The 116520-nt window shown below is 34.9% G+C and overlaps 5 protein-coding genes across 6 annotated transcripts; 3 read left to right on the top strand and 2 right to left on the bottom strand.

The window, feature by feature from the left end:
* The first annotated feature begins 64225 nt into the window (after positions 1-64225).
* LOC132295997 (3-ketoacyl-CoA synthase 7-like) lies at positions 64226-65584 on the top strand. Its single transcript, XM_059794255.1, has one exon. It carries the CDS (start codon positions 64226-64228, stop codon positions 65582-65584), a length of 1359 nt encoding a protein of 452 aa, XP_059650238.1.
* A 13291-nt stretch (positions 65585-78875) lies between these two features.
* LOC132294582 (uncharacterized) lies at positions 78876-82246 on the top strand. Of its 2 annotated transcripts, none has more exons than XM_059792492.1 (2): positions 78876-79084; positions 81771-82246. In XM_059792492.1, exon 2 carries the CDS (start codon positions 81773-81775, stop codon positions 82115-82117), a length of 345 nt encoding a protein of 114 aa, XP_059648475.1. In that variant the 5' UTR covers positions 78876-79084; positions 81771-81772; the 3' UTR covers positions 82118-82246. The 2 variants fall into 2 exon arrangements, with proteins under 2 accessions (XP_059648475.1, XP_059648476.1); XM_059792493.1 differs by having other exon boundaries at positions 81768-82246.
* Positions 82247-83900: 1654 nt separating this feature from the next.
* LOC132294581 (dormancy-associated protein homolog 3-like) lies at positions 83901-87179 on the top strand. Its single transcript, XM_059792491.1, has 3 exons — positions 83901-84094; positions 84295-84450; positions 86823-87179. The coding sequence occupies exons 1-3, from the start codon at positions 83980-83982 to the stop codon at positions 86924-86926; spliced, it is 375 nt and encodes a 124-aa protein (XP_059648474.1). The 5' UTR covers positions 83901-83979; the 3' UTR covers positions 86927-87179.
* Positions 87180-91530: 4351 nt separating this feature from the next.
* Positions 91531-96803, bottom strand: LOC132294580 (serine/threonine-protein phosphatase PP1-like). The gene is made up of 4 exons (XM_059792489.1): positions 96325-96803; positions 93029-93588; positions 92194-92385; positions 91531-92015 (listed from the first exon to the last, which is right to left on the bottom strand). Exons 1-4 carry the CDS (start codon positions 96518-96520, stop codon positions 91992-91994), a joined length of 972 nt encoding a protein of 323 aa, XP_059648472.1. The 5' UTR covers positions 96521-96803; the 3' UTR covers positions 91531-91991.
* Positions 96804-104309: 7506 nt separating this feature from the next.
* Positions 104310-105137, bottom strand: LOC132294579 (uncharacterized). The gene has a single exon (XM_059792488.1). It carries the CDS (start codon positions 104959-104961, stop codon positions 104431-104433), a length of 531 nt encoding a protein of 176 aa, XP_059648471.1. The 5' UTR covers positions 104962-105137; the 3' UTR covers positions 104310-104430.
* Positions 105138-116520: the final 11383 nt, after the last annotated feature.

Raw genomic sequence — 116520 nt, 5'->3', positions numbered from 1 at the left:
ACAAGTCTTATCTTTGTTTTTCTCCTTCATGCAATTTATTTCTTGCATAAAAAATGGAAGTTTAAGTACTGTGTTTTCCTACGAAAAAAGTCGCAATGATAACTTTCCATTAGAGGCTAAATTTTTACAATTTTTAAGATCAAGAATTCAGAAATTCGAACCACCCAAAGAAAAAATAAATAATTATAATTATAATTATAATTATTATTATTATATTGTCTAGGGCTATGATTTCGAATATAATTAAAAAGTAAACTGGCATTGTTATGCTTTGTTAATTTAATGTTTGGTTTAGTTTTCTGTGAATAAATTTTTCGTTTTCAATCAAAAATTAAAAATGTGTACAATTTCTATTGAGGACGTTAAGAGCATTGTGCCTAAAGAAACAACAAAACGTGAGAGATTGGAAAAGGGTTATTGGCATACAACTTTTTCATGTCAAATGAATTATTCTTTCAACGTATAAGTCTCACATATCATTAAAACTTGCATGAGAAAAAACTTAAGTTGGATAAAACTTAAGGTAAAGTACAACAACACCCCTTGAGATTTGCCAAAAGAATAAATAGATACTAGTTACCTATTTTTTGGACAGTAACACCCCCTCACACTGATAAAATGGATAAAGACACTATATTATCCTTCAGTATAAAATTAAAAAATGTAACCCTTTTTATTGACTTAAATACCCCTTTTATCTCTTCTCACTTTATTCTCTTTCTCCTCTCAAACCCTTTACCTACACACATACCGTCATAACCACAACCACAACCACAGCCACAGCCACAGCCATACCCACACACACCACAACCACCGCCAAACCCACATAACCACCAAGAACTCTGTAATTGTAATGTTTCTGTTTTTCACCATTTGTTATTGGTATTCTCAGAGCCATAAAGTATCACCACGATATTTAATTTATATATATACAATTAAATAATAATTGGTGGTGGAAGGAGGTGTATATATATATATATATATTTATATTTATATATGTAAATATGTGGTTTATTTAATTTATGAGTTGTATGGATAGAAGTATATATAAATATATATATATATATATATATATATATATATATATTTAATTGTTGATATATATGTATATATGATTTTAAGTAATCAAGGATTATTAAGGAAGATGTTATATATATATATACACACACACACACACAGACACACACACACACACACACACATATATATATTAAATAATATATGTGCATATGTAGATATCATTTAAGATGATTAATATTAATTATTCTTATTTGATATCTTTGGATAGGATAGTTATTAAAGTAGTGGTATACTTATGAAATGCATGAGATGTTTATGTGTGATTTAATTCGTCGTTAAGTTTAAAGTTGGTATATGGTTGAATTATAGGCATGGATGAATTGCCATAGGCGTAAATATGTTGCCTAAGTATTTGTATGAATAAAATACATATATAGGAAGCATGAATGAGTTACTAGTTTAAAAGTATAAATATATATATTTGTGGAGGCATGGTGGAATTGCCAATGTATAAATAAATATACATACATGGAGGCATGGTTGAATTGCCAATGTATAAATGAATATACTTAAAAGAGGCATGGTTGAATTGCCAATTTATATAAATAAATATATTTATAATGGCATGGTTGATTTGCTAAAGTGTAATTATATTGTGATGAGCGCTGAAAAGTGAACATTTAAACCCCTTAAGCTTAGGTATTCTAGAACCTTTATCTATCTTATTTTTCCGTTTTAGATTGATTTTGTATTATTTCCATTTTCAGGTACTTATCCCCAAAATAAGCTAACTCAGCCAATTAAGAGCATAATTGAAGCAATTCTGGGATGAATCAAAGAAAGGAGCAAGGTAGAGTAAAAAGAAGCAAAGGGTGGAATTTCAGCAACTTCGATCGATCTCTATAAAAGTTCGATCGATCCAACTTTCATCGATCTCAACACTTCAAGATAGATCTGAGCCATGTTTGTTCCTATTTAGAGATCCCACAAGTTCGATCGATCCAACATCATTCTCTGATCGATCGAACCATCTTGTCTTTATCCAAATGATTGATCTTATCCAATTGTACCACCCTACCAACCACTTTTTGTCCTTTTCCTAAAAATATCTTCAAAATATCTCAATTTGTTTTTATACAAAAAGGCGCCGCCATTGAGGATCGATCCAACTTCAATTAGATAGATCTCAGCCATGTTCGATCGATCTCACCTCAAGTTCAATAGATCGAACTTCCCAAATCCTGAGAAAAATTCAAATTCCAGCTCATTAAAAGTTGTCTCATATCCAATCATTAGAGGATTATTGGAGTACGAGCCCAACTCATTTGGGGTGATTTTTGACCTACCTATATAAGGAATATGAGTCACTTTTTGAGGATATACTTTGATACACACACATAGAGAAGATAATACTTAGTGAGGAAGCAAAGGAGAGGAGGAGGCTAGAGACACCATTGGAGACTCTTCATCAACCAAGGAGTAGATTTCTTCCATGGAGCTTGCCCTTGAGGGTTGGAGGACATCATCCATGAGTGGCTAGACATCTTCTTGGGGCTAGAGTTAGCCCTAAGCATACTTTCTACTTCTTGATTTATGTATTTTTGAGTGGATTTGTATTGTAATTCATGTTTTGACACTTTTATATATATATATATATATCTTGTTTATTCAATAATTTATATGGTTTAATGCTTCCAATTGACCATTTCATTCTATCCATATGTTTATGTATACTAGAATAGATGTTCATGTGTTTGTCTCTATTTCTTGTGTTATTGATGCATGTCTATGTGTATTGATGCTATAGATCTAGAGATTGTCAAGACATAGTGTTAAATAGCATGTTCTTGTGGCTTTTTTGATGGTTCATACTCATTTCTTGATGGATTGTACCTCTCCCTTAATTTAATTAGTTTAATTTCATGCCATTAGCTTAGTTGTAGTGTAATTGTTAAATGGGAGGACAATCCATGCTTGTTGTTGATATTCTATACTTATGAAAGCAAGTAACATATATCTCTAACCTTGTGATGTGTTTGGATTGTGAGCTTAAAGAAATGATTAATGGCTTAATTTGATATGTTGTGCTATCCAGCATGTTGTTTAGACAATATATGCTTAATTTGTCATCCATGCTTGTTGAAACAACCACACACACACACCTTATTGCAATACATGTTTTTCCCTCATTAATCATTCATTAAGGGTGTAGAAAAGTTATGCTTAGTGGTGATCTCTAAACCCCAAGATCTCTCTCTCTCTCTTTTATTCTCTTTATTGCAATATTGTGTACCTTAGTTTAATTTGCATCTAGTGTAATCCAACCAACCAACCACTATTTTGATCACTCGACCTACTAACCCAAATTTTGATTCCTTAACCTAGTTCGACACCTCAATCCCTTGGGACGATCCCTACTTGCCCTAGCTATATTTTTAGTAAAAAATAGTAGTGGCAATTTCTAAATGTAAAACTTGGCCACATTGCATAAACTTTGGGTTTGAATTGACGACACACTAAGTCTTTGGCGTCATTGCCGGGGATTGATTGATTGGCAACGTCATATTTGTGGAATCAATTAGGAATTAGTACTCTTTTGATCATGTCTTTACTTTGTTTTCAATTTTTATTACTTATTGTGTTTGTTCTTGTTTGACTAGGAGCATTGGGCTAAGAAGGTGAGTAAAGGAGTATTCAAGCAAAGGAGCTAAGCAAGCAAGGAAAAAGGCTAAAATCATAAATAAAAAAATTGCTAAGCTAAAAACTAAAAATTTGGAGTTGAAGTGCTAAAGGACCTTTGTGAGCTTTTTCTTACTCAAACCCTTAGTTAAATCGTCAGCCCGCGTGGAGGCTTGTATTTCAATTCTTAGATAAATCGTGAGCCCATGTGAAGGCAATTTACTTTCTTGCATATTGTTAAAGCATGGGAGTATGGGAACATTATATGTGGAGGAAATTTGTTGATTGTTAATTTGTTGTGAAGGAGAAGTGCTTGCTTGTTTTGTTGTGATTCGTGTGTTGCTGGAAGTCTTAGGTAGTCCTTATCATGTCGTTTGACCTAGGCATTCACATGAAAAATCTAGAAGGTAATCTTGGCTACTTAGACCCACGTTTCATGCAAAAGCCCCCTATTAATCAACATGGCCCTGGAGTTCAAGCTCCAATTCCTCCAATGGTCCTTCGTGATCACTACAATCTTCATACATATCATGCACCTACTTGTATTGTGTTGCCTAATTTTGAAGCAAATCAATATGAAATCAAGCCCGAGACTATTCAAATGTGTCCACTCTTTTATGGCTTAGATGATGAGGAACCCTATAAACATCTTAATGAATTCTTTGAAATATGTTCCACTGTAAAATATATGGATGTCCCGGAGGAAGTTCTTATTCTACTTCTCTTCCCTTTCACACTCAAAAATAAAGCAAAGCATTGGTTCAATACTTTGGGGGCGAATTCAATAACATCTTGGGCACAAATGCAAAATGAATTTTTGAAAAAATTTTACCCCATAAATTTGACTAATGTAATGCATGCTTTAATTAGAGAATTTTCTTAAAGGGAAGGGGAGTGGTTACATGAGGCTTGGGAAAGATTGAATGACTTGCTAAGCAAATGTCCACATCATGGAATTCCGAAATGGCAAGTGGTTCAATATTTTTATGAGAGCCTATCCGACATTCATAAAGACATAGTCGATACATCATGTGGAGGATCATATTTTGAAAAACATGAGGATGACATATGGCACCTCTTTGAGAAAATGAGCGAAAACTCATTGCAAAAATATTATACTTCTCGGTTTGACCATAGTTCAAAGGAAAAGAAGAGAGATTTACAAGTAGGTCAAGTAAAAAGTCCATTAGAGATTGTAGCCGAAGTTAAGACTCTCTCTCAAAAACTTGATCAATTCTTGTTGAGTCAAAAATCGGTTATAAAATCACCTTCTTTTTATCATACTTCTCATCTTAGTGAGCCATGCATGACATGTTCAAGTGTTCTACATACCACTTTCACTTGTCCCCATGGACATGCATTCAATGAGCACTTTGAACAAGTCAATGCTACGTTCGTTCACCCTTACTCAAGTGCATATGTTCCAATGTGGAATGAAAATTCGAATTTCTATCAAGCTAAAAAGTTTCAAGGCAAATATATTCCACCTCATAAAAGGGAAGGAGGTTCCCAAGGATTTGTTTCTTCTTCATCTCATCAAAGAACCAATCACTTTTCACATCCTCAAATGTATGATTCTCAAATTTGCTCTTATTATCCTCATTTAATTTCTAGCAATTCTACATTTGAAGATAAGGTTTTAGTAGCTTTAGGTAGCTTAGAGATGAATACCAACTTGTTGCATTCCTATTCTCAATCCATATCAAAGCTAGAATCCCAAATTGGGACCATAGCTAATGCATTGAATGCAAGAGAAATCGGGAAATTACCTAGTCAACCCGAGAGGAATCCAAAAGCCCAATTTGGTGTGAAGCAAACCCTACATCGGGGTGTTCTTCCCAAGCTCAAGTGCAAGCGATCACCACCTTGAGAAATGGTAAACAAGTAGACAATAGGGTTGAACTACCAAAAGGAAGATAGTGAATTGGTGCAACCAAAAGTCGTCACCCATCCAATTCCCAATTCCATTCCTACTTCCTTGAATGAAAATGTCCTTAATCAGAATTCTCAATTATCTCTATCATCTCCTCAAATTGCAAAGTTTCATGGGCCAAAAGCTCCGTTCCCTTATGCTTTGAAAGAAACTTCGCCTTATGGGAGGCAAGAAGGGAAAATACATGACATGATGGAAGTTTTTAAGCAAGTAAACATCAATCTTCCTCTTTTGGATGCCATTAAGCAAATTCCACCTTATGCAAAATTCTTGAAAGATTTTTGCACACAAAAGAGGAAGAGCAAGGGACCAGGCCCTAAAAAAGTGTTCCTCACGGAGCAAGTGAGCTCCATTATTCAAAAAAATACTCCACCTAAGTTCAAAGATTCTGGTGCTCCGACCATTTCATGTGTGATTGAGAACCATGAAGTTCATAGAGCTCTTCTTGACTTAGGAGCGAGTGTTAATTTGATTCCTTACTCCATGTATGTCCAGTTAGGTTTGAATGAGTTGAAGCCAACTTTGGTGGTGCTTCAATTGGCAGATAGATCCGTCAAAACACCTAGGGGCATGGTGAAGGACATCCTCATCAAAGTTGATAAGTTTTACTTCCCGGTTCATTTTGTAGTTCTTGATACCGAACCAGTTGCCAATCCCACCAACCACATCCCAATCATCTTGGGAAGGCCATTCCTTGCCACTGCACATGCAACCATCAATTGTAAATCCGGGGTTATGGACCTTTCGTTTGGTAACATGATGGTCAAGCTTAATGTTTTCAACACAAGTCGACATCCCGTAGATGAAGACGAGTGTTGTCTTGTAGATGTGTTGGATGAGATTGTTGAGGGATCAATTCCTACTATGGTCATGAAACAACCAATTGAGGATAACCTTTCATCCCTCCTATCCGATGATCCTCTTGCTTCTTGTCTTCTTGAAATGTATGGAAATTGTGGGTTTGATGATGAAAAATCAATGGATGAAGTAAGCAATCTCATGGAATCTATTCCAAGCTTAGATTTTTCATCTTGGAAAACTCCAATAGAACCTCTTCCTCCACTCTCTAGGACTCCACCGGTCTCATCTTTAGTTTCTCCACCAACTCTTGAGCTTAAAACTGTACCTTCCAATCTCAAGTATGCATTCCTAGGACCAAAAGAGACTCTTCCGGTTATCATTTCTTCAAGTCTTGAAAAAAACCAAGAAGACGCTCTCTTAAATGTGCTTAAAGAAAATAAGGAAGCCATAGGATGGAGTGTGGCGGATCTTAAGGGAATTAACCCTTTTATTTATATGCATCGCATACTTATGAAAGATGATGCAAAACCCTTTAGGGATGCCCAAAGGAGACTTAACCCTAACATGAAAGAGGTAGTAAAAAAGGAAATAGTCAAGCTCTTAGATGCCGGGATCATTTACCCAATCTCTGATAGCAAATGGGTGAGTCTTACTCAAGTAGTTCCTAAGAAATTAGGGATTACCATGGTTGATAATGCAAAAGGTGAGGAAATCTCTAAGCGTACCGCCAATTCATGGCATGTATGCATTGATTACCGTAAATTAAATGCTGCCACTAGAAAAGATCACTTCCATTTGCCATTCATTGATCAAATTCTAGAAAGATTGGCTGGACAACAATACTATTACTTCCTTGATGGCTATTCAGGGTACAATCAAGTAGCCTTTGACCCATTGGACCAAGAGAAAACCACCTTTACTTGTCCATTCGGCACATTTGCTTATAGACGGATGCATTTTGGTTTGTACAATGCCTCCGCCACATTCCAAAGGTGTATGATGTCAATTTTCTTGGATATGGTGGAAGAGTATCTAGAAGTGTTCATGGATGATTTTTCTGTCTTTGGGTCTTCATTTAATGCATGACTCAAAAATGTGGATCTAGTGCTTAAGAGATGTCGTGAAACAAACCTTGTTCTTAGTTGGGAAAAGAACCATTTTATGGTTCAAGAGGGTATCGTTTTGGGTCACGTCATCTCAAGGAGGGGGATTGAGGTAGATAAAGCGAAAGTGGAGCTTATTGTTGAATTGCTACTACCTTCAACGATGAGAGAGGTTCGCTCCTTTCTAGGTCATGCCGGCTTCTATCGCCGATTCATAAAAGACTTTAGCAAAATTGCTCGACCCTTGTGCAATCTCCTTGCCAAGGAAACTCCTTTTATCTTTAATCAAGCATGCCTAGACGCTTTTCATAAATTGCGTGATTTATTGTCATCTGCTCCTATCATGCAACCTCCCAATTGGTCATTGCCATTTGAAATTATGTGTGATGCTTCTGATTATGCCATGGGAGAGGTTTTGGGCCAAAGAGTAGGAAAGCTTCCTTGTGTCATATACTATGCAAGTAAAACTTTCTCGGGAGCTCAATTGAATTACTCCACTACCGAGAAAGAATTACTTGCCGTAGTGTATGCTCTTAATAAATTTCGATCCTATCTTTTAGGTTCTAAGGTGGTTGTTTACTCCGATCATGCTGCCTTGAGACATCTTTTGACAAAGAGAGAAACAAAACCTAGATTGATTAGATGGATTCTGCTTCTTTAGGAATTTGATTTTGAAATCAAGGATAAGAAAGGCACCGAAAATGTGGTTGCCGATTATCTCTCTAGGTTATCGATAGAACCTTTCCCTAGTCCACCAATTCGTGATTCTTTTCTGGATGAACAACTTTTCCAAGTTTCTAATGGACAAATGCCTTGGTTTGCCGACATTGTGAATTATTTGGCAATTGGCAAACTTCCAACTTCTTGGTCAAAGAATGAAAAGAATCGTTTCTTTGCCAACATCCGGAATTACTATTGGGAATATCCTGTCTTGTACCGTTATTGTCCGGATCAAATTATGAGGAGATGTATTCCGGAGAGCGAGATTCCAAGTGTTCTAGTGTTTTTTCACACTCTTGCATGTGGTGGGCATTTTAGTGCAAAGAAGACCGCCTTGAAGGTTCTTCAAAGTGGGCTCTTTTGGCCCATTATCCATAGAGATACCTACAATTTTTGCAAGTCATGTGAGAGAAGTCAAAAGATGGGTTCAATGTCGAAAAGAGATATGATGCCTTTGACCAACATTCTTGTTATAGAAATCTTTGACATATGGGGCATTGATTTTATGGGTTCATTTCCTATGTCCTATGGTTTTCAATACATTTTTCTTGCCGTTGATTATGTTTCCAAGTGGGTAGAAGCATGTGCTACCAAAACAAATGACCATTCCGTGGTTATTCAATTCATTAAGTCCAATATCTTTGCTCGTTTTGGTATGCCTAGGGCTATGATAAATGACGAAGGAAAACATTTTTGTAATCAATTCCTAAGACATTTATTTCTTAAGTACTCTGTTACTCATAAAATGGCCACTCCTTACCATCCTCAAACAAGTGGGCAAGTAGAAGTGTCTAACCGGGAAATTAAGCATATTCTTGAGAAGACGGTTAACACCACCCGGAAAGATTGGTCATGAAAGTTAAATGATGCTTTGTAGGCTTACCGGACGGCATATAAGACTCCCATTGGCATGTCTCCCTAAAGACTTGTATATGGAAAGCCTTGCCATCTTCTGGTTGAGTTGGAACATAAAGCCTTGTGGGCGGTTAAGAAGCTCAACCTTGACCTTGATAAGGCCGGAGAGAACAGGTTGTTACAATTGAGTGAGTTGGAGGAGTTGAAACATAATGCTTATGATAATGCCAAACTCTACAAAGAAAGAACTAAAGCTTTTCATGATAAGCATATTGTGAAGAAGTCTTTCGAACCCGGTCAAAAAGTTTGGCTCTTCAACTCTAGACTGAAACTCTTTCCGGGGAAGTTGAGAACCAAATGGGAGGGTCCTTATGAAGTCATCTTTGTTCAACCGCATGGGGCGGTTGAAATTCAAAATTTGAAAAAGTGGAACATTTTCAAGGTTAATGGACAAAGACTAAAACCCTACATTGAGGGACAGGTCTTCCAAAGATATTTAGAAGCTACACATATAATTGATCTTGTTTATGAAGATATCTAGGGATGCAATGCAAATGGAAGAGTTTTTGTCTGTTCGATCGATCTCAAGAAAAGTTCGATCGATCGAACATCATGCTTGCATCAATCCTGCATCCAAGTCCCTCTCTATCCAATCGTTCGAACAAAACCTGCATATTTCAGCTCTCTGTCCCATCGTTCGAACTTGTTCCTAGATCGATCTAAGCTTCTTCGATCGATCCAACTTCATCTTGGATTGATCTGCAGTTCCAACACTTAGAAAAATTTTGATCCTGTATCCACCTGTATCCAAGGACCTCTCTGTCTCATCGTTCAAACTTATCTACGGGTTCATGCATGTTCGATCGATCAAAAAATGTTTGCGATTGATCTGAACTTGATCGATCTGAGCATCTTGGTTTGGACCTTTTTCTTCCCTTTTTGGATTTCAAACTTATTTATTCAAAGCAACATTATGTCTAGCTAGAGACGTTAAACTTAGCAATCATTGTCCATACTTTCTTGAATTCTTTCTTGTTTATTTAAAAAAAAATTAAAAAATCTCTCTTGTGCCCTTATGTGTAGTTATGCTATTTTTCTATCGGGCTTGATCTCATATCTCTCTTTCATCTTGTGATATATTGCCTTAGAATGCTTGATTATTCTTATCCCATTTGATACTTGATGTGAGTTTGTTAGTGTGGTTATTCAAGTAGGTTGTTGATTCCAAGTTTGGGGGAGACGTCTTTCGAAGTGAATCGCTATCGGGCTTCATGTTTTTGCCACCATGGTATACTCTTTCCATCTTTTCCATTGTTCTCATTGCACATTGAGGACAATGTGCGGTTTAAGTTTGGGGGTAAGGTGTCTTGTTGCATTCTACTTAAAGTTGAGCTTTAATTGCATGATTGAAATTTGAGATCGATGTTTGCTATGATTTTGATCTTTTAAGGACTATATTGCTTAAAATTTAAAAATTGCTTAACTTCAGAGTCCAATACTCCTTGTATGCCTTGTTGATGCCATTTATGAGTAAATTTTTCGAAAGATTGATATTTTTCTTGCACTTGTGGTCTACATCATCCTGATTTTGTGATTGTTTTGAGATTCACTCTAGAATTCTACACTAGCATTCATTTGTGGGGTACATGCTTTGTTGATTATTGAATTGGTTATATCCCAATTAGGTTAGTAGTATATTGAAAGCTTTCATTCTTGATAAAGGTGGATAAAAACCCCTTTTCACTAAGTAGCCGGGATTCTAGCCTCATCAAGCACTGAACTTCTCGCGCCGAAAGGTGAAGGGCCCAAACTCTTGGTTAATAATTGAATTCAAAAAAAAAAAAGTGAAGACTTCTCCCAAAAGGTGAGAAGTGGGAAATGATTAGATGGAGGTTATCTTGATTTGTAGCCTAGTTGATTTGAACTTGTAAGTCCTTAGGGGTGTTTAAACACCTAATACCCTAAAGCCGTCTGGTTTGGGAGTCATTGACCTAACGCTCGACCTCATGGATCGTTAGAAAGGTTAATAGATTAACACATTGCACCATGCTTCCATCTTTGATCCTAAAAAAAAAAAAAAAAAAAATCGAGTGAAAAGAATAAATGCACCTAGAACAATAAAGCTTTAATAAAAGGTCCACTTTTTGTCTTGATGATTGGTACTAGATTTGTGTGTTAGTTTGAGGGTAAGGATGTGATTAATTCTTTAGTTGGCTATGATAGCAACACATTTGATGCCGGTCCACTCAAAAAGGATTCTAGAGTTGTTTTGATTTTCATGATCATTTTCTTGATGTGTGGAGGACCATACTTGTTTGCTTGATGTTGGGATTTTGGGAGATTGCTTGGAAATGTTAGAAATATTGCATACTTGAGGTAGTTTTCTCCCAATGTTTGTTTGCAATATTGGTGCCTCTTTTGAAAAAATGAGCTTAATTTTTATGGGTATCATTTCTGGAAACCCTCACGAGACTTCACTCGTCCACTAGGGGTAACCTAGGGGTTTAAAAGGCTTGTTGCATATGCTAAGTGCAATCGTGTTCCCTACGAAAGTGGCGTTATCCATTTATTGCTTTCTAGTTCATAGTTCTATAGTTGTTCATTTCATTCATTTACTTTCTAGTTCATTGCTAGGGACTAGCAATATTTAAGTTTGGGGGTGTGATGAGCGCTGAAAAATGCACATTTAAACCCCTTAAGCTTAGGTATTCTAGAACCTTTATCTATCTTATTTTCCAGCTTTAGATTAATTTTGTATTATTTTCATTTTCAAGTACTTATCCCCAAAATAAGCTAACTCAGCCAAATAAGAGCATAATTGAAGCAATTCTGGGATGAATCAAAGAAAGGAGCAAAGTAGAGCAAAAGGAAGCAAATGGTGGAATTTCAGCAATTTCGATCGATCTCAAGAAAAGTTTGATCGATCCAACTTTCATCGATCTCAGCGCTTCAAGATGGATCTGAGCCATATTTATTCCTATTCAAAGATCCCATAAGTTCGATCGATCCAACATCATTCTCTGATCGATCGAACCATCTTGTCCTTATCCAAATGGTTGATCTTATCCAGTTGTACCACCTTACCAACCACTTTTGTCCTTTTCCCTAAAATATCTTCAAAATATCTCAGATTTGTTTTTATCCAAAAAGGCGTCACCATTGAGGATCGATCTAGCTTAAATTCGATAGATTTCAGCCATGTTCGATTGATCTCACCTCAAGTTCGATCGATCGAACTTCCCAAATCCCGAGAAAAATCCAAATTCCAGCTCATTAAAAGTTGTCTCATATCCAATCATTAGAGGATTATTGGAGTACGAGCCCAACTCATTTGGGGTGATTTTTGACCTACCTATATAAGGAATATGAGCCATTTTTTGAGGATATACTTTGATACACACATATAGAGAAGATAATACTTAGTGAGGAAGCAAAGGAGAGAAGGAGGCTAGAGACACCATTGGAGACTCTTCATCAACCAAGGAGCAGATTTCTTCCATGGAGCTTGCCCTTGAGGGTTGGAGGACATCATCCATGAGTGGCTAGACATCCTTTTGGGGCTAGAGTTAGCCCTAACTATGCTTTCTACTTCTTGATTTATGTATTTTTTATGGGATTTGTATTGTGATTCATGTTTTGACACTTTTATATATATAGATTTTGTTTATTCAATGATTTATATAGTTTAATGCTTCCAATTGATCATTTTATTCTATCCATATGTCTATGTATGCTAGAATAGATGTTCATGTGTTTGTCTCTATTTCTTGTGTTATTGATGCATGCCTATGTGTATTGATGCTATAGATCTAAAGATTATCAAGACATAGTACTTAATGGCATGTTTTTATGGTTTATGTAACGACCCAGATCTACTGGATCCGGATCATTAAACGGGTCCTTACCCAACCCAGAATCATCCAAGGGTATTATGGTCCTTTCATGTTAAATTTATATATAACAGTCCAACAAGGACAAGATAGTCATTCATCACAATTCTATTTTGAGACTTCAGGGGTATAATAGTCATTTACTTATATCACATAATAATTACGATAAAGTCTGGGCAATATAGTCATTTCTATGGTTAAAATATAATTATTAAATTTTATTAGGTCATAAAATAAATACTCATAACTTTAAATAAATGAATAATTAGGGAAATCAAATAAAAAATTTATGGAACAAGAATCGTCGACCTGTACACATTATACGTTGACTGGTTTAGACCACGCATAGTGATTGGCTCACTGCCAAGATACCGGTCGACGTGTGGGGGTATTCACGTCGACTGGTTTGGGACATGTGCAGTGAAAAACTCACTGTCAAGATATCGATCGACGTGTCGGAAGCTACATGTCGACTGGTTCAAGCTATACGTCGACTGGTTTACGCTATACGTCGACTGGTTCACGCTATACGTCGACTGGTTCACGCTATACGTCGACTGGTTTTGGGTTATCCACACTCGCAATTCCCACTGTCCCATATACACCAACTTTGATAACCAATCACCCAATTACCACCATATACAATTCAAAACCCAATACGATAAAAATATTGGTAATAAATATTTTGAATGATACATAACACGTTCCAAGAAAATGCACCAAGAAGGATTTTGTGAGATTATAATTAATTGCATCACCAAATACAAGTCCAATACGTCATTTAAAGACCGAAAATACATAAGCCTCATTTTATACAATTTCTAAAGGATTAAATACAAGAATAAGGCCTCCATGGCCAATATTTACAAAGCTTTAATATAAACAAAATGGAAGTGAATTCCTAACTACATCAATGTTCATGGACATCATCAATTACCGGCTCGTCCCCGCATTCCTAAAAAATGTTAATATTGATAGGGTGAGCTCAACAGCTCAGTAGAGTAAGCCTAAATTACATTCCTAAAAATCCTGTGAGCTACAACCAAAGAATGGGAATCGAAGAAAAGGGATCATGGGATTAAATCATTTCAACATTCATGAAATTCACAATTTCACAAGTTCTGCCATCAAATATGAAATGCAATGTCTCCTTCTTTCTTTCCACATTAACCTTCATCTTTCCAACTCACCCTCATGCCATGAATATGCATGTCATACAACCATTCATCATTATACAAGTCATAATTTACATTTAAGTTATCATATCAAACATCCAAACCCAGAAATTGATGACATAGACCATACTTTTACATTTTCTCATAGAAAAGTAGCAGGCTTGGCACAAATACAAGAAACCATCATTTTTCTCATCCTCCAACAATTAAATCATCAAAATTCATGCTTAACATCACAACCAAAATTTTAAGAAAAATAATAATAATAAGCATGCTTCACAACCTTAAAATTATCATGCAAGGAGGCATATAGAAACTCACTAAAACCATAGGAATTTGTAAGTTAGACTTCCCCTACCTCAAGATAGCAACCAATCAAGTCCTTAGTAAGCTCTAGCTCCAAGCTCCAAGCTCCAAACTCAAATCCCACCAAACGCTTGCAATACTGGTACCAAGACGTAGTCCTTGCAATGGTCTATGATTTGCCAACAATGGCTTAAACCAAATCCTCTCTAGCATGAACAAATTTTATATAGAATGGAGAGAGCAATATAGAGAGAGAAAGAGAAATATGGAGTGAAAATGCTTATGGTCCGAAAAATGAAGGAAAAAGGAAAGAGATGGGCCAAATGGAGACACCTCATTGTCTCTAGAATTTTCTAGGCTACTCCATGGGGCTAAAATGACGAAAATGCCCCTAAAGCTTATTTACAGCCTCAACCTTGCCATAAAATATCCCCTTCCATTCAATACCACTAATACAACATACATACATGTATAAATATACACTTACACATATGAAATGCCGATAACGCCCCTCATGGCATGCAAAACAGGGCAAGGATTAAAATACTCTAGAAAAATCAAATAAATTCCATAAATTAGAAAATAGGAAAAATAGGTAACGTTACAATCTCCCCAACTTTAAAAGATTTCGTCCCCGAAATTAACCCACTTCACGAGTGAAAGACGAAAGACACAAAATCGGAGTACGTCTCCGTGAACCCTGCGCAACACACTATACTTCGAAACCCCAACACGAAAAGTCCAACGCCCCATGTCACTCGCGACCCTACGCTTGTGACCCAACACAACCTCGACTGAACAGTGACCACTGCCACACTTAATCTCATCCCCTTAGCGCAAACTGGCATAAGGGCATACCCTATGCCGAACAAAATTATCAACCGCCACATGCATTCACCCGAGGCACAAGCCCCCAACCAAATTTGTGACTCCACTTAGTCCTAACCTTTGAGAACCAGTAGGATTGTCATCCTTCTAACTAAAACGTACCACCAGTCGATACTAAATCCTTAAACCACGACTTCAGTCAACCCACACAACAACCTGCATCACGAAAAGAATCCTTCAATTCAAGTCACCACGTCACTCAACCATCTACTTCTGCATGTGAGATCAAGGGAAACACTCAACCCTAGTCAAAACCAACCCGATTTATAAAATTACACTAACGTTATCCATACGAGACAATCCACCAGAAAACTGTTGGATCCCATACACAGTAGGTCCGACAAGTAGCGCCTCACACAATCCACGCTAAACGTCTTAAGGCCCACAAGATAGTGGTTACAAAACCGCTCAATGAACCAACATACGAGCTCAACTCGCTATCCTAGGGAGACTCTTTAAAACCATCTCTGAGAACTATTGTTTTAATAGCTACATTATAGCTGAACACCCACGACTGTAATCGAGAAAACCATCCGACCTGTCTAGTGTACCATCAGGTACCCAGGAAAACAACCCATCAGCATAGCTCAAGGATAAACTAATCCAACAACTGAAACTCCTTGGACACGTAGTCCCATATCAAGTACACCACCATCCAAGGCATGTAACCTGAACACGTACAAAGAATACCATCACTGTAAGTGAGACTCACTCTAAAATGGAATCGTACTACTACACGTACGCAACGCACAACACCGTACTCTGATTCTCACTGAGCATACTAAAATCAATGATCATTGACCTTTGACCCAACATTGTGTTAAGGAAAAACTGACTCAGAGAAATGGTTGGCCAGGCTATTCCCATTGTCGATCCGACCTTAACACCAACATCGTTCTTGTCTTCAGGTCTAATCCTCAAGCACAATTACAGACCACTCCCTATGTCTACTCTAGACACACGGTCAAACCATCCCCAACACACAAGTCACCTCATAACTACTAGATACTATCACTAATTCTAATACCCTAAGAAAACGTACACATCGGTCGACAAGTCACGTCTCACGCAGCATTGATCATAACCTCTCGGAACGAACCCCACAAAACCAAGGACTTCACCTCCAACCATGGAGATAAGTTGAGTGATTCAAAACAAACCTTGTGATACCCCTTGATTCTAGAGCCACGGGTGATCAAGTCCGAGCACAGATCCGAAGGATATCAAACAATTAATACTTAATCGAACACAGAATACAAAATGAATTTAAGAAATAATAATAAGCTGAAGGAATACTACATTAAAAATCCTCAAATATAAATATTTAAATTCTGACAATCCAAACTTCCATCAGTTTAACAACTCGGGAATCCATCTCTAGTGGACCCCTAATAAAAATCCCAAACTAAATAAAAGTAAAAACTGAAAATAAGATCCAAATCTAATATTTGGAAAGAAATCCTACGTCGTCGGTAGAATGGAAGATCGTCTCTGGTTAGCACGAACAAGCTCTAGACTGGAAATGTCCGATACCTGAAAAATGATGAGTGGGTCAGGCCCACATGCAAGTTCTATACTACTACTACCCAAGCAAAGACCCGATACGCATGTACATCCTAACCAATCCAACAATAGCTAATAGTCCGTAGATAAATATATATATATATATATAATCACACTACAGGACTCTCACTGGACTACAGGCCTGTCTCAACCTGACTAATAGGCACCATGCGAAAACGCACCCAAATGTGGGCATGACTACCTAGCTCTAGCAGGGTACACATCCAACCATCATAGCCAGCTATGCATCCCAATGCATATATGCTCCCTAACCAACGACTCTGAGACTCAGGCTCATATCGTGGCATCATAAAAATATATTTAAATTCCATTCCAAACCAAAGTGCCACTCAATTATTTATTGATCTGACACAAAATATAGGTAGGACTTAACTTTTGTAGTTAATCCGTCCCTTAATCCAGAGTAGGTAGGACTTAGTATTTTTAAGCTAATCCCCCAAGTATGACACTGTCCCATACCGGTGCATACACACCATCCATCCAGTATTGATAATATATATATATAATAGCATAACATATCAATATCAACATATCCAATCATAAGCATAACAAGAATGTTTAATTAGCATGCTTGTTCAATACATCCAGTACCTGATTCTCTGACAAATTTTTAAGTGCAGAGAAGCAATATAACCATCCTGTAACTCACAATAAGCATAATAATAATAACAATAGTATATACATGCTTACTTGTAATTTCTCCACAACATCCCACAAGTTGACATAAACAAATTCTTGGTAACATCAACTAGTTTCATATTAAGTATTAACTGAATTTATATTAGTTAATAGGCTTAATCCCATACCACTGATAGATGACTTACATACCAAACTCCTAATTCAATTGCTAATTTAAAATTAATCAACTTGAATCATCTACAACATTTCAACCATGTAAACTTCCTTAAAAGTGTCTTACTGTCACTTATAAATATATATAATCATTTTGTAATCTAATAAACTTAACTTAAATTACAGAAAGATGATTTAACAATATTATCATTCCCAGATAAATTAATTATCCCCATAAAACATGCTAGAGCAGAGTATATATATAGAAACATACTGATTTAAGTCTACTCTAACAACCTCTCATAATTGACAACACATCTAATGTATGCAACTGTCAATCTATCCACAGTAAGCAAAATTAAATATTTGTAACCTTGCCTGCTTATATAGAATTTCTGAACCATAATATCCGTATTCCATTCTCAAGAATTTCCATATAAAGACTTAGCAATTTAATCATCTTTTACATCCGAAAACTGTAATCTAGTTTAGTTAAACTTTACCCATTAATCAAGAATGAACCTCAATTTGTTTAATTTGTTTTAGTTTGTTCCCTGAAGTTTTTATAAGCTTTTAGAACATCACTAAACACTCCATTACAGCCTCCAACAGAATCTGAAATTACCAAAATCCAAGTCTCGTAGCCCAAACGGTTGCCCAAAACTCAGAAAAATGGAAAAACTAGAAACCTGTTGAAGGAGCTGGCTCCACACAAAGTGGAGCCACCTCCACTACCAAGTAGAGCCGGCTCTACTACAAAGTAGAGCCTGCTCCACTTTTTAATAGAGCAGGCTCCTTCCCCTGTGCGTCTTCTTCTCCAGTTCAGGCAGTGTCCGACATCTGTATTCCTCCAACTAAGTTTATTACTGATTAAAACTAAGTCTTAGGGTGTTCCAAAGTTAATTAAATTCATAACTTATTAACCAAATCATATGGAACAAGAATTACACAAAACAGCTTCAAAGTGGATTAAAATCCATACAAGAACACATACTATTTCAGGTATCTAGCCCTGCGACCTAGATTAATTTTAATATTTCCCACTATGTTTTAGAACTAATAAAATTCTTAATCCTTCAATTGAAACCATTAAAATCATGAATTAAGTAAAACAAAACAGTAAAACAAACACACTGTAAAACGAACAATTTAACAGTTCATAAACATATGCTTATTCAACAATGCAAGCATGCGAACCAGATTTATTTTAATCCTCATTTCATCCTGAGATTGTGTTAAGGATGCAAAGAACACAGGTCAAAGAGGTAGAGCTAGTTATAAAACTTGCCTGTGAGACTTGGTTCAGAAATCTCAACGTCTTTCTTCTAAGTTTTCCCCGGCGCCCCGTTGGTTTTCCTCCTCTCTGTTTCTTCTGTCTCCACAACGTGTATAGGTTTTACTTTTCTTAAAACCCTAAGCAGACTTATCTTATATATTTATAGGCAACCAAAAACCTAAGTCCAATTATATCCAAAGTCTGAAACTTGGCCCATAAACACAACCTAGTTTATAAACCCTGTCGGCTCATTAAATTAAACCTAAACAGAACTAAAACCCTAACCACACTTTTATACCTAGTCATTAATTAAAACATTTAGTTATTAATTCAATTAAAGAAACAATAAAATTCCAAGTTAACGTAAAACAGAAAATAAAACACAATTTAATAATTAATTAATTAATTCACAAACCACCACTAAATAAATAAAAACTAATAAAGTCACACTTAATCAACAAATTCACAGCTAAAATCAATAAAACACAAGTTAAATAATTTAAATAAATTCCAGAATTATCCTTGTTAAATTAGGGGTATTACAAACCTTCATTCGGATTCCTTAACAAGAAGAGAGCTCTAAAAAGTTCTTTCGCCCGCCGACACGCATAACTCCTATATGGAGATACAAAACTCACAAACAAGAAAGTTCTTACCAGGACCAACAAAAGAAGAAGAAAGATCAAGTTCCTCTACCACAACAGAATAGAACACATATCTATCGATACCTTACATAAGCTATGCCAAGAAAGAGGAACTAAATAGAGATGAAACAACTCGATCCACAACTTGTACACTTAACATCCATATACTCAAGAGAACAGTGCCCCTTCCCAAACACTAAGGCTAGACAACGACTCCTAAGACATCGCGTCCCATCCTGTCCAAAACAGAACCTTAACAAGTGAAATTCCAAACATTCAGTTCGTAGTTACAACTAGGCAATGTTAACCACTATATCAATAACCTTTAAAGTAACATGGCTAAAACCTTTCTGTCATTAATCCATCATTAAAACCATTACATAAGAGCTCAACTGCTCACAAAATAGATATCATTATCTAATAAAACTGTCTGGAATACTCATACAGTCTTACAATTACATCATTGCCTTAATACATAACAGGTACAACTGATACATCATTACAACTTAAAACTCATACAAAACTCCTTGATCATTATCAACACCATCCGGTTCGGAACCATATTACGGGATATGTCCACCATCCTGGCACAGATGAATCCAACACTGCACAAAGTGTACGGGCACCTGTCTAAACTCACGGGTAGTCCCCGTTACCAGAGCAACTGTGTGCAGGTACCACCTATCACACCCAAACTCGTAGGTATCCCCCGCTACCAGAACAACTGTGTGCAGGTACCTCCTGTCACACCCAAACTCGCAGGTATCCCCCGTTACACAATCACAGGTAACCCCCATTACAGAACTCGCAGGTATCCCCCGCTATACAGTCACAGGTAACCCCTGTTACTGTACCGGACTCACAGGTATCCCCCGTTACAACATGACACGATGCACTGACAACAACATGACAAGACGCACATATGATAATTGTGACGGCCCAAGTTTTGTAAACCCGGTGCGTCAGTCATGACCAAAAGATAACCCGATAATGGATCCGAAATACAGAAGCGAAGGTGAAACAACGGTCTCTAGAGATACAATGCATCTCTAGGACACCAATGTGACCCTCAATGAGGTCACGGAATCCAAAGGAAACAAATGCAGAAGTGTCGTTTCAAAAATAAACAAAACGAACCTAGGGGCAAAATGGTCATTTTGTAAAAAGTGGATTCAGGTGCTATCGAGCACACCGCTGGAGAGACAATGACAAATTAGTCAAGTTTAAAAAAAAAAATTTACTCAATTTGGAGTCCAGACAGGGGAGAGAGGTCAAAAACAAAAATGATGTCTTGGCGGCCCGACGAGGACAACCTACCATTGCTGCAACTGAGAGTAAAAACGGGCATCTAAACGGACTTTTTTGGAAAAAATCAAAGAAAAACCCCACTAAAATCAAGTTTCCTACCCCGATCGCGGACGGAAACAAAAATAAATGCATTATAAAATGCCCAGAATGCCCCCAAGAAAATCAGGTTAAGAGGAAAAAAACTAATCCGAGCTATTGCCCAAGTTTTGGAAATAGGGCTTCGGGAGGTTTTTTAAATTGTCTAAATTGAAAATGCAATCTTAAAATACACCCACAAGACCTCCGGAAGTTTTGGATCGGTCGTGACGATTTTCAAAAAAAAGTCAATGAATAGTACCAACTACATTTGTACTAAAAATTTGCAAAACTTGGCAGCAAGGATTTTTCGGAAAAATATTGATTTTTGAGGGCCAGGATGATGTTTTCTGGAAAAACACAAAGAAGAAACCCCCCTCAAAATTTAGTTTTCTACATGACTCACAAGGAAAAATGAAAAAAACGCATTTTGAAATACCCAAAATGCCCCTAAAACAGAATAGGGTAAAACTCCCTAAAAATGCTACTTAGAGTTTTTGTTTCATCAAGGAAGGTATTGTTTGCCAAAGTGAGAATGCAAGTGTATGTAATATGATAAAATAGATGTGCTACAATGGCCCATGGCCTCATTACAATACATTTACAACATTTGACATGTCAAACCTCCAAGTTAGAAAAATTACATTTCATAGACAAATCATGAACATGCTAACACTTGCATGTGAATAAGAATGCTTCTAAAGAAGCTCAACTCAGCAAATCACCCAAGCAATTGCAATCTCCAATCTTGTATCCTGTACCTGAAATATGCCCCAGTATCGTAGGGGTGAGTAACATAAAGCTACTCATAGGACATGAGCATGCATCAACCTACATTTTACAAGTGTACATGATTTAATCATTGTGGTTCATTCCACCTAACGTCTATGTCAAAGGTGAGACTCAGGGAGCATCCTAGCTACCTAAGATCATTTCTAGCATAAAACACATCCTTTATGCAATTTCAACAACACAAGAGCATGCTACACATAGCAACAAGATATAACATGCTTACGCAAAGCAACTAGTTAGAAACATACTTACACAAAGTAACCAGATAGAAACATGCTTACACAAAGTAACTAGATATAGATTCTCAAAGTTATCAACTTGAAATCTAAATGCTAAATCAACTAAATATAGCAATTTAGTATGGATGTACTTAACAACATCAAATCGCCAATAGCCAAAACCACAGTCACAATATAAATATGATTGCTAACTTGGAATTTAATGTGAAAACAAATAATGGAAGACTTGGATATCAAAACTCGGAATTCTGCCGAGACTCAATAGTTATTCCGGGCATTAACCCGTGGTCATACCACCCCTAGTGCGCACTATCTCAATGACTTAGAGGACTCACGTTCCCGTACTAGAGCCAAACTCTAGCCATCTCAGCTTAACAATGTCCCAAGACTCCAAAATAAATAAGTTAACAACTTATATACGTATTAAACAGTACACGAACTACCTCCATGCACAAGTAGGTTGAAACCACACAACACATGCTCTAAATCCACAACTACTATAGGATGACAATGTCGAATCTTCAGAGCACGATTCGTTACGCGCTATAATAACATCACATGACGAATCTTCAGTGTGCGACTCGTTATACGCTATAACAATATAATCCAATATTGAAAACATAAACTCATAAATTCATTATAAGTCAAAAGTCATACTTTAAACATACTATCAATGTCAAATACATGAGTTAATCAATAATATAATAGAAACAGAATTTAATCAATAAACTAATTAAATTCCCTAGGTTTCAAATTTCAATCAAATGGCCTCCAATTAATGCATGTTAAACAACATAGCATGGTATCCACACACATTCACTAAAATCTCAAGTAGGCCGTAAGAGCAATAAAGTGGAATTTAACTAAATCATGCTAATCAAATCCCTAACTTCTAAAACAACATCAAATGGTTCCAAATTAACATATGCTAGAACATAAGTCATAGTTATCACAAATATCAAGTTAAACACTTAATTAGGCCAATGGAACCCTTAATTAGATTTTAATTAATCATTTTAATTACAATCTCTAGATTTTCATACTTGTCCAAATACTCTCAAATTAAAGTATGTTAAATAACATGCCAAGACATAATTTAAAAGCACATCACAAGTCAATTTCAAGCAAGGTACGGCCATGGGATTTAATCTTTCACAAAAGATAAATATTAAATAAAAAGTGCAATTCTTATCCAATTAATCCCAATTTAATATATGTCAACAAACATAATAAAACTAGATTTTCTAACATGCCATAATTCAAATCAAAGTTATATATCATCATGAATTTTAAATCTTATACAAAGAAATAAAAATTAATAACTTTCAAAATTTGATACAAGGCATATATATAAGTTGTATAATCATACTAAACACTCAATACAACACACACAAAAGCCTAAAACATTCCCTACCTTAATTTGAGATGAAAATCTCAAAAGCCATCAAAATGTAACGGCTCCGAATCCGACGAAACTACTAGGTTTTGTCGAGGACTACACCGTGCACATAAGCCCCATAAAAATCACAACTTGACCTCAAAACGAAACTCAAAATTTGGCTAGAAATGGGTTCCAATAAGGGTGAAAGATAGAGCACGGCGAGGGGAACAACAAACGTTAAGGCAGAAGACTTTCCATCAAGGAAAAGTGAACCAAAAGAGGAGAGAGAAGATGGTAGTACCCCTTGGGCTGCCATGGGAGCTCCAGGTCATGCTTGAAGAGGGGAGAAGATAAAAAAATGAAATATCTCATCCACCCTTTTATAGAAATCTCAAAAAGTGCCCCGAACGGGTCCCGCCAGGTCTGAAAAAGTAAAATTTGAGCAGACACGCTCAAATGGAAAAACTTTGTGAACAAAAAAATATTCAAAATGAGAAAATATGAACAACGGAATAAGATGCGTCGAAATCAGAGTCCCGAACAGAATGTTATGCCCAAAACAAGTTTAGCGCAAACCGGGGCCAGAAACCCTGAAACTGGAAAACATCGACCAAGAGAAAATTCCAAGAGTACACAACTCAACGAAAAGTGAAAATGAACCCCGTACGAGGATCCAGGCTCAAAACAAGGCATTTAGCAATAACTTTCATTAATTGCACAATGGCCCCTCTAAAAAGTGAAAACTACACTAATGGCCCAGAATGAAAATATCTTCCAAAAATATTTTCTTAAAAACTCCTGAAATAAAATATCTTTAAAAGATATTTACTAAAATACCCCAAGAAAAGAAAATAATTTCAAAGAACTTTGCATCCATGCCCCTATGGACACCGGGAGCAACCAGATTACTTTCTTGCAAAAGTAAAGATACGTATTTCGTGGAAACCACTCAAGATAGAGATACATGAAGTCAAAAACCAACTTCAAACACAAGAAATGTGGTTATGCCAACAAAGTGTCAAACGGGGAAAAGACAAAATAGGAAAAAGGCGAAAAGTGAATAGTGTCAAAAAAACAAAAAATGTGGAAACGACTCGGTCCTCAAAGGAAATTATCAATCCACATAAAAGAGTGTCGAAAATCACTCCAGAGCACTCGAGATGACACTAAGCGAAGAGGAACTGAACTCAGAAAGGAAAGACAACGAAAAAAAATATATATATATATATCCGTGAAAATCCGGGTCATTACAATAATGTGACATGACTACTCAATAACTATGCAACACGACTGACAAACTATTGTGCAATATGACTCACAGACAACCATGCAACATGACTCACAGACAACCATGCAACACAACATGACTCACAGATAACTCCCGTTACAACACGACACAACTCACAGGTATCTCCCGTTACAACACATGCCGGCTCACGGATGTTCCCCGTTACAACTGATACGACTCACAGGTATCCCCCGTTACAACAGTCACAGGTAACCCCCGTTACAAAACTCATAGGTAACCCCCGTTACATCTAGCACAATTGTGCATAGGCAACTGCCTAATCTCACAGGTATCCCCCGTTACACAAGAATTAATCACATTAATATCCCATCTCCTCTGTGGACAATCCCTCTTTATGTGGCCCGACTGACCACACCAAAAGCAAACTCCGGAACTAGGTCTATCAAGAGGACACTCTGCCTTGCAGTGTCCTGGCTGCTTACAATGATAACATACTAAGCTTGTCCTAGAAGGCTCTGAAGAAACACCAACAATAGGAGTAGCACTTGCCGTTCGCTGCTCCTGAGTAAACAAGGAAACATCCATGTGCCTCTTCCTGTCCCGACTCCTGGAAGGAGTACCCATACTCATACCTCGTTCCTGAGAACCCACGGTACCACTCCTCTCTTGCCAATCCTTGGCTTCTGCTTCTACCATTAATGCTTTCGTAACCGTTTCAGAATAATTCTTTAACCCCAAAAGTGTCAACCCTGACCTAATAGAACAGTTTAAGCCGTACACAAAATGCCATGTCTTCTCCTCCTCGTTCCCTAACACATTCGTAGCGAAACGTGAGAGAGAAGTGAACTTATTCTCATACTCTGTTACTGACATGTCACCTTGCTTGAGACTATCGAACTGCGTCCTCAATTCTATACGAATCATAAATTAAATCAACCATATATATCCACATCTATAACTCTCTCTTTCTATATATATATATATATATATATATACACACACACACATCTCCTTCTATGGCAAAATATTTAATTAATTATATTTAGGCCAATTAAATGGTACTAAATATCTTAACAACACTCTGAGGTTCTCAGAACACCAAGAACACGCCCTTTAATGGTTAATTTCAACCCTAACAAGCTTAAAAAAAATTTTGAAAAAAAATCACCGGACACCCCAGAACCTTACCGGAACCCCAAACACTTCCTCACGTGCCCCCACGTGTAATACCCCTAATTTTAAAAGGATAGTCTCAGTATTTATTTATTTGTTTTAATTGTATTTTTAATTATTTAATTGATTATTTGACTAATTGCTTATGTGTATTGAATTAGGTATTACTTGATTATTTGATTACGTGTCTATGTATTATTTGTATTTGTCTATGCGTTAATTGTTTAATTAGATTATGTGCTTAGATGGTATTTTGATTAATTGTAAATTAAACATTTTCTTTTTTTTATTATTTTCTTTTATGGTTATGGTTAGTAGTAATGGACCAACCAATTGGGTCCCATGGGCTACTTGGATAGGAGGTTGGATGTGTATGGATTATTAGCCATGAATAGTTGTGTATGTATATATATAGATATATATTATATACATATATAAAAAGGAATATAAAACATATACATCAGATTAAAAATTACTACCTAAGTTACCATAAAATATACATAGATTTGATACGTGTTATGTTTTAAGTTACTTTATAATATTATGGTAACTTAAGTATTATTGGATAATCCATTAATAAATAATGGAATGTGTATAATTTATTTATTTAATAAAGATATACATAAATTATATACGTAACATATTTTACTTACCTTTTTAATATATATAAAAAGGAAATTAATTGGTTAATTACTTTTATGGTAACTTGGGTAGTAATATTTTATCTGATGTATATGTTTTATATTTAACTAATAAAAATATACATAGATTTGATATGTATTATGTTTTAAGTTACTTTATAATATTATGGTAACTTCAGTATTATTGGATAATCCATTAATAAATAATGGAATGTGTATAATTTATTTATTTAATAAAGATATACATAAATTATATACGTAACATATTTTACTTACCTTTTTAATATTTTAATAAATTTTTTTTTAAGTTGACATGGATTGGGAAAAGGGTTACGGTTATTTTATTTAGCCTATAAATATATAGCTATAGGTTGTAAAAGGGGGTTAGAAATATTCACGTAATATATTCTAGAGAAAGAGAGTTAGAGAAGGAAGGAGGAAAAGGAAGGAAGAAGGAGAAAAACCCTGTAGAGAGAAGATCAAGGAAGAAGAAGTTTAACTTTCGATCCGAAATTTTAAGATAAGTTCTTCTTCTATCTCTTTCCCTTTGATTCGTGTTTCTGTACGTGCCTAGGAAATTTCAGGATTTATTAAACACATAAAATTAAATAATTATGCATGTTTAATTGAGTTAGAATATAGGTTTTATGAAATTAGCTCATATTTGTTCTTGTGGTATGAATTGATAAAATGCATGATTTTGATTTGATTTCTTGTGTGAATTTTTACATGTTTAAATTATGTATTTTTCATATCTGTGGAAAGATGGAACGTAGAAACATGCCTAAGATTCCTGAACATTAAATAGGGACTAGGTTTGGGTTTTAATAAATTTAAATAGACTCAGTCATAATGATGCTTGCTATTTGAATGTTTTAAACAAACGAATAGATTTAATCTTTTAAAATGTTTTAGCAATTGAGATTAAATGTGTAAGATGAATTGGATATGGAGAATGCTTATTTAATGGTATAATAAAATATCATCATGTATAAGATTCAGTTTATGTAGGACATATGATATAGGAAGCTTAAATAAATAATAAGTCATTATAACTTGATATCATATCATCATAGTTATTTCTGGAATGTTTGATGTATTTCCTTAATTTTTACATCAATTGTTGGATTGTGTGGTTTAATGCACCGGTATGGGACGGTGGCATTCTAGGGACGGATTAACTTATCAGTTAAGTCCTACCTATTTTATATAAGGGAATGGATTAACTAAAATGTTAAGTCCTACTTATATTCAAGTCAGGTCAGCTGAACAAGTTGAATGACTTATGGAGGATTAATTTATTATATAAGGGAATGGATTAACTAAAATATTAAGTCCTACTTATATTCAAGTCAGGTTAGCTGAACAAGTTGAATGACTTATGGAGGATTAATTTATACTGAATAGGATAGTTACTAGATTATATATATATAAGTATGGTGCCATGATATGAGCTTGAGTCTCAGGATCAGTGGTTAGGGTGCGTATATCGCCAGGGATGTATAGCTAGATATAGTGTAGTTGTGTAGCCTGGTAGGTCTAGGTACTCATGCCCACTATATGTGTGTTTTGCATGTTGCCTACTATTCAGGTTGAGATAACCTTATAGTCTAGTGAGGTTCCTTTAGTGTATGTGTATATATATCGGACTACTAGTTACTGTTGGATTGACTAGGATGTATACGTGTATCAGATCTCTGCTTGGACTGTAGTAGAGTAGAACTTGTTTGTGGGCCTGACCCACCATTATTTTTCAGGTGTTCGTCAGGAGTAAATGTTGTTCGTGCTGAGCGGGGATCAGTCTACTTCATTCTTCCGATGCTACATAGGAGTTCAGTTATGATTCAGTTTCCTAATTTAGACAGTTATTGCTGTCATTTGTTTAGTTTGGATTTTCTAGGGGTCCACACAGTATGGATTCCCGAGTTGTATTTTAGAGGATCAGTTGTATCAGAAGAGTTTATTAATTAATGAAAATATATTCTGAGGTTTATTATTAGATTATCATTTTAGTTTCTTGTCAGCATTTTATTTATTCTTCTTTATTCTTTTGTACTCTGTGTTCGTTTATTATCAATTTGTTTTGATATACTCGGGCGTGGGCTTGGCCAACCCGCATTCGGGAATCCGGGGGTATTACAGGCCTGACCCACCATTATTTTTCAGGTGTTCATCAGGAGTAAAGGTTGTTCGTGCTGAGCGGGGATCAGTCTACTTCATTCTTCCGATACTACATAGGAGTTCAGTTATGATTCAGTTTCCCGATTTAGACAGTTTTTGCTGTCATTTGTTTAGTTTGGATTTTCTAGGGGTCCACACAGTATGGATTCCCGAGTTGTATTTTAGAGGATCAGTTGTATCAGAAGAGTTTATTAATTAATGAAAATATATTCTGAGGTTTATTATTAGATTATCATTTTAGTTTCTTGTCAGCATTTTATTTATTCTTCTTTATTCTTTTGTACTCTGTGTTCGTTTATTATCAATTTGTTTTGATATCCTCGGGTATTCGGGCGTGGGCTTGGCCAACCCGCATTCGGGAATCCGGGGGTATTACAGTATAATCAAGTAATACCTAATTCAATTAAACACATAAGCAATTAGTCAAATAATCAATTAAATAATTAAAAATACAATTAAAACAAATAAATAAATACCGAGACTATCCTTTTAAAATTAGGGGTATTACACCACGCGCCACCAAATGCTCCCACACTCTCTTCACGTGCCTCCACGCACCACCACAAGCAGCCACGTGGCTTCACGCGCTCCTACGCGCTCTCACGCGCTACACACGCTCCTGATAACCCCCACTGGCTGATATGTCTTCTTGTGACTGGCTGAACTCTCGGTTGTTGTCTAAATGCAACCACACTGGATTATTTTCCTCCATCAAGTCACAATTAATGGTTCGGATCTGAGTGAGCACCACTCTCCATGGATTGCGTTACACCAGATCAATCCACAATTGACCAAACCACTTGTATGGCCTAGATGCACATGCGCACCAACCCTCCATGCGCCGCGATGCACCAGATCAATCCACTTACCTTTAAATAATTTAATGGTCAAGATTAGTGTGTGCACCCACTTTTTATGTACACGCCCACACCGAATCCAAATCCCTTGGGATGCGCCAATCAACAGTGGCCACTAACAGTTTAGTATTTTTACCCAGAAATTTAATAAAACAACTTAAAAAAAAAAAATACAATAATTTCATTAAAAAAACCCCATAAAATTATTATAAAAAAAAAAAAAAAAAAAAAAAAAAAAAAAAAACCTGTAAAATCTCAGAAGCCGTATTTAACCCTCTTGAGTCCAGATCAAGCCTATAAATTAATTTTTAAAAATATATGCAACACACATATATACCAATTAAATTCCAAAATTTCAAAAGAATAAAATATAATAATTTATACTTTTAAATAATCCGATCTACACATGATTTAATCAAATAAATTTAATTTAATGCTTTGATTAATTCGTTCTATCCATGATTTAAATTAATAAATTTAATTTAAAGCCTTGATACTCAAGGTGAAATATTTATGAGTTCTAAGAGGAAAGATAGAGAAGAACTCGCCTAAAACTTTCGAAACGAAATCGACGCTTCAAGCTTTAATTGTCTCTTCTAATTCTAGCGTCTTCTTTCTCAGATCCGGCATCCTCCTTGTCAACTTTCTCCTCTTCTCTTTCTACTTTTCTTATTTTTCTAACGTATAAATTTTTAATCCTAAAGCCTTATGTGTATATTTATACACATTAAAATCCAAATCCTATTCTAACTAAGACTATGAATTAAAATAATAATCTTTAAAATAATATACATCTATAAACATATTATATATATACCTTCCATAATTAACTATTGGTTAATTAAATCATATATACATATATATATCACCATAAATATATATCTATATATATATCATTCCATAACACTTATTAATTAATTATATTTATATATAATTAAATATATATATATATATATATTTATAATTAAACAAAAATGATCATTTAAATAATCAAAAAAAACCACGGGCCTTTATTAATTAACCTAATAAGGCTTCATACAAGCCCAAGACCATATCTTTTGGTCCAACTTCCCTTAAGCCCAAATCCAATTAATTTAAATAAACCACATAATTAAATAAACACTTAAATTAAAAAAAAAAAGTAATCACACTAAGCACATAAACAAAACAATAAATTACAACCAAGTCACACCATACCAATAAAAGCAACACGCCAACAATTCAATTAATAATTAAGCACACACACAACAATCATCATATCAATAATTCACGAAATATAAATAAAATAAAATAATTAACCTAAGCACTCAATAAAACAAATCAATTAAAGATTAAAATAAACGCAATTTATTCAAATTAAATCAAATAAATTATTTAAAAATAAAATAAAGTAATTAATTCCAATTAATAAATCCTTTAAAATATCGGCGTATTACACTTATACACAAAACATCAACTAACACATAATCACATTTCTCATATACATCATTTAAGCATGCATTCTCCTCAAATAACAGTTAGCACACAACCACATATTACATACATGACAATTAAGTCATCTTTATAAGAATCCAAAAAATTTAGGCATGCTTTACAACAATTAATGAAAGGTAATTCACTAAAATCCAAGAAAACGTGAATTAGAAACCCCTACCTCAAAGAAGGAGAAAACCCCCAATTCTCCAAGCCTTAATTCAAAATTCCAAGGATTGACCAAAGCTGAAATTGCTTATATCAATGTGAAGATCTCTCTGAGCTCTTCGTTTTGCCGTAAACGGCACCAAAAATCTCTTAATAGTTAAAGGGAAATTGAAACTTGAAATTTGAAGTAAAAGAAAAGAAAAAGAAAAGTAAAGAGAGAGAGAGGGATATGCCAAAGGGAGAGGAAGAAAGTAAGGCCAATTGATGGCCTAATGGCCACTAATGAAAGTGAGTGGGGAGTGGGCCCCACCAGTATACCAAAATATCCACCTTTTCCTTTATATACATATATATATGAAATTAATTTTCACCACACATTTTATCCTACAATAATACAACTATGCACCAAAATAAACATGCATGAAATGTAATGGACCCATAACACAACCCCCACGCACAACAATCCCGGTATCGGATCCCACCTGGGACCATCCTGCCTGAAAAATAAAAAAATGCCAACATAGCAACCTGTGCACTTCTAAGAGTTCTGAACTCAATGGAGTGCCCCAACCAACTCTCGGACACACCCGGCACACCCCACGTTGTCCGACACGTAAAATAAGAAAAGATTAAAATGCCTTCATAAATTAGAAAATTCCAAGAAATGAAAAATGGTGAAAAAAAAATTAGAAACATCACAATCTACCCTCCTTAAAAGATTTCGTCCTCGAAATCTACCCTCCTTAAAAAAAAAGACCCACAGCCACTGACTCCCCAAGAGTTCTTCACAAAACCAGAAGACAATGCACTCTCCAACGTTATTGCCTTTAACACAGAACGTCACCAGGCAATCACACACCACTGTTACAAAACCTAATGTTCCCCACCCTATAAGGGCACTCATTTCTCATGTCATCACACCATGTATACCACTGAATACTACACCTGGCTTAAACTCAACACTAATACATTCTATACGCATCCACACATGACTATGAAGCTCCCAAGAAAGCGGTCACGAGATTACCGAACATAATGACATCCAACCTCAACTCATCCTTCAAAGGACACACAAATATCCTAATCCTATACATCACCGCCAGTATAAGCACTCGCTATATAACACAAAGTTATGCCATCACATAATCGTACCAACGACTACTAATCACACTATACGATAATCATTACACTTAACAACCTCAAAGTGACTAGATGATGAATCTCCCAATGCCAGCATAAACATTAGTCACCAAATCAGTAAGACGCACTATACTGTACCTAGAACAAAAATCCTCAAAATAAGATCTTTAATAACTAAATACATTGGACACTTGGTCTTACCTAACATACCTCGTCACTCGAGATAACTCCCTGAATCCACACCACCACATTGACATAACACCCAATACCATACTCTTACTACTCGTGACAACTCAAAACAATCATTAACCTTTGACCCGACATCGTGCTAAAAAAGGATTGATTAAAGAGAAATTGTTAGCCAGGCTATTCTTATCCTTGATCTGGTCTCCGCACAGATGTCGTTCATGTCTTTAGGTCCAAACCTCAAACACAGTCAACAAAACAACAATGAGATCTATTCACTATCCATCCATCGCTATACGTAACCTCAACCACTATGCAATCACATACCAACTCTATGAAGCGCAATTATGCCTTAATCACATAATCATAACAAGCTAAAAACAATATAACACCAAATGTCACAATTATCGACCAGCACCAAAGCTTTCAAATCTTCTCATAATGCCCATACCAGGTAAATAACTCCATAACATCATTTGATTCAATTTCGACCTCGTCAAAACACACAATACGACCATCTCATGCTTGAAGTCTCAAAGCCAAAGTTAATCATCCCCATTATTCCTCAATGGAGTTCCACATTCATTCTCTAGCTGTATGATATTTAAACAATACCAACACCTATCCTTAAAACACTGCTCGAATCAGACATCGATAAAAATACCTAAGTACACGGCTCACAACACATCACCTAACCATCCTCAAGAAACACTGCCTCAATCACCTTGCATACAAGACCCGTGACCTCAATCACAATGACCCACTGACTCATCAAAAGGAGTAGATGCTTATATGGCAGTACCACCCTCACTGGCCCTAAAGACTAAGCTGCCCACCATTACCTTGGCTGATACACAACCACATTACCTACCTGACGACACACAACAGGCAACTCACAATCTCTAATCCAAACATCACGCCAGATAACCTCTGCTACCATCATCCTCAAACGACAACCCAAACCTCTCATCCCACCAGATCATTAAGTCACTACTAAGAGATTCTTCCTCAAACATCCTTAAGATAATGCCATCATAACAAGAGAATAAACATTACTCTTGATACTCTCCCACAATGACCAATATTCACTACTAAAAGGGTCTCTATACCGTAGTGCCATGCCATCAAATCCTCAAAACAAAAATGGGCATAAAACCCAGAATGCTCAGTACCCAACTCTCACCTCGATACCATCAACGATGCAATCAATCACCAACACTTAATCAGTCACTTCGATCATTCTCCCCAAAACAACCTACATACTCAGCCAAAGAAACCTTACGTCTAAGCGTCAGCATCATTACCCCTCCCCTTCACCGTTCCTCAGAACACATTTGGCCCTGATAAAACAATTAAATAGGGCTACCTACTAGACCTACGAAATCACCCTCATCCCAATCATTCTAATCATCAATCCATCCATTTGAATCCTTAAACAACAAGCACTACCCCCTCATACCCCAGACGTAACATAAAGTTTAACTCCAGTCCACAACTTTCAACTCCCAAAATATAGTCCATTTGGTAACACAATACTTACCGCCAGTCACTTCATCCACAACAACCGAGCACTCTAATGACCTAATATAACCCACCTTATACTTCAATCCTTCACTACACAGCTAAAATCAACCACTATATACATTCTCAAGACTCTCTAGACAGCCGTGCTATAATACCTCTAATTTTAAAAGGATAGTCTCGGTATTTTATTAATTGTTTTAATTGTGTTTTTAATTCTTTAATTGGTTTTCTTGGCTATTTGTTAATTGTTTATATTAATTAATTGATTATGTATTTATTAATTGTTTTAATTGTGTTTTTGATTCTTTCATTGGTTTTCTTGGCTATTTGTTAATTGTTTATATGAATTAATTGATTATGTGTTTATTTGAAATACTTGTTTAATGATGTGTATTAGTTTACTTAAATGTTAAGTGTTTTCATGTGTAATTGTTTATTTAAATGTTGAGTATTTTCTTTAAAAATAATGTTAGGAATTAAATGTTTTAAATGGTTGTTTTATTTTATTTTATTTCATTTCATTTTCTTTAAATGGTTATGGATAGTAGACATGGGTCAATCAATTGGGTTCCATGGACTACTTGGATAAGGGGTTTAATGGGTACGGATAATTACTCATTGATAGTGTATATGTATATATATACATAATTAAATTATATATATATATATATATATATATATATATAAGGAAAGTCCTTTGGAGATAATTTAGTGTATTTATTTTCTTTAGATAAAAATAAAATACATAAATTATACGTAACTTATATGTTTAGTTACTTTTTTAGTTTTTAAATTTTATTTTTCTTTATTTATTGGATGTGGAGAGGGAAAAGGAATAGGGTTCATATGTAGCCTATAAGTATGTCTTTATAGGGTTGGAAAAAGGGGCTAGAATTATATCACGTATATTTTAGAGAGAGAGAGAAAGAAGGAGAAGGAGGAAGGAGGAAGAGGAAAAAGAAGAAGAGGCTAGGGTTTTAGCAAATCCTAAAGGCAAGTTCTTTGTTCTACACTTCTCTCTTAAATCTGTAATCTTCTGGTATAGCTTTAGGGATGTTTAAAGGATAATTAAAATTGGAATTCATGTTTTAATTAAATCCAGAACTAGGTTTTATAAATTAGTTTGTTCATGTTGTTCTTGTGTATAAATTGATAAATTTATGACATGATTGAATTACATTATGTTTTGTTACATGTTGTCTATAATGTTTTTCATATCTGTATATTGATGAAACGTAGAAACATGCCTAGGATTCCTGAAACAAATAAAGAATGAATGCATAGTGAAATTCTGGGTTGATTCGTGTAATAGTGCTCGGACCACTGTTACAGTGCTCGAGCCTTCGGGGCAAAGCTCGAGTCTTGGGATGAAAAGCTCGAGCTAGTAAGGAAAAGCTCGAGCAATTGGCTGAAAAGCTCAAGCAATTGGATGTAAAGCTCGAGCCTGAGAAGGAAAGCTCGAGCAACAGGGATAAAAAGCTCGAGCCTAAAGTAGGATGATAGAGCCTTGGATAGGATGCTCGAGCAATTGGAACAAAAGCTCGAGCCTTACCTGGTGAAGTCCCGTAAACAGTGTTATATTATTTTTATATTGGATTTAAGGAGTCCTAAACATTAAATAAGGACTAGGGATGATTTAAATAAATATATCAGTGCATGCTATTTAGATTTCTTTATGGAATGAATAAACTTAGTCTTTAAGTTGTTTTAACAATTAAGATTAAATGTATGGCATGAATTGTATGGAGAGTGCTTAAGTGATTATATAGCAATATATCAATCTGTTTAAGATTCAGTATGTGTAAGATATATGATATAGGATACTTAGATAAATTATAAGTTGTTCCTATTTTGTGTTAGCATGCTATAATATTATTATGTTTAACTGTGGATTAGTTGATGTACTTCTAAATTGTTACATCAATTGTTGGATTGTATGGATTTAGTGCACCAGTATGGGATGGTGGCACTCTAGGGATAGATTAACTTATCAGTTAAGTCCTACCTATTCTATAAGAGAACGGATTAACTAAAATGTTAAGTCCTACTTATATTTGTGTCAGGTCAACTGAACAAGTTGGATGATATATAGTGGATTCATTTAGTTTGGATATATATATATATAGGCATATGCCATGATATGAGCTTGAGTCTCAGGATCATGGCTAGGGGGCGTATATTATCAGGGATGTGTAGCCAGATATAGTGTAGTTGTTTCCCTGGTAGGTTTAGGTATTTATGCCTACTATATGTGTGTTTGCATGTTGCCTACTATTCAGGTTGAGACAACCTTATAGTCTAGTGAGGTTATTTTAGTTTGTATCTATATACGGATTACTTAGCTATTGCATGAGTTAGCTATAGATATATAGTTTCTCCGGTCTCTATTTGGGTTGCCGTAGAAAGAACTTATTCGTGGTCTAACCCACTATTATTATTATTTTCAGGTGCTCGTCAGTTCCAGACATAAAGTGTGTTCATGCTGAGCAGAGACAGTCCACATCATTCTTCCGATTCTACGTAGGACTCTCTTTATGTTTTAGTTTCTAATTATGGTTATTTTCAGTTAATTCAGTTGGATTGTCATTAGGGGTCCACTAGATAGATTCCCGAGTTATTATAATGATTTAAGGTTTTGGATAATTCATTTAGAGATTTTATTATTTAGTTTTCTTTTCTGCTATTTTATTTATTCTTATCTGTGCTCGGACTTGATCACCTATGGCTCTAGAATCGAGGGGTATCACAGTTGGTATTAAAGCAATCTGGGTTCAAGTGTCTCAAGGGATTTTAACGTTTTAAGACTTCTGCGTAGCGTATTCTTTTATTTAGAGCCTAAGTTTAGGATTAATTGTATTCCTTTATGGTTTGTTTAAAAATCATGCTGATGTCTGTCTTTTTATGTGAACAGCATGGTTAACGCTAAAAGAAGACGGGACAATCAGAGAAACATGTAGCGAAGATGAGCGACACGTAGGAAGCAGGATTTCCTACGACGTCAGCAAATGGAGGAAGAACAACAACTGCCTCAGGAGGAAGATGGTCAGATGCACAATGAGCAGGAGGAAATACAGCAAACTACTCAAGAGTTTTAGGATCGGGGCTACAGTCAGGGCAGGGATCTAGAGTTTCCTCCCTCTATAAATGACCTCATTGCTGGGGCTATCGAAGCAGGTATAGCAACGGCACTTTGAAATCAACCACAGGTTCAGCAGACACCTATACCAGCACCAGTGGTTTAGACTGATCCTTGGGAAAAGGCTAGTAGTTCTTTTACAAAGGGGAGCCTACCTGAGTTTACAGGCTCCACCGATGCGAAAGCAGTTCACTAGTGGAAGAAGGACATTGAGCGACATCTTCGCATGGTTTAGTGCACAAAGGTTCAAAAGCAGATGCTTGCTACCTTCAAGCTGGTTAGAGATGCACTACAGTGGTAGGAGTCAGTGACCACCACGGAGGAGAGGACTTCATTGACTTATGAGCAGTTCAGTACTTGCTTCAATGAGAAGTACTTTTCATATGTAGTCAGGACAACTATGAAGACAGAGTTCCTTAATCTATAATAGGGGAACATGACAGTGGCAGAGTATGAGCAGCTTATTAAGGATCGTATGCGCACTGCCCAGAGTAAGCAGAAGAGTTATGTGGATCGTCATACTCGTGCATTGGAGTTTCAGGTGGGAGATCAGGTTTTACTCAAAGTGTCTCCCATGAAAGGAGTAGTGCGTTTTGGGAGGAAAGAGAAGTTGTCACCACGTTTTGTCGGTTCTTTTATGATTACGGATCGAATTGGACTGGTGGCTTATCGCTTAGCATTTCCGAACCATTTAGATTGTGTTCACAATGTGTTCTATGTTTCCATGTTGAGGAAATTTCTTTGCAATAAAGATCATTATCAGCATATTGATGTTGGTGGGATTGAGTTACAACTGGATGCAACATATGTGGAACCACCCCTGTCGTATTGTCGACCGTAGGGTTCAGATTCTTCGTAATAAGGTCATTTCTTTGGTACGTGTCTAGCGGAGTCATCACAAAGAGGCTGAATCTACTTGGGAACGGGAGGACGTTATTCGCTCAACCTTTCCAGACATAATGGATGAAAGTAAGGGTGAATTCCGAGGACGAAATTCCTTTTGTTAGGGGGGAAGAATGTAATACCCCTAATTTTAAAAGATAGTCTAGGTATTTTATTAATTGTTTTAATTATGTTTTTGATTCTTTAATTGGTTTTCTTGGCTATTTGTTAATTTTTTATATTAATTAATTGGTTATGTGTTTATTAATTGTTTTAATTGTGTTTTTTATTCTTTAATTGGTTTTCTTGGCTATTTGTTAATTGTTTATATGAATTAATTGATTATGTGTTTATTTGAAATACCTATTTAATGATGTGTATTTATTTACTTAAATGTTAGGTGTTTTGATGTGTAATTGTTTATTTAAATGTTAGGTATTTTCTTTAAAAATAATGTTAGGAATTAAAAATTTTAAATGGTTGTTTTATTTTATTTTATTTTATTTTATTTCATTTTCTTTTAATGGTTATGGATAGTAGTCATGGGCCAACCAATTGGGTTTTATGGACTACTTGGATAAGGGATTTAATGGGTACAGATAATTATTAATGGATAGTGTATATGTATATATATACATAATTAAATAATATATATATATATATATTTAAGGAAAGACATTTGAAGATAATTTAGTGTATTTATTTTCTTTAGATAAAAATAAAATACATAGATTATACGTAACCTATATGTTTAGTTACCTTTTTAGTTTTTTAATTTTATTTTTCTTTATTTATTGGATATGGAGAGGGAAAAAGAATAGGATTCATATGTAACCTATAAATATGTCTCTATAGGGTTGGAAAAAGGGGTTAGAATTATATCATGTATATTTTAGAGAGAAAAAGAGAAAGAATGAGAAGGAGGAGGGAGGAGGAGGAGGAGGAGGAGGAGGAAGAGGAAGAAGAAGAAGAAGAAGAAGGAGGAGGAGGCTAGGGTTTTAGCAAATCCTAAGGGCAAGTTCTTTGTTCTATACTTCTCTCTTAGATCTGTAATCTATATATCTCTGGTATAGCTTTAAGGATGTTTAAAGTATAATTAAAATTGGAATCCATGTTTTAATTAAATCGAGAACTAGGTTTTATAAATTAGTTTGTTCATGTTGTTCTTGTGTATAAATTGATAAATTTATGACTTGATTGAATTACATTATGTTTTGTTACATGTTGTATATAATGTTTTTCATATCTATATATTGATGGAACGTAGAAACATGCCTAGGATTCCTGAAACAAATAAAGAATGAATGCACAGTGAAATTCTGGGTTGATTCGTGTAACAGTGCTTGAGGGGCAAAGCTCGAGCCTTGGGATAAAAAGCTCGAGCTTGTAAGGAAAAGTTTGAGCAATTGGCTGTAAAGTTCGAGCAATTGGTTGTAAAGCTCGAGCCTGAGTCTGAGAAGGAAAGCTCGAGCAACGGGGATAAAAAGGTCGAGCCTAAAGTAGGATGCTAGAGCCTTAGATAGGGTGCTCGACCAATTGGAACAAAAGCTCCAGCCTTACCTGGTGAAGTCTCGAAAACAGCGTTGTATTATTTTTATATTGGATTTGAAAAGTCCTAAACATTAAATAAGGACTAGGGATGATTTAAATAAATTTTAAACAAATATATTAGCGCATGCTATTCAAATTTCTTTGTGGAATGAATAAAATTAGTCTTTAAGTTGTTTTAACAATTAAGATTAAATTTATGGCATGAATGGTATGGAGAGTGCTTAAGTGATTGTATAGCAATATATCAATCTGTTTAAGATTCAGTATGTGTAAGATATTTGATATAAGATACTTAGATAAATTATAAATTGTTCCTATTTTGTGTTAGTATGCTATAATATTATGTTTAACTGTGGATTAGTTGATGTACTTCTGAAATTGTTACATCAATTATTGGATTGTGTGGATTTAGTGCACCAGTATAGGATGGTGGCACTCTAGGGATGGATTAACTTATCAGTTAAGTCCTACCTATTCTATCAGGGAATAAATTAACTAAAATGATAAGTCCTACTTATATTTGTGTCAGGTTAACTGAACAAGTTGGATGATACATAGTGGATTAATTTACTTTGGATATATATATATATATATAGGCATATGTCATGATATGAGCTTGAGTCTTAGGATCATGGTTAGGGGGCGTATATTGCCAGGGATGTGTAGCTAGATATAGTGTAGTTGTTTCCCTGGTAGGTCTAGGTATTCGTGCCCACTATATGTGCATTTGCATGTCAGGTTGAGACAACCTTATAGTCTAGTGAGATTCTTTTAGTGTGTATATATATATATACGGATTACTTAGCTATTGCATGAGTTAACTATAGATATATAGTTTCTTCGGTCTCTGTTTGGGTTGTCATAGAAATAACTTGTTCGTGGGCCTGACCCACTATTATTATTTTTTTCAAGTGCTCGTCATTTCCAGACATAGAGTGTGTTCGTGCTGAGTAGAGACAATCCAAATCATTCTTCCGGTTCTACATAAAACTCTTTTAATGTTTTAGTTTCTGATTATGGTTATTTTCAGTTGATTCAATTGGATTGTTATTAGGGGTCCACTAGATGGATTCTTGAGTTGTAATGATGAATTAAGGTTTTAGATAATTTATTTGGAGATTTTATTATTTAGTTTTCTTTTCTGCTATTTTATTTATTCTTAGTTATTTCTTTTGTATTCTGTGTTCATTTACATACTTAATTATTTGGTATCCCTTGGATCTGTGCTCGGACTTGATCACCCGTGGCACTAGAATCGAGGGGTATCACACGTGCCAACCCAGAACTTTGCTTATCCACCGAACCATACAACCGACTCACCGAGAGTTAATTACCCATATCACACTCCTATAACTATCCAAAATCAGAATCATTCTTTGGCAAAATAGTCTCTAAAACAGACTCTTACAAGACCACAAAATAATCCATATCCTACAACCGATCCTCTATCACCCCAAACCTACAGAATCCAACGAGTCCCCATGCTAGTCAGAACCAACACGCCTCCTCAGACCGTACCAGAAGATACACCTCTACCACCCATAGACTACAGTCGTGACTTAAACAACCTCTGTCACACCTACCATGACCTAGTTCAATAAAAACCCCCGTACCAAACCGTGACCCAAGTCACTAACACCAACCTCCTAAAGTCATACCGGAGCCCTCACTTGCACACCTGACCTGCACGGTCACCAGAACCCATACACCAATGCATAAAACTCACACACTACAAGGGCACCATGCCATGAAGTAAGAACCCGCTCTAAAGTCGTGCTCTAAGCACCACACAAAATGCAACTAAGAAGATCAAAATGATCACACACCAAATAGCTCAATCCACAAGTTAAAAGACCAAGCCATTCGTCTGATAAAAACCAAATAGCTCAATCTACGAGCTAAAATTGGCACCCAAACAACTCTGAAGCAATCGAGCTCCTCGCCTACTCAAGTCAAAACTTACACAACCCTCAATATCGTGACAAGTACCCACCGTACTAGCAACTATCCCAATGCTTAACCGCATAAACACATAAGAATATAGATATATATATACTTATACAAAATGAATGAAACCTGCAATACCATACGAAACATGTTTGCACCTACCGTGCTCACTGTTTGCCATATTATCATTAAAACGAAACTGCACACACCGTACCTACCACTTGTCGTCACCACATTCCTTATACTTATCATTTTATCACAATTAACATGTTTTTATATAACATGTACACTTTATTTACATTTACTGGCAATTTAAACATGTAAACATTTAGCAAGTAGGCATGCCTTCAAAACTGTAAACATATAAACAAGTAACAAGTAAACATGCTTCTCAAAACAATAACACTTTTAACATGCAATACTTCTAAATCAATCTAAGTCCCGCTTAGGTCAACCCTACCCGTCGTCCTTAGGTATTCGAACCTAACGCTCTGATACCATCTTTGTAATGACCCAAACACGTAGGTCCGAACCATTAACCGGGTCCTTACCCGAACCCGAGGTCAACTAAGTCATACCATCCATTTCCTATGTCCAGAACTATAAAACGAGTCAATCCATTATCCAAAATGCTCTAAGACACAACCTTACAAAAAGGGTCAAAAGTGCAAGTCAGTGAGGAAGGGGTCGGCCAACTAATAGCCCTTTGTCGGTCGGCTGACAGGGCGTGATCGTTTTGTTGATCTCCCTGGTTGGTTAGTCTGATAGGTTATGATCGTTTAGCTAGTCTACCCGGTCGGTCTGTCTGACTTAGGTATGATCGTTCGGCTGATCTACCCGGTCAGTCGATCTGACAGGTTATGATTGTTCGGCTAGTTTACCCGGTCAGTCGGTCTGTGTAATGACCTACTCCACCACATGGTACAATATTGTCCGCTTTGGGCCTGAGCCCACACGGTTTTGCTCTTGGGCTTTACCCCAAAAGGCCTCATACCAATTGGAGTGACACACCTACTTAACAGCACTTCGCCTTTCCCTTTCCTAAGAGATGTGGGATTGTACACCTGTAGCTCGCTGGTGTGGTAGCCTGTAAGTGTCTCGCACCCACCCATAAGGTCATCACAATCCACCTCCCTTGGGGGTCCGACGTCCCCATCGGCATACTTCCGGCTAGGTCAGGCTCTGATACCATTTGTAACGACCCACTCCACCGCATGGTATGATATTGTCCGCTTTGGGCCTGAGCCTGCACCGTTTTGTTCTTGGGCTTTACCCTAAAAGGCCTCATACCAATTGAAGTGACACACCTACTTATAAGCACTTCACATTTCTCTTTCCTAAGCGATGTGGGATTGTACACCAGTAGCTCACTAGTATGGTAGCCTGTCAGTGCCTTGCACCTGCCTGCGGCACACCCGCCCACAAGGTCATCACAGTCTGACCTGGGTATGATCGTTCGGCTAATCTACCCGGTCGGTCGGTCTGACCTGGGCATGATCGTTCTACTGATCTACCCGGCCGGTCGGTCTGACCTAGGCATGATCGGTCGTTTTGACCTGCATGGTCAATCGTTCTGACCTCTTATGGTTCTGTTATTCTGACATGCATGGTCGGTTGTTCTGACCTCGGATGGCTCTGTCGTTCTGACCTGCATGGTCGGTCATTCTGACCTTAGATGGTCGGTCATTCTAACCTCGGATAGCTCTGTCGGTTGGTTAATTCTCCTTATCAGCCAGCCGACAGGCCCTGGATAGCTGCTATATGTAGCCTGATAGTCCAGAGACCTGGGCTCTTAGTGAGCCAAAACTTATAAACAACTTGATGTGCAACCAAACCTAAATTTACGGCAATAAACATGAAATTTAGACATCCATAAAAGGTCAAAATATAACCCCATGTCCCATTCGTTATAACATGTATACATAGTTCCAAATATACAACTAGTGTTACTTTGAGATTCTAGTTACACTATAATGAATACATCCACGAGTTACAGCTTTACAAAGAATAGGCACAAGTGCACAAAAGGTAACAAAATAAACTTCAAGTCCTTGAACTAGACTTGTGGTGGACCGCCTTCCGCCACTTTTTTCCCAAACCCTGAAAATATTAAATAACTATGGGGTAAGCCTAAGCTCAGTAGAAAGTGCCTAAGACACACCTCTTATGATCCCGTAAATCCATATATAGAATAGAAATTAAGAGAAGGGGATCATACTATACCGGGGATATAATCTATAATCACAACATCAAATATAACCACAATGTCATCCAAGTCACAAATATACCATGTATGCCAATGAAGTGCAATGTCATGCCCATGTCGCTCCCCATTTTCGAAACATTACCGTTTCAACTTCCAAACCGTTAGTGTAATCCGACCCAAGGCACCTCTAAGGAGTCACGAAGGAAGTATTGGCTAACTATCCACAACCACAAGACACCTCCAAGACGTCGCATCCAGCCTAGTTTGCTTAACCATACTTCCCTCTAGACTACACTAACATCGCAGACCATTAGGCGCCTCCTAGGCGTCCGGTTTTCACAAACACTTTTAAAAAATGATTTTCTCAAAAACGATTTCATTTGCTTCAAAAACACCTTTCCTTTTCTCTTTCCTTCCCAATGGATGCATCAATGCTTCATGCTTCTAAACACAATTCAACTACTAAATTTCACATATGCTCTCCATAATAGATTTCAAAGTACGTAATTCATGCTTTCATTCAACATTGATTTAACATAGTAAACATACAAGACACAAATTATATTCCATATAGACATGCTTATATATAAAACATCAACTAACACATAATCACATTTCTCATATACATCATTTAAGCATGCATTCTCCTTAAATAACAGTTAGCACATAACCACATATTACATACATGACAATTAAGTCATATTTACAAGAATCCACAAAATTTAGGCATGCTTTACAACAATTAATGAAAGGCAATTCACTAAAATCCAAGAAAATGTGAATTAGAAATCCCTACATCAATGAAGGAAAAAACCCCCAATTCTCCAAGCCCTAATTCAAAATTCCAAGGATTGGCCGAAGTGAAAATTGTTTATATCAGTGTGAAGATCTCGCTGAGCTCTTTGCCGCAAACGGCACCAAAAATCTCCTAATGGTTAGAGAGAAATTGAAACTTAAAATTTGAAGTAAAAGAAAAAAAAAAAAAAAAAAAAAAAGTAAAGAGAGAGAGAGGGATCAGCCGGAGGGAGAGGAAGAAAGTGAGACCAATTGATCGCCTAATGGCCACTAATGAAAGTGAGTGGGGAGTGGGCCCCACCACTATACCAAAATATCCACCTTTTCCTTTATATACATATATATATGAAATTAATTTTCACCACATTTTATCCCACAATAATACAACTATGCACCAAAATAAACATGCATGAAATGTAATGGACCCATAACACAACCCCCATGCATAACAATCCCGGTATCGGGGCCCACCCGGGACCATCCTGCCCGAAAAATAGAAAAATGCCAAAATGGCAACCGGTGCATTTCCAAGAGTTTTGAACTCAATGGAGTGACCCTACGGTGTCCGATACGTAAAACAAGAAAAGACTAAAATGCCCTCGTAAAATCAAAAATTCCAAAAAATGAAAAATGGTAAAAAAATTTAGAAACATCACAATTTGGATGTTAAAATTGATGCTAAAGATAAAACATTGTTATTGTTAAACTTTCTGCCTGATTCATATGAACATTTGATTACCATACTACTGTATGGAAAAGAAGAAATTAAATATGTTGATATCTCTAATACCTTCATGAATAATGAGCTTCGCAAAAAAGATAAGGAGGTTAATAAAGACTCGACAGTTAAAGCTCTAACAGTACATAATTGAACAGATCAGAAAAATTCTGGTAGCCGTGGAAGATCTCAATCCAGATCAAGAGGAGCATCAACTTCGGGCATGAAAAATCTTGCCAAAGATGAATGTGCCTTTTGTCACAATAAAGGGCATTGGAAGAAGGATTGTCTTAAGTTAAAAAATAGGGATGACAAGAAGATTACCGCCAACATTGTTAGCAGTGATGATGAGGCTGTAAAGTTTGTTTTAACTGTATCAGTTGGATCCAGTTCTCATGAATGGATCTTGGATTTGGGTTGTTCCTGTCACATGTGTCCCAACTGGGAGTGGTTCTCTAGTTTCAGGAGCTGGACGGTTGAGTTGTTTTTATGGGCAATGATCATGCCTGTCAAACAAGGGGGATAGGAAAGATCCATTTGAAGTTGCACATTGGAACAATCAAAGTTCTCGAAGATGTCCGGTATATACCGAATTTGAAGAAAAATCTCATCTCACTTGGATCATTGGCAGCAAAAGGTTATGAGATCACGTTAAAAGGCGATGGTCTAAAGGTGACCTATGGAGCTCTAGTTGTGATGAAGGGTACGAGGAAGAGTAACTTGTATTTTCTCCTTAGAAATACAGTTACAGCCACATCAGCAGTTGTAGACAGTTTAGACGTAGATGCATTAGATGCTACCAGATTGTGGCACGTACGCTTGGGACATGCAAGAGAGAAGGCTTTGTAGGGACTAGTGAAGCAGGGTCTATTAAAAGGTGCCAAGACTTGCAAGCTTGGATTTTGTGAACATTGTGTTTTAGGCAAGTAGACAAGAGTCAAGTTTGGCATAGCAGTACACCGAACGAAGGGAATACTTGACTATGTTCACATAGATGTTTGGGGACCTACCAGAGTTGCATCTTTGGGAGGTAAGCATTGGTTTCTTATTTGTTGATGACTTTTCTAGGCGAGTATGGGTGTACACCATGAAACCTAAATATGAAGTCTTAAAAGTGTTCTTGAAGTGGAAGAAGATAATGAAGACCCAGACTGGCAGAAAAATCAAAAGACTCAGATCCAATAATGGCAGTGAATACACATTGGACCCATTCTTGCAAATATGCCAAGACGAGGGTATTGTTCAACACTTTACAATCAGAAACACGCTGCAACAGAATGGGGTGGCAGAATGCATGAATAGAACCTTGTTAGAAAAGGTTAGACGTATGTTGTCTAATGCTGGATTGGGCAGAGCGCTTTGGGCTGAGGCTGTGACATACGCATGCCATCTCATCAATAGGTTGCCTGCAGCTGCGAATGAGGGCAAAACGCCCATGGAGGTATGGCCTGGGAAATCTGTTACATATTATGATTTTCTGCCAATATTTGGTTGTACTGCCTACTTTCAAGTTAAAGAGAGCAACTTGGATCATAGAGCCAAGAAAGCTATATTCTTGGGCTATAGTGAAGGTGTAAAGGGGTATAGACTTTGGTGCCCCAAGTTAAAGAAAATCTTTAATAGCAAGGTTGTTACATTCGATGAGTCTTCGATGTTGAAAATTTCTCTTACAGAGAATAAGACCAATGAAATTTAGCAGCAGGTAGAGCCTGAGGCTCCAATTGTTCCAGCTAGACCTGTCAGTAACTCAAATGATGAGGAAATAGGTACAGATGAGGAGGAGACTCCTACCCAAGAGTCTCTACAGCAACCATATTCTATTACTGTTGGTAGATCAAAAAGAGAAATAAAGAAACCTGCACAGTTTATTGATATGGTGGCATATGTATTACCCATAGTTGATGATGACATTCCATCTACCTATAAAGAAGCTGTTAAAAGTTCAGAAAATATAGATTGGAATAAAGCATGGACGAGGAAATGTAGTCTCTTCATACGAATCAAACTTGGGAGTTAGTCCAGCTTCTAAAGGAGAAGAAGGCGATTGGGTGCAAGTGAGTATACACCAAGAAGGAAGGCTCTTCAGGGCAAGACAGTGTAAGATTCAAGGCTAGATTAGTGGCAAAAGGCTACGTGCAAAGGGAAGGGATTGACTATAATGAGGTATTTTCACCTGTTGTGAAATACTCTTCCATTCGTGTTTTGCTAGCTTTGGTTGCACAGTTTGACGTCAAGTTAGCTCAACTCGACGTTAAAACTACCTTCTTACACGGAGATTTGGAGGAAGAGATCTATATATCTCAGCCAGATGGATTTAAGGTTGCTGGTAAGAAAAATTGGGTTTGCAAACTGAGGAAGTCGCTGTATGGGTTGAAATAGAGTCCAAGGCAGTGGTATAAGCGATTTGTTCAGTTTTTGAAAGGGCAATAGTACATAAAAAGCCATTTTGATCATTGTGTGTATTTTCGTAAGCTTCGTGATGGATCATTTGTATATTTGCTCTTATATGTTGATGATATGTTGATTGCATCTAAGAGTAAAGTTGACATTGATAAGTTGAAGATTCAGTTGAGTACTGAGTTCAAAATGAAAGATCTTGGTGAAGCTAAGAAGATACTTGGAATGGAGATTAGTAGAGATAAAATGAAGGGCATTGTTTATTTGTCTCAGAAGCAATATTTGAAGAAGGTGCTACATCGGTTTGGTATGGACTCAAATACTAAACCTGTAAGTACCTCTTTGGCCCCTTATTTCAAGATTAGTGCTTCATTATCTCCACGCACAGATGAAGAGCGTGTGCATATGGCTCATGTTCCTTATACAAACGCAGTTGGAAGTTTAATGTATGCAATAGTGTGCACGAGACCCGACATTTCATAGGCTGTTAGTATGGTGAGCAGGTATATGCATGACCCAGGAAAAGGTCATTGGCAAGTAATGAAATGGATTCTATGGTACATCCATGGTATTGTGGATGTTGGTTTGAAATTTGAGCGGGATGATAGACTTGGTCAGTATTTAGTTGGATATGTGGATTCAGACTACTTTGATGATTTGGATAAACGTCAGTTAACTACAAGTTATGTGTTCACACTTGCTAAAGGACCGGTGAGTTAGAGGTCGACATTACAGCCTACAGTTTCTTTGTCTACTACAGAGACAGAGTACATGGCAGTGACAGAAGCCATTAAGGAAGCCATATGGCTACATGGGTTAATTGAGGACTTGGGGATTATTCAGGAGCATATTGATGTCTATTGCGATAGTCAAAGTGCTGTTTATTTGGAACCAGGTTCATCATTCACGTATGAAACACATCGATGTCCGTTTCCATTTTGTTCATGAGATTTTGGATGAAGGCGATATTCTCCTTCAGAAGATTGGGACTGCAGATAATCCCACAGATATGCTGACGAAAGTTGTAACGAAGGTCAAGTTTGAGCATTGCTTAGACTTGATTAACATCCTACGAGTATGAGCGCCTTTTGGCGCAATTAGAGGCAGTTCAAGATCATGTTTGTTTGGAAGACTTCATTTTGGAAAGATATACAGAATTTTTTCGCCAAGGTGGAGATTGTTGACAAATTGGAGTTGCAAAATTAGAATTGGAGATTGGCTCAAAATTATGTCATCGCTTATATCATCAGGCTTTGCTTACATCATCGCTTATATCATCAGGCTTTGCATATGTCATTGCTTGCATCTGTAAAGGGAGATTTGTTGGTTATAAATAGCCCTTGTATCTCTTAAGTTCAAATCATCCAAGAGCATTCAAGCGAGGATCGATTCGGATCAAGAAGAAAGAGTTTGAGTGAGCAAAGAAAGTTTGGAGAAAATAGTATATATTTTCTTTTTTATGAGCCTTTTGTAACCCTTTGGATTTTGATATTAGTACATTGATCTTGAGCTCTCGTGGATGTAGGCACATTGCCGAACCACGTAAATCCTTATCTTCCTTTTTTGTGTGTGTTTTCTCTGATTTATTATTTTGTGAGTGCATTCTTCTTGTGTGTGTGTGATCACAACCACCATTAGTTATTTGTTGGGTCCACGCTTCCGCACAACAATCTCATGGATTTAGAACCGACAACTCATCAGCTTATGATGAACACTTTTCAACATATCACAATGATCATCTAAAGAAAGCCATTGAAGAACTAAAGAAAGAATATCCTAGCTAACACAATCATTGTATATGGGGATTACTATAACACCTTGCAATGGCTTTTCCAAAACGCTCCATATCTTGGTTAATCAGCTTTTCTACACTTTACAAACATAAGAAAGACACAGTATATGTAAGTTGATAGAAGGAGTTAATCTTGATGTATATTTCTTTTCTATTCTGTCGTGTACAGGATTTAATTCGACGAATATGCAAAAGGCTTGCTGTGGAATTGGGGGTGACTATAATTTTGATCTGACAAAAATGTGTGGTGCTCCAGATGTTCCAGTTTGTGATGAACCAAACAAGTTCATCAGTTGGGAACTTAGGACGGAGTTCATTTGACACAAGAGGCTTACAAGATTATGGCGAAAAGGCTTATTCATGACATTTTACCTTAACTGCAGTGTGCCGTTTAACTTTTATCTTTGTTTCTTTTGGTATGTAGTGAAGTGGGTAAATTATTTGCATGTATTAATTCTAGGACCATTCCATCCATTCTTTTTACGTTGATCAATTGCTTGGTTGAGAGTTTATACTTAAATGTTAAGGGTGAAACTTGGGCGGGCTAACCCAACCCAATTCGAAAATTTTTGAACTTAGGCTTTTAAATTCACAAATCGGGTTGGGCTTTTTCAAAACCCAGACGTGTTTGGGTTGGGCTCCTACTCGACCCAAACCCAACCCAAAGCCCGAAATTTAAAAAAAGTTCGGATTTTTTTTTACCCACCAAATCTTTGATATATACACTATGTATTTATATATGTTATATAAGTGAAGTGTTGTATCTATATATGTTAATTCCTAAGTCCTAACTGGTCTTTGATATATGAGTTAATTTCACTGACACTCCCTTAGATTGAGCCAAATATTACCCTGAAACATCTATCGAAAATAACTATCATTCACATTACAAAGTTTTGCTCTGTTTTTTACTCACACCTCAACCGTTACCTGCACCATTCTGACACAATAAAAAATGACTTAAATACCCTTTGACATTGTCAAAACAATTCTTTAGCCTAAAAATTAGGTAAAATGACTAAAATATCCCTTGTAAATTTACAAAATATTTATTATTTTCAAAACCATCTTTACTCAAAGATATATATATATATATATATATATATATATAAGGGAATTTGTTCAGTGGTGACACCCTTTGACTTTGTCGCCAGAAGACTCTGATCACTAACCTCGCAACAGATATAGAAGCGAAAGACTGTCGCCGACGGCGACCTGCAGCACGCTGACCAGTCACATCCACAAAACTTGGTTGCTTTAGTTTCATATTTAGTGACCTTGAACAATGGTCACCGTCATCCATGGCTGTAACCTTGGTTGCTTTTACGACCCCTACTGTCGTCGCCGTCTATGGCTATAACCTTAGTTGCTTTTACGACCCCCACTGTCGCCATTTTATTCGAGCATCAAAATAAATATATGGGATAATTTCACTGACACCCCCTCAGGTTTAGCCAAATTTCACCCTAAACATCTTTTAAAAATAACTATCACTTAGGTCCATTTTACCTTTTCTATCACAGTTTCCGTTAATAGCATAGGAAAAAACAACTTTGCCCCCTATTTTTTAATCTCAATTTATTCCAAAATATCATCTTACTCAAATGACTCTTATACCCCTCATTATCTTACCCACCTATCATCACTACTCCACCCATACACACATTTTCTTTCTCTTTCCTCTAATACATTATCGGCTGCATCTCGATTTTCAGATCAACGCCCTATTTTCTCTCTTTTCTACGAATCAACGCCCTCTCTTCTCTACGGATCAAAGCAGCCATGTCTCTACAGATCAACGCCACCATGAAACCCTAGATCCATAGTTCCAGAGTCCATCTGTATACATCACCAATCAAACCCATATACCTTTCATCTAACTTCGTATCGATGAAGGCCATTTCAGGCCTTTTCAGAGACGTTTCTTCATCGATCAAGCCTCTGTCAATCTTAATAAGGAAGGTTTGATGATGTGAGCAGAGGCAAGGAATGTGTTGTCAACATAGACTAGGACGTCGTTTGATGTTATAATTAAATCTTTTTTCTAAATTCTTCGATTCCTGACTAACACTATACTATTATTTTTCTAAGTTTCTGCCAAACCCATTAACGATTTCTCCCTTTTCATAACCATTTTGTCAATTTTTAGTTTCAAAATAAAATCGGGTTTTTTTAGGATTGCTTCCATGAACCCAAGGAGGTGAATGTAACGACTCGGTCATTTACATTCCTTTCCTTTTTCTTAAAATTTTACGAATGAATTTTTTTCGTTTAATTTTCTTTTCTGAGCTCTGTTTCGTGTCGCTTAGTGTCATTTCGAGTGCTCAGAATTGGTTTCTAAGACTCTTTCATGTGAATTGACAACTTCCCTTGAGGACCGAGTCAATTTCGCATTTTTCATTTTTTGGACACTCTGCGTTATTTCGTCTTTTTCCTATTCTGTCATTTTCCCTATTTCGTCTTATCTCCTTTTGTCAGTTTTTGGCACAACCTCACTTCTCATATTCGGAGTTAGTTTTTGACTTCACGTGCCTTCATCTTGAGTGGTTTCCTTGAAATATGTATCTTCACTTTTGCAAGAAAGTACTCTGGTTGCTCCCGGTGTCCACAGGGGCATAGATGTACAATTCTTCAGAATCTTTTTCATTTCTTGGGGTATTTTTCATAAATATCTTTTGAAGATATTTTATTTTAGGGGTATCTAAGAAAATATCTTTTGGAAGATATTTTCATTCCGGGGCAGTTTCGCAGTTAACCCTTTTTGTAGGGGTCATTGTGCAATTAACAAAAGTTATTGCAAAATGTCTCGTCTAGAGCCTGCATCCTTGTACGGGATTCATTTTCACTTTTCGTTGACTCGTAAATTCATAGAATATCCTTCTGTTGTTCATATTTTCTCATTTTGAATCTTTTTTGTTCACAGAGTTTTGTTGTTTGAGCGCGTTTGCTCAAAATCCACTTTTCCGGACCCGGCGGGGCCCTTTCGGGGCAGTTTTTGAGACTTACTATAAATAGGATGCCCTAAAGTGAAAAATCAGATTTTGGTCATCTTCCCCACCTCTCTTGGCCGGATCTCCTAGCAGCCATGGCTGCCACTTTCTCTCTCCTCCTTTAGTCCACTTTTCCTTGGTAGAAATCCTTCGGCCTTAGCATTTATTGCTTCCCTCGACGTGCTCTACCTTTTGCCCTTATTAGAATCCATTTTTGATAATTTTTTGAGTTCGGGTTTGGAGTCAAGTTGAGATTTTCATGGGGCTTCTTGCGGATTCTTGTTCACGGTGTTGTCCCCAACAAAACCTCTTGGTATCGTCGAATTCGGAGCACTTTTATTTTGGTGGGCCTTTGGGATTTTCATCTCAAATTGAGGTATGAGGTGTTATAGGTTTAATTCTTGTTATATAACATGCTATTGATGCTTATACAACTTGATTGCATGCTTAAATGTGAAATCTAGAGATTTTATTATTTAATTTACTTGTATTGGATTTGATTTTTCCGGTTGCTTATGACTTGTTTTAAACATGTAGCATGGTAATATAATGCTCTATAATATGGTCATTGACATATATTAATTGAGGGAATTTGAACAAGTATTAAAGATTTTATTTAATATTTATCTTGAATAAAATATTAAATCAAATGGCCTTAACTAGCTTAAAATTTAGCATATTAAATTAGGCCTTAGCATGCTCTCCAACATAGTTGAATTTGAAAGTGATTGGAGGTGTTTTGAAAATTAGTAATTATTAATTAATTTGTCCCGAGTGCACTATTCACTCTATTTAAATTCTGACTTGATATTCTTAATTTACATGCCATATAGCTTCACATATATTTGATTTAGAATATTCGGTTAGGTTTTGAAACCTTTTATTTAATTAAATTTCATGTTTAAGATTTAATCCTCATGGTGATATACAACTTGGGATTTTATTGTGGCATGCTAGAAAATTAAGCTTAAGTATAGTTGTTCACATATATTAAATTGGGATTAATTGCATGAGAATTGCAACTTTTAATTTATATTTAACTTTAGTGAAAGGTTAAGTCACATGGTTTTAAATTGAATGAAATAAACTTGTAATGTGATATTACATTAGTCCTTGGCACATTATCTAAGATATGTTAAATTGAGAGCATTTGGTTAAGTTTAAAAATCTAGAGATTTTAATTAAAAGAATTAATTAAAATCTATTTGTGGTCCCATTAGCTTAATTAAGGTTTTAACTTGATATTTGTATTAGCCATGACTTGTTTACTTGTATATATTAAATTGGGACTATCTGAAGTTGTTTTAGAACCTTGGGATTTAAATTAGCATGATTTAATTAAAGTTCTACTTTGTTGTTCTAACAACCTAATTGAATTTTAGAATGGATATAGGTGATAACCTTACCATGCCCTTTAACATATATTAAATTGAGGTTAATTGAAATTGAATCGAAAATCTAGAGAATTTAATTGTGTTTATCTATTTAAATTCTATCAATTTGCACTGTGATCTAGTTGTGTTTTAAAAGTGGATTCTATATTCAAATCATGGACTTAGACTTGTTGTATATTCATTTGGTTATGTTTTGAACATTGGATAACATAGTTGCTATGTTTGTATTCATGAGAATATGTTTTCCTTATTGAATATATTGTTGCCTTGTGTAATGATTTGCACGCTTCGTGTTTAACATCTTTCATGCATAGCGTGTAACGAATCGCACACTGAAGATTCGACATTCATCATATCATATTAGTTGTGGATTTAGAGCATGTATTGTATAGGTTTCCAAATTTGGTTGTGCTTAGTAGATAGTTAATTATCTTGCATATTCCTATTGATATATGCGTTGTTGCACAACTTGCTAATTTTGGAAACTTAGGGATGTCGTTGTTTGACTATGGCTGGGGCGTGGTTCTAGTACGGGGGATAGTCCCTCTATATGGTCTAGTGCGCACACAAGGAGGTTGCCCATGGGCTAGTAACCCTAAAGTAACTATGTTGTCGGTTTGATCCGGCGTGACGTCCGAGTATCCACTTTGTTTGATTTCACATTTCATTTTCAAGTTGATAACTAGATGATGTTGTAACTTGTTGTTTCTTAATTGTCGTTCCATTTTAAGTTACAGGATGTTAACTTTGCGAAATTGTGTTTTATGCATTGTATTGGAAGTTCCAATGTTAGTTAAATTGCATCGATATTGAAAATCGTGTTTTAACGTTCTAATAAAGCTTAGGATTGATCCTATTGATTCATTTATAACTTAGACGTTAGGTGGCATGACTCACTTCTGTTGTTTTCGTGCTTTAGATTTCAAGCTGATAACTTTAAGAAATTGTATTTTGTTGCCTTGTATAATATGCTTTTATGTGGTTAGATTGCATTAAAGTTGTAAATTGCGTTTTGATTGTTCAGCATGGCCTAGGATGATTCCTTAGACTTATTTAGAATATAGACGTTAGGTGACATGATCACTTTAGTTGTTTCTGTATTCGAGATTGCAAGTTAATACCTTTAAGAACCTATATCTTGTTGCTTTGTATAACGTGCTTCCATATTGTTTAAATGGCATAGATGATGTGATTTATGCTAGAAACACTCTAAGGTAGCTTAGGATGCTCCCTGAGTCTCATTTCGATATAGACGTTAGGTGGCATGAACCCCTTTAACATGTTTCACCTTAAGGTGATAAATTTGTAAAATGTTAGGTCGATGCATGCTCATCTCCTACGAGTAGCTTTATGTTATTCACCCCTACGATACTGGGGCATATTTCAGGTACGAAGACTTGGTTCGTGACGCCTAGCATTCCTTGGATGTCGTGTAGCTTTCAAGTTTCCATTTCATGCAAATGTTAGCATGAAATGTCATTTTGTAGACTTATATGTCAAAATATGTATATTTGATTCCATGTATGTAATGTGTACTTAAGTACACTCCTTTCAATGTATTTGATACGTATGAGATGAGGCCGGAGGCCAATGACCATTATATTGTATTCTATGTACTTTTTAACTTCATGAAATATTGTGAAAATCTTGAAAAATCGCAAGTCATTACTTCACCATGGTTGCATCGGGTATGAGAATTCCATTCTTATTCTTTTATAGGGTCTCATAAATCATGTTTGAAGTGTGGCCAAGGGCCAAACGGTCATTTGATCCTGTTTTGTATTTTTGGATTCCGAGGTTTCATTCCAAGTTCCATTTTTGCCTTTTTGCCCGTTGGGGGGTCGGATTTTGTATCGGTGAGATTTTTAAGTCATGGACCATTGTAGCACGTCCAAATAGGTAGGTTACGTTTGTGTGTATGGTCGTTTCCGGGCAAAACCTTATCGTTTGTGTTTTGAGTCTCTTGTGAATTCATTTCATATTTTTTTTGCTTATTCTGATCTAGAGGAATTATAGACTTTTCACGGTGGTTTTATTTTCTTCTTTCAACATGGTTGAATAGAAAACATGATTTTAGGGGGGGTTTCTTTTCCGTGTTTTTCCAAAAAAATGTCGTCTTGATGTCGGAAATCGCTTACGAAGTTCAGCTCTCAATTTTTCAATTTAGCAGCTTTTTGGACCTCCATGACCAGATTTCATGGAGGGGCATTTTGGGCATTCTATAGTGCATTTTTTTTAATTCTCTCGCGTGTCATGTAGAAAACTAAATTTTGAGGGGGGTTTCTTCTTTGTGTTTTTGCAAAAAAATTCATCTAGGCCTCCAAATTCAGCCTCTGTTCTGGATTTTTCTAAAAAATAACCCCACAGCAGCTTTGTGGCTGTTGCTGCCAGCCATGGTGCACCCAGCGCGCATGCGGCATGCATGGGCGCGCGCATGGGCTTGCGCATGGGGCTGTCATGGCCCCTCGCCGGGCCGCCGAGACGTCAATTCTACTTTTGGGCTTTTCTCCTTCGTCCGGACTCCGATTCAAGTGAATTTTTTTTTGAACTTGATTAATTTTTCGTCGTCTATCCAACAGTGTGCTCGGTTATACCTAGATATTTTTGAATAATTACTAGTTTGCCCTTAAAGCTTTAAGTGTCCGTTTTTCGTCGTCATGCCATTTCTCCTTTGTCCGGACTCCAAATCATGCGATTCTTGAGTCTATCTTGATTAGTTTTTCTTTATCCTTCCAGCGGTGTGATTGGTGGCACCCGAATCTACAATTTTTAGAAATGACTATTTTGCCCCTGGGGGTTTATTTGTCATGTTTTCGATCTTTTGCTTCCGCATCAGTTCTTGTTAAGTTCCACGACCTCATGGAAGGTCACTTTGACTTCTTAGAGTCTTGTTTTCTGTTTTCGCTTCCGCATATCAGATCCGTTATCGAGTTAATCTTCGGTTCATCACAGGACACGCTGGCTTAAAACCAGGTTCGTCACAGTGAAATTCTATGAATTGTGGAACCTAAACTCACTGGAGTTCTTGCACTTCTTTAATTGGTTCTCTTTAGCCTTGTTCTTGCCATGGAACTTTCTCTCTCAAAAAAATGGGTGTTCATAAATTCGGATAATACATGTGGGGTTCCCATCTTCTAAATAAGGTCCAATCTGGGTGGTGCTTTACTTGGATTCTTGAATACCCAATTGGGTTACAAGGTTATCCGTGTGAAGTCAAATGAGGTTTTGGTTTTAAGGATTGCAAAGCAATATTTTGGGATTGAATGGTTATGGTACACATATATATTATATATGCAAATGGGTAATCTTTGGATATTTTTATTCCTTTACTCATCACTGTAAGACAATATTTGTATTGATAAAAAGAATTATACACAACAACTACGTATAGTTAAGAATGGCAGATGCAAAAACATAATCTATCAATAATAGCACAATATTTTGCATGCAAAAAAAATAATAATAAAATAAAAATAAAAATAAAAACGGTCAATTAAGCCATCGGCCTTTTTCGCGAGTTTTTGCTGGATTAGGGTTAATTTTTTTTTCTTAATTGATTAGGGTTAATTAATCCTAATTAGGTTATTTAAAGGGTTAATTGATTCGGATTTTTTTTCCTGGATTAGGGTTAATTAACCATAATTTTCAATCTGTTTACGGGATTTTTTTTTCCTGGATTGGGATGCTTTCAGATTTATATGTAATGACTTTATTGGGATTTTTTTTTTTCACATTTATGGGCTTCAGCAATCACAGGTTTAAAAATAAATTTGTAATTACATGTTAAAAATATTATTACAATTCATTTACATTTTTACACTTCAAATCAGCAATTACAAAGGAATTACCAATTACACAGCAACATTTTTACTCTTCAATTAAGCTAACGAGGTCTACTTTTTTGATTATTTTAGAGCTAATAAGGTTAGTTTCCTTAATTAATTCTAATGGAATAATAAGGGAAAAAATGTCAAATTCCAAAAAAAAAAAACAATAAGGGTAAAAATGTCAGTTTAATAATTAAACTACACTTTATTTAGTTAAATCTAAGTCAAAGGGTATATATGTCTTTTTATATTAAAAAAAAGTTGTCTAACACATCTGAAAAGTAACGGTTGGGATGTGAGTGAAAAAACGGAGCAAAAGTTTGTAATGTAAGTGATAGTTATTTTTGAAAGATATTTGAATGTGATATTTGGCCAAACCTGAGGGGGTGTCAGTGAAATTATCCCTAAATACACACACACACACACACATATATATATAATCATATATATATATAATACACAGACATTAATTTTCAGGTTCTTCTCTCTCATACGTATGTGTATATATATATATATATATATATATATATATATATATATATAATTTGATTTCACCGTATTTAGTTGTTAATTTGGTACTTTTGTTGTATCGGAATTGATATCTAAAATAGGTTTTGATTGAAATGGTGACAAAAATGTCTAAGTTTTTAAGGATAATTTTGGGTTTTAATTGGGTTTCCAAGTCGTTGATTGATTCTATGTTGTTTCATTTGTAATTAGATGCTTGTAGTTGTAGGATGAAATCCTAGAGTTAGCAAATTGGTCACCATCAAATTCAAACCGTAAAGAGGAAAAGATAGGTTGTGATGGGTTTGGTTTCGCCGGAGAACATATATATGGGTTGCCAGAAAGTTTGTCGGAAGGTGAGTTTTGGGTTGTAGTAGAGAAAGAGTAATTGGAAAAGATAGAGAGAATGTAAGGGAATTTTAGTACTTTCGTTTTTTGATATTTTTAAATAAAATTTATTTTTTTAAAATAGGGGTAAATTTGTCTTTTCTCTCATTTTTAACGGAGAATTTAACAAAAAAGTAAAAATGAACTTAAGTAATAGTTATTTTCGAAATATGTTTGAGGGTGAAAATTGGTCAAACCTGAGGGGGTGACAGTAAAATTAACCTTTGATATAGGTGTGTGTGTGTGTGTGTGTGTGTGTGTGTGTGTGTGTGTGTGTGTGTCTGTGATTGCTGATCGTCAATGACGCACACCAGGTTGCGCTCTGGCGACCTGGTTGAACGGAGAAGTGCACGATCTGGTTTATCAGAGAAGGAGAGATAAAGCAACAGGTCGCTGCTATTTGCAATGACAGGAACACTGCACCAAATAGTCGCCGGAGAAGAAGGATAATAGGTCGTCGTAGTTGATATAAGGAGGCGACCCTTTGGGTCGCGTTTCTTATAGCATCTCGCTGTTGAATGGTCGCTGCTTTTCCTCCTCTCTCCTCTTTTGATTTGGTCTCCGGTGGCGGCGACGGCAACTTGTGTTAGGGAGGTCGTTGCTTTTCCTTCCTCTCCTCTCTTGATTTGGTCTCCGATGGCAGGGGGTTGTGTTAGGGTTTACTCCCGTATTGTTTAAAGGTGTTTTTAAATAATTTTAAAATAAAAATTATTTAATAACAAATAATAAATAAATAAAATGGGTTGAACGGGTCAGCCTGTCCAACCCAAAAAAATTTGAATTTGGGTTATTGGCAGAGCCCAGCTTTGTTTGGAATTGGGCCAGTCCAACCCAACCCAACTTCGAGTTGAAGTTGGGTTAGGACTGAGCTGGATTGGGCCTGCCTAACTTGCAGCCCTTAATGAATGTTACATATGGTTTATTTCAGGGCCGGCCCTAAGATTGAAAAAATCTCGAGAGCCCTAGGCGAACTTTAATATGAGTCCCTTTATACATAAAAAGTCTCACACGCATAAAAATATATGTCTATTTTTTGAATCCTTAGGAAAATTTTCAAGTTTAGCATCTCTTGGAGGACCTCTTTCAACTAATAAATCTCCCATTTTTTTATCAATATTTTTTCAATTTCCAAGATCATTAATGTTCAAAGGAAGATTATCGTTCTTATTCATATATTCTTTATTTACCAAATCTTCAAGTTCATTCACATTTTCTTCATTTTTATTCTTATTCCTATCTTCATTCATTAAATCTCCATGTTCATTATGATTTTCTTTATTCTTATGTTCTTCATTCACCAAATCTTCAACTAAACTCTCAGTTTGTGTATTGTTCCTAAAAAGCTTATGAATAGCGTCTTTTTGAGATTGAATCAATTTTTTTTCTCTCTCCCTTTTTTTTTTTTTTTTTTTCATGCCCAGATTCAAATTTTCTTGTAAACATAAATGACAACAAAAATATATATATATAGAAATAGAAGTTATAGAATTAAAAAATATATATATTATGTTTTTGTTTTGTTGAAATAAAATGTAGATTACCTCAAAATGCAATGCAATGAATATGACAGTATAATAATTAGCCCCTTCACACTAACGCTCAAATCAAGCTCCTCCAAGTTGCTCAAAGCACAAAAATCTACAAAAAAAAATTGAAAATTTTGTTGTTTATTATTAATAAATTTGGTTACTTTATATTGTACTTTGTTTCATCTACAATTGGGTCCCATATTAATTGACAGATTTATGCTTTATGCGGTTAACATCCAAATAGGATTTAGTTTGCAAAACAAGAATTACAGACCTTGATTAATTGATTTAGAAAGAAAAAAAAACAATTAAAACAAAACCCATACATACAAGTTAGCAGTTGCAGAGAGAAAGGGGGGCAAGCTTGAGAGTTGAGAGACAGCGGCTGAAGCTTGCGAACGGCGAACCCGAACTAGAACAACGGGCGATGAAAACTGAAAGATATGGGTTTTGATTTTTTGAACAATCTGAAATGATATGCCGATATGGGTTTTGAACTTTTGATTCTTGTAGACAGATAGATAAACTGAAATATATGGGTTTTGAACTTCTGATTCTTGTGGATTTTGTAGTTTGTAGTTGCAGAGACAGAGAGAGGGAAGTTCATAGTTGAGAATGAGAATAGAGATTGAGGCGATTAGGAAGGCTAAAATGATTTGCCCTAATTTTATTTTATTTTATTTTATTCTTTTATTATTATTATTTTTTTTTTTCTAGTGGCCCATCATCCATGGACCTATAAATTTTGAGGCTTCATAAATTTTGAGGCCATAGACTACAGCCTTGGTAGCCTTGGTCGCCTTGGGTCAGGGTCTGCCCTTATTTATTTTATTTAATTGTTTTTGGGTTAAAATTTTTTTTTGTAATTATGTTCACATTGAGCTTGACTTTAATGGATATGGTAGGTGGAATTGCTCATCGAGTATTCTATTGTTTGGAGGTTGGGTGTTTGTGATTGTGTGTAACAGAGCCATTAATTTACTCTAGTGTGGACAATATATTATTTTGAACCAAGACATTCAAATATAAAATTTAAATATAATCTGTAATACTTTTTATTCACTAAATTGATAATTGATTTCAGTTTTGCTTAACTCGGAGAGATAAAGAGAGTAGAAGTGAGATGAGATTGAGAAGAAAAAATTAAAAATTAAAAATAAAAAATATTTTGACGGCCAAAAAGTCAGTTCTAAGTAAAATATATATTCTTGATCAAAAAATTATATACTTTTTCATCCATATTTTCATTCACAAAATTTTAATTAAACTAAAGTATTTAAACTTTACAAATTTATTTTTGTGTGTTGTGAAGGTAGTAAAATCTTTATTTATGTGGAATATAGGATAAGAGATGAAATGAATAGAGCCTCCAAATATTTTGCAAAATTTTTGGACTAGTACTATATATATATTAATAGTCATTTTTCTATATAAAAATTAAATTGGTGTGTCCAAAATTTTGCAAAATCGATCTATTTATGTACTAAATTATAGTTATTAATGGTAATTTTTCTAAAAAGTTGGTTCTTCAAAATTTTTGTAAAACCCTATTGATGGTATTAAATTATAATTATTAATGGTGAATTTTATATAAAAATTAAAGCTTGACTCTCCCAAATTGCAAAAAATAAATTAAAAAAAAAAAACCATTTTTATAGTTACTAATGGTGATTTTTTGTATAAAAATTAAATCTTGCCTCTTCCAAATTCTAAATTTTTTTCTATTTATGGGTTTACCTTATGATTTTGAATGTGGTTTCTGAATGAATTTTTTATTTTTTTATTTTTTATTTTTTATGATAGATATGGTTTGTGAATGAAATTACTTATAAATTATAACCCTTAATTCAAAATATAGTAAATAATAATAACCATTATTATAATAATCCTTATTACAACATAAATACTTTATTTATAACACACAGTCACACACACACACACACACACACACATATATATATATATATTATTTGAGAAGAAAAGAAAATATAATAATGTTGACACTAAAAAACATAACTCTTTTAATTTGTACTATTTTTCTTTTCATATTATCTATAGTCTGCTCTTAACGTTAAAAATAAACTAAAAAAGTTACAATCCGCCGTTGGACATTAAGATCACTGTTAATCGGTTAATAGAATAATGTTAATGATGAAATGGAGTAAAGTAACTACATCTATGTGCCACTAAAAAAGAGTTTATGTAAATGTAAAAAGAAAAGAGAATACATGTTTGTTATCGAGCAAATGAGTAGGGGTGGCCACGGATCAAATCGAATCAGATTAGGCATCAATTGATTCAATTCTAATTCGATCCGTTCGCAACGGATTGGGAAATTTTGAATCCGTCACTAATTCGTTAGCCAACGGATAGGATCGGATCTGTGAAATGACGGATCGGATCGGATCCAATTCGCAGATTAGATTTTTCAAAATAGTTTATTTTCGCCAATTTCATATCCACTTACGAAGTAGTATAAGTATATAACAGAATATAGATAAAACCAAATTAAATACATAATAGGTTAGGCGGCCGCTTTTCTCTCTACTATTCTTTAGTTCTTTGAGTTTTTTTATCTTTGGTTAGGTTTAGGTTTTGATTAAATAAAAAGGTAGTGGTCCACTAATATTGATTGAGTAATAAATATTATAAAACTAATTGTATAATATATATATATATATATATATATATATATATATATATATATATATATATATATTACGGATTGGCCACAGATCGAATTGAATTTTTGACAGCTTAATCCTGATCCGATTTGTAAACTACGGACACCGATCCGTAAGTCTGGCAATTTAATCCGTACAAATCGGATCGGATTAACGGATTCGCGGATTTTTTGCCCACCCCTAAAAATGAGTATCAACCCTATTTATACAAAACACTACATCAAAAAGTTGGGATAATTCTAGAAAACTCAAAAAGACTATCTAAAATATTTTCAATGTTAGAACACGATTTTATGCATTTTCTATACAATTCTATACAATCGCGGAATATTATTAAAAAAAAAAACATGTATTATTATTATTATTATTATTTTCTTTGTTTTTTCATGGTTCATGGATATAATCTTACTTCTATTGAAGTATTTCTTATTCAAGATAGCATAGTAAGTGTAAACAATATTCATTGGACTTACTATTATCATCCTTATATGTTACTGGGTTAGGAGGATTGCATCTTATGATTAATATTTATGTTATATGCACCCATTTTCTTCATAATTTTCCAAATTAAGGTTTACTACGCTTTCGTTATAAAGTTGGTTCTTAAAGTATGGAAAGGAAAAAAAGAACAAATTTCAATTTCATACACATGATAGAAATTATCTTTTTCCCCTTTTCAACAATTGAAAGTCTCGATTCATTTAAATTTTGGCCGATGTGGTCCAAACCATAATGGATGTTGTTAGAGTAAGTTTTACTAAAAACCATTTTATATTTTGGTCAAGCTTAATTTGAAGTACTTTAATGGCTAGTTAGTTGTGGTGGAATGAATTAGAATGGAATGAGAATGGAGGTGGGAATGGAATGGTCATTCCTTTTGTTTGAAAGTGGAATGATTTTGATAGAATGATTATTCTCTGAGAATAGTCGGAAATGATGATTCCAACTTTAAAATTAATACCAAATATGAGAATGGAATAAAAATCAATCCATTTCGCTTTCTTTTATTCCATTCCACCGCACCAAATTAGTCATAAAAGTTTTTAACATAACTACTTGCTACTATTTAATTGAATTCTATCTAATTTTTACTGTAACTAGGTTCAGTTGATAGTTTATGATTTGATTAATTAATTTTGTATTATCTATAACAATGTCCCTTCGCTTTACAATGTGGATTACTTATTAAATTTTCTTCAATTTCTATTAATATAATTCAAGTCGTTTGTAAGACCCCTAGTTAATTCTGGTGAATGTGTTGTGTGCAATTTCACACACGGGGTTGGAGTTCAATTTGTCTTGCATGAACCTTTTAACCCTCCGTCAGTTGGGCTTAAACAGAGAAACACACTTCTTCACTGCACAAAACCAGTTAATAACCATGTATATATTACTATACACTCGCAAATTGAATTTTGGGGACACAAAATATGGAGTGCTTAATGTTTGATCAATGTACTCTTTCTGAGGTCTCCATCTCATTTACCCAATTCAAGTTTCTTGCAGCCATTACTCTCATTCTATCCGTAATCTACTTTTCGTACAATTCAAAGTGTGTGTATCTCCTCGACTTCATCTGCTTCCGTGCACCTGACACTCATCGAGTCCCCATCTCCTCCTTCATAGAGCACTCAGAAATTATGAATGAAAATCGAGAGAGAATTGAATTTCAAAGAAAAGTCATGTTAAAATCCGGCATTGGAAATGAAACCTGTTTACCATTACAGATCCATCAACTCCCAGCTGATCAGTCCTCTAGTTCTATCCTGAATGAAGTCGAAACAGTACTTTTTTCAGTAGTCCAAGAGCTGCTCACCAAGCACAACATAACCCCGAAAAGCATTGATATCCTCATCACAAACTGCAGCCTAATCTGTCCCACTCCCTCTTTGGCTGCAATGATCATCAATAAGTTCGGATTCAGAAGCAATGTCATGAGCTTCAATCTATCCGGGATGGGATGCAGCGCGGGAATTTTGTCAATTAGCTTGGCTCGGGACCTCCTCAAAGTCCACAAGAATTCAGTAGCTTTGGTCCTTAGCATGGAGGCCATATGCTCAAATTTTTACCAAGGAAAGGTCAAGTCTATGCTCCTAGCCAACTGCTTGTTCAGAATGGGAGGGTCTGCAGTGTTACTCTCCAACAGAAAATGTGACAAAAAGATTGCTAAATACGAACTCCAGCACGTGGTCCGGACTCATCTAGGGTCCAAAACTGGTTCCTACAAGTGCATAATACAGGAATCGGATGAGGAGGGGTATACCGGGGTGTCCCTATCCCGGACAATCCTGCAGGTAGCAGGGGAAGGCCTGAAGACAAACATGGCATCACTAGGCTCATTGGTGCTGCCCTATTCGGAGCAAATTGGATACGGGTTGTCAGTGGCGTGGAAGAAAATTTGGGCCCCTTCAAAGAAAAGGGGTCCTCGTATACCGGATTTCAAGAAGGCCTTTGCGCATTTCTGCATACATGCTGGAGGGAAAGCAGTGATTGACACCATCAAGGAGAAACTGAAGTTGACAGATAGAGATATGGAGCCCTCAAAAATGACATTGTATAGGTTTGGGAACACATCATCTTCATCAATTTGGTACTCACTATGCTATCTTGAGGCAAAGGGGAGGGTGAGGAAGGGGGATAAAGTTTGGCAGCTGGCATTTGGGAGTGGGTTTAAGTGTAACAGTGCTGTTTGGAAATGCATTTCAAAGCTCAAACCGGACGATTCGAATGCGTGGTCGGACAGGATCCATAGATACCCAGTGCAGGTGCCAGAGGTGACTGATCATTGACGCATAATGAGTAATCTTTTTGGAGTCTGAAAGATGACAGAATCAGAATACTAATGCATGTATGTATGGAAAGAAAAAGAAAAATAGAGTTAGAAATAGAATAAATGGCCGCTAGAGTGCAAGTTTGACACATTCTTGTCCACTTTGATCATCAAAACAGAGGATTGAAATGTCAGGAAGTCTAAAATTTCTCCCTTTTTGGCTTCTTAGTACCTTAACTTCAGTGTCTTGATGGTTTTGCTTCTACCTACCTACTTGTTTCTTCTAATCCACTTTGGATATGGGACAATGGTTTACTCGCTGGATTTTGGAGCTTAGCAAATCTAAGGTCCGGGTTTCAAGTTTTGCTGGGTGTTCTTTGTGATAGCTTTCGCTGCCCCTGCAGTGACTTATCCGATCCAGATGAGGAGGCGCTTCCGGGTCCTCAGGAATTAGTTGAGTTGTTGAGGGTCGTACCTTCTCGAATACTTGAAATTAACTTAAAAAAAAAAAAAAAAAAAACATCATTATATACACTTAGCTTACAATATGCTACAACCCTTGGGATTTTTCAACGTTTATTAATTCGACTTACCCTAAACTTGTCCGCGATGGTTGAAAAGTGACTTTGAACATAAAAAGTCACTTAAGGGCAAAATTATAACTTAGGGATGGTCAAAAAGTGACTTTGAATGTAAAAAGTTACTTAAGGGCAAAATTATAATTTTATAAAATTTGATCAATAAATCTCAAGAGGTCAAAGTAATAAAAGTTCAACCGAATATCCGCATATAATTTGTCTAAATCCTAAAAGAGGTCATTGTAATTTAAATAAAAAATAAAAATAAATAGTTTTGGAGTGCTGTGCTAAAACAGATTAATTCCATTAGGAATATGATCGTGCAATCCTACACAATCTTAGATCTTTACCCGTAGTGCATGACCCATTAAAACTCATCGTGCATGACCCATTAAACCCTCTACTCAGAACCTACATAACTCTGCAAAATTAGTTCCACAGCACACTTGATTTATGGAATATTTTGTTCAACATAAGCCTCTAATTACAGGAACTAACTATAAGTAAGTGTCTCACCTCTACATTTTTTTGGACATAACTACTCTGCAGCTTAAAACCTAACAAATAGAAATGGCTTATCCTTCCATGTTCTTCCTCTTTGCTCTTCTGTTAATTGCTACCACAACCCTACTAGCTCACGGCCAAATCAGCGTTGGTGACACTGCCGTGACACAAATCAACGTACTCGGCCGCTTGTTTTGCTCCGCCATTAGAAATCTCTCCCCTCCAAGTCCCTCCCTCGATGTGACAGATGTTGACCCCACTTATTGAATTTCTAAGAAATTTGTAGTACTCTAAAGCATGGTTAGCAATAGCGGTCACGGTTGCGGCTGCAGTGTAATGGACTCAGATAAAATCAATGTAAATTGATTGATATGGGTTGATATGGATCGCATATTGGACTGGAAAAAAATTTGCTTATTGAACAATACAATGAACCATGCTAAAGACCCATACATGTAATGTTTGAAGGTTTATAAAATAAGAAGTGAATGATAGTTACTTATCTAGCTGTGTGCGGTTTGTAACTATGTTCAAAATGAACTTTGTGTAGTTGCTTTTTAATTTCAACAACTTGAGGGTTAATCCCCACATTATCCTTGATAGAGCACTTCATGATTTCTCTAACTTCTCAACCTTTTATTTTCAGGATAGCTTGTTGGATTTCCATGTTCCAGTCTCCCACCCTCAGTCTTCACGTTGGATTCCTCCTCTTCCTTCATCCATCAAATTGAATTTTGATGCCTCTTTTGACGCTTCCACTAACAGAGCAAGTGGTCGATTTATTCTTAGAAATCACGAAGGCCATCTTCTTCGATCTTTTGGCCTTGTGTTTCAGAATGTCCCTTCTACAATCGTTGTCGAAGCCCTCTCTGTAATGTTTTTGACTTTATATATATATATATATATATATAAAGTCAAAAACATTATATATGTTAAAGTTGAATAAAATTTTATTCACCTGTGGGGCCCACATGAATTATAAGCCAATATAATGACTTATCTCTTCCTCTCTGCGTATCACTCTCTCTCTCTCTCGTCCAGTAGCTTTCTTTTCTTTTCTTTTCTTTTCTTTTTTGTTCTTCAAAGCTTCAAGGCTTAATTTCTCTCTCATCTCTTATCGGATTAAGGTGTCGTTTGATGCAAAACAAAGCCCACGACGAGCTCTACGCATCCATACGAACAATTCCAGATTTGGTGCCTTCCTTAGGGTTCGAAATTCAAGACCCATTTTAAGGGTTTTGTGCAAATTTGAGGTAGGGACACCTTAATCCACTATCTTCTTGTTCTATTGTGAGTTATACTTCTTTATTGTGCCAAGCATGCTTAATTAGAAGTTAATTGTATCAATGATTATTTTAAATGTTGTCTAAAGAAATTCATGTGAATAAATGTGAGTTGTTTTATGTGTAAAGCATGCTTAAATGTATTTTGTTGTATCTTAATGTGTTAATAATTACTTGGGAGATGTTGAACATGTTGATTGTTTAATTTTATGGTGTAGAATTTTAAATGCCATGACATTGAATGTATGGAACATATATACATACACATACCATTGGGTTTGCATGAAATGGGGGAAATTGTTCTTGAAATAAATATGGGGAATTTCAAGGAAGTGTTTTTAATGAAATAGTTTTATGTAAAACCCAGTCGCTGCGCGGTTACCAACGGGCCGAAGGTTAATATAGCATAGAGGGGACTAGGGAGTCGCCCTAACGTGGTTGAGCTAGCTGAGCCCCATAATGACGCCGCGGGATTACCAAGGGTTAGGGACACTAGCCAATCCTCCTCTCGTGTCGCGGCGGGGCTACCAAAGGGCGGGCTGTATTAACAGTTTAGAAACGATGTTTTGGATTATGAAAATGGGAAGCGACACTAGCATGCATTGCATCTCATTGCATTACATTGGATATACTTGAGATTAAATCGTTATGCTGTATTATTTCCCGACATTGTATGATCCCCATTTCCCATTGGCCTATACTTTGTTTGGATTCACAAGGACACAAGATGTGTGTCTTAAGTGTCACCTACTGAGCTTTATGCTCACCCTACTATTTATATTATTTTTTTTCAGGTCTTGGAAATGAACCGGTGAACGACAATCCACCTCAAGTTTGAAAGTTGTTAGAAGGTTGTTTGCTATTTTGTATTTTGACCATTCTATGTATATTCATAGTTGTGGAAATGTAACTAAGTTAGTATTCATGGCCTTGTAACTTAAGAACGAACTTATATTTTGTTTGATGTAAACGAAACTAATGGAATTATGGTATATATTTCCATGCAATTGTATCATGTAACGTTGTAAGACAGGGACTTTAAATCTTAACCATGTATTTTGGGACTGTAATTATGATAATTTAGATTAATTGGTGTGTGGATGTTCCACCATGAGAGGAACTATGTTGAGGTATAATGAACGGATGAATGGGATGCTAGAGTATATTATGTGTTTTATGTATTGGGACAGATTCTTAAAGGACCATTTTTAGGGGAGGTTATGCCGAAATTTTTTTAAAATTTTGGCATCAGCTTGGGTCGTTACAAATTTGGTATCAAAGCACATGGTTCGAAAACCATTAGGACGACGGGTAGAGGCCTACATAGGATTGCGTGGGATGTTGATTTCATTGTGTATTGACTATTTGCTACTTGCTTATTACTTGAACAAGCATGCTTAACTGCTTATGTGCTTACGTGCTTAAATGTCTACGGTAAAATGTTTCTTGAATGGCTTTGCATGCTAGGTGTCATTACGACATCATTTCACGTTGAGTCGTCTATAGTGGACTTTAGTGTAATGTCATTAAACTGTTTTCTCGTTTTGTAGCACGATGTCACGGCGTGAGGAACAAAGGGAAGTTGGCTCCAGGCCGACTAGGGGTGATGTTGGTGAGAGCTCCAGCTCCAATCCGGAGGAGCTAAATGATAAGGACACACTTCTTAGGGACTTGATTCCCCTGAGAGTTGTCCCCACAAGGAGGGATAATGTTGAAGCACCCGTAAAAGTGGGTGAAGGTTCTGTGGCACTGGAGTTGAATCGTTTATTGCAAAATATCGTGAAGGCAATGATTGCTGCTCAGTCGCAGTCGGCACCACAACCTATATTTCAAGTTGAAGAGACGCCAGCTCAGAAGCGTCTCAAGATTATTAAGGGGTTTTCTCAGCTGATACCGGTTATGTTTGAGGGAGGTGCGGATCCAATGATAACAGATAACTACATGGAGCAAGTTGAAACTCAATTGATTTCAATGGATGTGACGGAGGATCATTTGAAGATCATCCTAGCTATTTATAAGTTTGCTAATGATGCCAAATTATGGTGGAAGTCGGTTACGAGCCGGTATAAGGTGGAGGAGATGAGTTGGGATAAGTTCAAGGAATTGTTTTATGAAAAGTACTTTCCGCTTTCCAAAAGATGGGAGTTACAAGACCAGTTTCATAACCTTATTCAAGGGAGCATGTCAGTGGCGGAATATGACAACAAGTTCACTTCACTTTCTCGTTTTGCTCCAGAAATGGTGAGAGATGAAGTTAACAAGACTCGGAAGTTTGTTTCTGGTTATTAATGATCGGATGAGGACGTTGATCACGGCACAGTTCATTAAGGTTTATTCTAAAGCAGTGGAAAGGGCTTTGATGCTGGAGGCTAATAATAAAGAGAATGATGCAAGAAGAGAGCAGTTGAAGTAAAAGAGGGGTACAGGGCCATCTTCAGAGGGATCTTCTTGGAAGAGGAACAAGAGTGGTTCATTTTAGTTTCAAGGGCAGCAATCTGCACGATCTGCTCCTACCACTCCGTTGCCAGCTGGGTCTAATAGGAGTGCAGTTATTTGCTTTCAGTGCCAGCAGCCTGGACATTACAAGTTCAATTGTCCCATGAGATTGACTTCAGTTTCTTCAGCTCTGAAGGCTTGTTATGGGTGTGGCCAGCAGGGCCATTTGATTCGGGACTGTCCGAGTCAGGGAGCAAGCACCACTAGTGGCAGAGGGTCACGGCAGAGGCCATCACAGTCGGCTACGGTTCAATCAGGTTTCAGACCACTGCCACCACCACAGCCTGCCTTGTCTTCTCAGGGTTCACGACTAGTTAAGAGGGATACTCCTACTGTGTCGGCACAACAGTCTAGTGTTCAGATTAGTAGTTTATAGGCACAGGCACCGCATGGGCATGTCTTTGCCCTTTTATCAACTGATGCATCTCCTAGATCTTCAGTTCTCCGAGGTATATTTCCAGTGTTTGGTTCTTGGGCCCGTGTTTTGTTTGATTCTGGTGCATCTCATTCTTTCATTTCATCATCATTTGCACTTGCATAGGGGTTAGAGGTTAGTTTTATGGATCGGGCATTGTGTGTTGATACGCCAGTTGGAGTTTCAGTGTCTTTGAGCCGAGTCGTAAGGGACTGTTCCATTGTGATAGCCGGGCGGATTTTTGTGTTTGACCTTATCCTCCTGGAGATGACTAACTTTGATGTCATTCTCGGGATGGATTGGTTAGCTTCCTTTCATGCCACGATCGACTGTTATAGAGGAAAGGTTACAGTTTGTACTCCCGAGGGAGACTGTTTCTTTTTCGTGGGAGATCGGAGTGATTCCCACATTTCATCGTTTTATGGAATTCGTGGACGGAGTCGTGGTGATTACTTTTTGGCTAGCCTTACAGCCGAAGAAGATGATGTTGTGGAAGAAGATTATCCTGCAGTTGTTCGTGATTTTCTAGATGTGTTTCCGGAGGATTTGACAGAGTTGCCTCCATACCAAGAAGTGGAGTTCTCTATTGAGTTAATGTCAGGTACCGCGCCGATTTCTATGGTACCGTATCATATGACACCAGTTGAATTGGAGGAATTAAAAAGACAGCTTGATGATTTGAGGATAAAGGGTTTCATCCGACCGAGTGTGTCACCATGGGGTACACCGGTCTTATTTGCTAAGAAGAAAGATGGTTCTTTGAGGTTGTGCATTGATTACCGGAAGTTAAATCGTGCCACCATCAAGAATAAGTATCCTTTGCCAATGATAGATGATTTATTTGATCAGTTGAGGGGAGCCAGTTGTTTCTCAAAGATTGACTTGAGGTCTGGCTATTCTCAATTACGGGTTAGGAATGAGGATATCCCGAAGACAGCATTCCGTACACGGTATGGACACTATGAGTTCCTTGTTATGCCTTTTGGCTTGACTAATGCGCCAGTAGCATTCATGGACTTAATGAACCGCGTCTTTCACGATTACTTGGACCAGTTTGTGGTAATTTTCGTGGATGACATTCTTGTGTATTCACGGACTCGGGAGGAGCACGAGGTCCATTTAAGTATTGTTTTACAGATTTTGCGGGAGCATCGATTGTATGCCAAATATGAGAAATGTGAGTTTTGGCTACAGGAGGTGAAGTTTTTGGGACATGTTGTTTCAGAAGGTGGAGTGTTAGTGGATCCATCAAAGGTTGAAGCAATTTTGAATTGGGAACAACCTAAGAATGTTTTTGAGATTCGGAGTTTTCTTGGTTTAGCGGGTTACTACCGAAGATTTGTGAAGGATTTTTCTCACTTGGCAGCGCCTATGACCCGTTTGACCCGGAAGGGGATTAAGTTTGCATGGAATGAAGCCTGTGAGTCATCCTTTCAGGAATTGAAAACAAGGTTGACTACGGCTCCAGTGTTGGTGATACCTGAGCGTGGCTTGGGTTATGTGATCTATTGTGATGCTTCACGTAATGGTTTAAGGTGTGTGTTGATGCAGGATGGTAGAGTAGTGGCTTATAGGTCTCGGCAGTTGAAAACTCACGAGTACAACTACCCTACTCATGATCTGGAGTTGGCAGCAGTTATGTTTGCTTTGAAGTGTTGGAGACACTACTTGTATGGTGAGAGATTTGAGGTATACTCGGATCATAAAAGTCTCAAGTACCTTTTCTCCCAAAGGGACTTGAACAACAGGCAGAGACGATGGCTTGAGTACTTGGAAGATTACAATTTTGACTTGCAGTATCATTCGGGCAAGGCAAATGTGGTAACAGATGCCTTAAGCCGGAAATCTCGTGGGACTCTGGCCTGTTTGGCTATTCGAAAGTGGAAGATGCTTAAGGATTTGGTAAAGATGGGATTGTATTGTTTTGATGATGATATTGACAGCGAGTTGGCATTCTTGTTTAGTCTTGTGGCTCAGCCTACTCTTGTTGTACGAGTGATTAAGTCACAGAGACAGGACCCGGATTTAGATGCCATTCATGCTTTGATCTCTAGTGGTGAGACAGTGAAAGATTAGGCCTTGCATGCAGATAGGGGTCTACGGTTTAAGGGTTTGTTGGTAGTTTCCATAGGTTGTCATGAAGACGTCTTACGGGAGTTTCACACTTCCTGCTTTGCAGTTTATCCAGGTGGTACCAAGATGTATCACAATTTGAGACGTCAGTATTGGTGGAACGGGATAAAGAAAGATGTTGCACAGTTTGTGGCTAAATGCCTTACCTGTCAGCAAGTGAAGGCCGAGCATCAGAGACCAGCCGGTTTATTGCATCCATTGCCTGTAGCGCAGTGGAAATGGGAACATATTACTATGGATTTTGTGATAGGTCTTCCAAGGTCACGAAGGGGCAATGAGGCCGTATGGGTCATCATTGACAGATTGACCAAGACGGCTCACTTTTTGCCTATTAAGGCAACAGATGATGTAGAGAAGCTTGGTGTTCTTTATGTGAAGGAAATTGTAAGGTTATATGAAGTTCCTGTAACCATTGTGTTAGATAGGGATACTAAGTTCACTTCGAAGTTCTGGGAAGGACTTTAAGCAGCGTTTGGCTCAGCGTTGCATCTGAGTACGGCATTCCATCCACAGACTGACGGTCAATTGGAGCGTACTATCCAGATTTTGGAGTATATGCTTCGGGCATGTGTGCTTGATTTGGGTGGTAGTTGGAAGGATCACCTTCCACTTATTGAGTTTGCCTACAACAACAATTATTAAGTGAGTATTCAAATGGCTCCATTTGAGGCGTTGTATGGTAGACCTTGTAGGTCTCCTATTTATTGGACTGAGGTAGGCGAGACAGCCGCCTTAGGACCCGACATTGTACTCGAGACTACCGAGAAAATTAAGCTGATAAGACGAAGGTTACTTACAGCTCAGAGCCAACAGAAGAGCTATGCGGATAAGCGGAGACGGGCGTTATCCTTTGAGGTAGGAGACCATGTTTTTCTGCGAGTTTCTCCACGGAAAGGATTGATGAGATTTGGGAAAAGTGGCAAGTTGTCGCCACGATTCATCCCTTTAAGATTTTGGACCGTGTAGGAGAGGTTGCCTACAGACTTGCTTTGCCACCACAATTGGACAAGGTCCACTATGTTTTCCATGTATCTATGTTACGGAAGTACGAGCCAGATCCATCTCACATTTTGAGTTGGGTTGATGTAGACATTGATGAGGATGTTTCCTACGAGGAAGGACCAGTTCAGATTCTTGACACACAACAGAAGGTGTTGAGGAACAAGACGATACCAATGGTGAAAGTCCTTTGGAGACACCACGGAGTCGAGGAGGCTACTTGTGAGCTTGAACAGGAGGTTCGCTCCAAGGATCCAGAGTTGTTTTCTCTCTCAGGTATGGCTTGATTTCGGGGGCGAAATCTTTTTTAAAGTTGGGGAGAATGTAATATTTTTGACTTTATATATATATATATATATATATATATATATATATATATATATATATATGTTAAAGTTAAATAAAATTTTATTCACTTGTGGGGCCCACATGAATTATAAGCCAATATAATGACTTATCTCTTCCTCTCTGCGTATCACTCTCTTTCTCTCGTCCAGTAGCTTTCTTTTCTTTTCTTTTCTTTTGTTCTTCAAAGCTTCAAGGCTTAATTTCTCTCTCATCTCTTATCGGATTAAGGTGCCGTTTGAGGCAAAACGAAGCCCACAACGAGCTCTACGCATCCATACGAACAATTCCAGATTTAGTGCCCTCCTTGGGGTTTGAAATTCAAGACCCATTTTAAGGGTTTTGTGCAAATTTGAGGTAGGTACACCTTAATCCACTACCTTCTTGTTCCATTGTGAGTTATACTCCTTTGTTTTGCCAAGCATGCTTAATTAGAAGTTAATTGTATCAATGATTATTTTAAATGTTGTCTAGAGAAATTCATGTGAATGAATGTGAGTTGTTTTATGTGTAAAGCATGCTTAAATGTATTTTGTTGTATCTTAATGTGTTAATAATTACTTGGGAGATGTTGAACATGTTGAATGTTTAATTTTATGGTGTAGAATTTTAAATGCCATGATATTGAATGTATGGAACATATATACATGCACATACCATTGGGTTTGCATGAAATGGGGGAAATTTTTCTTGAAATAAATATGGGGAATTTCAGGGAAGTGTTTTTGATGAAATGGTTTTGTGTGAAACTCGGTCACTGCGGGGTTACCAACAGGCCGGAGGTTAATATAGCCTAGAGGGGACTAGGGAGTCGCCCTAGTGTGGTTGAGCTAGCTGGGCCCATAATGACGCCGCGGGGTTACCAAGGGTCAGGGACACTAGCCAATCCTCCTCTCGTGTCGCGGCGGGGTTACCAAATGGCGGGCTGTATTAACAGTTTAGAAACGATGTTTTGGATTATGAAAATGGGGAGCGACACTAGCATGCATTGCATCTCATTGCATTGCATTGGATATACTTGAGATTAAATCGTTATGCTATATTATTTCCCGACATTGTATGATCCCCATTTCCCATTAGCCTATGCTTTGTTTGGATTCACAAGGATACAAGATGTGTGTCTTAAGTGTCACCTGCTGAGCTATATGCTCACCCTACTATTTATATTATTTTTTTTCAGGTTTTGGAAATGAACCAGTAGACGACAATCCACCTCAAGTTTGAAAGTTGTTAGAAGGTTGTTTGCTATTTTGTATTTTGACCATTCTATGTATATTCATAGTTGTGAAAATGTAACTAAGTTAGTATTCATGACCTTGTAACTTAAGAACGAACTTATCTTTTGTTTGATGTAAATGAAACTAATGGAATTATGGTATATATTTCCATGCAATTGTATCATGTAACGTTGTAAGGCATGGACTTTAAATCTTAACTATGTATTTTGGGACTGTAATTATGATAATTTAGATTAATTGGTGTGTGGATGTTCCACCATGAGAGGAACTATGTTGAGGTATAATGAACAGATGAATGGGATGTTGGAGTATATTATGTGTTTTGTATATTGGGACAGGTTGTTGAAGGACCATTTTTAGGAGAGATTAACCGAATTTTTTTTAAAATTTTTGCATCAGCTTGGGTCGTTACACTCTCTTTGCGAGTTGCAGTCCAATCTTGCATCGATTTGGGACTCCCTAATGTTCTCATTGAAGGAGATTGCCAACCCATTATGCATCTTCAATTTTATTGATGAAGCTATCTCAAACATCATTTTGGATGTGCAACATCTGATTCAGATAGGCGATGACCTATCCCTCCACTGGATCCCGAGATTCGGTAACCAAGCAACGCACGAATTCTGTAGATTTGCTCTTAACTCTGTTCTTTCTTCTTCTGTCACTGATATGGGGCCTCTTCTACCCTCGCGTGTGAGGGACGCCTTTTTCTGTGACTATTCTTTTGTTTATTAGGCATAAACAAAAGATTGAAGAGGCATAAAGAATAATACTCGGTACTGGTTTGGGCTTTAAGCATTAGTAGTCTAGGGCTTGTATAGACTACACATGTCTGCTCATTTTGTAAAGCCTTTGGTTTGATTGTATGGGCTTACCCATTGTTTTGGGCTTTGGTTTGCTTGAAAATTTCTTCATACAGGGTACTATTTTATACAAATTTAATTTCCAAAAAAAAATGTTAAGAAGTCTTAACTTTCTCCCTTTTCAGTACTTTTAATTTCACTGTCTGACCTTTCTCTCTCTCTCTGAAAAGTAAAAATAAAAAACAAAACAAAACAAAATGTACCATCATGATAGTTTGTTTTAGCTTGGGTGTGTGTTTAAGTATTTAGTTTCTTTATAGCATATGTGTGCATCTTTATATATTTCACTCAATGAAAATTATGAGTTAATGGAGTAAAAAATGCTCTTATGGGAGTTTGCAAGTATATATGTGTTTCGTTCAATAAAAAAAAAAAAAAAAAAATATGAGCTAATGGATAGAAAATGTTTTGATAGAAATATGGTTTCTTCATATTATGTGTATGCTTGTATTTTCAGTAAAAAAAATATGAGTCAATAGAGTAAAAAATGACTTGATATGAACATATTTTCTTCATATTATATATATAACTGTATATATAGATATTTGTTACTTTTCTAAACTACGTCGTTAAACATGATAGTAGCTGCTGCTCCTTTACCAATTTAGGGAGTAGGGTGAAGGTGGGTTTACATGTGACGGAGGCAAAATGGTTTATGATTGAATCTGATAAGCATTCTTATGTATAATTTGTTAAATCTAAGTCCATGGTCTCCACAAGTATATATCAAGGTCAAATTAACGAAATTTAGACACCAAAAATACATTATTTAGTTTTGAAACTTCCCAAACTTTTAGCTTGGCCGTACTTTCAGTCTTAATTTTTATAATTTCATATGCATTTTGATGTTGATCTCCTTTTAAAATGTGTGTGTCATTATGTATTTCGTTTAATGAAAAATATGACACAATAGAGTAAAAAATGTTCTGATAGGAGCATAGTTAATTTCTCAATATTACGTGTGAGTTTGTGTGTATTTATGTGTTTTGTTCAGTGAAAAATATGAGTTAATGAAATACAAAATACTCTTATAGGAACATAATTTCTTCATATTGTATGTATGTTTGTGTTTTTCGCAAAAAATATGAGTCGATAAAGTAGAAAATGCTCTGATTGGAACAGAGTTTGTTCATATTATGTATGAGTTAGCGTGTGTTTATTTGTTTCGTTCAGTGAAAAATATGAGTCAATGGAGTAGAAAATGTTGTGATAGGAACAATATTTTTTCATATTGTGTGTGTGTTTTCAGTGAAAAATATGAGTTAATGAAGTAAAAAACACTTTGATAAAAACACGGTTTCTCGGTATCATATTTTCTTTAAAAAATTCTCTACTAAAGCCAAGGAGAATGCTCCTGCAATTTGGGATATGAAAATGTTTTTGGAAAAAAAAAATGGTTAAGATAGCTTGATTGTACCTGCTGTTCCTTTACAGAGCTAGGCAAAATGGTTTATGATTGAATCTCAGAGGCATTCTTATAATTTGTTAAATCCAAGTCCATCGTCTCCACAAGGATGTATCGAGATCAAATTAATCAAATGAACAAAATTTAGACACCAAAAAGACAAGCCATATTAGTCATCTTTTTCTATATTTTTTTGGAAAAATTACTACCAACCTATTTTTAAATTCTAAAAAAAAAAATTCTTTAGGACTAATAATCCTACTTTAGAGATTTTTTTTCCCATTTAAATAATACTCTTACTATATTAAATAGTATAAAATTATATTCAAACTTTCATGTATATCCTTACAAAATTAGACATTTAATTGAATAAAAATTTAATTAAGTGAAATTTTAAATATATACACTTAATTAAATTTTTATAGAATAATTAATTTTTTAATACTAAAATTTTATATTTTACATGAGTTTTTGAATTGAATTTTAATCAAATTAATTATCATTTAAACTCATATTGTAATATTATTAAGTAATTAAAATTTAAATGATATATATATATATATATATATACGAAATTCATTGGCTTAGACAACTCAACTTGAAATGAGTCTTGTCCCGTGGGAGTGGAAGTTCGAAAATAAAATTAAATATTAATTCCGAAATAAATTTATAATTACAAAATTTTACAAAGATGTAATGATTTAGGACTTAAATAAATAAAAAAATTAAAAAAAAATCTAAAAGGTATTGACTTATTTGTCCAAATAAACAAAATATGACCTTTTTTTATTTTTTATTTTTTATTTTATTACAAGTCATCTCTCATGCAATATTTAATTTTGAAAAAAATATTTTCAATAATCATTCCAAGGTTAAAATTGGATTTATCTGTCGGTCTCATTTCTTATTGCTTAAATAAAGTGTTTTTTTTTTGGAAAAATGCTTAAATAAAGTTACTATGCAAATTACGTAGTGTTCTCCTCTTGTTTAGATTAAGGAGTACAAAATTACTCTTTTATACTTTAAATTATTAAAAATATCAAAATATGTCTAAAACCCTTCACCTCATTTCAGACGCTTGGCTCACTCTTTCTCTCTCTTCGCAGCCGTCCAGCGAACGACGACCCATCTCACTCCATCTCTCTCATCGCTCCCACAGAAGAAGACGATGCTCATGGTACAAGTCGCGTGACTACCGATCGAACCCATCTCACTCTCTCTGATTGCGATTACAGATTGCTATCCATTTTTTCGTTCCAGGTAGGTCTCTCTCTCACCGTCTCTCTCTAACACCCACCTTGAAACTTTCCGATTGCTACTATTTTTATTCACATAATCAGATAATAGCTCTCTCTGATTGCTTCTATGGTTATATTTTGGCCTTTATTTACTGAAAATTGCTAATTTAATAGTTTAAAGAACTGTTTTCGTCCCAGATATGCATCAAGTTTGTTTACAGGGATTGAATTGGATTATCCCATGGATCATTATGCTATGTTGTTCCTTTTTTTTTTTTTTTTTGGATGAAGTTTAATTTGCTTTATTTTGTTGTCGGGCTTTGATTTAAGTTCTAACTAGGCTTCTGCTAATTCTTGGTTATCTGTTTGCTAAACAATTTGAGTATCACTTAAAAAAATAATTGCCACTTGAAATGGGTAAAATTTTTAAGGGGATGCTGGTCACTGAAAATCTCTACATATATATATAATGCTCTACAATTACCACTTGAATTTAGCACTTAAAATTTAGGTCTTGTAATTTTTATGTTTTTCAAACAACACCTTAATTCTCTGTATGCCTTGTACTTCGGCTGGGATTAGCTTTGGTTAGCTTGGTAGTTTTTGTTGGGTTAGTTTTGCCTCCTTTCTAGCACCTGGAAATTTTACTTACATCAATATATAATTTTAGCTTACTGAAAAATTTAAAGAAATGGGGCGGTTTGGGAATTTAAACAAGGGTGGGGATAGGGAATGGGAGCGGAAGGTCCTACGGTTTTAGGGATGGGTATCACTTCTCCTCCAGGTTCTCTCTCAATGAATAATAGAAAGATAGATGAAGTTTTAGGGTTTTAGATAATACATGAACTCGAAATGGAACTTGTAAATTTCAAAACACGATCATAGAGCGGCTATTATTTAGCATTTATTGGGTGGTTATTGCTCTAGAACTTTAAATTGATACTACTTAGTAGTGCATCTTTTCAACTTGAATTTGTAGCTGGGACATATTCATTAAAAGAATTTTTACGTAGTTCTTTTATAGTTGATATAAGTTTTTTTGTTATTGCTATTTTATGATGTTGGTTCAAATAAGAATATGGTCATGTATGTATAAATCAATTATATTCCGTATCCTATTCACATGCTTACAAACAACATTCTGATGACCAGTTCGTGTTTACTGTTTTGTCTGAGTTGAGCACGCATATACCTGGATAGCATCTAGCTATTGTTTGCCCAATAGTTGAAACGTTACCCTGGTTTGTTTGGTTTTTCCGATTTGCGACTGAATAATGCCTGCTTGCTTTTACCCACCTGAACAAGATTAAAAAAATTTATTAGATGATGTACTTGACTGTTGGTCCATTTTCATTGAAAAAAAATGGTGTAAAAAACACACATACTACTGTGACTTGCACAAGTGAGAGTAGACGCCTTGGCTTTGCTCAATCAGAAAGTCAACCTAATCGGAGTAGTCGTTGAGACCACTATTCCAAAGAAGTCCAAAGGAACTGGTAACCCCTATAGTACTAATAACAACATGATTTTATTCTGCTCACTCTCTTCTATCGTATTTCTATTTGAGACACTGTATAAGTGGTCCTTTAGAGAGAAACTGATTCTTTCTCCTGTTTTTGCTTGGAATGCTTTTTACTCTCTTTTTCCTGTTTTTCCCTCCCCTTTTTTTTTTTTTTTTTTCAGTAACAAATCTCTTGGAAGATGTAATGACCAACTTTTACAGAAAATGGTATTCTGGGTAATGTAGTAAAGACTAGAGGAAAAAATGGAGAACCATGTTAGAGGGTAATTATTTTTAATGAAGCTTTATTGTCTCTGTGGCATTTTTATTTTTGTAATGTGAATTTATTAGTTAAATATATTGGTAATATAATCTCAATTAAATACTAATTATGTGTACCATTTACATGTCATCATACTACTTCAGGCAATGCCTTACTTGAAACAATAATAGAAAGGGTATGGGAATAATTCATGTTAGGATGCTTCTAATTCAGATATTACTGTTTGCTGAATGGTTGAATTGTTACCCTGGTTTGTTTAGTTTGGTCTTCCCGATTTGCAACTAATTAATGCCTGGTTGCTTTTACCCACCTAAATAAGATTTTTTTTTAAAATTAAAAAAAAAAGATTAGATGGTGTACTTGACTGTTGGTCCATTTTCATTGAAAAAATGGAGTAAAAAACATACTTACTGTGACTTGCACAAGTGAGGCATTAAGTCAGTGAAACTAACACAATATTGATGTATTGCATCTTAATTTTGGATAAAATAGACGGCAAGATGGCCTCTGGTTTGTGGTAATATCAGATTTTTGTATGACTGAGATTTTAAAATTTAGTGTCTTTGTTTTCACCATAGTCTAAAGACATTATATGATTCTATGATTCGTCCTCAAATTAACAGTATCAAGCTCATTCATCATGGTGCTCAGATGAGCTCTGATCAATAGCTACCCATCCAAATTTAGAATTTCACCTTCGTATTTATGGATTATGGAATCCTGGTCCTTAAGTGAGCGAGTTAAGTCATCTACTGGAGATTAAACTTTGGTCACCCTATTCTTCCAACATATATTATTCCTCTGTGTGTTTTGTTTTGATTTTACATCGTTAATTCCATTTGCAACATGTTCTTAGTATAATATTTTTTAAGGGTGTGATTTGAGCTCATAGTAATGTCATTTGACATTTGATTTGCGAAGCAGAAATGGTCATTCCTCCGCCAGTCAGGCCAGAAAGAATTACAAAGTTCCTTAAACCATATATCTTGAGGATGCACTTTTCAAACAAGTTTGTGAGTGCCCAAGTGATCCACTCACCAACTGCTACAGTGGCCATTTCTGCAAGCTCACAGGAGAAGGCCCTGAGGCCCAGCATGAAAACTACTCGCGACGTTGCTGCAGCAGCGAAGATAGGGAAGATATTGGGGGAGCGCCTGCTGGTTAAAGACATCCCTGCTGTCGCAGTTTTCTTGAAGAAAGATCAGAAGTATCATGGTAAGGTGAAAGCTGTGATTGATTCTTTGAGGGAAGCAGGCGTCAAACTCATTTGAGACCAATAATGAACTCATGTTGGATTTGCTTATCAAACTGTTTTCACTAGCACTGTTATCATCTCCTGAGGTATTTTTCTTCCATTGGAAGAATGAGTGGTAGATTTCACGTTTTTGTTTTTTTATGCTCTTTGATTGTGTTCTCATGTTGTTCAACAAAAATATAAGGGCCGTCTAGTGCATGAGAGGCTCCTGCCATTGCGGGATTTGGGGATGATAAGATGTACGCAATCTTACCTCCGCAAGTGGAGGGACTGTTTCCTTACCTCACATCCCTTATGCACAGGCGACCACCTAAGAGATTTGAACTCCTAAAGTAGTTTAGATGCCCCCTTTTTGTTTTTTTTCATGTGATAATTAGGAAATTCTGTATCTAGATTTTAAGTACTTTCTTGTCCGGCTTGTCGTATATGCCCTCACTTGTCTCTGTAAACAACATTATCATGACCCAAAAAGGAGTACTATATAATAAGTCTTATAAAACCGAAAATAAGAAAGCGTATCTATATCTAAAGTTGAATTCACATCAGCACACAACAGTAGCTCGAGTCACTTTTCAAAGCCCGTAGAGCCCAATAAGACGTACTTGCTGGGCCAATTGAAAGCCCAATGAGTGGAAAATAAGCCCAAAGGTCAGACGGCTGTTTTCTGAAAATTGGTTTTAAAAATGTTTATTTTTTAAAAAATTGTCTTTTATAATTTTTTTCAAAATTATTTTATGAGTTTTTGAAAATTATTCTTATTTATTGACAAACCAAATGGATCATTACTTTTCTAAAATTAGGATCTAGACCAATTATTTAAATCTTGCAAGGGTTAAGTTATAATTTTTCTATAAAAAATAATTTTTAAAATAAAATCACCTGTAGTTACAACTATTTTCGTCTTTACCTATTTGAAAGGATAAATTTTAATATGTTATATTTATAATACTGAAAAAGAGTAATCGCTGATATAACATAGCTTATACCATGAAGTTCACAACTTCACATGATATTATTATTATTATTGTTATTATATATTTTCTTATTTTATTCAATGATTCAATCACTTAAAAATAGGACCAAATAATAATACATCACAAAAAAAAAAAAAAAAAATTCCAAGAAATGCAGCGTAATGTTATTGTTATTGTTGTTCTTCTTATTCTTATTATTATTATTATTATTATTATTATTATTATCATTTTTTCTTTCTCACGGTAAAAGATGAGTTAAATTTCTTCAAGATCATTATGTAAGTTATTTTTATCAAAAAATAATAATAATTAATTATAATATTACGATTTGTCACAATTGATGATATGCACTTTTAACTAGATATTTGGAGATTGTAAAAAAAAAAAATATATATATATATATATTTAGAGAGAGAGAGAGAGAGAGAGAAAATAATAATAATAATAATAATAAAATAAACTCCAATAAATACATATGTTTGTCCAAAAAGTCGTCGATTCAATCCACCAAAAACGAACGCCAGTCTCTCTCAATCTGGATAAAATAATGATTAAAAAAAATCTGAAAAAATGAAAAAGATCTGAACCGTCGAATTTAATATTGCCCTATCACGTGACAGTCCCTCTCATAACCTTGCACGTGGCACTCTAACAAAAGATCGAGTCCTTGTCACGTCGATCTTATCTTTGCGTGTTTCTCGATCTAGTGACCACGTCATCTCCAGTCTACAGATCCAATCCAACGGCTCCAAATCCCTTCATTCTCCAAGACTTGTTCGACGTTTAACGCTGAAACCGCCATTAAATATCTCTCCGCCTCCACCGAATCACACTCCCTCCATTGTGGGTGTTGCTCTGGTATCGCACTATATAGTAGCGTAAGCCGTTTTCGCTAACATACGCCATGAGCTTACTCGACCAGATGTGGGACGACACCGTTGCCGGACCTCGGCCGGAAAACGGCCTCGGCAAGCTCCGTAAACACTCCACCTTTAGCTTCCGATCCAGCTCCGGCAAGGGTACTTCGCTAAGCCCCTCGCTATCGTACGCCTGTTGGCGCTAACATAAGCAAATGAAATGAAATGAATGAACTAAAAATAAATGAAATTAATTGAATTCTGATAATCAGACTAATCGGATCAGATCCATTTGTGTTTTGTTATATATTGAGTGAAGTATCGTTAACTTTTTGACCGTTTGATTGATTTTGTTCAAGCAGAATCATACAGTGGAAATAGATCGTACGGCGATGATGCGTCGGAGAATGGGATGAGAGTGACACGGAGTATCATGATAGTAAAGCCTCAGGGGAATCAGAATGGTTCGCCGCCGGTTTCTCCTGCCGGCTCGACCCCTCCGGTATCTCCTTTTGCTGGTAAGCTTGATTATCTTTTTTTTTTCCAATGTCGAAAATGCCCTTGTAGTGGATTGATGAAATGGCCAACCTCTACCTCCATCCGAGAAAAGTTGAGGGTTTAGGGGCTCTAGAAGCATCCATGAGTGTACCAAGTGTAGTGAGGGTAATTTTGTCATGCAAATTAGATGTCAATTTCTCGATGGATAAATGCAACCTAATTAAAGTGTTAGGTGGATGTAGAAAATGACATGCATTATGTAGTGTGTGTGTGTGTATATATATAGAGTATTATACAGAAATTATCTCTGGCTGTCAGCAAAAAGAAAAATTTAAACAAGGACTAATTCCATAAAACTTCTGTTATTTTTAAATTTTGATCATAAAATTCCTTACACCTTAAAAAGTGATCAAATTGTTACAATATTCATTGATCCGTTAACCAGGCCGGAAAATGACAAATTTAATCTTACTATTTAATATTAAATTTAAAATTAATAATTATTATTTTTAAATTATAAAAATAATTTAGAAAAAGGAGTGTGTTTGAGAGTGGGGGAGGGGTGAAAAAGATAATTAAGGGGTATTTTTGTAATTAAAAAATATATTTTTAGTTTTAAATTTAATATTAAATAGTAAAGTTAAATTTGGCATTAATTTTTAAAATGTATGGATTTTCTGAAATATATTGAGTGGTTTATGATCAGAATTTGAATGTAATAAAGTTTTATGGAATTAGTCCTTAAAATAATGATAAGTAGTCTAAACATCTTTTTTTTTTTTTTTTCTTTTTTTTATATGTGAGTGGGGAGGACCATCAATATAGTCATTAAAAATAATAATATTATACTTAAATAATTTTAGTGGAATGTGTCTTACATAATGATAAGAGTCAAAAATTTGTCGGTAGCAAGTATGATAATTATTGAATATGATTGTTATGTTTTTATTTTTTATTTTTGGCAATTACTGTTTTTACACTTAAATCGCATCTACTGATGTGAGCAAGATAGGCCACTGACTCCTAGAAGTACAAAAGGACTGTTATATCCTTGTTAACGCACTGTGCATGGCTGAAGCTAAAATTCTCCCTGCCCAAGTTTTGCTTTTGGGTTAAAAGTGCTTCTATGGTGTCTTTCATGCCAGGAAAATGATTTGTCTTCCGAGTTCCGACAATGACCCCACTTTGATGCAACTAGGGACTGCTGGATGCAGTCCTTTACTTTTGGAGGACCTATCATTCCTCTTCATGCAACCGTGTTTCTTCATGCAAGTATTAGAAGGTGTTTATAGCCAATGTTTCTGTTTAAAGTAGGAATATTTTTTTTGCATTAGGTTGTTTTAATTGAAAGGATGTGGTGAAGGAAAAAAATGAAAAATAAATAAAAATTGAGGGGATATGGTGCAGAGCCGCCCTAGCTCCATACTATGTATTTATAAAATTATTTTATACACTGTGATGTTGAGGTCGGGGATTTTGAAATGAGAAACAGCCTTTCCGAATACATCATATAATCCTTTTTAGATGGTTGCAATCGTGTCTCAATTAAGACTCAGGTTAACACCCCCTGTTTTTTGGGATGGCATATGATACTACTTAAGCTAATAGCTCGCTGAATTGAAGTATTGTCTCGTAAATGTTTAGTGGTTATTTTTCTTTCCATTGATTAGTTTGATTAGATTTTTGTTTTATAGAGCATTTTCCTTGTGTTATTGTATACTTCCTCTGTCACATGCATATGAATAGCTTTCATCTTTGACGCAACCTTTATTAAAACTAACTATGTAAATTGTTGTAAGCAGTTATAAAACGAAAAAATAAAAAATAATTCGCGTAAATTATATAAGAAAAGTTGTTCTTCACATACCCAGTTGTATTGAGTTCACTATAGGGGCTCATCATGGTAGAGGAAGCTATATATGTTAGATAGCATCTAGTTAAACCAAGTATCAAGTACTCAAGACCCCAGGTTACCTAGCAGCAACATCGACAACAATAACGGTAATTTATAGAATGTTCCTTTATTTCTGTCAATATTAATGCTGCGCATTACTAAAAATAAGTTCTCTATGGAAGTTCTACTATTTGCTATTATAATTCTATGTAGTTTTGACAAAAGCCAATTACGAGTTTGAGATATCCTTCACTGTTTGATGCCGGGATGTAGTTTTATTATGTGCTACTTCATGCGGTATTGTACTAAAAATCACATTTCATGTCCCATTCAGTTACTTAATACCAAAATATGGTTTTATGATTTGATGTTCGTCTCATTTTTTATGTCCTAGATTGCATGCAAGGACTGGAATACATCTCTCTAGAGATGTCTAATAGACTCTAATATAATCATGTTTGATATAGTTAACAAACTCTCCTGATGGATAATGTGTAGGAGGGAAGGAGTCGTACCGGTTTAGGAGGAGGTCTACACAGGACACACACGAGAAGGCAAATGGGGTTGGATCCGGGAACACTCCTCCTCCTTACAATGTTTGAGGCTTGAGAAGATCTATCATCGGACGGCTAGAGATGTTTCTTCCCCGTCGGAACTCCTATCTTTTTTTCTGTCAAGTTTGTGTGTGCAAGTGTGTGGAAGTGCATGGTCGTTGTACACAGTTGTGTACATATGTTATGTCTTTTTGCTTATTGCGGAACCCTAGTCTCAGGCATGTAGAGTTTGTAATGTATCTTGCTCTCTGTATGCGGACTTTTATAAAGTTCTGTGAGCTGTGATAGGTGTTTTTCTCTACTCATCGTATTGGCATGAGCATTATAAGTGTCTTGTATTCCAATAATTGGATAATGTTTGCCAAAGTAACGACCAGGGTTTGTCCAGAGAGTAGGATGATTCGGTTTTTGAGTAATTGTTGGTCCGGTCGGTTGGTGCGAAGAAATTAGTACATGGTCCGGTCACGACATAAAAGTAAATCTTTTTATACAAATATAAAAATTTAAATAAAGTTGATACATTTAAAAACACATTAATTAATCGTAAATTTTTTTTACAAATATAAAAATTTAAATAAAATTGATACATTTAAATACACATTGATTAGTCGGTATCATATAATCTAGATCCAGTAATAATTTTTTTTCTTATATATGTATGTCAGGAAATACATATATTTACCTTTTGGTGGAGTGAAAGTAAATCAAAATGCTATGGGGTGTTGGGTGATATGGACTTGTACTTCTAAAAGTGAACAAGGGGCTAACAAATTGGAGTGGTCCAGGAATGGCCAAATAAGTGGGCCACGTACCATACGACCGGGAAACAGTTAATTAGATGTTGACAAGGTACTATTTGGGTTTTGAAACAGTTTTTTGTAACTTAGAAAATAGAAAATGATTTTTTTTTATAAACAGTTAATTAGATGTTGACAAGGTACTATTTTGGTTTTGAAACAGTTTTTTATAACTTAGAAAATAGAAAATGATTTTTTTTTATAAAAAAAAAATTCTAAAAAATAGAATTTGATTTTCAACAATTAATAAACAATATAATGTTTTCTGAATTTGAATTTTTTAACATATTTTTTGTGGGAAAAGTTTGGTCACAGTACGAATGGGTTTTAGTTTGAATTGAATAATCTATTCACCGAAAGAGGAGGCTGAGTGCTCCACATCTATTGGTAAGTGTTTGCGTTTATCTGAATTAAAAAGAAAAAAAAAAATGCAGTGTACATGATTACATTCCTACTTTATGATATATTTACTCAAGAAAAGAAAAACACTTTCATCTAAATTTACACATACTGGTTTACATTGGTTTAATTGATGTCACAATGGATTATTAGATGTCATATAACAATCATAAGTGTGATGGTGTTGTCCGAGTTATAAAGGAAAACTCCCACTGATCTCTCGCATGAACAAACATTTGAAATCTTTACAATATATTTGTTTTTGTTTATTTTAAAAGCGTTATTTGAGATACAACAGCTCTTTGCACAAACTCCAAACCTTTTATTATTATTATTAAATTCTCTATAAATACTTCCTTCATTGCTCTCAATTCTCATCTTCAAAACCAATATCTTAGTAGCTACAACGTTAAAGTTACAATAAGTTTCTTACTTTCTTTAATATTTTAATTTTAATTGACAATTTATCTAATTTTAATTATTATTAATTTTTTAGAGCTCTCAACAGTAAAAGCACTATATCAAAGCCAAGAAAAGAAACCATTTAAGTTGGAACACTTTTGGAATCTTCTTCAGAATTCCCAAAATTAGTTCCATAGTTGTAACGCAAATAGCAAATCCATATGAATGAGCATGGAGATTGCTCCGAAACGGTTACATAAACAACCGGTTCAGTACCCAATTAATTCATCTATTCCATCAACTTCCGGAGTACCAACAACAAATTCAGTTAACTTTGGCGACAACAATTCACCGATTGTTGATGAAGATTCACATGACATTTCACGACCGATTAGGAACGATCGTAATAAAATTAAAGTTGCGATACAACATAGCTTATTTCTTACAAAATTTCAAGATTTTGCCAGGGCAGCAAAATAAGTTGATGAATAGCTTAGGAATCGAATCTCGTAATTTGAAACTCAAAGCGAAAATCGACTTGGGCTTAGACCAAGAACGTACAAAACAAATGAAAATTGAGGCGCAAAAACAAATGAAAAATATGAGAGTGAGCATAAGCAAATTAAGTGGGAAAGAGAGACATGATGGATAAAAATTCAAATAATGCTTCGATAAGGGTGATAAAAGCATGAATCGAGTCTTAACAAAATGCAATTATATCTCGTTTCAATCAACGGGCGATTATATATAACTTCTATTATCTTCGTTCCAAAAAAAGTGTCGCTTTTGCGATCCGTAACAATTTAATTTGTGAAAGTTACGATTCCCCAAAAGTGACACTTTTTATGGGACGAATGGAGTAATATTTTATTTATATGTGGGGTTTTAATGCATTTTTTTTTTTTTTTTTTTTTGTGAGAAGGTATGTAATGTATATCAAAGGGCCTTTGCCCAATGATATAACCTCCCCATCTTCAAAGAAGAGGGGAGGGGTTCGAGCCTAGCGTGGGCAACAAAGTGTGTGTGTGTTCGCTTTACCATCCAAAACAAAAAAGATATGGAATGTATTATATATATATATATATATATATATAATGAATATTTATTTAAATATTGTCTTCTTTACTAATATAGTAGTTGATAAAAAAGACAAATAAAAAGTAAATTTAAAAATATATATATTATTTAATTTTTTAATAAATAAATTATAAAATAAATAGCGAATTGCACACCAAGAGAAATGACTATTCAAATTGTGCAATGTAGACATCCGTGCGAGGAAAAAAAGGTTTCACGCTACATAAAAACATCAGGTTTAAGGATTATTCGGAGTAGGCAACTTTTATTTATTTATTTTTTGAACTAAGAACTAGAGAGTTCTTTAAATAACTTACCTTGATCTCATATGAGTGTGATCGGAACAACGAGCAACCGACGAAGTTCAAAAGCAACAGAAGAGAGAAATGACAAACAAGGACTTGGTTCAAGTAATATTATCAACCGGTCTTCCACCTATAATGTGAGATTCTAGTCTACTTTTTCACTTTCAAAATGTCTAGTTCATGGAAGTTATTGAACTGCAACACAATACTGTAACCTAAACCTTCAATTCCTCTACCAAGAGAGCTAGGATTAGAAAGGCCCTGTTTGTATTGGCTTTTGAAAAGCCGCTTTTGCTTTCAGAGCCAAAAAGCTGATTTTTTTAGTGTTTGGATGATTTTGTAGAAGAGTTTCGGGCCTGTAGAAGAGAGTTTAAACGAAGCTGGTGTGAACCAGCTTTTGTAGGAAGAGATGCGGGAAGCTCTATTTTGGGGTTTTAATGAACTTTTCATATTACCAAGTGTGCCCCTTGTGATTCAAAGGAAAAAAATAAATTTCCAGTTGTATCCCACAATGACATCGTTCTTCTCCTAACCCTCTCGCAACAAATACGCCTCTCTGGCTCAAATCAGGTTTTTCATCCTCACTGCTTCTTTCTTGGTCTCCTCCAAAAATTAACACTGAAACATCTTATCATTGTATGGGTATGAATATATTTGTAACTATATACATATATTGATGTACATACATATGCACGAATAGAAGTGTACTTTTCAATAAAAATCGTATTGGCTTTTGATATCTTCTCCGGATGGAGCAGTCACTGTTGCTACTAAATCTCATTTATTGGCTCATCGTAAATGTCTATGGCGCATTATCTTGAGTTGCAAAGTTCTCATCTCTGTTATTTGCTCTCTTTCTAGGTTGTTGGTTTTATTTTTCAAAAAAATTCTAATTCCCAAAAACTTTTGGTTGATTCTTCTATGAACTTTATAAATCTCAACATCTATGATGGGTTTATTCGTTTAGTGAATTTAACAATAAAAATCGTTCTCTCACAGTCCATTGTTTCTAAATTTCTAATCTGAAATGCATTTTAAAATGCTCTGATCTAAGAAAACAAGCTCCATTTTTATATAAAACTGCTAATCTATTGCTTATATATATATATATATATATATAACTCCAAAGATCAAATGCATAACTTATGTCAATTTATTCCTTTGTTGAGATCAAATGCATAACTCCAGAGAATGCAGAAGTGTGTGTGTGTGTGTATATATATATATATATAAAAATTATATAAGTGTGTGTGTTTGTGTGTGAATTTGCATGATTAGAAAATGAAGTATACTGCTACTTGATATATATGTTTAATACTGCTATTATGTGATTTTTTTGGCCTTGTTATCCTATACTTTTGGTCTGGAGGTCTTGTTCTCCCTGTCAAGGATCAGGAATTGAAAATTGATTCATTGGGACAATGTCAAAAAAAGATTGGTAACTCCTGGACAATAGTTAATTAAATCTAAGGGCAAAAATGTAAATTCATTAGTAAAAGAGTTTTGACAAATGTTTTGCCAAACACACAAGAAAAAATTATTTGTCATGGAAAGCTCTTCTAGAATATAGTTCCAAACAGTATGCTTAAGTTAAGTGAAAGTGATAGCTTTTGCTTCCCTTTTTCTTCTACATAAAAGCAAAAATAAAAGGTATGCCAAACGAGACGAGTCATTCATCTGGAAGTTATTTCAAGCAACTCGGAAGGGTTGTCAATACAGCACATAATGGTACACACGATCGGATACACAAACAGCTCCGGATGACAAAGAGTAAGGATCACAACTGACACACACAAGAAACTATCAAAAATCATGGCCAACTTTTCCTGAGTCAGCACCATCAGATATCAATGCCACTTATCGGGTAAAGTAAACAGGCAGTGTATAAAGCAACCAAAGCGAAAAAAATTCTCAGTTTCTGCACAGAAGAGACCATGTTTTGCTGATTTACAGATCTTCTTGGTTATCACCATTGAATCTAAATTATCTGCAAGCTTCAAATATCACACAGATCTAACTGACATGGGTTGAAAAGGCCGATTCTCCCCGTCTCTATTAACAGAGATTCGCATAGCATGAATCTTGCTGTCCTTCACTATTTACTGAGAGAAAACTCCACACACTTTTCATGTATCAGGCCGTTCCAAATTTAGGGGGCTGTTCGGAATGGAAATGAAAAACAAAAGACCAGTAAGTTTCTTTTTTTAATACTCATAAAGATACAAACTAAAAAAAACAAAACAACGGGAAGAGAGAACATTTATGCTTGAAACAATGTCTCTGAATCCATAATATGCCAAAAATTCAACATAGCACCGCATAAATGTGAATATACCTTCTTAAAAAGTAACTTAGAACTGCCTGGTTGTTTATATTCCTCTGGTTTCAATATCATGAAAGAGCATACCAGAGATTTGTCAACACTCAACAGCGCGCCTGCATTGTCAAACTCTCCACCATAGTTAGGCGCAGAAAAAATCGTCACAAGTCTACGTTGAGCAAAGAACTCATATCCATCCTCCACCACCTGCAGTTTTAACTCAAAAAAGTCATAAGCAGGACTGTTATTATCAGGCTTTAGTAGGTGAACATAACTCGAGGTGATGCGGGTGAATGTCAGACATTAAGTGATGCACATCAGTACTCGCAATGAAGTGAAAAACCAGTGTGTTAAACAAACAAATTAAAGGAAAAAGAAAAAAATCCAGTCATTATTGTAGGAACTTCTCCCGCCATTATCTTATACAGGTTATAGTCGCCATCGGAGTGCTTAAATCAATTTGCCAAAACCTTTATTAAAAAGTAAAATATCCAGACAAAGGCTTAGAATTCAAAACTATTAACTCTTCTAAATATAACTCAATGACAGGAAAGCACGTAGAACAGTGGAAAACAATGTAATAGCATGTCATAATGGCAGTGCGTTTCCTATAAAAAAAATCTGCATATAAATGTTTGCTTTATGGTTTCCATCAAATGTGTTACCACTAGAAGAAATCCTATCACTAAATTGAACTGGGTTGGATCATACTATCCAATTAATTATTTTAAGCAGGTAGTAGAATAAATAATAAGGTATCATAAGGCGAAAATTTTGCTTTCCTTTGTAACTATGCCTTCGAAAAAGAAAAAACTGGTATTTTAGCTTGCTCAAAAAGAACTTGGGTCACCTGATGGGCACGGCAAATGAGGTCTAGATCATGCTTCTCCAAAAACTCCGCAACTTTATCAGCTCCAAATGTACATGACACACCTCGATCACTATCTGACCATCCGTTAATACTAGGATTAGGATCAGACCAGAGCAGATCACATAGGAGACCACTATCTGGAATGTCTGTGGGCCTCTGAATTTCCTTTATTTGATCCAAATTTTGCAAGTGTGGAGAAAGTCCCCCATGCATACAAAGTATCTTTTCATCAATGAGTGCAGCAACAGGCAAATAGTTAAAGCAGTCGGTGAATATCTTCCAAAGCCGGACATTAAATCTTCTTTTACATTCATCATAAAAACCATATATCCTATTGATTTTTGCATCTTCGTGGTTTCCCCTCAGAAGAAAAATTTTGTTGGGATATCTTATTTTATAGGCCAGTAGCAAACATATGGTTTCCAAACTTTGCTTGCCTCGATCTACGTAATCCCCAAGAAAGAGATATGTTGCGGCAGGAGGGTACCCACCATATTCAAAAAGCCTCAATAGGTCCTGGTATTGTCCATGTATATCACCTGTAAGATACATGCAACAATATTAGGAAGGCTAATAGGGTATAGATCCAGAGTTTGGTAATGTGCCATTTCCTGTTAAAAAAGTGATTCCAAAGGAAAAGATGATAAGCATCTTATGAAAATAAATCAATATGTCTTGTTAAATACTGGACCACTTCCTTAGTATTAGAATCTCATATTGCTGGCATTTATAATCAATATGTCTTAAGAACTTTTATGTTGAGGCTTTGCACACTTCAGTTTGATGAGCATTTCCAAGCAGACAAACAATATTGCACGTGACTGAAATAAATATATTAAATAAATTTACAAGTGGCTGAAATAAATAAATAAATTAACTAAATTTTAAATCAAAGATAACATTTCAATAAGATGTCAATATTTTTTTTTTTTTGCCATTTCAGGGTTGTGAATTTAGCAAGGGGAAGGAAAGGGAAAAAAAAAACACTTCATTTTATTTCTCATGTTTGATTACATTAGAAATTAAAATTTTCTCAAAGACAGCTAGGAATAAGGAAAAGGGAGATGAACAGTAAAATTAGAACCTTACTGAACCAAGCCAAATTTTTTGTACAGTTTTCTGTTTTCAGTTTTTTGAAAACAGAAAACTGTTTTCAGAGTTACAAACCAAGCATGCCCTTACTTTTTCTCCTCATATTTTATTCTCCTTCCAACTTCCATAGTTATCTCAACCCAACTCAACTCAACAAAGCCTTCTCTCATGTATTTGGGATTGGTTACATCAATCCTATTTTGGCCTTCAGCTCTATATAAGGCCGTAACTGCAGTTAATCACATCCTTAAATTTATTTCCCAACCATCTCCACCCATGTTAGTTTTGGTGTTGTGCTTCCCTAGCATTGCACTCAATATGTCTCTTTTTTCGAACTGGTGCAGTAATTGACCATTCCTGCACAATCACACGGCCAAAACATTTTGATAGGTCTTCTCTTATTTTATCTTCAAAGTGGTGCTTTAAACATCTCAGAAATGTGTTTATTTCTAATTGTGTATCATTTCTTGTCTTGCCACAAATCAATATTTACACTCACATTTCTAGTTGCCCCACAATGTGTCCCGTAAAGTATGGTTGATCTAAAGTTGTTTTCTTAGTTTCCCTTATTTTAAGTTTTTATTTAAGAGATATATTTTGACATCACAATATGCCAGGAGTGGTAACCCATTTAACCTACCATGCTTTAATTATATACCTAACATAAGATCTAATATTTCCGTCTTTGTGCATAATAGAGGTTAGTATTGAAACTATTTACTTTTTGGTAAACCTTGACCCTCGAACTTGAACTTCACTATACTCTTAATGTCTAATTAAGATTATATGCCATGTATTTGGTTATAATCCTATTTGTTTTAAACTCTAATTAAATTAGGCCTTATCCTTGCTCTAGTTTCATCAATCAAAATGATAATACCAACAAACAAAATACATAAAACCTCACCACGAATATGTTTTGTTAGTTTATCCAAAACTAAGGCAATAAAAATGTAGGCTTAATGTCAATCCTTAAAATAACCCAGCAGTAATTGGTTCACTTGCTTATTCGATAATTGTTCTTACTATGGCCACAATTTTATCTTATGTGTCCTCTAACACATCAATATATCTTCTTATAATTCTTTTCTTTCTAAAACCCACCATATGATATTTCTAAGAAACCTATCTTAGGCTTTTTTTTTTTTTTAAAAAAAAAAAAAGGGGATTTGGTTCTAAACACAGTGTGAAAGAAAAAATCCCACAATGAAGATAAGACACTAAACACGTCACAGTGGAATTAACTTCTACAATTACAAAACATAAAAAATAAATAAATAAATAAAAGCCACACACATTGCAAAAATATCTATTGTTTGGAAACTAAGGAAATCAACTCTGCCTTTGACATGTTTAGTGCCTTATATTTATTATGGAATTTTTCTGAAAAATGTATTTGGAGCCAAATCCTTTTGAAAATTGGATTTGGAAAAGATCAAAAGAAATGAAATCCCATTTTTTCATTTGGAGCAGGCTAAAATTTAGGAATTTTGAAATAGGGGTAATTTTGGGTAAATTTACATAATTTACTTCAACAATTTTCAAAACCCATTAGATCCAACAACTTTCCAAGTGATTTCAGGGCAGGACATTTTGGCATTTGAAATTCCTTCAAATCCAATTTCATTTTGAAATTCTATCCATTCCAAAAACAACAAAAATTCCAATTTAAAACTCAAATTTAGTTGAATCCCACCATTTCAAACGAAGTGTAAGAGTTCCTTAGGCATCTACCACTATTCAGTTAACCAGTCCAACATGATTAAGAGCCAATCTACCAATTTTTGTAATGAACCAATGTGAACTTAAACCATAACATTTTCACCACAAAACTTCACCAAACCCATTCGCAGTACTGAAACAGCTACTCCAAACCTCCACCAACCAAACCAGAATCCACTTCAACATCAATGTTATCATTGCAAAACACTCTTTAATCACACAAAACCGCATGTATACACCACAACACTTGCAAAAACCCATTTGCATCAACATATACCCAATTCAGTAATCAACAAAACATCCCAATTAAACCAATCTAACCTACATCACCCCACCAAAAAAAAAAAAAAAACAATATATTCACCAAAAAGGTAAAATCAAACATCACTATACTATTCTCTAATTGTGTAATTATATATAATTACATATATATATCATAATTCTAGAGAGAGAGAGCTGACCACAGATTCTGATGGGTGCATGAAGCTGAAGAAGAATGGGCTGAGAAAGAAAGATTTGGCGAGCGTTGACACAGAGCTGACGGATCTCACCTTCCGACAGCTGTACCTGTTTTCCCCCTTTACCCTCTAACAGCCTCCGTATTATATCATCCAACACCGACTTGTCCATCATGCCCTCCATTGTCATCATATTCATTTCCCTCTTCCGATCAGAGAGAGAGACTCCTTCAATTCAACACACACCTCCTAGAGAGAGAAAGTAGACAGAAGCAACAGCGAGAGCAGAGAAGAGAGGTACCCAAAACCCTAATTTTTCAAAATTGGCTTGATTTGGATAATACTATATATGTGTGTGTGCATGTCATAGTCTCCAATGATGCTCGTCTCTTGTGTGGTGTTTCTTTCTCTCTTTTCTCTCTCTTAAAAAAATCTGTTTCGCTCTCCTCTTTCATTCCGCCAAGTTGCCCAGAATTTTCAATACGGTTGAAACCTTCAAACAGGTAAATTGGATTTTCTTGACTAAACGGCGCGGCAAGGTGCGCACGATAGCAAAATCAAACAGGACAAATACTTCAATAAAAAATAAATAAATTTTTTGATACGTATTTGGTTAAAATAAAAAAAATAAAAATATATACAGAAAATTTTATAACGTACAAGAAATTATTATTTGATGATTTGAATAGAATGAAACTTAAAAAAAAAAAAAAAAAAAAAAAAATTGATATTAGTGTAAGTTCATACATTTTTTTTTTCAAGAAATTAAATTTTTTCATTTTGCAAGAAAATTTTATAAAAAAATTAGGGGATTATAAAAATTCATTTTCATTCTTTTGCTAGCCAAACTTTTAAAGCGGTTAGAAGTTTTTTATTTCATTTCTTTTCTTGCTTGATATTTTTATCTAATCAAACAGCCTTAAAATATTACCATAGGAGGGTGGAGATGTCACAACCATAACCCCGCGGAAGAAAAGAAAAATAATCATGGATGTCCAAAAAAATCTATTTAGTTCAGATGCATGTACACTTAAAAAAAAAAATTGTTTTTTAAAAAGCAAAAACAAGGTTGAATAATCAATTCGAGAAAAAAATACTAATAATTTGAGTAAATCTTAATATATGAAATTCATATAATGCATTATTGTCGCCGGCTTAGAGTTTCTTGATTATAGGAAATTTAAGAAACGGATTTTCAGTGTCAAGTTTTAAGTAATTTTGTGATTGAGAACTACTATTGTTTGGACTTCTTTAAATTTTATTATTCAAACAAGTTTTGTGGCAAAGGTCTTTGCTTTTAAAATCAGAAAAATACTTTTCAAATACCAATCAAAATTTTCTCAATGCACTAAGACACGTGACAAATACTAAATATCACTTTCGGGATTCTACGTAAGATAGATGAGGGGTTTAAAGGATTGGAGTCGTAGAATCGGATCAAAAATCGTAACTATTAGAAAAGTAATTCAAACTAACTTTCTAAATCAAACTTTTTCAATATAAATAGAGAATAAGACTAAATAACCATACACCAACAAGATTAATTAACATTAAAAGTACTAAAACACATGACAAATACTAAATATCAATTTCTTGATTTCAACAAAAAAAAAAAAAAAAATAGCATAACAATCATACAAAAACGTAAAGAAGAAATTAAAGTAAAGCCTAGTATAGAGAGAAAATTACAATTTATTTGCCTAATTGTTTGAACAATTTAGTTGAAACGTTTACTTTTTGGTTAAAAAAAAAAAGAACAAAATAGAGATAGAAAGAACAACGAAAAAAGAAAAAAAGAAAAAGGAAGTCTTTCTTTATTTTTGTTTCAGAATTGACAAAAAATAAGTGGAAAGATAAAATTCTTTATGTTCAATGTACTGAAAAAGAAAGAAGAAAAGAGAAATTAAGAAGGAAAAAAAAAAATAGAGGAAATTTTGGATCATACCTTTGAAATTCAAAGATCGTCTCTGCATTTGACGTTCGTTTTTTTGTTATTTATTTATTTATTTTTTAATATAATTAGGCTAAAGAGTTGGACTTTATATTTAAAATTATTAATTTTATTAGTTCAAAATTAATTGTAGGCCAAATAAATTTGAACGAAGAACAAAATAATACGTTTTAGTAGAATCGGTAATTCTATGAGATTCTACGATCTACTCCCGATTCTACAGATCTAATTTAGATTCTACTTCTCAGATGTTTTACATGGGATCGAAATCGTTTTGGCAATTTAGGATTGTAGAATCGTAACATTTTAAAATTCAGAATCATAATTTTCACAATTAGTGCATGCGGGTAAAATATTCGATGAAGTCATTATTAAGTGATATAATCTCTCCTCCTTCGAAGTGAGGTGAGAGTTTCGAGCTGATAAATTTTTTAATTTTTATCCTGAATTCTAAAATAACAAGAAGGGATCATTTGGATAGAGAATTATTGGTAGATCCAACCTAGAATCCTCTAGGGTTTTATTGGGACCAAATTTGCAAGTTGTATTGTCAAAATAGTTGAGCACTAATTTGTCCTTACCACAGAAATATCTAGAGATTTTGAAAGCAAACAAATTTGGTTTCCCTTGTTGGTGATTTGTCACAAAAAGTAAACACACGATATGGAGCCTTTCATGATTTGCATTATTATCAGTTGACTTGATCTTGATCACAAACCTCTTGCACTTGCACTATTGACCTCTATTCAATACTCATTTGAGTGCCATTAACACAAAAATTTTAGCTTAATACCAACGATAACAACAGATGAAGTCATATAAAAATTATAGAATTATAGATCTTTTTAATTGTTTCAACTAAGCATGATTAATTTTTTTCTTTTAGTTAGTGAAAATACAAATAAGTTGCTCACTTTTAAATAAATTAAACCTTTGTAGTTTATAGATTAATAGCCATAATTTTTTTTTCATTTCTAAAGGAGCGATGAAATTTCATGAAGTTTGGACAAAGAATCAAAATTAAGATGGAGTGGAACAAGGCTCTTCTTTAATGCATTCAAGTGTGATCTATTTGAATCCTACCTAAATGAATCAAGGGGGAGTTTTGTTCGGATTCCCCTTCCACGCACTATTTTTTGATGGTCAGACCGTCTTTGAACAATATATTATACACTGCTCTCAATTATTTATAGAGCTGTGAAACAAACGGCGATTCTAGATCCTACGGCTGCTTAATTTGTAGTTCTGAAAACAGTCCTAAATAACTCATAAAACAAAAACAAAAACAAAAAAAAATTATTTTCAGATAAACTATAAAACACAACATTTTTAAAACAAACCTTCTTATAGCTGAGTTTTCAGAAAAACTTCCTCGAACCAAGTTTTTGTACAATTTTTTGATTTTCTGTCATCTGAAACAGTTGATTACAAAAAAAACAAACAAAGCATATCCTACAACTCCCACATATATAATGAGTCCCTTACGAACATTGACTACCCGAAACTACGACTCTCTCAAATACATACGTGAGAGAATTGTAGCGTCGGGAGTCGCTATTTTTAGCTAATATTCAGCTATAGGGAAAACTTCCGCAAGAGTCATCACAGAAAATCCCCCAAGTGAATAAAAGAACCTACAATACACACACTCTTGAGTCTTGACACCCAAAACTTTTTAGTGTTGGTATCAAACAAGCATAGGAATCGTCAAGCACACGCACACTCAAATGCAAATAGTACCACTCACCCAACCTTCAACCCCGGTCACCTAACTTTTGTTAGAAGTGATCAGTTGCCTGTGAGATGTATAATGTTGAATTGGCAAATTTCGGTGTCAAAACAATTCCGATCGAATTGTTTTTTCAAGTTTAAAATTCAAGATCAAAACCCATTTTCTTCTAATACAAGGGTCAAGTGTTTATATCACACAATGCTTTAAACTTTTGTAAAAAATGCTACACACTCCAATCTGTGTAGGAGCCCCCAAAAGTAGGACAATCATGAAAACCTATATTTCGATCATACTGAAAAAATTCCACCTTATTGCAGGTTCTAAACCCCATCCTCACTGCAGGCTTGAAAGAACAAAGGGCATAAATATCATCATACCTTGAACAAAAACCATTTTCTTCTTTGCCTAAAATATCAACTTCTGTTAAAACAAAGTGAGTCCAAAGTGAATTATCTGTCTACTAATTTTCATTAGTCCTCAGCAAATCAAGAGACTGATGTGCAGGCCAGTAGGACAAATAAGAAATTTCTCACTTTCTCTTCTAAGCAAAATATTATATGCACTAGGAAGCTTCCTAATGATCTTCCTAAGCAAATATAACCAGTAGAATGCAGTATACACAAAAAACTATGATAAGAAAATCAGATTTCATTCAACTCCCATTACTCCTCATTACCAAGCTTATAGAAGCGCTAATTCAAAAGAATTACATTTCCATTTTCACACATTGATCAGTCTATCACTAATTAAAATTATTTCAGTGACAATAGTGGGCAACAAGAGAATTAATGGAAACAAACAACAAATAAAATGAACTAAATAAAATCTTCAGTAGTTTATCAAGAGAAGCCAAACTTGGAATAATTGGATTCAAACAAGAACCCTTCTCATAGAATACATTCTAAACACTTAACCATTCAGCATTTAATGTAGGAAAACAATTTTTACGAAATATATTTAATATTTCATGAATACATTTAACAGTTGTGGAACAAGACTAAGCTCTTGGTTGATTCTCAAGCTGTTGATAGGTGAAAGGCTGAAGGCTCAATGGATCACTCAAGTTAGATTGGCTACACAAACTTTCGGCTCGAGTGCATACTCATATAGACCATTAGCTAGTGACTCCTTTCAGTTTTTAAAAATTTTAGGAACCCAAATACCATGAGCTAATAATTGCATAACCTCCATTACTAAGAAAAGACAACTAAAAAATATGTTACCCTTTTAATGGACAGTTCATCTAGCAGTAGTTTCTAAAGGAAATAACATCCTAGCTTTATGGGTAGAAATGATAAAAGCTTGGATTGTTAAATGTGAGAGTGAAAGTGTGAGAGCAGCCACTTGTATAAAAAACAAATACGTTTGATCTGTGTATCAAGTCTCTTTCTCCCAGCAACCGTATTGAAAGGACCAACACAAAGTGTTGCCTTTTAATATTTGGTACTAGAGTAACAATGCATCTTTAGACACAAACAGGAAAGCTAAGCAGTTCACCTCATTGACAAGACTAACTTATACTTGGTTTCACAGGTGAGAGCTCATTGCTAAAATGTAAGGTGAGGTCATGATATTAACCAAAGCTATCAAGCAAATAAGTGCTTTCAGTAGCATGATAAGTTTCACCATCGTAAACACGGCATCAAGCAATTTCTATTAATGGAATAGTTGTGCCAGTGAGTGTCATATGCTACAAGCTGACTAATGTAGCCAGTTCGGTGACAAGTTTCTGAAATGAAAAGATTTTTAAGGAGATTCATGTTGATCCAGTCAGTTAGACAATCTCTAGGAAAATCTACGTGCCCATAGAAACAGGACAAATGGTTTTACCCAATATTACCCAAAAATGAAAACAAGTTCAGGGAGTGCAGTTGTTTCTATACGTGTAATTGGTGTTGTATTGAAAAAATCTATATTAATCACTTGGGAATAGATATTTTACAAGCTCTACTATAAGTAAATCAAAATATAGGATTCGTATCGTGCCATTTAATGACATATCATCACCTAGACTAGAATCATCTTTACAGTAGTGAGCATTGCAGAACTTGCGGACAATACCACAAATATCATTATCCAGCAACAGTTATCTAGTCCGCCATTATTGCATGTCCTAAATTGCATTCCTAACTGTGGGTTTAAAAGAAGAAATGAAGGACTTCTCATCATCATATTATGATAAAAACAATTTTCCCTTCCCTCAAATTTCAACTTCTGTAGAAACAGAGAAAGCACAGTTACCTACTAATTGTCATTAACCCTAACTGTAACAAAAATAAATAAAAAACCATGATTGCAGACCAGCAAGAAAAATGAGAAATTTCCTTCATTTCCTAAATCAGATTGTTAGGTGGACTAAGAAGCTTCCTAAACAAATAGAACAGGTAAAACACATACTTTTAGGGGAAAGGTATGATTAATTAAATCAGATTCAACAAATTCATATATATATATATATATATATATTTGGAAGTTAAAGCAAACACACACTCATTATCCACATGTCCCTAGTGAGACTTGAACCCTCAGCCTCCCCATTTGGGGAAGAGAGGTTATACCATTAGGCTTAATCCCATATTCCACTACACTTTCATTACCAAGTTTATGGACTATTTCACCAAAAGATAAAGCATATCATTATATGAAGATTTAGACAAGTTATATTTCTAATTGTTCTTCCATTTTCTTTCTCCACGAATGAAGATCTTTTCAATGGCAATAGTGCGCAACAAAGAGAACTAATTGAAACTAACAATTAATATATAATAACCTAATCAAGATTTTTGAGGAGATTCATGTTGATCCAGTCAATTGAACAATCTCTAGGAACATCTAAATGTCCATAGAAACAGAACAAATGGTTTTACCCAATATTACCCTAAGAAATTATCTCCATAAAATCTTAGTCTTTCTGCCATGAAAAAGAAACAAGTTCAGGGAGTGCAGTTGTTTCTATATGTGTAATTGGTGCTGTATTGAAAAAATCTATATTAATCACTTGGGAATAGATATTTTACAAGCTCTACTATAAGTAAATCAAAATATAGGATTCGTATCGTGCCATTTAATGATATGTCATCACCTAGACTAGAATCATCTTTACAGTAGTGAGCATTGCAGAACTTGCGGACAATACCACAAATATCATTATCCATCATTAGTTACCTAGTCCACCATTATTGCATGACCTAAACTGCATTCCTAACTGTGGGTTTAAAAGAAGAAATGAAGGACTTCTCATCATCATATTATGATAAAAACATTTCCCCTTCTCTCAAATTTCAACTTCTGTAGAAACAGAGAAAGCACAGTTATCTACTAATTGTCATTAACCCTAACTATAACAAAAAAAAACAAAAAAACAAAAAAAAAACCTATGATTGCAGAGCAGCAAGAAAAATGAGAAATGTCCTTCATTTCCTAAATCAGATTCTTAGGTGAACTAAGAAGCTTCCTAAACAAATAGAACAGGTAAAACACACTTTTAGGGGAAAGGTATGGTTAAGAAAATCAAATTCAACAAATTCATTAACCCTGCCACTTACATCTAATCCCAATTTTTCTTTTGGAAGTTAAAGCAAACACACACACACAATCCACGTGTCCCTAGTGAGACTTGAACCCTCAACTCCCCATTTGGGGAAGAGAGGTTATACCATTGGGCTTAATCACATATTCCACTACACTTTCATTGCCAAGTTTATGGACAATTTCAGCAAAAGATAAAGCATATCATTATATAAAGATTCGGACAAGTTATATTCCTAACTGTTCTTCCAATTTCTTTCACCGCGATTGAAGATCTTTTCAATGGCAATAGCGAGCATCAAAGAGAACTAATTGAAACTAACAATTAATAAATATAATAACCTAATCAAAATCATCAATAATTTACCCAAACAAGCCAAACTTGTAACTGAACTCAAACAACAACCCATCTTTTGAAATCTCAATACAATGTTTATCTAATTAGATTCTCCCAAACAAGAACAAAAAATAGAGTTCTGAAAACCATCAAAGACAATTAAGCAAAATTGAACAAATCAACCAAAAATAACAACAATTCAAGAAAATTAGTATTACCCATTTCCTTTAATCACAAAAAAAAAAAAAAAAAAAAAAAAAAAAAAAAAAAAAAAAAAAAAACACCCCACATTTTAAATTTCCAGTACCATGCCTCCCTCATACAATTTCACTAAAAGAAGAAGCATCTAATGGATTTGTTCTGAGCTTATCTAAGTTGATTGTCCCATACAGGAAGAAAAATTAGAGTTCTGAAAACCATCAAAGACAATTAAGCAAAACTGAACAAATCAACCAAAGACAACATCAATTCAAGAAAATTAGTAGTACCCATTTCCTTTAATCACAACAAAAAAAAACCCCAAATTTTAAATTTCAGTACTACGCCTCTCTTATACAAATCTCACAAAGAAGAAGAAACACCTAATAGATTTGTTCTGAGCTTGCTTACTTGTCCACTGCCACAATTGAAGCCACACCCACATTGAGGACACTCCTCAAAGTTATCAATGGAGAACCCAGCAGATGTTATCCCCACCGAGAACTCGAGGTCGTCGCCGCGCCGATCCACCTCAACTATGTCCACCCAGAAGAAGAACAACTTTACTTTTACACCCTGCAAGTTTGAGAGCTTGCCTTGTGATATGTGGCCTTTGATGGTGGATTTGTAGCTCAATTGATATGATGAACCTTCAATAGAAAAGTTACAAGTCCCATTCAGATAAGCAGAGAACTTGCCCGTTGATTCATCCAAGTCATACCCTGTGACACCTTTGGGTAAGATACCCATAGGAAAGTCGTAGTCCTCAATGACTTCATACGCTGTTGGCTTTTCTGAGAAGGACTTTGCCACCAAGGAAGACAAGAGAATGAGGCATGTAATGGTTGTTTGAGATTGAGATTTCAATCTTTGGGGATAATAGAGGAAACCCATTTCTCACTCTGTGTAAATCTCTTGTTTGTGTGCGTTTCTCTCTCTTTCTCCTCCTTACCCATATATGACTTTCTCTATGGACATAGGAATGGTTGTTGAAGGCATATTCCTTGATTTGATTAGTTTCCTAATTTTCTGTCCAGAACCGGCGACTATTTGAGGCGTAAGACCTTGTATACAATTTCAGGGGCATTTCTAAATTTAATTATAGGCCACCACGCAATACCTGTAATTTGGAGATGATTGCAGGTACCTAAATGATTAGTCTCCATGCCCATTTTTGAAGTAAAAAACTAAAAAATGCGCTCCATGTACGAATAAAGCGGTAAAATAAATCAACAATTTGAAGTGCTTTTTTCACGTATTCTTGATAAATCAGCGTTTATATATATACGTAGGAGGATCTGTTTGGGAAGTAAGAAGCCCCCTTCATTGAGGAAATTTTCCCTAGATACAAATGTGATACAGAGGATGTAAATATATGTGTAAGATAATATGTAAATATATATATATATATGTAGGAGGATCTGTTTGGAAAGTAAGAAGCCCCTTCATTGAGGAAATTTTCCCTAGATACAAATGTGATAAGGAGTATGTAAATATATGTGTAAGATAATATATATATATATATATGACATGTATATAAAAAGCACAATAAGAATATGGCGGTTAAAAAAGAATAGCAAAATATATTATTATGTACATAAATTAATAATTTTAAAATCATTTTATCTATATAATCATTAATGAAATTATTAATTTGGAGTTTACAGCTAATGTGTATTATTTCTATTTTCTTAAATTTTATTTAATTTTTAAATTAATTATTAATATATTTTAAATTGCATTGAATTTCATTTATTTATTTTTTAAAATATAATTACAAAATCACCACCTCTTTTTTTGAAGAGTATGTCCTATCAAAAAATTAAATATTTAAATTTAAATACACTTCTAGCTGCAATATTTGTGATTCAAAAAATAATATTTGTGCCAAGTCGGTATAGACTAGGGAGGCTCTTGTGCTTTCTATCTTCCGGTTGTCTTCAAAAAAATGCAATTGGAAACTATACTGTATATTGAATGGAATGTGTAGAATGCTCATTTAAACTCTTTTTATGTCTATTTTACTGATTGGTAAATCAAAACAATTGAGATGAATAAGAGGAAAATAACATATGACTATGTACATATTTTTAAATATTTGAAATTTATAAGCACATACTAATTTGAAGCACATGCTAAATTGGAGGAATAATTTATTTTTTATATATTTTTTTTTTGTACTTTACTCTTTCCTTATTATTATTATTATTATGTTCTCATACAATATAATATTATTCCTAGCATACGTAGATCACTCAGCATTTTCTTTGAAGATGAGAAATTATACCATCTGAACTAATGCGGTCATTCTAATTAATTTTTTAATCATTTGTGCATTGCTAAATATTAATAAATTTAATCAATGTTTAATAAATTTCTAATTATGTCTTTTTATTATTAATAAACATTAATAATAAAATACATGAGAGTGAACTAATTAGAAAAGTAGTCTTTGAGTACCATGGCAAAAGTAAACCAAGTCTAAAAGAAAGAATATATGACATGTACTCCACGCACTTCATTTTCACAACTATTTTCTATTTAAATTATAATAAAAAAAATTTGAGATAAATAAATAAATAAATAAGGAGTTAGACACTAATGATCATAGCAATTATCACTTATTTCCTAAACTTTAGAAAAACTAAAATTAATGAAGTGTTGCAGAGGGGGTGGAAGATTTGCAATAGACTTTGAAGGGACCATATGTATATATATATATATATATTTTTTTTTCTTTCCAAATTTACAATTAGTAACCAATTATTTACAAGTAATCGTAAATATGGGTTACAAAAAAATTGAAAGGCCAATTTGCAAACTTATAATTAATAATAATTATTATTATTTAAGAGCATGATACATATTGTTCTCTAGAATGTTTTACTTCAATTTTTTTTTTCTACTTTTTCTTTCGTCTACTCTTCCATCTTTTGCTTAAAAGAAGCGATTTTATAAACATACTCCACTTTTTCTTTTTCTTTTGCTTAAACTAAATTATGTAAATATACCTGATTTTGAATTAAGAACATACTGAAGGTACCACCATGTTCAATACTGCCACCAAACTCAACAATTTGACCTGAAAAACATTAGTCTTACGGACATACTAAAAAAATTATAGATCGATCGAGTGGAAAAATTAATATCATTAGTCTTACGGCGATCACTAGTTGACTCGTAAGTAAATATATTAAATTTTTTTTTTAACGTTTCAACTAATAATTTGTCAGGACCAATGATTTTGGAATCATGGAGAAGAGAAAGAGAGATTGTTTTGACCTTTTTATCCTTGGGAGCGTAGATGTGAAAGAGAGTGGCATAGATGACTTGTGTGCTAACACCAACAGAGTTAACTGTAATTATAAGCAGCCCATCAGCTGGGTGAAGAACCCCATAGAATACCCGCAAACTCCTGCACAATAGGGTTGATATATATATATGGAAGACCATCATAGTTCTCTACTGATTTCTTCTTCACCACTTCCTTAAATGTCCCTCTAATTATCATGCAATACACACATATCATATATAGTAGTGAGAAATTCATGTGCCTTGCATATAAAAACTCACAAATTTAATGTGTCTCAATACACACATATCTCACACACATGTACATCTCAATTTAACTCAAGTGATCATTTCATTTATTATAGACTTGGGGATGATAAACTTAGTGCTCCAATAAATTTGAGTGTTATGGAGAATGGATTCAAGGACCTGAAGTCTTCCAGCAAATGATAGGAATTTGCTTGCCCGATGTCTTATCCTAGCTGTGATTTTGTCGGTGAGGACTTTGCAATCTGTGGCCTTGAGCATAGTGGATATTAGAGGGACACCAAGGTATCTTATTGGGAGGATGCTTTTCTCAAAGCCCACCAGGTTGAGTATATCAGCTTCCACATCAGGTTTGACCCCAGAGAGAGAGATGTTACTTTTGCTTTGGTTGATTTGGAGTCCAGACAAGTTGGCAAATATCTCAGCGGCATTGAGTAGTAATTTTACAGAAGGCACACTGCCATGGCAAAATAGTATTACATCATCAGCAAACACCAAGAGAGTAAGACCTAATTCCTTGCATCTCCAGTGATATTTGAATGAATTAGTTGATGTCATCATGCATAGAATTGATGAGTACACCTACATAGCAATATATAACAAACAAGAAAGGTGATAGGGGATCCCGTGTCTGAGCCCTTTTGCTCCCTTAAAAAAAACCATTGAATTCTTCATTGAGTGAGACCGTGAATGAGGTAGAGGTTATACAAGCTTGTATGATTTGTATCCAATTAACAAATGTACAAGGAAATCCCAACAGTCTTAGAATGTCTAATATGAAGCTCCAAAAAATTGAGTCAGAGGCCTTTCTTAGGTCAAGTTTTAGTGTACATCTTGGAGAGCAGAGTTTATGTGATACCCATTGAGGAGTTCTTGTGCCATTAGGACACTATCATCAATGTACCCACCTTGCGCAAGTGCTGATTGTGATGGGCTGATAATGGATGGGAGGATTGGTTTGATTTTGGTTGCGATAAGCTTAGAAATGCATTTGTAAATAAGTGAACAACGTGAAATTGGTCTGATATCCTGGAGGGATGTGGAGTTTGGGACTTTAGGGACTAAGGATATGTAGGAGTTATTGACCTCCTTGAGTAGTTTGCCTGTGGTAAAGAACTTTTTAATGGCTTGGGATACATCATGCCCTATAATTGGCCAAGCTTGTTTAAAAATCACAGCATTAAATCCATCAGATCCAGTTGCTCATTGAGAATATACATTTTTGGATTTCATCATTGGAGGGAATAGCAGGGAGGGAAGGAAGAAGATCAAGGTTGATGTTTGGTGAAAGATAATTAGCATCAGGATGGGTGTGAGAGGTGGGTGCCAAAGTGTATTTTGGAAGTGATTGATTACCTAATGAGAATGGAGGAAAATGATCATGAATGATAAATATTGGACGTACATGTGACATTGTTAAGAAAATATATTTATAGAGTGTTGATACCGGTGAACTCGTATGAATTTTGTTTATATGATTTGGTTTGCCGTATTTTTAAAAAGTAATTTCATGTTTCATTTTTTATTATTATTATTTTTTTTTTATCATTTCCAACCAATAAAAAAAAAAATCTGAAATAGAGCAACTTAAAATTAAAAAACACGACTATAATTTTATTTACTTTAAATTTAACAAGTTATATTTACAGAAAGATAATTTGGAAATATTAATGGTCTTTCTTGGTGGTGAAATGTGTCTTTTCTCTATTATGTAGCTAATCTCATGTTCATATATTCTAGCAGCTAATCTCTCCAAATATTCTCACAGTAGACTTGAATGGTACAAAATCCAAATTATGTAAATGGTGCAGTATATAATAATTTTGAAACATGGTTGCTCACTCCACCCTGAATAATTCTACTATTAAATCATTTGCTTACTTTCATTCAATTATATCCTCATCTATTTATACACATTCTTATCCTAATGGAGGGTTAAGAACTTAAGATCTAGAATTTAGGAATCTCACATAAATATTCTTGATATTTATGAAACACTAAAAATCTCAATGTTCTAAAATTATCCAACTTTCTCAACACTCCACCATTATTTTAGAACATAACACTTCACACATTCTATCCACGTGTCATATGGAGCTCACATGCAGCACAACCTCGAATCAAATTTGCCCCACTTAATAGTGTTTTTCAGTTTTCTAAATGAATATTGTTAATAAAAACAAAAACAGAAAAGAGTGAAAGAAAATGGGAAAAAATGTTTGAGAGAGGAAGAAAAAAATAAAAAAATAAATGATTATGGCTTTAATTGCATCAATAATCAACCTTGACTTACCCATGCATAAAAAATTTCAGAAAGTGCAATCAATTGACAATTGTCTTCTCACACTAATGTATCAACTCTTCTTTCCAAAACGAATTTTGAATGTTAAAGTCCTATCACCTATGTCAATGGTATTGGGAAACTTGATCCTTTCTTGAGGGTTTTGTTTTTCACTTGGGGTTCATCCAAGTCTTGCGTTTTGATGCCCTCTTTGACAATGTGACCTGAGCCCTCTTCGATGTTCTCCATTGCTTTTATTGATGACGACTTGCCCTTGTAAATCACGTACATGATCAGTTGTATGAAGCTCAATATGACTCCAACTACATTTGGCACCTAAATTGGATCACTGATATTCAGAAACATTGACAGTTTAATTTGTACATATCAATAATATTAACAGATGAAATATTGTTAAACATTTCGTCAATGAATTTTCATTCAGCTCTATTTTAAAAGCTTTTTTCCCATTCTTTTTAAAATTTTCATTGCGTGGGAGAGTTCATGGGCTAAAACGATTTTATCATGAATTAATCGATTTGAAACAAATGCGGTAAGATAGAAAGCTGTCATGCGGACAATAGACTCTATTAGATTTAGGAATCTGTTGTGAGTCCCTAACCCAACAAGGCTATCGGTGCAATAAGCAAATAGAAGAATATATACTCACAATATTATTCTTATAGGGTTTGAATACTCAACATTTCCATTAAGAAAGAGAGATAATAATGAATAATATATTACTCTTGTTATAATTGAAGCATCACAATCTTAAAACACTAATACAAATGAAATTTGGTTGATAATAAAATACACGAGAGAGGTGAATAAATTGAGAAAACTTACAATGAGAAAATAGTCTTTTGAGGATCATAGCAAAAGTAAACCAAGCTAGAACCTGCATTGAGAAATAGAAGAAATGAAAGAGAGAATGACATGTACTCCACACTTTTTGTTTTTACAACAATTCTCTATTTAAATCAAAGAAGAAAATGAAATGAGATAAAAATAAATAAATAAAGTAATAATAATAAATAAATATAAATAATAGTATTAAAAAAAAAAAGAAATTAATGATCATCTTTTTCAGACTGGAGTGCGTAAATGGTGTTAAGTTTTTTTATTAAATTAATGAAATTTATCGCACAGTGAAACTCCCTCTCGCCAAAGTGCATTTTGCACGTACTTTTAGCAAAATAGTTGATAAAATAATGTACCATAATTAATAAAGGTGCCACATACATGTCTACAGTGACAGTTGCACACAGAATTCCAATAAATGCGTTTGGTGTGCCGCACCCATCCAAGGAATGTCAAAAGTGCCAGAACAATTATTAATGCAGGTGACACTATGTTCGAGATATATATATATATATATATATATATATAACCTTTTCAAAGTGTTTGAAATTGTGTGTATATATATGTTTTATTTTAATAATAAAAATAATAATATTGTTTTGATTATTATGGAAGGATATTCTTTACTGTAACATACTATTTCTTATGTGTTTATTAATTTTATAACGTATTATTTTTTGTTTATTTATTAAATCTACATTATTTATTATTGTTGTAGAAATTTACTTGAATGTAAATTAGGTTGAATCCTATAATTACATCTTTTATTAGAATTCTACATAAATTCGAATTCGACTTTGCCTTCAGGTTTTTTTTTTTAAAAAAAAAAAAAAAAAAAAAAATTTGACCAAATTTGATGAAGCCAACAGTGTTAAACCTGAGAAGTTTTGTGGTCAAAAGTTTAAGCATTGGTAGAAACAAATGTAGTACTTACTAACTACTTTACGACTCTTATCAGCCTTTGAAAAACCTCTCACTCCCACTCCATCACAAACCCAAATTGTCTCCACCCAAACAACGACATCAACGGGAACTTCAACCATTAAGAGTCTACTACTTCACATATGACCAAGGAGCAAATTGATTACCATTGTCACAATAGAATACTTAGTGCATTATTTGACCATTTCTATGATATCTACCTCATGCCTCTAGAGATAAAGAATTATGGAATGCCCTAAAAGCTGAATATGGGATTGACGATGCTAGTATAAAACGATTTGTGGTGTCTAATTTCAATAATTGCAAAATGGTAGATAATATGACTGTAAGTGAACAAATCCATATTTTCTAAGACCATTTGAGAAAAGTGGAGAAAAATGGCACTAAACTTAATGAAGATTTCGAAGTGTCCATGTCTAATTGAGAAACTTTCTTCTAGTTGATTTGATTTTTCTAGATCCCTTAGACATAAGCAAGGAGAGTTGACATTGATCCAAGTTATTAATTCCCTCAAAGTTGAAGAAAGTCATAGGTCAAGATTCAACCAAAGTGATAAATCAATTAGGTGAACCTAGTTGAAAACAATAAAAATTCCAATCATTCTAACAGTAGAGTTCATTACCAACCTAGAGGGAGATTTTTCAAAAATAATAACAAAACCAACCGTCATACCAATCAAACCTTCGCCACAATAATAATAATAATAATAAACTCAAAAATCCTAAAGACAAAGGTGATCACAAAATATGCTTAATTTGTTTGTGGAAGGACCAACCATGTGGCTAAAGATTACTATTATAAAAAGTCTGAGCCATATAAGCCCAAGACAATTTCGAATGAAAGAGATCCAAGAGATCTAATAACAAAATCAACTGTCGTACCAATCAAACCTTCCACCACAGTAATAGTAACAACAGTAAACTAAAAAATCCTAAAGGGAAAGGTGATCACAAAATATGCTTAATTTGTTTGTGGGAGGACCAACCATGTGGCTAAAGATTGCTATTACAAAAAGACTGAGCCATACAAGCCCAAGACTATTTCGAATGAAAGAGATCCAAGAGATCAAGTTAATATGTTGTTAGATCAAGAAAACTCATGTGAAACCTCCTTAATGTATCATAATGCTTTAGATATTAACTTTACTTACCATAATGATGATTGGTGGTTAGACTCCGACGCTAGCGTGCATGTTTGTTTTAATCGTACTTGTTTTAAATCTTATCAGAATACAAGTGGAGAAAGTGTGACTCTAGTAAATAATATGGTTGCACAAGTACACGGTATTAGAAATGTGGAATTGAAGACGACATTCGAGAAAATTTTAACTTTAAAGAGAGTGCAACATGTTCCTGAAGGGAGGAAAAATCTAGTTAGTGAATCATTCTTAGTACAACAAGGATATAAAGTTGTTTTGGAGTCTAACAAAGTTGTTATTACAAAAAAAAAAAAAAAAAAAAAAAAAAAAAAAAAAAAAAAAAAATGTATATATTGGGAAAGGATATATTAGTGAAGAATTGTTTGAATTAAATGTAATTTTAGAAGTTAATAAAAGTACTTCTCATGTTTTATTTATTAAATCTTGTGATGCATGGTACAAGAGATTGGGACATGTGAATTTAAAAAAAATTAAAAATTTGAAAAATGATGGATCTCAATTTAGTACCCAATCCCTATGTGTTTTTATTTTTTTTTATTTTCTAAGAATAAAGCTACTGAAATTTATAAGTAAAGTAAAGTTACAAATGTGGGCCTTAGGCCGAACAGTCCAAAAAAAACGAAATTGTAAAATGGCAAACAAGGATCACCAAAATGGCAAACAAGGATCACCAACCCAGATACATTTGTTAGAGCCCATCCCAAATACTCATTGTAGATAAACACAATTAGCAACTGATTTGCCGTTGATGGTGGTTTTCTGCGAAACTATCGGTGGTTGTGCCAATGTGCCCTAGATCGATGTGAAGCTTGAGTCAGCCAAATCAGTCCGGCGGAGGAGGTGGCAGACGACAAGAAGAAGAAGGCGAGAGATTCCAGTCTTCAAGAATTCAAGCCCTATGTTAATTTCAAACCTTTTTTTTTTATAGTCTTCCATAAGAACACCCCTTTTTTTTAATTCCTTTCTTCTTCTTTTTTTTTTCTTTTTTTTTTTTTTTCTTTATATGGTAATAGTTTTCGTATATGGATTAGAAAACAAGTGATCATTCTAATATATTTTCTTAGTTTTGCCTTACTTTTGTTACATTGCGTGACTTATTTATTTTTATCAATGCCTAAAGAATTGAAATATTTAAATATTTCTATATATATATATATATATATATCAACATGCTTAAATTGTTCAAATTCAAAACACTGAGAACAATTTTAGCTCCCAAAAAAGATTTTCTTTTGTACAAATAGGTTCGATATGGATGGCTTCACATAATCGCATTCATATATATATATATATATATATATATATTCGGAGTACATTCATATATATATTTCACAACGCATTTTTACGAGTAAAAACTCTATCCAAGAAATTATGTTAATGCTATTGAAGTTTGAATCTCATGGATAAGTATTTATGTTATTGAGGTTATAATAAGAGCTCTGGAATTCGGGAGAAGGATTTATTTATTCCCCCTCAAAATTTTTGAAAACCTATTTTATAGTGTCCTAAAATAATCAACATAAAAAATACTAAAAAGATTTACTTACCAACCACAAAACTAATAAATTAATAAATAAATTCAATTTTTGTTTATTATTTTTAACTATATGCTGGGTGTCATTGACTCATTGCCCACAAAGAGAAGAATTAGAATGTGAAGAGAACAATACATCCCACTTTTTTATGTTTTTTATATTCTTTGGTTTTTTTGAATGATACACCATCACATTTTTTAAGACATTTGAAATGGTTACTTTTATTGATTGAATGATATACAAGAAAGAGTCGACCATCCGTTTTAGTATGAAAACATGTGTACGTTCATGAAACACTGAAATTAAAAAAATATATGACAAAATGTAACCCATTATTTATCATTCATATAATTATTTGTATTAAATTTAGTATTATTACATGAATTTTTCTTGATAGTTAAATTACTGTATTATTATTATCTTGTCTAATAGCCTACACCTTCTTGCTTTCCGTCCGTTTAGAGAAATTCTCACACGCTCTCTAATATTTTCCTCTCAGTAAACATGAATGATACAAAATCTGACCATAGACTTGAATGATACAAAATCTGAGCATATATTGATGCAGTATACAGCGGTCATTGCCCACACCACCCCGAAATACTTCTATTACAATGCTAATAGCTTATTACACCCTTTGTGCTTACTCTCATCCAATTATTTCCTCATCTATTTGTATACAACATCATCTCTAATGGAGGGTTAAGATTAAGGATTTAGAAATCTTCATATAAATATCCTAAATATTTATGAAACACTACAAATCTCAATTTTTTAAAATTCTCCAACTTTCTTAACACTCCACAATCATTTTAGAACATATTTAGGATATTCTCCAACTTTCTTAACACTCTTCATGGGGAGGAGGAAAAAAAAAAAACTCTTCACATATTCTCTGCACATGTCATATAAAACGCTCACCTGTATTCTGTGTGGCACAACCTCGTGTCAAATTGGCTCACTTAATAGTGTTTTTAAGTTTTCTAAATATTGTTAATAAAAACAAAAAGAAAAAAGAGTGAAAGAAAAATGGAAAAACTGTTTGATTATTATTGATTAACGGGCATGTTGCCTTTAAAAACATCACATACCCCAATTCAATACCAGGGAAATAACCAAATGACTATGCCTCTAAATGCATCAATGATTAACCTTGACTTGCCCATGCAATTTTTTTTTTTCCTTCAAAAAGTGCAATCAATTGGAACCATCCGACGGTTACCAGATGTTCAGTTCTTGAAATTGGCTTGGCAAGCTCGGTTTAGAAATCATTTTTCGGATTGTAGTTTGTTGGGTTTAGAAATGATTTTCCTTTTAAAATCAAAGATGATCCATAATTCCTCCATTTCCAACATCGGTTGCACTTGGCGAACTAGAGTGTAACAAATATGATTTCCAAGAAAGTGTCTTCTTGATTTTGTTATCACTTTTATTCTTTGAAATGGATGGTATTGGGAAACTTGATCCTTTCTTGAGGGTTTTGTTTTTCACTTGGGGTTCATCCAAGTCTTGCATTCTGATGCCCTCCTTGACCATGTGAGCTGAGCCCTCTTTGATGTTCTCCATTGCTTTTATTGTAGATGACTTGCTCTTGTAAATCGCGTATATGATCAGTTGTATGAAGCTCAATATGAGTCCAACTACATTTGGCACCTAAATTCGATCACTAATATTCAGAAACATTGATTTATAATTATACATATCAATAATATTAATCGAAGAAAAATGCTAAACAGTTCGTCAAGGAATTCCCGTTCAACTCTATCACAAGCCTTTTCCCCTTCGTTTTTTTAGTTTTCCTAGTGTGGAGGAGGTCATGGCCAAAATGATGTTATTGTGAATTAACTGATTTGGAACATGTACAGTAAATTCTATCCGACTAAGAATTTGTTATCTTTCCCTAATCAAAGAGGTTAATCGATGCAATAATCAAATATGTACTTATGATATTGCTCCTAATAAGTTCGAATACTCAACTTTCTCATTAAGAAAGAGAGATCTTGATATCCGAACTAATGATATTGCTCTTGTTATAATTGAAGCAACGGGATCTTAATATGCCAGTACAAATGAAATTTGGTTGATAATAAAATACATGAGAGAGGTGAATAAATTGG

This window comes from Cornus florida, unplaced genomic scaffold (genome assembly GCF_030987335.1).
Source record: "Cornus florida cultivar Cherokee Brave unplaced genomic scaffold, ASM3098733v1 CherokeeBrave_3.0.0_Hap2_Chr02, whole genome shotgun sequence".
Taxonomy (NCBI): domain Eukaryota; kingdom Viridiplantae; phylum Streptophyta; class Magnoliopsida; order Cornales; family Cornaceae; genus Cornus; species Cornus florida.
Note: the sequence above shows the minus strand (reverse complement) of the source record. Positions and strands in the feature narration are given on the sequence as shown.

Excerpts from the sequence above, each read along its gene's own strand:
- LOC132295997 (XM_059794255.1), top strand. The coding sequence starts at position 64,226 with ATGGAGTGCTTAATGTTTGATCAATGTACTCTTTCTGAGGTCTCCATC.
- LOC132294582 (XM_059792492.1), top strand. The coding sequence starts at position 81,773 with ATGGTCATTCCTCCGCCAGTCAGGCCAGAAAGAATTACAAAGTTCCTT.
- LOC132294581 (XM_059792491.1), top strand. The coding sequence starts at position 83,980 with ATGAGCTTACTCGACCAGATGTGGGACGACACCGTTGCCGGACCTCGG. Across the intron at positions 84,095-84,294 it reads CCGATCCAGCTCCGGCAAGG|AATCATACAGTGGAAATAGA; the intron begins GTACTTCGCTAA and ends TTGTTCAAGCAG. Across the intron at positions 84,451-86,822 it reads TCCGGTATCTCCTTTTGCTG|GAGGGAAGGAGTCGTACCGG; the intron begins GTAAGCTTGATT and ends GATAATGTGTAG.
- LOC132294580 (XM_059792489.1), bottom strand. The coding sequence starts at position 96,520 with ATGAATATGATGACAATGGAGGGCATGATGGACAAGTCGGTGTTGGAT. Across the intron at positions 93,589-96,324 it reads TGCACCCATCAGAATCTGTG|GTGATATACATGGACAATAC; the intron begins GTCAGCTCTCTC and ends TGTATCTTACAG. Across the intron at positions 92,386-93,028 it reads TCATTTGCCGTGCCCATCAG|GTGGTGGAGGATGGATATGA; the intron begins GTGACCCAAGTT and ends TTAAAACTGCAG.
- LOC132294579 (XM_059792488.1), bottom strand. The coding sequence starts at position 104,961 with ATGGGTTTCCTCTATTATCCCCAAAGATTGAAATCTCAATCTCAAACA.